Consider the following 142,311-nt stretch of genomic DNA (forward strand, 5'->3'; position numbering starts at 1 on the left):
TTGCTAGGTGGTTGGGTTAAGTGCTCACTATTCCAATTGAGGCATTAAACAGCATAATAGAAAACATTCATTATGGATAATCAGATCCACCTGTCCTCTCTCTGATTAAAAGGCTGCATCACTTAGGATGACTCACGCTTACTTTACTTGCTCTCAAATTACTTATATGTCAAAATCAGGGATTAGGGCTCACCACCACCTTAATCAACCATATACCTATATAAAGCACATACCACATTCCAAAAGGTTCCCAATTAATCTCTTCATCTCCAAGCTCCATTTAAACCTTGATCCACTGTCTGTCACTATATATTAGTTTTGCCTGCTCCAGAATTTCATAAAAGTAACATCATACATCCTATATGCTTTTGTGTCAGGCTTTTTAAGCCAGCGTGATGTTTTTGAGATCCATACATGTTCTTGTCATTTTCATTGCTGAATAATATTCCATTGTATGTATCTTTTATAATTTTTTTAATGAGGTTTCAGGAGGATGTGAAAGCAGGTAGAGCTTTTGCGTTCAAATCAGCCATCTTGAATAGTCTTCTGTTCTTATATAATGATTATAATTTTTTTCCTTTACCATTCCTTTATCTAGGGAAATATTTTCTTAAGGCCTTCTTCAGCCTCTTCTACTTTTCTGTTCCCTCAGTGAAAATCACTTGATTTGCTGAGTTTGTTCTGTCCCTTCCATGCTTACCCTGGGCTGTAACTATCTCCTCCAGAGGAGACTTCTAGCCCAGTCAGCCCTGGGCTCCTGGGTGCTTGGCTTTAACCCATACCTTGCTTTGGCCTCACCAGTGGATTAGCTTCCTTCATGGCCTGACCACTGGTGGCCCCTATTTAGCACTGTGTCCTACCATTTCCTTTCTATTTTATAAAGAGATTATTCCCTCTTTCTTACATGGGAATTATTTTCATGTTTTCCAGCAGAGCTTATGTTTCTAATTATTGAAATATTATACATTAATTATTGGAATATTATTATTCCAAAACCACAAGTATAAAATTTTCAAATTATACTGAACACTAAAAATTTTAAGGTAGTTCTCAGATTTGCTGAGCCACATGAAGAGATTGAAATAATTGATACCATCAGTCTACACTCACAACACTGAAAGCAGAATGGTGTCAGACCCAAGCAAAAGCATTTTTATCTCTCCAAGTGACTATAGCTTGCAACCAAGGTTGAAATCCACTGTGCTAAAATATCAGCTTTTGGTTTATGCTTGCCAGAAGTTCCTAGGAATGGCTGCCACCTCATTTTGCTGACTTTCCACTTGGTGTTGTTTTAAGGTACTAGTGATTCCGTAAGCTTAGACCAGGGAGTGACAAACTATGGACCGTGTGCCAAACCTGGCCTATGGTCCGTTTTTTTATGAGCCCATAAGAGATGAGTGGTTTTTACATAAATGAATTGTTGAAAACTCAAAATAATAACATTTCTTGACAAGTGCAAATTATTTGAAATTCCAACGTCATCATCCATACATCAAGTTTTACTGCAACTTAATCATACTGTTTCTATTGTGGCTTTCACTCTACAATAGCAGAGTTGAACAGTTACAATAGAGATCAAATGACCCATACAACCTCAAATATTTAGGATCTGGCCCTTTCCAGAAAAAGTTTGTTCAGCTCTGGCTTACAGCCAGTGTCCTTAAAACAAGTGCATAGTAACTCTTGTAAATACCTGACAGTCCCTTTGGCAAAGCCCAGGAAGATTTATTACAGTCACTTGTGACTTCATTGTAGGGTCTTTCCTCAGTAGCTCATTCGTTCCTGGTTTTGTGTGTCAGGTGTGGGGATTGAGTCAAGGACCATCATTTGCCCTAAGATGGCTCAAGTCTCCAGATCTTGAGTTTATATACATTTTATTTTCTTATAATTGTATTCTATTTATCTTTACATTGATCAAATAAAAATGTGAAGAATGTTCAGATATTTCAAGATCCAAGCAATATGTTGATCAATAAGCCACCTTCAAAGTTGCTGTAGCTCAAACCAATGTCACTACATTTCCATCCTTGCTGCCTATTAAAGTAAACAGCATTGAACTTGACCTGTGAGGTAAGTGCTTCTACCTGGCCTGTGACTCCAGGATTCCCACATCCCCCCAGTGAAATAAGGGGGCCATGTCAACGGCAGTATCTCCCATCTCATCTGAGGCCCACCACACATGTCAGCCACTTCAGAACGCTTCAAAATTAAGATATTCGCTTTGTCAATAAGTTCCCCAATGCTGTGGGGAAAGGAGTGTCCTTTCAATCACTAAGAGCAGCTACTTTGTCCACCCAAAATTGAGTTCAAAGGCTTTTCAATTCAAGTGTCCACAGGTGATAACTTTGGCAATTGTTTTACCACTGCCTGCATTGGAATGCCAATATTCCATCTGCCTAGGTCAGATAACTTATCCCGGATCCCCATTTCCTTTGGGGCCCTTGACCTGCAACCAATTTTGTTGTCAAGTACTCTGTTAATCAAGCTTCCCATTTTCTTATGATAGAGCTTATTCTAGCTATTTCATAAAAATAAGGCATACCCAACAAAATATATAACATAGCATAAAACAACTCTTTGTGTGAGGACCAGATAAGCAAGTTTTGATGCTGCACAGCCATAGGAGGCCCACACATACTTTGGGACTGTTATATCTGAAACAACACTGTTGCCTGCCCACAACTTGGCATGTATGACAGACACTGAATTCTAGAAATGCTGCTAAATCTGTCCCATAAAACCAGAAACTTCTCCCATCACACATAGCTGACCCAGCATGTGGCTCCCACATTATTCATTTCCACTTCAAGTCTCACTATGATGCATGTACTTTATACATGGAGATGTGTTTGGGATTCTAGATGCAAGGGGCTTCAGTACACACACACACACACAGTCACATAAGTCTCTATTCTTGTTTTAAGCTTTCCAATCTCTATAGCACAGGAAATCATATGAGTGTTTACCATTGTTGGACTATTTGTCACGTTACTCAATGCAGAGTATAGTTACAAGATCAGTGTTTGTTTGTTTTTTTTTTGCTATTGCTAATGGTATATTCATAATTAAAACATCATTTTGTATTTGTTGCAATTATTTTGTATATATGTCTTACATCCAATAAACTTGTTAATCGCTATTATTACAATTATTGTAGATCCTCTTGAGCTTTACATGAAGACAAGTATACTCTTTTCTTTTTACTTATATACATTTTTTAATTTTTGTTTATATGTATTTATTTCAGTTAAATTCCATGCCTAGGAAACTTAGTAAGAGCTTGAACAATAGTGATCGTTTATGAGTAATCTTTAGCAGTTCTGATTTAAAATGCAATGTTTTTAACGTCTCTCTATTACATATGTCATTCATTGTAGTATTTTTTTTATATACCTGGTATCAGTTTAAAGAAGTGTTTTGGTATTCCTGGTTAGCTGAGAGTTATTGGTGTTCTTGTTTAAACTTCACTGGTTGTTGAATTTTACGGTATGCTTTTTTCCTCCAGAATCTTTGTGATAATCACCCTTTTCTTACTCCTTTATCTTATTAATGTGTAATATTCCATTATGAATCTCCTAATGTTAAACCAGCATTGCAAGTTTGGGATAAACACAACTTTGTCATGTTGTATTATCCACTGCTGCATTTACCTTGCTATTATCTTATTTCTACTTTTTTGCATTTCTATAACTAAGATTGACCAGTAATTTTGCCTTCTCATGCATTATTTCTTAAATACACATTTAACATTAGTATTTATTTCTTCATAAAAGACTGTTTTCCTAGAATTTATCCACTCAATATAAATTTTCAAATTATCAGCTTATCTTTTTCATAACATTGTCTTATCTTTCCATTTTTACTGTAAGTATAAGCAGGATGTCTTTTCTACTCAAAAGTACCTCATCGGTGCCTTCTAATTCTTGACCCATCTTGCCAGAGGTTTATTTTTTTGTATCTTGAAAGCACTAACATGTTGCAATTTATTCACTTCTTTCATATGTGTTATCAAGTTCATTAAATGTCTCCTGTATTTTGTTATTTTTCCTTGACAATATGTAAAGGCATTAGATTATTTTTATTAAGTATATGACAAGTGAACAGTCTTTTTATCTACCATTGGGTTTTCTTTTATAACTTTTGTCCCAGAATAGTATGGATATCCAAATATGCAATACACTTATTTAGACATGTGGAAAAGACATGTGGCTTACTGTCCTGGGAATTTTAATCAAGTCCACATGTCTATTCATTTCCACTGTTGGAATAGCAGATGATTTGGGGAAATAGAATTGCAGCACTCAAAGGAATTTCTATTATAAATATGTATGAACTTCATTTAAGAAGATAACATGTATGTAACTAAAAGTAGGAGCAGAAAAAGCATGGAGTTTGAAAATCATATGTATTATATATGGTGCTGTGAGCCAGGTGTTTCCATTTCTCCTCCATTGCAGGCACCCGGTAGAACTTCACTTCTTGCTTGACCTCCTTTGTATGGTGGGGATGTGCATGTGACTAGTTCTGGCTAAGGGGTGGGACTAACACGTGTTATTTGGGGGCAAGAACATATAGTGGTTGGTTTGAGATACCCCCCCCCCACTCAACGTCCCTCTTCCCCTCAGGCAGTGTCACTGCTAAGTTTCCAGATGGTGACTCCTCTGTCAGTTTGGGTCTTCAAGTTAATCCAATAAGAATTGCTCAGACCCCCAACATCTACCATCCTGTGATGAATGTGCACATGTTATGGACATGTAGCATGAGTGAAGAATAAGCCACTGGCATTTGGGGTTTGTCTGTTACCACGGCATAACTCAGCCTTTTAAGTCTCATATATCTCATCTGCAAGTTAAAATAAAACATATTTTCTAAGAATTAAATAAATTATATGATGAGGTTATCACTGTGCTTGATATATAATAGGAACTAAAAGATGGCAGCTATAATCAATCCATGATAAAAGGCTGATTTTGAAAAAGTGGAGAATTAGTATAAAATGAGAGATTCTCCACCTGCTCATCTTTACAGGTAAGTTGTATCTTGCTCTAAGAGTGCGGCACTGTATTTGTTGCTACATATACAACTTCCTAATGACTTGCACTTAAGCACTTATTTCTTGCCATCATGATAAAAGAAACACTTATAAATTGGGGGAATGTAAAGAATGAACTAGTGGAAAGTCGAAGCATGAGAGCAACTGGCTAATTAAAAAGATAAAAAGAGTTAAAGAGCAATAAGTAGTTTCTTAATGAGAAGAATAGATTACATATATTGGTAAACAGACATTACACTATTCTTAGTAAACAAGGTATTAATGTGCTAGAATAGAATTAATTTGAACAGGCTCTCCTAAACCGTTTTCCAAAACACACTCGTACCTCTGTTGCCCTTTCTGCCTTGTGAGAACACAGCAAGAAAACAGCTACTTATGAATAAGGAAGTAGGCTCTCACCAGACAATGAACCTGCTGGGGCCGTGATTTTGAACTTTCCAGACTCCAGAACTGTGAGGAGTAAATCTCTATAGTTTATAAGTCACTCAGTCATTGGTGGCAATAGCCGCCTGAAGGAACTAAGACACCACCCCTCTTTTTGAGATTCAAGTTGCATATTAGCATATTCTCTTAAAAAATACTACAATACAGAAATCCTTTTACCTTCATTTCTGTATGTCCTATATTTCTCTAATGGAAGAACAAATTGTTGTTGTTGCTGTCTCTCGGACATAGTGTCTTATAGAACGAACTCGGAAGTGCTGAAATGAGAGAAAAATAAAGTGGATATATCATAATAAAAACAGTACAAGTGATAACACTCTTTCACCATTTATCAATAATATATAAATCATCCATAGATGTAAACACAATCCTTTATTTGCTGTAGTGTATTCACTCTTGACCATCTACATGATATTTTGAAATTTATCACTTATAATTTTACTTAAAATGTTTTTCTTAAATAAATTCACTATTATTTTCCACCTGAAGAAAAACAGGGAGTTTCTGCTCTGGCCCATTTGGCTCAATAGTTAGATTGTTGGCCCACAGACCAAAGAGTCTCGGATTTGTTTCTGGTCAAGGGCATGTACCTAGCTTGTGGTTTGGTCCCTGGCCCTGGTCCAGGTCATGGGGGAGGCAACCAGTTGATCTCTCTCTCACATTGATGCTTCCCTCTCTCTCTTTCTCTCCCCCCCCTCCTTCCCACTCTATATGAAGATAAATAGAAAAAAATATATCCTCAGGTGAGGAGAGAGAGAGAGAGAGAGAGAGAGAGAGAGAGAGAGAGAGAGAGAAGAAAAACTGGGAGTTTCCATGGACTCTAAGAAGGAATAGTTAGAAAATCAAAAGCTAATAGTGTTTAGTTGGACCAGTTTAAACCATTTAGAGATCTCAGGCACAAAGAGATTAGAGCATCCCACCCCACATGCATTTTATTGTTTAATTGCTTGATTGATTTTTATTCTCTCCCGAGAATATGTTTTTTGTTTTTTTTTAAATTTATTTTATAGAGAGAGGAAGGGATGGGGAGAGGGAGAGAGAGGGAGGGAGAGCCAGACACATTGATGTGAGAGAGAAATATTGACTGGGTGCTTGGTTGCCTCCCGCATGCGCTCTGACGGGAGTAAGAACCTACAACCTCGGTAAATGTCCTGACCAGGAACCAAACACACAATATTTTGGTATAAGGGAAGATAATCCAAGCAACTGAGCCATCCGGTCAGATCCCACATGCATTTTAAAGAAACTACTGAGCAAGCAGCAAAGTAAATATTAAAAATAAATTCTGGCCCTGGCCTATTAGGCTTGGTGGTTAGAGCGTTGGCCTGCCATCAGGAAAGACCTGGGTTCAGTTCTGCTAAGGGCATGTACCTTGGTTGCAGTTTGTCGCCAGCTCCAGTTGGGGTCGTGTGGGTGGCAACCACTCGATATGTCTCTCACATTGATGTTTCTTTCTCTCTCTTCCTCTTTCTCTCCCTCTCATTCTATCTGAAGATGATGCAAAAGTGTCCTCGGGCATGGCCAATGTGGCTCAGTGGTTGATCGTGGACACATGCACACAGAGGTCGGCAATTCCATTCCCGGTCATGGAACATGCCCAGGTTGTGGGCCTGATCCCCAGTGGGGGGCATGTGGGAGGCAGCCTATCGATGTTCCCTCTCATCGATGTTTCTATCTCTTTCCCTCTCCCTTCCTCTCTGTCTAAAATCAATAAAGGAAAAAAATGTTTTTAGAAAAGTGTACTCGGGTGAGGATAAAAAATAAATAGAATAAGTAAGTTCTGTATCTTCACATGATGCTACTTTTGCACTTTTACTGAAAAATAGATTTCTTTAAAAAATTCTTTCTCTTTTCTTCTCCTCTCTCTAAGAAGCAAACAAGGGGCTGAAATTAAAATCGTATTTGGAATGTCCATACAAATTGGCATCTTAGAGGTCTCTGGTGTCCTTAACAACACATGGTCAGAGGGGGACAGAGTAAGTCATCACACAGCACAGAGAGTGAATATGGCAGGGTGATAGGTGCTTTTTTTAATTGGAAGTTTTCTTTGAACCAGAGATCATTTCATTTAATCTTCATGATAACATTATAAGACAGGTACCATTATTATTCCGTTTCCAAGAAGAGAAACTAAATACAAATAGGTAAGTGATTTGCCCGAAGTTGCACATCTGGTAAGTGGCAGCATCAAGGAGACTGCAACTCAGGTCTGGCTCTTAACCACCATGAATGTGTTTCTTCTGTAGAAACATCACCTTCCACTTGCAAACCCCTCATTCCTCAGTTTTATATGCACTCCCCAGCAGGGTATTCCCAAAGTGTCTCTGTTCTTTCATGGCGGCGCTACTTTTTGTTGGCCACATGCTTCCAGTCCCCTCAGGAATTTGACAAGCTGAGAAATGGGGCCAAGGCAGTAGCTCATGATAATGACACCTGGCACAGTTAGAACATCCTGCCCATTTTATATTGTATTATTTTATCTTTTAATTTTAATTTTATGTTTTCCACCACCATTTATCTCCTCCAGGCCCTCTTCCACCGCCACCGCCTGCGCCCCCGCAATCACCACAGAGTTGTCCACGAATATTCATTTTGTTTTTTTCCTTTTTGCTCAATGCGTGAACCCCCACCCCCAGCAGGGCCGCCCTCCTGAAGAGCAGGGCTGGGGTGAGGGGGCGGGAAGGGGGAGAGACGGGTTCTTACCGAAATCCCTGAGCCCTGCACGGAGACGCGCCCACAAACCCGTGCCGCGCCCTCTCCGCCACCACTTCTCCGAGAAAAGTTCTAGTACCGATCTCGACCCTCCTACCAGGGACGTCCCTCCTGCCGAGTATGGGCCACCACTCACCGTGGAGGAACACCAGTGGGTGGCAACTGAGCCAGAGCTTCCGTGAAATGGCCCCTCAGCCAGGGCGCGAACCACCGTTCCGAAAGGGTCTGAACCTGCTGCTCTGACTGCGCAGAACGCCTAGAGCAGCTCCAGTTGGGGGAGCTACCACACACTTAAATGGCGGCCATGACCTAGGGTCACAGACTGCAGGATCCATGTAAACGACGGCCCTCCCACACCACCGTAGCGGGTAACATGACCGCAGGGTCCATGGAACCCACCGCTGTGGAGCCTCACCTGACTTCCAAGTCCGTGCGTGACTGGACCACAAGACGGAATGACTCAGCAGGGTTCGAGAGCCCTCGGTCCTCGGTCCTCGTGCGACTGAGGGCTGAGTCTCGCGTGATCATATGTGATCACAGCTGGGACGTGAACATAGCGTGGTACGTGAGCGTAGCGTGGTACGTGATCGTAGCTGGAACATGGTCGTAGCTAGTATGTGATCGTAGCTGGTAGGTGGTCGTAGGCTGATCGGTGGTCATAGGCTAGTATGTGGACATAGGACATACAGGACCCACAGTGACTGGGTAGCGGCAGCGTTCACACCAGTGCCAGGGCTTTGTCCGTCCTGGGCTGGTAGGAGCCATGGAGCTGCTGACTTAATACTCTGCAGAGTCCCGAAGCCCACAGTCTCCACGTGATGGAGATGTCTGGGCCTGACATGTGACCACAGGGGCATACACGTCCATGGCATCCACACTACCCCAAGAGGCCATTCATTTATCTGATGTGAGGGCCAAGGTTTCCACCTGCCACTAACTAGTAAGGGCCACATGAAAGGAAGAATCCACATGGTGGGCTGGGTTTTTAGGAATCCTCCATGTTCTAGTGACGGGAAGAGCTAGATCTTCCTCATGACCATAGTGGCAACCGGTTCAGACAGAGACCACGTGAGCTCAGGTGCTGACATGACCAACAATTCTGATTCTGCCACATAACTATGGTGTCCACATGATGGCATCATCCACATGACCACAGCCTTAGGAACTCAGAGTGCTCACAAGCTGGGTCAGCTTTATGATAGTAGGGCACAGTGACAGTAGGGATCTCCAGATCTGCTTGTTTCAGGAGACCATCCTCTTCATGAGACCTGGAGATCTGACATTGCCCACATTCCTGGCCTCCCCAGTGATAGTGGTGCCTCTGGGTAACCTTCCTCAACACACAAACTGGGCTTCACGTGTTCCCACCTCTTCTCTAATGTGCTAATTTTATGGGGGTTCTTTGTAATACACATGCAAAATTTAATACATAAATTAATACATAACAGTGAACTAGGCCCTCTGTAAAACCGTAACCATTGCCACATTGTATAGACTATTTAAAAAACCTCAACAGTGGGTACAGGCAATTGTTGTTGACTTAATTTCATGAGAGTCAAAAGGAAATTAAAGCAAACTCAGTAACTGAGTTTAAGTTGTTGATTTAAAGTAATAGATGTGTATAATGATCAGTATGAGACAAACACTTTAAAATGTTAACATATTTAACAGTGGCAATTCTATGGGATAGGTACTCCTATTATTCCATTGTGTACAGATGAGTAAATTGAAGCACAGATGTGTTAATTCACCTGTCAAAATGTCACAGAAATTATATGTAAGTAGCAAGCCAGGATTTGCCCCCAGGCACTCTGGCTCCGGGCTTTGTGTTCTTATCACCCATCAGATTATCCAAAGAAAATTAATATAAATTCTGCCTTCCTTATTAAGACTAACTAGAAAGCCATCCTCAGTTACTGAAAAGTTGAGATCATGGAGGACCTCTTTGTATTTCCATTTAAATAACTTCAAGTACTACCAGTAATTAGAACAAATCAAAGTTGAAGTTAATTAAGGCCCTCAGATTCATTTTATTGTATAAATATAAACTTATTAGTATGTGATAAATTTTTGTATATAAACTTGATAGAAAGTGATACATGGCAATAATTGACATTTCCCTCTTTTATTTATTATTTTTAATTAGTTAATTAATTTTTTATTACAGATGTTCCTCCTTTTTCTCCCATTGACACCCTCTTCCTCGCTCCCACCCACCCTCACTACACTGTTGTCTATGTCCATTGGTTATGCATATATGCATATAAGTTATTTGGTTTATCTCTTCCTGCCCCCCACCCAAATTTCCTTCTTTTAAATAAATACTGAAAAGAGAAATATTGTAGAGTTTAAATATCATACTTTGCTCTTGCCTGAATCACAAAATTAAAAGTGAGTGGAATCCAAATGAGATATTACTGTACACTTTGCACCTTCCTAGAAAGGACAGAGAAGGGGCAAAGAGAATATAAAATGTAGTTTTTCTTGATTGCAGTTTTATTAACACTTCTGTTTTTTTTTTTTTTTATTTGTATGGAAAACTGGTGCTTTGTCTGCATATCTCAAATAAATTGGATGTGGTCTTTCTGGTTTGCTGTATTAGGCAAAATCAATGCTCTGCGAGCAATGGGATTATTTTGCTAGTTCCCTGGACTGTGGCATGTCTACAGAAATAAACTGAAGAAAATTCAACAGACAAATTTTGAACAATGGTTAAATTTAAATATGCTAGTAAGGACATCAGACTGTGTGTTTGTAGTTCTAAGCCTATTAAATGAAGTTGTGATTTTTGGAATGACCATATTTGAGCGAATTGATGTTCCTTAGATAGTTTTGGAAAATTATTTGTGGGACACATGTAAATGCAGGGTATGAAAATGGGGCCACTTATTTATAATAGAGCCTATTATTAACCTGTTAACCGAACGGGACGTATAAATGCGTCAAACATTGCATACAGTAAAAAGGGAATTCCCAGGAAATTCCCTGGTTAACAGGTTAAACTTCAAGTTGCATATAGGAAACATCTACATATAGTCACAGCATAGAATCTGAAACCAAGACCTGTTGCCTGTCCCAACCTAGTTCCTGTAATTACCCACAGACAGACAGATCCATGGTCTAAGATTCATAGAATTAAACCTAGCCCACCTATGCTCAACTGAGACTTACCTATCTTGATGGTGATTGAAGTTTACTTCCCTCCCCAAAAGACAAACCCTGGAGTTTTAATCATAACTTTTCTTCAGAAAAGTCCAATTACTCCTGTCAAACTTGTTAGTCATATCATTTATTCTTTCTCTGAGATGATTACCAGGAGTTTCTTAATATCTAACAAATATTTAGTTACATCAATGGCTGCCTGTTAGTACCCACTAATATACACTGGGGAAGCAGGAAGGGGGTGCTAGGTCTGTGGATATACATCTCTATGTACACAGCTTATATGTGCTAGGCAGTTTAGAGACTGCATTTATCAGGTTCTGTGTACATTTAGGTGAGGCAGCTTGATAAGCCATTCTCTTGAATGTTATTTGGCAAGATTTACTGAGAAAAACGTTTACTTCTTTTGTATTTCTGTTTTGTGGAGGACATTTTGGAGGTCAATGCTAGTGGCTTTCCAAGGAGTGGTTTTACCTAACACAGGGGAAAGGAAATGAGTAATTAATAGCAGACAGTTGTGATACTTTTAAATTAAACAGAAAAACCCAAATGCTTTTATTCAAACACAGATATGTGCAACTGAACTATATATCCAATATGAATTTACTTTCGGAAAACAAAATAGATATACCTGGCAACATTATGCATGGGAATTCATCTGAAGGGGCTGTATCGTCGTAGAAATTACAATCAAAACATGTTTTTCTTGGTTCCTTTGGGAAATTCATTTATTAACTAGACATTACTTTACAGTCAATGACAAGCAACCAAAAGAAGAGAACCAATTGAAGAAATTGTTTCCTGAAAAGGTACTCAGTGTGCTCCCTACTCCAACACAATGTAAAATTCCACAGCTTTAGCCAATGAGCTCATTCTTGGGGACTGCCACAGCATAAAAATATAAAGTTGCATCCACAATGAAAACGTCTTTGAGGCCAAAGTACAGATAAGAGTGAGAAGCTAGGGATCACTTACAGGGTTTTGTTTTTTGTTTTTGTTTTTATCACAAGCTGTGCTATTTGTTGATGGCAGCCATTCTTGTGGGTGTGATGTGATATCTCATAGTTATTTTAACATGCATCTCTCTGATGATAAGTGACATTGAGTATTTTTTCATATGTCTCTTGGCCACTTGTGTGTCCTGCCTGTTTGGAGAAGCATCTATTCAGGTCCTCTGCCCATTTTTAATTGGATTATTTGTCTTCCTTTTGTTGAGTTGTGTGTGTACTCTATATATTTGGGATATTAATCCCTTATCTGATGTATCATTAGCAAATATGTTGTCCCAGAGAGTGGGTTCCCTTTTAATTTTGATGCTGATTTCTTTTGCTGTGCAGAAGGGTACTGCTCACAGCTAAAACAGCCCTCAGCTGCTGTCCGTGGGTTCCCAGTCCACCTTCTGCATCTCCACAGTTCCTACCAGGCTCGATTTGGTGTCCTCTTTCCATCCCTGGTTATACAGGTTCTCTCCAGCTGCTTTTCTGTTGATTTTTCCCAATGATTTGTCTTTATTTTAGTTGTAATTACAGTTTGATTCTGGGAGATGGTCTATGTAGCTTCCATTCTCTCCACCACCATTTTTCAACTTCCCTGGATGGATCTTTTTAACACCATGTAGTGACCTTCTTTGTATCTTACTATGGCCTTCATTTTGAAGTCTATCTTATCAGATATGAGTATTGCTACACCAGCATTTTTTTTTTTTCATTTTCATTTGCATGGGAAATTTTGTTCTATCTTTTAACTTTCATCCTGTGTGAATCTTTTGCTCTGAGGTGGGTCTCTTATAGACAGCACATATATGGGTTATGTTTTCTTATGTAATCAACTACCCTATGTCTTGTGATTGGAGCATTTAAACCATTTACATTTAAGGTCATTATTGATAGGTACTCTTTTGTTGCTATTTTTATTCATTAAGCCTATGTTCCTCTCTCTCTCTCCCTATGTCTTATTCTTCTTACAAAAGTCCCCTTTAGCATTTCTTGTAGTGCTCTTTTGGTAGTAGTAAATTTCTTTACCTCCCCCCCCCCACCTTTTTTGGTCTGTGAAGCTCTTTACCTGAGGACATTTTTTGCATTTATCTTCAGATAGAGCGGGAAGGAGAGAGGGAGGAAGAGAGAGAGAGAAACATTGATGTGAGAGAGACACATCAACTGGTTGCCACCCACATGACCCCAACCGGGGCCAGGGACAAACTGCAACTGAGGTTCGTGCCCTTAGCAGGAACCGAACCTGGGACTCTCTGGTCCGCAGGTCGACGCTCTAACCGCTGAACAAAATCGGCCAGGGCAACCAAGTTATTTTATATATCAGCTATGTCATTCTTTATTTCCACTTTGTTTTTATTCATAGTTTCTCTCTCTCTCTCTCTCTCTTTTTTTTTTTTTATGCTGGTGTAGTTCTCATTAAGTTACTTGTAGTTCTCACTAAGTTATTTGTGTACCCTTAAAACTATTGCTTTGAATTCTTTATCTGACAGTATGCTTGCCTTCATTTCACATAGTTCCTTTTCTGGGGATTCCTTTTTTTTTTCTTTCATTTGTGGTTGTTTATTTGTGTCATCATTTTAGCCATCTGATAGTTTGGGGCCAGGTAAGCTGTGTAGGCAGGTCATTGGGTATTAGATAAGACTGCTGTGGCTCTCAGTCATGGTGTGGTGTCCTTCTTGTGGGAACCAGTGGAGTAATCTGCTTGATCTTTTGAGCTGGGTGCTCTAGGAATGACCCTTGTATGTATTATGTGGTCTCTCCTGTTGATTTTAGGTCTTGATTGATGGTGTCTGTTTGTGAGTGGGCTTAGTCCACAGGGTTGTTAATTATGAGTCTCCACCTTGACCCTGTCAACATTGTGCCAACCATTATATAGGTTTTGAGAGAACCATACAAAACTAAAAAGAACCCCCCAGAATATCAGCATCAACAATAATAAAATCAACCACCTCAACAAAAAGATTAAAAATCACACAAACAAACAGAAACACACTCACAAATAGTACTAGGAGGTGTGAGATAAAAATAATTGGAATAAATTGGGAGAAAAAATGAAAGTAAAAGAAGGCAAGGCACAGCCAAATTAAATTTAAAAAATGTCCTGAAAAAAATTTTTCAGTATCTGCAATGATAAAACCCTAGCTTCAGCCAAAAGATTTAAAAACAAAGAAATTGAACTCACACGCAAAGAAGAATATTAGAAGGCATGAGATACAAGAAGAAAAGAATATATATACATATATATGTATATGTATATGTATATGTATATATATAAATATAAATGAATGTAAAGAATTCTTGACATTACCAGACCAAACAAAAAAACACCTTAAAAAATATAAGCATCACCGATAATAAAACAGCCTCAATAAAAGCTAAAAAGACAAACAGAAAACAACACACACACACACAAAGAAAACTAGAAGGCACAAGAGCAAAAGGGTCATGAGAGGAAAAACAAACAAACAAACAACCAAAAAGAATATGAAAGCAAAGAAGGCAGAGACCAGAAATATGACAAGTCTAAAAATTAAAAGGTCGAAAATAAAGACTGAAATAATAATAATTTTAGAAAGTAATCATGGTAAATTGAATAAAATATAGAATAGGAAAGTAAAAAAATGGGATAAGAAAAGAACAAAAAAATTGAATTAAAAATAAAAATTAAAAAAACACACACACCAAAACAAACATAACCACAACAATAACAAAAACCCTTGGGTCTCCTATTTATGGAGCTCACTGGATTTTTCTTCTTTGTTGTTGGATCTGGCCCTTTGGGTGTGGGTCCATGGCCTCTTGGGCAGTTCTCTGGTGTAGGTCAATGTGAATTGCTATCCCTGCCTGGCCCTGGGCCACCTGGCTCATGCCCTGCAGGGCAGGATTAATTGGTTTCTTATATTAAAGTTACCATTGACAAATTATTATCAGTAATTAGAACTGGTGAAAAGGCAGAAGAAACAATGATTAAAAAATTCTTCTACTGAAAACATCGAAAGGTATACTGACTGTTATAAAATGACTCATTGGTCAGGTTTCTCAGTTGGCTGAGTCAATCATTAGATTAGTAAAAAAATGAAACAATGTGCATGATTATTTTTATTTGTTTGTTTTGGCAAGAACACAACATGAAATCTGATCTATGTTCCCAACAGAAAAATTGCACAACAGTGTTATTATCTATAGGCATAATGTTGTTCTTAAGATCTCTATAGTTCATTCATCTTGCATAATTGTAATTAATACATGTTGATTAACACCTCCTCATTTCTCCTTCTCCCTAGCTCTTAGTATCCACCATTCTTTTTTTCTATGAGTTTATTTTAGATACATCATGCAAGTATAATCATGACATATTTGTCCTTCTGTGACTGGCTTATTTCACTTTTCAAAATATCCTCAAAGGTTTATCTATGACTGGATTTCCTTTATTTTTAAGGATGAATAATGTTCTATTGTATGTATATATCACATTTTTAATCCATTCATTTGTCGGTGTGCATTTATGTTATTTCCACATCTTAGCTATTAAAAATAGCACTGCACTAAACATTGGACTGCTAATATATCTTCAAGATCCTGATTTCAATTCTTTTGGGTAACTACAAAGAAGTGAGATTGCTGTATCACATAGTTGTTGTATTTTTTGTTGTTAATCTTCACCTGAAGATATTCTATTTTTTAATTTTTTTCATTAATTTATTTTTGTTACAGATGTTTCTCCTTTTTATCCCCATTGACACCCTCCTCCCCAACCCCCCCACCCCATATCCAGCTTTGTTGTCCATGTCAATTCGTTATGCATACATGCATATAAGTTCTGTGGTTTATCTCTTCCCTCCCCCCACTACCCCCTCTTCTGAGGGTTGTCAGTCTGTACTCTACTTCCACGTCTCTGGGTCTACCCAATTCCTCAGACTGTTATGTTCATTATATTCCACAAATAAGTGCAATCATGTGATATTTGCCTTTCTATGCTTGCCTGAGGATAATACTCTCCAGGTCCCTCCAGGTCATCTCAAAGGATAAGAGATCTTCCTTTCTTACAGCTGCATAGTACTCCATTGTGTATATGTACCACAGCTTTTTTATCCATTCTTCTTCTGATGGACACTTGGGCTGTTTCCAGATCTTAGCTATTATAAATAGTGCTGCAATAAAAATGGGGGTATATATATTCTTTCTGATTGATGTTTCAGGCTTCTTAGGGTATATTTCTAGAAGTGAAATCACTGGATCAAATGGCAATTCAATTTTTAATTTTTTGAGGTAACACCATACTGCTTTCCATAGTGGCTGCACCAGTCTGCATTCCCACCAGCAGTGTACTAGAGTCGCCTTTTCTCCACACCCTTTCCAACACTTGTTTGATGATTTGTTGATGGCAACCATTCTGATGATTAGTGATGTTGAGCATTTCATCATGTCTCTTGGCCATTTGTATGTCCTGTTTGGAGAGGTGTCTATGTAGCTCCTCTGCCCATTTTTTAATTGGGTTCTTTGTCTTCCTTTTGTTGAGTTGTATGAACACTCTCTATATATTTTGGAAATTAACACCTTATCTGATATATCATTGGCAATTATGCTCTCTCATCCAGTGGGTTGCCTTTTCATTTTGATGATTATATCTTTTGCTGTGCAGAAGCTTTTTGTTTGATGTAGTCCCATGTGTTCATTTTCTCCTTTGTTTCTGTTGCCTTAGGTGATGTATCAGTGAAAATTTGAGGATATTATTTTCCACTTATTTTTAGAGAGAGTGGAAAAGAGGGAGGGAGGTGGAGAGAGAGAGAGAGAGAGAGAGAGAGAGAGAGAGAGAGAGAGAGAGAGAAAGATGTGAGAGAGACACATCAATTGGTTTGACTCCTACACACACCCCTACCAGGGCTGGGGGTCAAACTTGCAACTCAGTTACCTGCCCTTGGCTGGGAATCAAACCCTTCGGCCAATGCTCTATCCACTGAGCAATGCTGTCCAGGACAAGTTGTTGTATTTTTAATTTGTGGGGGTAACCTGTATACTGTTTTGCATTGTGGCTGCATCATTTTGTATTCCCAGCAAGAGTGCACAAGGGTTCCAATTTCTTCACTTCCTCACCAACTCTTACCTATTGTTATTTTGATGATAGCCATTTTGATACATGTGATGTGATACTTCACTATGATTTTAATTTGCATTTTCCTGATGATCAGTGAGGTTGAGCATCTTTTCTTATACCTGTGCATTTGCAAATCTTCTTTGAAGACATGTCTATTCAAGAATTTAGTATAAAGGAGGACATCAAGAGAGAAAAAGAGGAAACAAAGAACTATTAGACAAATAAAACAGTGTTGGTGCTCTCTCTTTTGGGAGCATGCCCATGCTTTCCCACTCCCCTCTTCTTCTACCCAACCCCAGGTGCATTTTCTTACCCTTCTCTATTTCCTGAGCTCCAAGGGCCCTTCTTTTGCCTCTATTATAATTACACTTTCTCTTAGTCAGAACTCAAGTACCAAGGTTGCTGAACTAAGTTCTGGTCTGAGTCCACCAATCTCACACTGGTTCCATTTTTGCTGCCTCCAATATTGTGGACCATGGCTCAGATTGAATTTTACTATGACTGAGATTGTTTTATTGTGGTGTAGCGTGGCAGGATTCCAGAGAAGCCCACCCAGGATAAACTTGCAGATCTGGACCGATGCTAGTTATCAGCAGAGGTCCACTGTGCCACACCAGCCCCTCACTTTCCATCAGGTGGACTTGAGTGAGTTTATCTTGGAATTCTGGGCCTTCCTGTTTTAGGGAAAGAGACTGACTTTCTCTTTTTGAAATCATCAAGGTAAAGCTAAAGGTTATAGGTTGAAAGAACCTAGGCCAAAGATAAGGGCTGAGATAATTAAGGACAGAAGAAAATTAATGGATGACTAGTTTTTAACCTTGACTTTTCAATTGGAATTGCTTTCTGAGAATATGAACAAACCTTTTGTTGGCTAAATGAGAGCTTGAACTTGTTCAGCTCTGAAGATAAGGGGTACTTCCTCCCTGTAGCTCAAATCTCAGGTGTTCTTAGGCTACTAAGAATCTTTGTTGAGGTATCAGGTGGCATCCCCCATGATGTGCAGGAGACCCATAAGAAGTTTCAAATCAATTATAATTAAATAATAGACTCAGCCAGGACATGCACCTAAAGGTTGGTTACCAAATACTTTTAGTCCTCATGGCTTTATTAAACATCTGGGGAGAAAAACCAAGGCACATAAGAGGTTTGAGATGACTTGGGAGTTCACAATGCCTTGGAGCTCAACCCACAAACAGCATACTTTCAACCCACTACACAGTATCCCTAGAAATTAGTTTAGATTCTACAGATCCCAAAATAAAACTAAAATCAACATGGAAAATCCTGTCTCCAAGGCCATAAACTCCCAGACCTCAGCCCCCATTAATACTTCTGCAGATATGCAATTAATAATAAGTCTTTACTTGCAAGTACTTACAGAAATGGGAAAAGTTTACTAGAAATAAAAAAATTAGGAAAATCCAGCTCTAAAAATTAAATTGAATGAATAGGAAGCTTATCTTTACCAGAAATAGAAGTTCCTAGGAGAAGCACAGGTAAAATACAGAATAGAAAACCAGAAATTCTGGTTTAAGGCAGAGGGGAACAGGGATTATATATATTCCTTTCTCTAGAACCCTGACGGGTTTGCAAAGGAATTTAACTGTTAAAGAATATGGTACTGGCTATTCTGACCTATTCCAATTAATATGCCTACTGGTTTCTGGGCGTAAAACAACAGAATCACTGAGTAGGGTTTGCAGGAAAATCCCTGCAGAGGAGTCTGTATCTGTTGCAGAAAATCAGGTCACCTTAAGAAGGATTACAGGAAACTGAAATATGAGTTAGACTGTTTTTTTATTTAATTATAAATTAAAGTAAAAAAAGAAAGCAGTTTTGAAACTGGCAGTAGTAAACCCTTCCTTATAAATAATATACTTTAAACAATTTACTTTAAATGTAAATGGATCAAACTCAAAGACATATAGTGGTGAATGAATAAAACACAGGATCTGACTATATGCTGTCTACAAGAGACATTAGATTTAATGACATACATTGGTGAAAGTAAAGGGATGGGAAAAGATATTCCATGCAAATGGTAATTAAAAGAGAGCAGAGATGACTATGTTTACATCAACTAAAATAGACTTCAAGTCAAAAACTGTCAGAAAAGACAAAGAAGGTCATTATATAATGATCAAAAAGATAAATCAAGATATAACAATTATAAATATATATATGTGTGTGTCTTATAAGGACACAATTATATATATCTCACATCAGAGCACCAATATATAAAATAGACATTGGCAGAACTGAAGGGAAAAATAGACAGCAATATAGTAATAATAGGAGATTTCAATACTCCACTCTCACTAATGGTTAGATCAATCAGATAGAGAATCAATAGAAAATAGCAAATTTGAATAATATCAGAAAGCAAATGAACCTAACAGACATATACAGAATGTTCAATTCAACAGCAGAATATGCATTCCTTTCAAGTGTTCAGGGAACATTCTACAGAGCTGACCACATGCTAAGTCACAAAGCAAGTCTTAAAAAATGTAAGAAGATGGAAAACATACCAAGTATCTTTTGACCACAATAGAATGAAACTAAGAATCAATAGTAGTAATGGCCAAAGCATACATAATAAAAAATTTTTAATAAAAAATAAATCAATAGCAGAAATAAAACTTGAAAATTCATAAATAGGTGAAAATTGAACAATACACTTTTGCACAACCAATGACTCAAAGAAGAAATAATAATAGAAATATAAAATATCCAGAAACAAATGAAAAGAAAAACACTACATATTAAAATTTATGGGATGTGGCAAAAGTAGTAGTAAGAGGACAATATATAGGGAAAAACACATATTTTAAAAGGAATATCTCAAATAAACTAAAATTATACCTCAAAGAAGTATAAAAAGAAGAACAAACTAAAGAGTAAGCATGATTAAGTTAGTTTGACCGTGTAGATGCAGCCTAAGGCAAAATGTGAGCAAAAACAAAATACACCACACATTTGTCTATATGACATAAAGCCCCGTTTTTTTTAGAAGTTTACATTTTTATCTTGATTTTTTGTTTGGTTTTCAAATTCACATTATTTGTAGACTGGATTATTACCTTAAATTTTCTTTCACATGCATATTTCTGTATGTAAAGACATATATTCCTCTTAATGTATTTATGAATATGTACATTAATGGAAGATTGACTTATTTTTAGTACATTTAGAAGACTGACCCATTTCTAAAAACCCAGAGCCTGTAAAGCTATTCTATTTTGAAATTTAATGATACTCTTTAAAGAAAATTGTTGGTGACCATATATGGTGACAATTTTCTGTTTTCATCTGTCATATCTTTATGAAATTTATGTTGTATGTTCACAGAATGGTAAAACTTAATAAAACAGTAAATATGAAAAATTAATTCCATGACACAATAATATCTAAGTACAATAGTGAAAAGAATGCTTTAACAAAATTTTGAGAAAGAAAATTTAAGCATGCCACACTGGATGCCTTGAGGTCCTTCCAAAACTTATAAGACAAGGGTGAGAGCTCTAGCACATTGTAGCTAGCTACTCATTCTCTAATTTGATGTAGGTAGTTCTGGAATATAAATATCTGTTTTTGTTATGTGGAGAGACATAGTATTTGGAACAAAGCAGAACTTGAGTATTGTGAGTATCATGCTCATATTGATAATTGTGCTTTGAGTTGGTGCCTGAAGGTGACATACCTGTTTACCTACACAATATACATTCAGTTGGGCTCAAGTTTTTATCAGTTCATCTCCTCCCTCATACAGTCATGTGTTTGGGAGGAATTTTACCACTAGCTCTAAGGATGAGATCAGAGTTACTCTAACATAACCCAATAATCCTGTGTCCCTTGCCACAGTCATTGGTTCAAGATTGGTCCTGAATCTATATACCTTTGAGTCACTAGATCCACTAAACTTGAAGACTCTTTCATCTCTAGACACTCAGTTATGTAAGCAAATATATTTCCTTATTGTACAAACAAAAGTGACATTTACTTTCTGTTGCTTGTAATTTTGTTACTTATTGCTTCATATGTTTTTGAAGCTATATCACCCGGTGAATGTAAGTTCAGACGTTTTATCGTTTTAATGAATTGTCTTTTATCATTAGATATTGGCCTTCTTTCTGTGAAATATTGTTTGATGTCTATTTTGTCTGATTATAATACAAATAAACCATTTTTCTCTTACATTTACTAGTCACTGACATTTTTCACCATCACTTAATTTTCATCTGTTCTGTGACATGCTACTGTACCTGCTTTATGACCTGCAAAGTACTAAAACATGTTTATAAGGCTTCTAATAGACTGTATGGGCTACCATAACAATCAGTAATACCACAGACTAGGTGTATTAATAACAGAAATTTGTTTCTCACTGTTCTGGAGGCAGGATGCCCAAGATTAAGGTGTCAGTAGGTTTGGATTCTTCGGAAGCCTCTCTCCTTGGCTTGAAGATGGCCACCCTCTTACTGCCTCTTCACATGGTCATACCTCTGTGCATGCATACCCCTGGTTTCTTTCTGTGTGTCCCTAAAGTACTCTTATATGGACACTAGTCAGATTGAGTTAAGGCATACCAAAATTAAGACTCACTTTGGATTAAGCCAATTTAAGTTAATGTAAGTAAATTAATATGATTAAGCCTCTCTGAAACTTAATCACCTCATCAAAGGCCCCTTTTGAGGCACTGGGCATTAGGGCTTCTACATGTAAACTTTGGGGAATTCAATTCAGTCAATAACAATGCTTGATGTTACGATGATGTTATCATATAAGACTAGAGAACAGAAGCAAAAACAATGACACAAGGCAGGAAAGAGGATCTGTTGCTAGGCTTCCATTAGCATACAGCTTCTCCAGTTCATAAGATTCTCTAAGGGTCAATAAGTCCCAGGCATTGGGCTTAATATTTTGCATTGTCACTACTCAGCCTGGATCTGATGGGTGGGGATCAGTATGCCATACTAGTTAAAATTCATAGGTTAAAGTATAATATCTTCTTATTATCAACTAAGATACTTGATATTTATTAACCTCAGCTTTCTAATTGTATATAGAGAAAAATAATTAGTCATGCTCCTCCAATAGTTGAGAATGAAACAAAATTTAGATATACTTCTCCACATAATGAGGGCTGTTTGATGGGTGAAATGTCGGAGCTAATTCCCCAGCCTTTTATTTTCACAATGGGCAGGATCCTGGTGAATAGCTTTCTATTTTAGGTCATGCCACCTATAGCGTTGACTATGAGACCAGCAGAAGGGAAAGAGTTGAGCTTGTGAACTAGGGGTAGAGCCTTTGAGGATACAATCATCTCACCAAATACCTGCTTTACTCTTTAGCAAGTAGAGACCCTTGTAGTTTTCTAAGCTCCAGGAAGACAAAAGCACTATCTTAATTTTTTTCATGGTCCTATCTTCCCTTATTAGCATCATGCTTGACATATACTAGATGCTTGAATGAATGAATGAGTTAATTAATGAATAATACTTACATTCCAGACATATACCTTTCTTCTTTCTAACAGTTAGAAGCATCTGGCAGATTAGCACCCTAGCCTTGGAGCTGGGGTTCTTAAGTGATTCAATAGGAATTTATGGAAGGGAAGTCCAGGCTTGCCTCTAACTTGATGAGCAAAGGGGCATTCTGGAGATCTTGGCCCTTTTGTCTTCAGAACAACTTTATACACACTCCCTGAGCATCTTATATTGCTGGACTGAGAGGTAGCTGAAGGCCATGTGAAACCTCTGGAGGCGATCTAGCTTCAGTTGGGAGAAGCAGTAAAAAAGGCAAGCCCTGGGGATGGGGGTCATCATGAGGTTAACCTGGCTGCTCATTTCCACTATTCAGGGAAAGAACTAGAAGTGGAATCTTCTCCATTGATGTGGGCTCACTTCTTGGAACAATTGCAGCTCCAGCTTTCCAAGGGTCTCCTCAAGGCTGTTGAATGACATATGGTTAATGACTTGTATCCTACATGAGAATCACAGAAACCCTGGTGCTTCTCAAATCTCTGAAATATGCAAGAAGGAAACTTAAGAAAGTGTAAGAAATCAAATAAGCCACCTAAAAATGGTCCATGTGCATTGTCACAGGTTCTAAGTTACACTGAGGCCCTTGCTTTAGAACTGGCCATTGGATGGTGTGCCTCTCTCTCTTCAATGTTTCAGTAATGACTGTGGGTGCAGATGAAGGTATCGATTCAGTCCTCTCCATTGGAGCTCTTAACTCACTGATTTTCAGTGAAGTGCAGCAAAGAAACTATAAGATTAGTAGCAGTGGAACCTCAGTCCCACTTTGCAGCTAACAGCCTGGTTCACACTCATTAACCATCCCTACAGTGGCAATCCTCCATCCACTATATCCTATTAAATAAATCCTCCCCAGCATCTCTCTCAGGCCTGTTACCTCCAACAGCATAAATAACACTCTAAGTACATCAACTGAATATTTGGCTTTGAACTACATCAGGTCCTTTCTTGTTTAAGGGATTCAAAACAATGGCTTCAAAGTCTCTCAGTGATTCCATGTTGTACCACTGGTAGATTTAGGCACATGCTTTGGTTCTCCATTCCCTCTGGTTCCAGATCACTTTCCCTCAATGGAGGAGCAGAGATTTCTTCTAGGGCATACACAATCGAATGTTTCTCACTTAAAAGGCTCTGCGTTAAATATTCCAAGAGGCTGAGATAATCTTGTCTCTTTTTTATTGTTGTGAGATAAGAGACAAACCCCGAGTGGATCTTTACAGTGTTGAGCTTTCTTCCCTGGTCAGGCCAGAACAACCCTTCACAGTGAAGGACTCAGGAGAAAACCTTAAAGTTCTCTTCTACCCCTTTTTCTATCTTGAAGTTGTTGAGTAGAAATCAAGTTATTTCTCTGCCCATGTCAGCCCTTAGAATACCAGGCCCTGTACTAGGTAATGTACATGTGGATCATTACATTGGTTAATTTTGTGTCAATTTTATGGGGTCACAGGCTGCACAGATATTTTTGTTAAGTGTTATTTCTGGATGAGTCTGTGGGGAGGTTTCTGGATGAGATTAATGTTTGACCTGATAAACTGAATAAAGCGGATTTCCTGTTCCACGTTGAGTGCCTAAACAGAACAAAAATGCAGAGAAAGAAAGATTTGTTCTCTCTCTACCAGACTGCTTAAGCTGAGGCATTAGTCTTCTGCTGTCCTGGAACTAGAACTTAACCATCAGATTTCCTGGTTCTCAAGTCTTCAGATTTGGACTAGAACTTATGCTATTGGTTCTCCTGGTTCTCAGGCTTTTGGACTCAAAATAGAATTGCACAACTCTAATTCCTGGGTCTCTAGCTTGCAGGTGGAAGATGATGTGACTTCTCAGCCTCCATATAATAAACCTCCATATAATAAACCTCCATATAATAAACCATATAAGCCAATTCCTTATAATAAACCTCTTTATTTAAATGCATCTGTTGCCCTGGCCAGTTTGGCTCAGCAGTTGGAACGTTGGCCTGTGGACCAGAGAGGCCTAGGTTTGGTTCCTGCTAGAGGCACATACCAAAAAAAAAAAAAAAAGCATTTGTCTGTCTATCTATCTATCTATCTATCTATCTATCTATCTATCTATCTATGTATGTATGTAACTGTCTATCATCTATCTATCTAATCTCTTATTGGTTTTGTTTCTCTGAAGATCCATGAATGATACAATTATTTTTTAACTCATCTTTATTGTTGAATGTATTACAGATGTCCCTCTTTTGTTCCCCATTAACCCCCTCCTCCCCAATCCTGTCCCACTCCTGCCTTCCATACACTTTGCGGTGTCCGTTGGTTATGCATATATGCATAGATGTTTTTTGGTTTATCTCATCCTGCCCTTCCTCCCCCCTTCCCTTTGAGGTTCATCAGTCTAACAACCAGTTTGTATTTCTTAATTTCTTCATCTTTTTCACCCATCCCCCCAGACCCCACCCATCTGGCAAGCAACAAAAAGTTCTCTGTATCTATGAGTCTGTTTCTGTTGTGCTTGCTCATTTTGTTTGTAGATTCAATTGTTGATAGATAATGTACGAATTGCCATTTTGTTGTTCATATTTTTGTTCTTCTCCATCAAGAAGACCCTTCAACATTTCATATAATACTAATTTGGTGGTGATGAACTCCTTTAGCTTTTTCTTGTATGGGAAGCTCTTTATATAGCCATCGATTCTAAATGACAGCTTTGCAGGATAGAGTAATCTTGGTTGTAGGTTCTTGCTTTTCATCACTATGAATATTTCTTGCCACTCCCTTCTGGCCTGCAAAGTTTCTTTTGAGAAACAAGCTGACAGTCTAGTGGGAACTCCCTTGTAGGTAATGGACTGCTTTTCTCTTGCTGCTTTTAAGATTCTCTCTTTGTCTTTAGCCTTTTGGCATTTTGATGATGATGTATCATGGTGTGGACCTCTTTGGGTGCATCTTGTTTGGGACTCTCTGTGCTTCCTGGACTTGTATATCTGTTTCCTTCACCAAATTAAGGAAATTTTCTGTCATTATTGTTTCAAATAGGTTTTCAATTTCTTGTTCTCTCTCTTTTCCTTCTCCCTATGATGCAATGTGGGCATGCTTGGAGTTGTCCCAGAGGCTCCTTACACTATCCTTATTTTTTTGGATTATTTTTTTTCTTTTTGTGTTCTGATTGGGCAGTTTTTGCTTCCTTATATTCCAAATCAGTGGCTTGCTTCTTGGCTTTACCTACTCTACTATTGATTCCCTGAAAATTATTCTTTATTTCAGTTAGTGCCTCCTTCATTTCTGACTGGTCCTTTTTTATGTTGTTGATGTTCTCACTAAGTTCCTTGGAGGTTTCCTTAAGGTCCTTGAAGGTCTCAGTAAGTTCCTTGAATGTCTCACCAAGTTCCTCGAGCAACCTTATAACCTGTGTTTTGAACTCTGCATCTGATGGATTGCTTATCTCCATTTTGTTTAATTCTTTTTTTTGGAGTTTTGTTCTTTTCTTTCATTTGGGACATGTTTCTTTGTCTCCTCATTTTGGCTGCTTCCCTGTGACTGTTTTACTATGTATTAGGTAGAGATGCTATGTCTCCTAGGCTTTGTAGGGTGGCCTACTGTTATAGGTATCGTATAGGATCCAGTGGCACAGCCTCCCTGATCTCCCCAGCTAGGCCCTCGAGATGCACCCCTAGTGTAGACTGTACACCCGTCTGTTATAATTGAATCTTGATTGCTGTTGGCACATCAATGAGAGGAATTTACTTAGGCTGATCAGCTGCAAGGCCTGGCTGTGCCTGCTGACCACTGCCCTCTGACTACCTTGAAAGATCAGCTATGTAGGGGCAAACCACATAGAGCAAGACTTACATCATCAGGACTCTGGTACCCATTGAGTCTGCTCATTGAGTGTGTAACTTGTGGAGGTGGTTGGGTGGTGGTGTTTTGACATGGTCTGAAGCTGTCCACTGGGTGTGCTGGCTCTGGGGCAAGGTCAGCCACTGCCTTTGTTTTATCCAGGGCCACCCAGCATAAGCTACAAAGTGATTGTCAAATGGCTGCTTCTTGTGCTGGGCTTGGAGGTGCCCAGGAAAAGCCAAGTTGTGAACCAAGGCTGGTTGCTTCTAGTGCCAGGCCTGGAGCCACTTAACCAGAGGCATGAGGCTTGCTGAGACCAGATGCTGCTTGTTTGAGAGATTTTAGGAAACTCTAAAGCAGAATCCAAGACAGGCCAACCCTATAGTAAAACCTTTGGAAACAGCTTGGGTGGGCCTGAAAGTTGGGTGGGACAGGGCTTCAGGGAATCACTGGGGCAGGGCAAACTGTGTGAGCCAGGTTGCTAGAGTCCCAGATATGGCAGCTATCCTCTGCCCCAGGGAAGGGCTCACCAAAGGAACATCAGCCGCTGCCAACACATCTGTCCAGGAGAAAGCTGCCTCTCCAGCCCTCATCCCAAGGCCAAACAGCTCAGTTCTTCCCTATATTTCTCTGGTGCCCTTCAAGCTGCCTCCCTTCCAAGCTTAGAGGGAGCAAGTCCCAGTAAGTCCCTGCATGAGCCCTTTAAGAGGAGCTGCCTGGGACTCTAGCAGCCACAGCCTCCGTTTGCCTCAGTTCCCACTGGTTTTTCCAGCCAGAAGTTATGAGGACTTCTCTCTGTGGCACTGGAACCCTGACCTGTGCACCTGGTGTGGGACAGGGACCCCTCACTCCTCAGGGAGGACCTTCCCGGCTGAGGTGTTCCTCCTGATTTTTATCCGTCACATGTGGTTGTGGGACCAGCCTGTCCGTGCCTCCGCCCTTCCTACCAGTCTCGATGTGGCTGCTTCTCTAATTTTGTAGTTGTAGGACTTCCATTCACCTCGATTTCAGAAAGTTCTGAATGATGGTTGTGTTGTAGTTTCGTTGTAATTTTGATGTGGTTGTAGGAGGAAGTGAGTACCATGTTTACCTACACCACCATCTTGACTAGAAGTAATGATACAATTATTAAATAATGGTTTTATTTCTGTCTTTGCCTGGATTCAGAGAGTAAAAATTACTTCACACATAATTTATTAGCTTTTCATCAAGGTAAACATTATAAATGTGAAGGTCATTTTAATGAAAACCCCTGAACACCCAAACTTGTATGCCAGTTCCATCGGTAATAACAGTCCATGTATTAAGGACTTCTTTGCCTCCTTTCACAGAGTAGTGCTTTTAAAATAGTAATGCTCCCTCTTATCCTTTGAGATGACATGGAGGGACCTGGAAAGTATTATCCTAAGTGAAACAAGCCAAACAGAGAAAGACAAGTATCATATGATCTCACTTATTTGTGGAATATAATAAACATAACAGTGAAGAACAGGGTAGTCCCAGAGATGTGGAAGTAGGGTACAGACTGACAATCCCCAGAAGAGGAGGTGGGGGGGAGAGATAAACCACAGAGCTTATATGCATGTATGCATGACCAATGGACATGGACAACAAAGCTGGGGACAGGGCGGGGAGGGAGGGGGAGGAGGGTGTCAATGGGGGAAAAAGGAGAAACATCTGTAACAAAAATAAATAAATAAATAAGAAAAAAAATAATACAGTAATGCTCCCTTTTCATATGTTCAGAATATCCTTCCTTTCTACTCATTCAAATGTATTCATATCCACTAATTTTTTCCCAGCTCTAGGTCCCATTACAATATAGAGATGAGAAAACACTTATCAATAAAGTAAAAAAGATTTAAAAAATCCTCTCTTATAAGGCTACTAATATTGGACACTAAATATTAGAAAGAGAAAATATGAACATGCAAAATTATAGTACATGTATATATTATAAATATATAAAATATTACTAAACTGAACTAACAAATGCCTTGTAAAGAAATATGACCACAAAGGATTTATTCTAGAAATGAAAGGATACTAGAATATTAAAAAATCTATCAAAGAACTTGTGATTATTCTTGGAAAATAGAATATAAATGCTTTCTTTGATCCCAAAAGAAAGCCTCCAAAATGATGAAAAGGTGTAAAAAAGGAGAAAATAAGAAGTTTGAAAAAAAGGGCATCAGACAAAAAATGTGAGTGAAATTCTGAAAACTGGAAAATAAATGAATCAGTAGTGAATCTTCAGCAAACTCCAGTAACTGAACACAAAGCCTTCAGGAAATAAATTGCAGAACCCTAGAAGACTCGGTTACTAGAAGAGCTAATTATCTTTCAAGGCAGTGACCAGAGGGTGCCTTTGATTACTGGAGGATTCATGAAAAGCATCCCCCAAAAGAGCATTTAATCACCCCTATTGTTTGCACCTTCTGAAGCAGGTAGAATTCCCACCTGGGGCACATCAACCTGGGTTTTCTTCACATTCTCCTTCTGTTTTACTGGTCCCCTTAGCAACCATTGTACCTCTTTCTACAAGAGTTTATTCCTCCTTTTTGTAGGTGTCAGGGTAGGGGGAAGTTGATAAATGTTGTTTATAAAAATCAGGCTTCCCATAATAGAGCAGACCCATCTAGATCTTCTCCAGGAGTGGTGGGCAGCTGATCAGTCATGAGAGAGGGGCAAGAACAGGACAGGAGAAGAAAGCACCAGGCACATGTCAAAATCCATCCAGTGTTTGTAAAACCTGTCTGAAGAAGACTGGAGCATCTGCTGCAGATGTGCTTGTGGTAAGTTTGAATCTTCTCTCTCTGCTTCTTCAGAACTGACCTGTTTCTCTGAAGTTATTTAACCACTTAACTTCTGCTGAAACAATTTGCAACAATGGCAGCTACCTTATTGAAGCAGGATGATATTGGGACATGGAGAACCACTGGTGCTTGCCCCATCTTTGAGAGCAAGTGCTGAAATTCATCCCCACACTTCAACCAATGATAAAGCTAATTCTAAAAAGATTCTAGGTGTCTTTTACTGACGTCTTTAGGGGAACAAAAGAAGAGAATCCCTGGCATAATACATAGCAAAACTTCATTAAACACCTTTCATTAGACAGATTTGAGTTTCTTGCAAGTAGCCTCATGAGATGAATGAGCATCAGCTCCCACCCTTCCTGAAAAATCTTCTCTCCAAATCGCTCTTCTAAGTGGAGCCATGTACCTCTTTCAGCTTCTTATGACTGAATCCTCACATATATCACATACATCACCCTGTTCAGCACACAGAGGGTCCTTCTCTAGATCCCTCCTCTTCAAAGTATGGGTGAGTTGTATATAATAAATGTTTTTCTTTTTCACTTCCACATTGATTTTCTCATTTTCCTCTCTTAACTCCCAATATGGCTCTTCCTCACCGCAGGGATTTCAGCACATGGCCCACAGTGTATTTTTTCAGCAGGTTATGTAGGCTGGAACTTTGGTTCCTGCCTGGAGCCAACAATTTCAGCAAGTGCCTCTTTTATCAGTGAAGTATCAAGGGTGTTCATTGCTGCCTAGTTGTGGCCAGATCAGAGCTGCTTCTCTAAAGCCTGTTCTTTCACAGCAGCTTTTAGCAAGGTTTAGAGTGGGGCTGTGTTCATTGCGTCTTTCATACAAAAGATATGGGTGTGTGGGCAGCCATGATTCTTAAGCTCATTCAAGGGTCTGGTTCCTTATTTGTGAAATGTGGAACAGAAAAAAAAATTTTATAGCGATATTAGGGGAATGATTATCCTAGGTCCATTCTTTTATCCAATCAGTGATTATTTTAACAGAATTTTTTCTCTGTTTGATTGACATGCATTTTACTGTATGTATTTAAATCGTGCAACTTGTTACAATGCATGCAAGCACCCATTATATTATAAACACAATAAGAATGATGTGCGTATCAATGAACTACCCCCAAAATTCCTCATTCTCCTTTCTAATTCCTCCCACTCCCTGTACACCCCCACCACCTTCCCCAGACAACCTCTGATTTGCTTTCTGTTGCTATAAATCAGTTTGCATGTTCTAGAGTTTTATATAAATGGAAGAAGATGGTAAATGCTTTTCTCTTCCAGGTTCTTTGATTCTGCATAATATTTTGAGGTTCATCCATGTTGTTAAGTGTACCAATAGGCTGTTACTTTTATTACTGAGTAGCACTCTACAATAATTTGTTTTCCCATTCACCAAGTGGTAGATTTTAGTTGTTTCTTGTTTGGAGCTATTATGAATAAAGCTGCTACCAAACTCATGTACAAGTCTTTGGGTGAACATATGCTTTCATTTCTCTTCAATAATTATCTAGGACTGGAAGGGATAGATTATATAGTAGGTATAAGGTTAACTTTTCAAAAACTCCCACACTGTTCTCCAAAGTGGTTGTATAATTGTATATTCCCACCCAACCAATTATTATTGAAGTTCTACTGTGTTCCAGGCACTCTTCTAGATGCTGGGGATATAGCATTGAACAAAGCAGACAAATAAGCAAGTCCTCATTCAGAAGAGTTAGTGTGGGTTCCAAGATGGTCTCTGGGAAGCAATCTTTGGAATTGAATATAGTATGCTGGATGTATATTACAGAGTTCCATACGGATGAACATCTGTAAAATGCAGGAGGGACAAGTAAGCCTTGGCTAAGGGAAAAGCCAGTCTTTGATGCAGGGCTAACGATAGCTTTTGCCCAACCTGTGTTGAGTTGTGGAACTATAATGTGCCACCAGATTTGCCAAGCACTTGGCCTAAGTGACTGGGCCTTTATACACTACCTCCATCAATGAAAAGCACCAGAGGGAAGGCAGGACTGTGGACAAGACAGCTCTCTACAGCAGAGGTTACCCCTGAAACCACTGACAGATGAAGGCTATCTGCTGATGTCAATGCCAGCCGGGTAGGCAACTAGTCCTTCCTTGAAGGGGACATCTAGGCAGCACGACTCTGTGTTCATCATAGTCTATCCTTTGCTCTAATTGGATCCACTTCTCCACATATGCCCAGGGAGCACATTCTCTAAAATCCCAGTGGTCTGTATTACTGTAGGAAACTTAGATGCAATTACCAGCCCATAGTGCTACTGCTGGTCTTGCAGCCACAACTAATGCACATCTCCTTCCTCCACTATCCATTTAAGATTCCCTTCATTTTTAACTCCTAAGTTTGATGGTCATAATAGGCTATAAGAAACATTATCTAGATTCACATCCCTGGTCACCCCAATCTCCCTGAATTGGGTCTCTCCCTTGTCCTTTTGCTGTCAAATCTGGGCAGGGCTGTACCAAAAAGCACCCAAAGGATCAATCTGGAGCCAAACATTTTTCTCCCTGTCCTCAATGTGTAATATCATCCCTGCCCTCTCCTGATGGTCAGAGTCCATTACCTCCGCCAGGATGCTGTCTCTTCTTTCTGAAGGATGGTTGAGGACAAAAGTGGCTGTTGTATCTTATAATTCAATATCCTGGAGTTCTAGGAACCATGCACCCCAATTTTTCCAACCAGGGGAAATGGAATGATGGCACATGTGGTCACTCCTGCTTACACTCCTTGTTTCTCAGACCCATGTATTATTCCCTTTGGGAACCAGAAGCATGCAAAAGTCTTTTACTCATGGTGTACACTGGGTCCTAGAGGATGACTTCCAATGCTACTAAAATATTGCCTCTGGACAGAAAGTCACCTGGGCCTTCAGCAGTCCATTCCAATCCTCTATTAGGCAGTGGGTTCTAGGTGATATAACATGCCATATGGCCACTGGATTAAATGATTATGGGTTTATTTCTAAGCCTTATTGCTGCACAGCAGGTCTCCTCATCTGATACGATGTTTTCTGGGAACCTCCGGACAGTGAGTCAAACATTCTGTATGCTCTCAGATGAAGGTCATGGCCGAGGCCCTCTAGGGAAACAATTACCTGGAATATGTGTATATTCCTCTCAAAAGCATGACTTACTAGGGTGAAAAGGCCCAATATATTAATTAATTTCTGTTTTTGAAAGGTTGGCAATTCAACAGCAGTGAAGTTATATCCACCTAGATAAGTCAAGGCTCATTCTCCTAGGCCCAGACATAGCCTCCATCTCTCCCACATGGCCACTTTGTACTTTGTTTATCCCATAAATATGGATAAACACAGTCATAAAAATATATCTGCCCAAGGACTTTGTGTAAACCTCCAACAACCAGTTGCTAAGGTTTTCCCCAAGCCATAGATGAACTCATGCTCCCAAGAAAATTCTCTTTTTCCCTGGATTGAAACCAATGTTACATGTTTCCTGATGGGGCTTGCCACCATGAAGTGATTGGTTTAAAATATCTTACAGGAAGGATGTATCTCTCTTCTTGGGTCAAAAAAATATTTAGAGGAACTGAGAGGCTCTCGAGTACATGCTTGGTAGCTCCGCGTTGATCCAGTTTCCTGTCCTCTAATGAGTCAGTAGCCAGCAAACTTATAAATGACACCATGGGCATATGTTAGTGGAGTATTGGCTTTCTACATATCCTAGACATCTCTCCAAGGAAATATATGTGCACTTTATTCATCTTCCAAAGATAATCTGAAATAGTTTAAGCCCAAGTGGTGAATAGTTACAGGCATTTCAGATTTATGAGATAGTTTGGGACCAGAAAGTTTTGTGGTTCCATGGTCTGACTTCTCACTTGACCATCTGTGTTGATGGCAGGCATCCTGTCCCAAATATATTTGCATTAGAACTAGGCATTTCCCAATGAATATCCTCACAAAGCTGAAATCTCCAAGAACTGTTCCATTGTTTGAGCCCATTGGAATTTATCCTTCACATTCTTATATCTTTCTGTAACTCTCATGTATGCATTTCTTTTTCTCAACAACATGATGAGCTTCATGAAGACATCTGACAGGAATCTGGAAAGTTTTCATAACAGTGTTATGCTGAGAACATAAATGTTGACTGTAGTGATTATATGTGTAAATGCATCCATCAAAGTTTATCAAATTATTGACCTAAATTATACACATTATATGGAACATAAATTATAGCTTAGTAAAGCTGATTATACAAAGACTTTGTATCCCTTCCAGAATCTGGAGCTGTGATCTGCTCCTATGTGTATTTTTCAATTAAAACATTGTCAAGTTGTACAGTTGGATTTTTTCTTTGTCTGTTTGTTTTGTTTAGTTTTTGCTGTATCCAAGAATATTCTCAGCAGCTCCAGAGTTATGTATCCAACCACATGGCCCGATCAAGATTTTTCATAGGTTCCACAAACTGACAGAACTGTCAGTTTCCTGGCATCGATCCAAGCTAGTTCTCCATTCACTTCCCCATCTACTCAAGCCACCCTAAACCAGTAGCAAAGATCCACATTTCAAGAGACACATTTTATTCCTTCCTATTGCTCACCACAAATATGGACTTTGTCAGCGAGTTCAGTACTTCCAGGGTTTATCTCATTTCAAGCTGCTCTCACCCCTTCCATTGGTAAGAGCCTGCTCCACGCCACTGTAACCTCTCACACTCATGTCTGTAGTAGACTCCTAACTCGTCTCCTTGCTCCTACTGTTGCTCTATTTCAATATCTTCTCCAAAGAAGTCACCTAGAGTGAACATTTATAGAGTAGATTACAATAATATCCCTTTCTAAAATGTTTTTTCTTTATTGATACTAGAGAGAGAGGAAGGGAGAGAGATTGATGAGAAATAACATCGATCGGCTGCCTCCCACATGCACCTGCACTGGAGATCAGGCCCACAACGTGGGCATGTACCCTGATCGGGAATTGAACCAGCGACCTCTTGGGGCATAAGTTAATGCTCAACCACTGAGCCACAATGGCCGGGCACCCTTTCTTTCTTAAAGGCCAGTGGCTCCACCTTAATCAGAACAAAACCTAGAGTTGACATTTTTTGATCTGACCCTTCCTACCACTCTAACCTCATTACCTAACAAGGTGCTTCCAATGCACATTGGCATCCAACCTGCTTCCTAAACATGCCGAGCTTGTTCATACCTTGGCTTTGGATCCTTCTTGAGGTTTTCTCTGCCTAGAGTGCCCAGTTCCTGGATCTCACCACTGCTGGCTTCTTCTTGCTAGTTGACTATCAGATTAAAATCACTTCTTCAGAAACCCTTTGCTGCCCTCCCCACCCTAGGCATTTTGAATCACATTTCCCCCAAATATTTTCTTACTAACACCTAACTCTTGAGTGTATAAACTCTTCTTGAATGTAAGCTCAGTAAGAACCAGGATCATGTCTGTCAGGTTCTCTGCTTTATCTCCAGTGTCTATCACTGCCTCTCATATCATTGGTATCCAATAAGAATGTGTTGAGTGAATGCACGAGTGAATGAATGACATAGTTTAAACATATGTATGCTAAGTTGTGACAAGCCAGGCATAGTCCAGAGCAGGGTATTTGGGAGGATGGTGGTGCCAACTGGGGTGTCACTAAAGCAGCAGTATTGTTTGAATGCATGAAAATTGTGGGTGGAAAATTGGGTAGAGAGGTCACTATAGTTGAGGGCATGCTTCTAGCTACCTTGGGTGTACAAATGTAGTATATATACTATACTGATTCTCCTTCTTTCTTTACATTTTTATTTATTTCAGAGAGAGAAAGGGAGGGGAGAGAGAAACATCGATGAGACAGAAACATCGAGTCATTGGCTACCACCTGCATGCTTATGCTCCCTGCTGGGAATCGAGCCTAGAACCTGAGCATCTGCCCTGCCCATGAATAGAACCAGTGAACTCCTGGTTCAGGGGATGATACTCAACAAACTGAGCTACACTGGCTAGGCTCTCCTTCCTTCTTTTTTAAATTTGTTTTCTTTAGTGATTTTAGAGAGAGAGGAAGGGAAAGGGAGAGAGAGATAAAAACATCGATGAGAGAGAACATTGACTCACTACCTCCTGCATGCCCCTCACTGGGTATTGGGCCCACAACCTGGGCATGTGTCCTGATTGGGAATTGAACCTGCGACCTCTTGGTGCATGTGTCGATGTTCAACCACTGAGCCACGTCATCCAGGCTCTCCTCCCGTCTTAATAAGAGAATCCCAAATCTACTTGGGACAGTGACGTTCCCAGTAACACTCCTCATTTGTAGCCTCCTTCGCAGCTAGGTATGGGCATATGAGCAACTTCTGCCCAATTAGGTGATTACAGAAGTGTTGCGCGGCAGTTCCAGGAAGACAGGTAAAAGGGAGCTGCATTTCTCACACCAGAGTGTTTCTCACACCATTGCTTGTAGACTGAATTGTGTCCCACACAAATTCATATATTGAAGCTCTAACCCGCAGGACTTTAGAATGTGACTGTTTGCAGAAAGGGCCTTTAAAGAGGTGATTAAGTTAAAAGGAGGCCATTGAGGTGGGCCCTAATCACCCCTGATTAGTGTCCTTATAAGAGGAGTCTAGAACACACAGACAGATACCAGGAGTGCTTATACACAGAGGGATGACCATGTGAAGAAGGTGTAAGAGGGTGGCCATCTGCAAGCCAAGGAAAGGCCTGAGAAGGAAAAAAACTGCTGGACACCTGGATCTGAGACTTCCAGCCTCAAACAATGAGAATTAAATGTCTGTTGTCTAAGCCACTCTGTGCTATCTTGTTATGGCAGACCCAGAAAACTAATACAGTATCTGAGATGGGTTTCAATTTTGGCAACTAATTGGAATGAACTGAGGAATGTTAAGTATACTGATGATTGGACCCACCCCTAAAGATCTGGTTGAATTGGTTGAGTCTGGGCATTAGAAGGGACACTAATGGATGTTCTGTGTTGAAACCCACATGTATAGAATAGTTTCCTGGATCCTATAGAGCTGGATGGCAATGATTAATCTGTCGTCCCTTGGAATACAGTCCCTCTGTATCTTGCCGCTTCCACTGTTATCCCCCACAGCACACATCTCCCTCCCTGGCTCTACCAAGGTCCTCACAGATGGAACCAGAGATTCTCCCACCTGTTAGTCCTGTGCCATGTCTGGGATCCATCCTAATTCGAGATGCATTAAGTTGCTTCAGCCCCACTTCTGCCCTCCCAGCTAAGAAAAATCTCAATAGTCTCACATTCTCTTACTCTTGCTTGTTAGCCTGAGTGAACACAGCTCCCTAGAGCTACATCTGGCCACTTAATCTAATTAGAGCATGAGCAAAAACATGAACTGACAATTAACTTTTGGTGACTAGGCACATGAAAAGATATTCAACATATTTAGCCATCATGGAAATTTAAATTAAAAACACAAAGAAACATTAAAGACACCTATCAAAATAGCTAAAAAATATGGACACCACCAAATGCAGGCAAAGCTAGATATAGTAACTCATATGTTTCTAATGTGAATGCAAAATGGTACAGGTGCTGTCCAAAACAATTTGGAAGCTTCTTTCAAAACTAAACATGCAACTACCATATTATACACCAATCACACAAAGGCAGTTTGCCCAGAGAAATGAAAATTTGTGTTCACACAAAAACCTGTATATGAATGTTCCTAACAGTTTTATTCATAATACTTAAGAAGTGAAAACAGCCCAGATGGCCTTCAACAGGTGAATAAACAAGCCAGGGTCCATACATACCATGGCATCCTACTCAGCAATAAAAAAGGAACAGACTGTGGATTTACTTAACTTGGGACGGCTCCAGGGGAGTTATGCTGAGTGAAAGAAATCCATTCCACAGGTTGCAAACTAGAAGATTCCACTTACATGACATTTTAAAAATTATGAGTGTTTAAAAGAGGTTAGGGGTGTGGAGCCCAGGAGAAGTTGTGCTCTGGTATAAAAACTAGCATGAGGCAATGTTGTGATGAGGAAAGAGTTTTGTATCCCACTTCTGGTGACAGTTACAGAATCTACTTTGCAGTATGAGTGCACAGAAACGAGTGCATGTAAATCTGGTGAAATCTCAGTAAGCTCTGTGGACTGTACCAAGAGCCATTTCCTGGTTTGATATCATACTCTAGTAATGCAAGGTGATATTATTGGGAGGAGGTGAGTGGAGGGTACAAAAGACCTGCATGCACAATTTTTGAAACTTCTGGTAAATCAATAAATATTTCAAAATTTACAAGTTTAAAAAAACAACACCGGATTTGTGGGCAAAATTAGGGTCAGGTACACAACACTCAAAAACATTGTCAGTGACAATTTTGAAATAAGTCAAGAAGCTAATAAAAAGGTTAGCATGGTTTTAGACCAGTGAAATGATTACGGAACCCATAAATACTACAATAAATATGGCACTCTACTTGATAAAGATGCTAAGTTTGTTTATAGAAGTGAGTGTCACAGCTTGTGAGTTACTCTGACATGGTGGCTAGAAGGCTATCAGGGTACAGACAGCAAAGCTTGTGTTTTAAGGTAGTCCAGAAATGGAGTCCCTTCTCTATAATTTTCAAGCACTGTGAAGGCCTGATATAAATGCTAGAGGCTGCCATGAATGAAGGGGAACACTGGACCTTCTGGTCCTGGCCCCATTGGCTCATGGTTGGGACAGGGAAAGAGCAATCCAAGACACAAAACATACAATGTGCAATGTAACTCTTTAATATGAAAACAAGCCAGGATTATGAGTGGGAACAGCACAGAACAAATCGCAGGCTTCAAGGTAAACTTTGGCTTTCTAGTCAGTCGTGCTACATCCTTAATTAGGAATGTGGCCTCAGGTTAGAAGAGCCATATAACAAAAGAGATTAAGAAGATAAAAATGAGAACACCTAAGGGCTCCTTTCCCAGGCTTCGTTTACAAGATTCTCTGTCAGTGCATGAAGGCCTCTTCTGGGATCATGCCCTTCATCTAGAGAAAGTCAAGAGATCATTGAGAAGACAGCAGAGCAAGGAGCCCTGAGAGTCAACCCCAGGCCACCTTGCTGAACACTTGGGGACCCGTTTCCCAGAGTTCACTTTTTACTAAGTAAAGAATTTTAAGTTTTGGTATCATCTCTTCATTTTATTAAAAGCACATGTGGCAGGGGAGGTCCATTTTGTCTGGACCAAAGTGGAGACACTTTGACCACACAATATCAGTGCTAAATCAAGTCTATAGAAAAAAGCCTCCAAGTTTACCAAGATTCTGGTATACACCAGAATTACCAAGTGGCACTGCAGGTAATACTGAAAAAGCACTGAAAAGTCAAATATCTATCAATAATAGCGTACAACCTACTGGAAATAAATTGCTTAATATACAGATTTAGCAGGAACAAGGTAGCTTAACCTATACTGGGAGAAAACTAGGCCGGTGGCTGTAATTAATAAAGAAGAGAAGTTTCAAAACGATGTGTACAGTATGAAAAGTGGGTTTTATATTCAATGTATTAGCATAAAATTAAGGTATCTTCACAGGTGAACTTCTGTAAGAAAAAAAATAGATATAAAATAATTACCTACAAGTTCCCCCTATTCAATTCTCCCAGCTCCCTCCTTTCCCCGTGGATACCCAACACTCACTTCCAAGACCACTAGAGGCTCATCCCAGATAGAATGGAGGAAACCTGTACCACTTCCTCCTGCTCCTGAGACAGGGTGGGCCCAGTGCTGCTGGAGGGTGTGGGCACTTGGGTGGTCAATCCACTCTGAGTCTTGGTGGGGGTGACATCCCTCACAAACAGCTCCTCGTTCACAACACACAGACTGGAGAAAAATGGGTCTTCAGACAAACTGATGGATAGATAGTGCTGCACCCTCAACAATGATCCTGCTCCCAAGGGCACTCAGCAACCAGATTCCTCCTATACACCACCTGGGCCTGCCCCCTCCATTCCTTGCCTGGTATCTCTTCTCCTCTCACAGACCCCACCTTTGAAGAAAATGTCTACAAGCTTCACTAGACTTCTACATCAACCCCATTGCATTTACTCTATTAAACAGCCCAAGGGAGAGGACAGTCTAATCCCATTTTCAGAGGAAAACAAAGTGTTTCAGAGAGTTCATGTGATTTCACTCAGGTATCAATCTAGTGAGTGTTGGGGTCACGAAGAGGACATAAAGGAAACCTGGAACACTATCAGTAGTCTAACTCCAGACCCATGCTCTAAACCCCTATGCAGTCCTGTCCTTGGATCTACCTGTTGGTTTCCCACAACACTGAGAAAACCTCGAGGACATGCACTGGCACATTCTCACAGGCCTGAGCACAGGCTGGGCTGCATGTTCCCTCCCAGAGCACAGCACTCACCTGGAATTGCCGGCAGGGGTGGCGATGAAGGTCCGGGTGAAGGCACGAACAGAACCCTGAGAACTTTCTTCCATGTCAACAACAACAAACAATAACCCCTTGGAGCCATGCTTGACACAGTCATGCAGTGTTCCCCAATCAGGGTGGGAGTTGGTACTCATGCCAAGGGGAGTTCTTTTCACTGGTGGTGAGGTTGTTGGGAATGGGAAAGACAAAACATAGCAATCTGCTCCCACTGATTTGGGCCCTACTATGTGCCAGGCCCTGGGACAACTACTTCATTTCATTTGATTCATTTTTTTGCAGCAATTGAAGAAATGGGTATTAGTCTCACTTTGCAAATGAGAAAAAATGGGAGGTGAAATAATGGGCCCAAGTTTGCACAGTCAGGATCTGGGATTATAGCCATCAAATCCCACATCTGTGTCCCCCAAAGTCCCAGCTGTGTGGGACTGACAGGCATGGATGCTGGTCTGACCAGGAGGGTTTGGGGGCAGACTGGAGGCAGGAGAACACAGAGTGAATCATAAGGAAAGGGAAGGGATCAGGGAAACTGAGAGAGTTCTGAGAGGGAGCCCAGCCAGGGGGAGGAGAGGTGGGGCATGTGGGAAGGGAACTCTACACACACTCACCTTCCCTGAACACCCCACTGACACAGAAGAAGAGCAGACTTTCCTGAAAGGGAACAGCAGAGGTGCTCAGTCACCAACCACACCTACACACCTGCCGCTTAAAGGTCTACGTGGAGGACAAGAGGATGCTCACCGACTGGAAGAACATGTCCACCAGGAAGGAGCTGAGGTCATGCTGAGTTTTTGGCAACACACAGAGGGAGCTCACAATGTCATGTTTTGTATGTTTCAGCAGCTGAAAACACAGGTCTGTGGGGGAAGGACAGCAAAGTTCAGGGTTGCCTCTCCCTGGGCCCTATGACTGACCCTTTCATGCCCCCTTCTCTGGTCCAATCTTCCCCATCCCATACGCACTTGGGTCCTTGAGGTTCTTCATATTCCTGTTATCCTTGAAGTACTCAAACAAGCTGCTTCTAGGAGAAAAGGAAATTAAAAAAAAGATGTGGTCTGGCCAGTGTGGGTGTTTCCATGACCTGGCCAGTTTCTGTTGGGGAGACACAAGCCCCAGAATCAGAGTCTGAGCTGTGATACTCACGTGGCTGGGTCATCCCAGCTGAAGGGAATGGTCAGGGAGAAGCAGGCTTCATCGTGATAAGCACCAAGGAGATGCTGTCTGTCTCCAGAGTCATAGATCAAGTAATATCTGTGAGGGGACAATGAAGACAGTTTAACTCTATGGCATGGACCTCAAAGGGGACTTTAAAACTCTCAGGAGCAGACATGTGGTTGGATGGCCCAGACTATCCCTGCCCTCCTCCCCATTCCTCATGGTCTCCGGAGTACTCACTGCTGTAGGAATTGCAGGACTTGAGTCTTCAGAACATCAGATCCTTTACAACTTTCCTGGAATCAAAGACATTTGAGACCATGTGGCTGATGAAGCCTCCCCTACATTAGCCCAAATGCTGATCTTTCTTCCTCACCTTCAATGGCTTGTTTATGTAGGGTCTGTCAATGTTAACAGTAGTTGGTGGGGGTAAATCCTGGCCATCCTGGAGAAGGGAAGAAAAGTTAGCCATGCAGACCAGGGAGGTGGTTCTGGATGACTAGGGGAAAGGATGGGCCCAGGAGACAGTGAAGGTCAGAGCTGAGGAGTGAAAGGCCCCAGGAAATTCCATGGGGAAGATTCCACTGGGTGCATCATGAGGGTTAGGGTCCTGCAAGTCTCTACTGTGTTATACACAGTGTGTGTATGTGTGTGTGTTCACATGCATGTGCACGCGCGCATGTGTTTCTTTCTCTCTCTCTCTCCTTTCCTCCCACACTCTCTTCCCTGTCTCTCTTTCTACCTGTCTCTCTCTGTGTACATTTTTCCAGAGATTATTCATATTCAAATCTTTTACAGAAGTCCATGTTCCCCAAAATGGATAAGGGTCTAATGCACACATGTAATCTAGGCAAGACACAAAGGGCTGAGGGCAAGTGTGGAAGTTGTCAAGTTAATAAGAGGTGATAATGAATGCAGGCACTTACCAAGCGTAACAACTTGGGGAAACATTTCCTGATGGCTCTGTCCGAATTCAAAAACAGAAAGAAGTGGTTGACAGTATGGGTTGCAATGCTCACATTTACTTAAAACACTGATGGCCTGAACAGAGATAGTGTTCTGCCCAGCCAGGAGCCCCTTTGGACTCCTCAGCCTCTGATTTTAAGGCTTCTGGGTCCACTTCCCTGCTGAGCACTGACCATCTGCCATATGGGATCTCTGAAATGCAGTGTGCTCATCGCTCTTCACACCTCCACATTCATATTACCTTCTTATTACCTCCATATTACCTTCCTCCTTCACTCTCTTTTCCCTCACTCTCTCCCTCTCTCACCTTTTCCCTCCCTCCCTCTCCTCCCTCCTGGTTAGTTCCTGCCTACAGGACTCCTTCTCCAGTGCCACAAGACACAGCATTTGGATCCCAGACTCCAGGGCTTCTTCCTCTTCCCTGCCTCCCTTCCTCCTTCCAGGCCCCTTCTGATGGATCTCGGGAGAAGAGGGAATGGGGTAGGGGCCCAGGGCTCTGACATCTCACTGGGGGTCCAGTGTCCTGCCAGGAAAAGAACATGTCCCAGGGATGGAGCAGGATGCTGGGGCACGGAGGTGAGGAAGAGGGGTATTAGGAGTCACAGAGGGTAAGGGAGGAGGATGAAAACAGAGAGAGTGAAGATAAAAGTTGAGATTGTGGAGACCTAGAAGAGTAGACACAAGGGAGAAACAGAAAGAAAAGGGAAGGGAAAGAAGTTCTTCCCTGGCTGTGAGGGTGAGGATCAGATAAGGGGAGAGAAGAAAGGGGATATGGTAGCCGTTTCCATCATCTGCCCCTGGCTGTCCTGGGACCCGAGGTAGGAATCAAAAACATGGACCTGTTGGCCTCAGGGCCATGGGATTCTGGTTGAGCCTTTGTCACCTGTGGGAGCTCAATCTGAACTGGGCCTGGGGAACACAACAGCCACAGGATCAGGTGAACTTCCCTAGAAGGACTAAGCATCATGCCCCAACTGAGCTTGGCGTTGGGGGTCTGTGGCCCCCTCTTAGGATCATCACCTTCTCTCCTCAAAGCCCCTGTGCACCACTGCCTGCCTTAGTTGGTTCCTTGCCAGAGGAATCCTACCTGTTTTAGGCTACCCAGGGCTCCTCTGAAGGACCTGGCAGGTGATGTGATGTGTGGAGAGAGGGTCAGTGTCCCTGAGAGGACTGTCCTTCTGTCTCCTCAAACCTCTCTGCCCTCATCTTTCCACTGTTGCCTCGAGAGGCCCTTTGATCACTGGCAGTGGCTCACTTCTGGCCCTGACTGAGGGAACCCTGGATTCTCCCAAGGATGGCCCATCCCTGGTATTGCACTAAAGAAACGGAAGTCATGATGACGGCCACTTGGGGCCCCGGACATTGGCGTGGGTTGGGAAAGTCTTCATGCCAACTCGAGATTTGAGGGGAAACCCTTTAGAAACAAGGGAAAGAAGGTTCCTCCTTCTTAGGGATACTCTATCATTTCAGCAGCAGGAAGGACTGTCTCAGTATGAGTTGTGGTGGAGGACGTTTCTCAGCCCAGATCAGCAGTATCTGCCTCGAGGCTCAACACTCCTAGTCCTAGTGATGGGGCGGGGGAACCCTGCATTCTTTAGCACATTCTTGGGTGGACATGGCACAGAAAACCAGATTCAGAGTCAGGAACAAGACCCCAGATCATGACAACAGATGAGCAGGTCAGAGGAAGGATAGAGACCTCTAAGCACAGGTGAGGGACAGAGAAGAGAAGGTGGGGCCTGTGATCCTCCCAGAGAACCAGGGCTGCCACCTGCTGTAGTGGGGAACTGTCAGGGGTAGTTCAGGCTCCCAGGAGTCAAAGGTCCCCAGGAAGAGTGATGGGTTCACACTGACCTGATGTATGTGGATTGGTCTGGGAAGGTGCGGCACAAAGGGTTATCTTTCAGCCACAGCTCTTCAAGCTTCAGGCCTTTGATCTTGCCCAACTCCCAGGTGGATTTCAGCTGAGAAATATGGGGGAAAATTGAAAAATAGTCCAGGGTGCAGAGAGACATCCAAGGCCCTGCACCCACAGTCCCCCCCCCACACACAAGTATATGTGCTTGCCTGCCATGATCACTTTATAATCACCACCATTCACTCTCAACTCAAGTTTGAGCTGTCCCTCTTCTCACCTCATTTTTGGAGAGGTTCAGGATCTTGACTGTGGGAGCCATCTGTATAATATCAGACAGGCCATCCAGCTGGTACAGTCTGTTGTTGTACAAGTTCAAGGACAACAGCTTTAGGGAAGAAAAGTTAGAGTAACGATTACGATCTAGGATCTAGGACCTCAGAGACAAATCTGCCTTCCATCCCATCTGTTCTACCCCTACCATAACATCAGCACTGGGTCTAAGGTCTCACCTCAGGGAAATTCTTTTCGATGATCTGCAGGGTGGCAGCCATGCAGCTTCTCCGATTCAGGATTATATCAATATCAAGGTGTGCAAAGCCTTTGGGGAGGTGAGAGTAGGGAATCACAAGGCTGCCAGGGGTCCCAGAGCAGTACCAATCCCTCCCTCATTACCAAACCTAATCTCCCTCCCAGGGAGAACCCTCTGCCTTCTCCTGCCCTGGAATTACTGCTGTCGGTTGTACCTGGGTCAAAGCGAAGCTTATGAAGGTCAAGAGCTTTGTGGAACACATCATATCGTTTGTTCATGGTCAGCTGCAGAGGGAGATGAAGAGAGAGCTCTGAGGCTGTGGTGTTGACTGGGAGGTTGGGGCTGGAGGAGGAACAGGTAGGTCTGAGAGTGGGCACATATATGCCTTGAGTCTGCATTACCTTTAGCTGCTCCATTTCTTCTGGCTTCAGTTTATCCTGCACAGAGTAGGGTACAGCAGAAGTACTGACAAAAATAGCAATCTGTAGGAAGAAGACCTGAGATAAGAACCAGCACCTCTAGTCATACAGGAGGTGATCAAGCCTGTCTGTCCTCCTGCTTCAGGACTGAGTAGAGATAATGACCTTGACACACACCTTTTGGTTCTCCTCATCACAAATCTTGTAGCTGACATCCTTCAAGGCAGAGGCAGCACTAGCATCCTGGACAAAGAACCGCGCCCTGTTTTGTGCATAGTGAAACTACAGGGATTCAAGCAACAGCAATAGTGTCAGAGGTCAATGGCCCCAACTAAGCCACGTCTCTCCCCCTTCCCTGTGCCCCCTCATCAGGATTCTCCATCCTCTCTTACCTCCACTGGAATGAAGGGGACACTGCAATGGCTCTGAATGGAATCCATTAGCCATGTCCTGTCGTATTTTCTTGCACATGGAACCTAAGGGTCAAAAGAAGGGCACAGAGACAGGACAGAAAACATGAAAAAAAGCTACAGAACAGATGCAACATAGTGTTCTGTCCCTACCTTCTACTGAGCTTTAAAAGGCTTCTAAACAAGGGACCACTGGCATGATTTCTTGTTTGTGCCAAATAAGGAGTTCTTAAATACATTTTCTCTCCATTCAAAGTGCTCTTTCCGGTAATCAATTTAAGGTGTTAGACATTTTCTTCCTTTTACAAAGTTCCAGGAAATCCTGTCTGGGACACTGCTTGCACCTCTGAGGAGTTTTCCAGAGACTTGATCCCCCATCTCCCACACTCAGCTTGAACCAAACAGACATCTAGTGTTGTCTTGCTCCATTTACTTGGCAGTAGTTCCACCTTTCCCTTTAGACAGCTTCCTCTGCTTTCCATAGAGTCAGTCTGTTTCCTTATATTGCTTCTCTGAATTTGCCCTTAGATGAGTAAGTGTTAACAAGGACAGACTGTAAACAGTACCCAGTAAAGTGTCTGTGTCTCTACATGAGACCAACACAGTCTTCCTGACCTTTCTCTCCTCCACACTGCATACATTTTTTTCAGGATACTCACTGTGATCTTGAACCAACTCTCCAGGGTTCGATCTTGGGTGTTTTCCCCCATTTCTCTCTTGACATGTTTTCTATTGGTCCACACAGTGACACACAGATGGCCTTTGTTATGCCACTGCACTCTCCTCTTGTTGTGTCCCAAGGTATAGGGAGTGCTGCAGGAGGAAGCAGAGAGAAAAAGGGTGGACATAAATGCTAAGGAAGTCTTCTATACACCCTTGTGTCTCTGACACCAGGACTGCATTTAGGATTGCTTGACCATGATTTCACTTCTAGCATTCTTCAGCTTTCCAGTGAGAGAAAAAAAAGAAAACCATGGAGAGTGAAAGAGTTGCACAATCCCATAGGCTGCTACATGCAAACCAGGCTGCCTGGTCACTTACTGTCTTGCTTGGTACTTCTGGACTCCCCTCATCTCCCCATTTCCATTATCCTTATGGGGGTGTGAAGTTTGAAGTTCATATCCACCACGTTGATATCGACGGGTACTCTTGCCAAAATGACCTCGGAAAGTACTCCAACCTTTCTGTCTTCCTTGAGGTGAGCTACCTTCATCATTGTCTTCTGAAACAAGGAACAAAAATACAAGTTTGGAGACGTATCTGTGTTCACTTACTGCATAGCACATCTTAGGCTAACACCACGCTAGGGCAACAAAGTGCCAATCTGCCCTAAGAGACCAATCCCACAAACCCCAGAAAAAACACCTCTGCCTGTCCAGATAGAACAGCCTTATCTGACAGATGGTGCTACCAAGGCAGAAGTGGTTCAGGATGAGGAAAGGGGAGCAACAGGGGGAGGAGGAGGGGAGAGGAGAGGAGAGGAGAAGAGAAGGAATAAACTGTGGAACCTTTTACAAAAAGGAGTAGGATTTACAAAGAACAGAGGTGTATGAGTCCATTAGTTAGACTGGACGCCAGCCATACATCAGGAAGGCATGTAAATCTTGCCTCTTTTAGAGCTCTCTAACAACTCCACCAACACATCCGAAGCAACCTCTCTCCATGCCTCCCAAACCCAATCAAGCCAGCACACCGATTTCACTGAGTACTCAGCCAGTTGTGCTTCCTTTGACAGTGTGGTGCAAGCTTTCATGCCAGATGGAACGGAGGCAACAGCTTCCTAAACTGTCATCCTCCCTCCCACCTTGACCCCAACTATAGTCCATCTGAAGTATCCAGAGTGAGCTTTCTCTTGCCCAGTTTGAAATTTCTTTGAGTTTAGGAGACAGCTCTTTCTAACCTCAGCTCTTTTGTAACAAGGGTCTGGACGACAAACTGGAATGATGTTTCAAAAATCAATTTCCAAATCACTGGGTATTTTTCTTTTCACTTTCAATTATCAATTTCCAATTTGATGCCTCTATGGTTAGAGAACATACTCTGTGTTATTTCAATTATTTTTAAACTTGTGGAAGTTTATTTGATGGCACAGGGTTCACCTGTCTTGGTGAATGTTACAATGACACTTGAAAAATACTGTATTCTGCTGCTGTTGGGTGGAGTGTTCTATTTGTCATGTAGAACCTGTTAGTTTATTGTGTTCATCTGATCTCCTCAATGCTGATTTTCTCTCTAGCAATTCTATCACCTGCTGAGAGGAAGTCTTGAAGGCCCCAACTGTTATTGTGGACTTGGCTATGTCTCCTTTCAGCTCCATCAGTTTTTGCTTCATGTACCTTTTGGCTCTGTTGTTTGGTGCATACACACCTAGGTCCCTCATGTTTCCCTGGTGGATTGGTCCTTTTATCAGTATGTATGCCTCTCTTTCACAAGTCTCTTGCAAATTGTCTACTTTATTGCAGATTGTAGCCACAGGTATGCTCATAAAGAGCCTTGGCTATACTGCACTCTACATTCACTCCTAGGAGTTGTGTTGCTGTCCACCTCTCCCCTGACAGATACTCCTGGCAATGTATGTATTTTACCATGTGGAAGGATTTGGCAGTTTTTCATGGCATCTACAGAAATTAGGTAGTCTCCATTCTCTCTCTCATGCATGGATTCATCCAGGGTATTCTATGTTTACCACATTCCAATGAAACGATGTACCAGCAGACATCACTGGTGGTTTGGGGGGAAAAGGAAGATAACGGGAATTAGACTGTTAAAAACAGATTCTTTGGGGGTCTCATATTTAATGTTCTCTGGGTTTGTGTGTTGTACATTTTGTACATTAATTACTCTATGTTGACTCAGGGCCTCTTATGAGTAAAAATCCGTTCACTGCTGATCATTCCACAATGTACTGAAGGCAGCCAGGCCTCAGACTCACTCCTCTGGGGAGTCTTTGCTGTCAGTGTGTGATCCACTGTCAGGACAATCCTGTAACTCACAGCCTTTGAGAACTATCCTGTATGGCAGTGGAAATGAAATTGAACATGGCTGGAGCATCTGACCCAGAAATATCACTCGCTCAGTCCCCAAAACTTGGAGGACCTCTAGAGTGCTTTCTCTCACACACCACATCCCAGGGATCAGGAAATACTCTAGGCCCCTCTCCCAAGTCTATCCAGATCTAGCCATTTCTCACCACCTCCGTTACTACCACTCTGGCCAAGACAGATGGGGAGGAGGCAAGGATGAAAGCAGAGGGACCAGTTGGAAGGCAGCATAATCCAGGACATCCATGTTGGTGCCTTGGACAGAGCATAGGTTCCATCACTTTACTCTGCTGAAAACCATATAACAATGCTTTGAAGCCCATCAACATGGTAAATACTCATTACTTCATAATGCTGATAAATAAGCATAACAACAACAATAAAAAGGAACCTTTTTGGTGACTTTTGATGAATTCCAGGAACTCAACTGATTCTCTTGAAAATCCATCCGTGAAAGGAAAAAAATTCAAATATTACAAAGAGGAGTAATGGCAGGATGTCAGCATATGGTGTATGGGAAGAGCCCGAGCCATTTTCAAAAACTGACATTACTTTACAAATAGCATCACTGAAGGGAAAGTGTAAAGGTGAGCTAGCTAACAGCTTCAGCAATGCCCAGATCAACCAACTAAGTATTCCGGTGCCTAAAGAGGGCCAGAGCCGTTCCTCATCAAGGTAATTGAGACACAGGTGAGCGCAAGCATGGCCATGTTTGGGAATCTCTGAGGACAGTGAGCTTGTGATATAAGACACAGAGGGACAGTCCCACCCCCCCCCCCACACACACACAGACAAACACACACACATCCACATACTGAACATTTGCATCTTAGCACCACCATCCCTGTCTCACAATCTTGCTATCAGAATCAAAAGTGATGAGGTATTATAAACCAGCTAGTGCGTCTCATCCAGGCAGTCTGGTTACCTCCTCAAGCTCCAGAAGGTATTAGCTGATCTTCCCACAAAGAAATAGTTGTGAGTATCCTTTAAGACATCATGTGTGTATGTATGGTACTTCCTGTGTCATTTTGGAATTCTGCCTACATCATTGCTATGCCACTGAGTTCATGGCACGGCATCCCTGCCATAGTAGGGAAGGAATGCTGTGAGAAGGAAACCCACACTTGCCCAGCAGCAACCAACATTTGCTCAGTGTTGGGCAGACTCACTAGATTTCTTTGGTCTCCTTAGACAAGCGCCAAGGTAGCATATTCATGGTCCCTTTTCATAAATATTAGGCTCACAGGCGTTAATTAGAATTTTTAGGATTTCTAAGTGGCAGAAAGTAAGTGGCAGAACAGGAATTGTGTCCTTGCCTACTGGTCTACTTTCATGTCCTAAGTGATTCTCCAGCTACTGCACAGGCTCTCCTTCTATGGTAAACTTTTACTTCTCAATGACAGATTAATGAGAAAGCCAGAGATGATGTTTTGTGACCAGGAGTGTAGTCACTCCTGCTTGGGTGTATCCTGGTGTCTTGGACCAAGTAGAGATATCTGTCTCGGAATAGACTGGGAAATATGTATGGAATATAGATTTCAGAATATAGATTTCAGGAGTCAGTTGGGCTGTCAATGTGTGGCATATAATAGAGGCCTAATTAATATTTGTTAAATGAATGTATGTAATATAAATTCGGGATCACCAACCAAACCACTTTACAGCATACATGCATCTCACACATTTCTACCTACCTCTATTTATTCCAGACAATTTTGGGCTGCAGAATTGTTTCATAAGATGCTTTGTAAACCCACTATGAATTGCAAAATTAACACTGTTCTTTAGTGTACAGTTAGAAAGAGAGCAAAGTCCCTCCAGTGGACTAACAGAAAACTACAGCTTTTCTAATCTTAGGAAGGGAGACTTTTACAAACAGTGCTCACAGAAATGCTCATAGGCTTTCCTAGAATGCACAGACATAGCTGGCAGTCTGTTTCAGGCAGGAAAAAAGTTGTGCAGCACATATCCATGGGTGCTCAGCTTTGTGACAGACAGTATGTCCAGCTGGTGTCTTAGAGAAAGGGAAGAGTGTGGGTGTGCATGGGTGTGTGTTCATATTTTTTGTTATATGTTTTTAAAATAAGGTTGGTAAACGCATTCCAAATCATGTTGGTAAACGCATGGTCACTCAAAACTGGATTGTACTGTATATTTTGTCTTCATGTATTATGTATTACATATGTCCTAATTTTCAATCCTTTTCTTAATATGCCCTTAAAATTATTTTTTTACATCTTGGTGTTTTAATATTTGAATACATTTTTTTAAAAAAATTAAAACAATAGAATTCTCTGTAAACAGTATTCCAAGTGGTCAAAGCCAAAATATCCAGTGGAGCATGGTTTGGGGTTTGGGGCAATTCCAGGATTTACATCCCTGTTCTAAAGCTTCCCAGAAGCAGCACATGAATACTTTATTTTCTTACTATGTTTTTTTTTTTCTTTTTTTGAGGTAACACTGTTTAATAACTTTATGTAGGTTTCAGGTGTACAACATTATAATTCAACATCTGTATTCACTAGAGTGTGCTCTCCACTGAAAGTCTTGTGTCCATTCATCATCATATATTTAACCCCCTTTACCCATTTCAACCTCCCTCCACCCCCCTTCCCCTCTGGTAACCACCAACTGGTTGACTGCATCTATGAGTTGTTTTTATTTTGCATTGTTTGTTCATTTGTTTCTTTGTTTTATATTCCACATGAATAAAATCATATCGTTTCTTGTCCTTTTCCATCTGACTGATTTCACTAGCTTAATACCCTCAGTGTCCATCCATGTTGTGACAAATGGCAATATTTCATCTTTTTATGGCTGAAGAGTATTCCATTGCCTAGAGATACTACAACTTCATCCATTCATCCACTGATGGACACTTAGGTTGTTTTCGTATCTATGCTACTGTAAATAATCCTGCAGTGAACATTGGGGTGCATATATCTTTTTGTGTGTTTTCATATCATTCACATATGAATGAAAACACTACCCTTATTTTTTGAGGAATTTCCGTATCATTTCCTATAGTGGCTACAATAATGTATGACCCCACCAACAATGTATGAGAGTCCCTTTTAGTACTATTATTTTACAACATAAGACATCATGTCCTATGGGTATTTAATGATATTTCCACCAATATACTTCTCTATTAACAATGCACAAGAGCCTAATTTCCTACAATATATTTAGCCATGCAAAGGTCATCTTGCAGTTTGACCCAGACATTTCACTTTTTGAATTTATCCAAATGATTCTCTGCCAAAATATATATCTGTAGTTACATGACTTGGCTTTACAAGCTCTTTAACAAACGTTTAAGTTTAGGTGTGTAAATACAAACATGAAGAACTGAGGGAAAAGTAACATGTGGGAATGTCAACTGTGTTTACAAATACTAATTTGGCATGCAAAATATCTATACTTTCATGACAATGCTTTACTTGTATAAAAGCCTGGGTTGGAGTTTTGATAGCTGCTTGCAGTGAAGTGCTCACTATTCCTATTGAGGTATTACACAGCATAACAGCAACTATTCATTATTGATAATCAGATCCAACTGTCCTCTCTCTGATTAAAAGGATGTATCACTTAGGATGACTCACGCTACTTTACTTGCTCTCAAATTACTTATATGTTAAAATCGGGGATTAGGACTCAGCAACACCTCGATCAACCATATACCTATATAAAGCATATACTACACTCCAAAAGGTTCCTAATTAATCTCTTCATCTCCTAGCTCCATTTAAACCTTGATCCGTTTTCTGTCACTATATATTAGTTTTGCCTGCTCCAGAATTTCATAAAAGTAACATCATACATCCTATATGCCTTTGTCAGGCTTTTTAAGTCAGTGTGATGTTTTTGAGATTCATACATGTTCTTTCCCTTTTTATTGCTGAGTAATATTCCATTGTATGAATCTGTTTGCCTTTGGTAATGTTTTAATGAGGTTCAGGAGGAAGTGAAAGTAGGTAGATCCTTTGTGTTCAAATCAGCCATCTTTCTTGAATAGTTTTCTGTTCTTATATAATGGATATAATTTTTTTTTTCCTTTACCACTCCTTTATCTCTCTAGGGAAATATTATCTTTTTTTTTTTTTTATCCTCACCCAAGGATATTTTTTCCATTTACTTTCAGACCGAATGGGAAGGAAAGATAGAGAAACATCAATGTACATTGATTGGCCGTCTCCTGCAGGACCCAGACCAGGACTGGGAACCAAACCACAACCAAGGTATGTGCCCTTGACCGGAATCAGACCCGCGACTCTTCAGTCCTAGGGCCAATGTTCCAACCACTGAGCCAAACTGACCAGGGTGGGAAATACTATCTTAAGGCATACTTCAATCTCTTCTACTTTTCTGTTCTCTCAGTGAAAATCACTTCATTTGTTGAGTTTGTTCTGTCCCTTTCTTGCTTACCCTGGGCTGTGATTATCTCCTGTAGAGGAGACCACACAGCCCACTCAGTCTTTGGGCTCCTGGGTGCTTGGCTTTAACCTATACCTTGCTCTGGCCTCACTAGTGGATTAGCTTCCTCTGTGGCCTGACCACGGTGGCCCCTGTTTAGCATTGTGTCTTCCCATTTCCTTTCTGTTTCATGAAGAGATTATTCCCTCTTTCTTACATGGGTATTATTCCTTCATGTTTCCCAGTGCAGCTTATATTTATAATTATTGAAATATTATACATTCATTATTAAAATATTATTATTCTAAAGCCACAAGTATAACATTTTGAAACTAAGTACTGTACCATGTTTGTAGTCTGAAGACTGAACTTTTTAAGGTAGTTCTCAAACTTACTGAAACAATTCAGCCATATGGGGAGACAGAAATAATTACTAGCATCTATCTACACTTACAACACTTAAAGCAGAATAGGGATCAGACCCAGGCAAAAGCATTTTTAAACCCTCCACGTGACTGTAGTTTGCAACCAAGGTTGAAAACCACTGTGTTAAAATATCAGCTTTTGGTTTATGCTTGCCAGAAGTTCCTAGGAATAGCTTCCACCTTATTTTGCTGACTTTCCACTCAGTGTTGTTTTGGGGCACTAGGGATTCCATAAGCTTAGATCAGGGACTGGCAAACTATGACTCATAGGCCAAATCTGGCCGGTGGCCCACTTTTGAGGAGCCCATAAGAGAAGAGTGGTATTTACATATTTGAATTGTTGAAAACTCAAAATAATAACATTTCTTGACAAGTGAAAACTATCTGAAATTCTGATATCAGCGTCCATACATCAAGTTTTACTGCAACTTAGTCATACTGTTTCTATTGCGGCTTTCACTCTACAATAGCAGATTTGAACAGTTACAACAGAGATCAAATGATCCACACAGCCTCACATATTTAGGATCTGGCCCTTTCCAGAAAAAGTTTGTTCAGCTCTGGCTTAGAGCCAGTGTCCTTAAAGCAGGTGCATAGTAACTCTTGTAAATGCCTGATAGTTCCTTTGGCAAAGCCCAGGAAGATTTATTACAGTCACTTGTGACTTCATTGTAGGGTCTTTCCTCAGTAGCCCAGTTGTTCCTGGTTTTGTGTGTCAGGTGTGGGGATTGAGTCAAGGACCGTCATTTGCCCTAAGATGGCTCAAGTTCCCAGATCTTGACTTTATATATATTTTATTTTCTCATATTTTATTTATCTTTACACTGATCAAATACAACTTTGGAGAATGTTCAGATATTTCAAGATCCAAGGGATATGTTGATCCATAAGCCATCTTCAAAGTTGCGGTAGCTCAAACCAATCTCACTACCCTTCCATCCTTGCTGCCTATTAAAGTAAACAACACTCACCCAGCCGGTGTGGCTCACTGGTTGAGCATTGAGCCATGCACCAAAAGGTCGCCAGTTTGATTCCTGGTCTTGGCACATGCCCAGATTGTGGGCCTGATCCCCAGTGGGGTTTATGCAGGAGACGGCTAATCAATGTTCTCTCTCACCGATGTTTCTGTCTCTCCCTCTCCCTTCCTCTCTCTCTGTAATATCAACAAAGAGAAATAAATTAATACATAAAGTAAATATCATTCATCTTGACCTGTGAGGGTAAGTGCTTCTACCTAGCCTGTGACTCCAGGATTCCCACATCCCCAGTGAAATCAGGGCAGTATCTCCCATCTCACCTGAGGCCTACTACACATGTCAGCCACTTCAAAACACTTCAAAATGAAGATACTCGCCTCCTCAATACATTCCCCAATGCTGTGGGAAAAGGAGTGTCCTTTCAGTCACTAAGAGCAGATACTTGGTCCATCCAAAATTGAGTTCAAAGGCTTTTCAATTCAAGTGTCCACAGGTGATAACTTTGGCAATTGTTTTACCACTGCCTGCATTGGAATGCCAATATTCCATCTGTCTAGGTTAGATAATCTATTCTGGATCCCCATTTCCTTTGGGGCCTTGGCTTGCAACCAATTTTGTTGTGAAGTATTCTGTTAATTAAGCTTCCCATTTGCTTATGATAGAGCTTATTCTAGCTATTTCTTAAAAATAAGACATACTTAATAACATATATAACAGCATACAGACAGGGGAGGCCCACACATGCTATGGGATTGTTGTAACTGGAACACCATGGCTGCTTGCCCAGTACTTGACATACATGACAGACACTGAATTCTACAAATGCTGCTATAGCTGTACCATAAAACCAGACTTCTCCCATCATACATAGTGGATCCTGCATGTGGCTCCCACATTATTCATTTCCACCTCCAAGTGTGTGCTTTATACAAGGAGATCTGTTTGGGACCCTAGATGCAAGGGGCTTCAGCACACACAGACACACACAGACACACACACACACACACACACGCGTGCTCACATAAATCTCTATTCTTGTTTTAAGCTTTCCAATTTCTATAGCGCAGGAAATGATGAGTATTTACAAGTGTTAGACTACTTTCCAAGTTACCCAATGCAGAGTATAGTTCACATCAAAGAGTTTTCTTTGTGCTACTGCTGATGATATATTCATAATAAAAAATGTTATTTCTATTTGTTGCAATTATTTTGTACATATTAAACTTGTTAATTATTATTAATAAACTTGTTAATTATTATAAACTTGTTAATTATTATTATTACAGTTTTTATAGATTCTCAGGTTTTATATGAAGAGAATTATACTTTTGCTTCTTTTCACTTATATACATTTATTTATGTATCTATATATTTATTTCAGTTTAATGCAATGCCTAAAAAACTCAATAAGAGTTTGAACAAAAGTGATTGTTTACTAGTCACCTTTCCTGCTCCTGATTTAATATGCAATGCTTTCAATGTCTCACTATTATATATGGTGTTCATTGTAATATTTTTTAATATATCTGGTATTAGTTTAAAGCATTTTGGTATTTCTGATTAGATGAGTTATCGGTGTTCTTTTTTTTTTTAATCCTCACCTGAGGACATTTTTGCATGTATCTTCAGATAGAATGGGAGGGAGAGAGGGAATAGAGAGAGAGAGAAACATAGATGTGAGAGAGACACATTGACTGGCTGCCACCCACACAACCCCAACCGGGGCTGGAGACAAACTGCAACCAAGATACGTGCCCTTAGTGGGATCCAAACCTGGGACTCTCCGGTCCGATGCTCTAACTGCTGGGCCAAGCTGGCCAGGGCTGGTGTTCTTGTTTAAACCTCATTGGTCATTGAATTTTACAGTTTGCTTTTTTTTCCCTCCAGAATCTTTGTGATAATCACCCTTTTCTTACTCCTTTATCTTATTAACATGTAATATTCCATTATGAATCTCCTAATGTTAAACCAACCTTGCAAGTTTGAGATAAACACACCTTTGTCATGCTGTACTATCTGATTTAACTATTGCTGCATTTACCTTGCTATTATCTTATTTCTACTCTTTTGCATTTCTATAAATAAGATTGACCAGTAATTTTGCATTCTCATCATTATTTCTTAAATATACACTTAATATTAGTATTTATTTCTTCAGTATAAAAAGGTTATGTTTTCTTAGAATTTATCCATTGAATATTAAATTTTCAAATTATCAGCACATCTTTTTCATAATATTGTCTTGCTTTTCTATTTTTATTGTAAGTGTAAGCAGAATGTCATTTCCAATCAAAAGCGGCTTATTTGTGCCTTCTAATTTTCTTGACCCATCTTGCCAGAGGTATATTTTCTTGTATTTTGAAACCACTAACATTTAGCAGTTTATTCAACTTTTTCATGTATGTTACCAATTTCTTTAAATTTTGTCCGTATTTTTCCTTGATAGTGTAGAAAGGCATTCTGTTATTTTTATTAAGTACCTGACAAGTGAACAGTCTTTTCATCTACCATCGGATTTTCTTTTATAACTTTTGCCCCTGAATAACATGGATATGCAAATATGCAATACACTTATTTACTTGGAAAAGATATAGTTTACATGTCCTGGGAATTTAAAGAAAGTCTATCATGTCTATTCATTTCCACTATTGAAATATCATATGATTAAGGGAGGTGGAATTGCAGCACTGAAGTAAAGACATTTCTATTATAAATATATATGAACTTAATTTAATAAGATAGTATGAATGTAGAAAAGATAGGAGTAAAAAAAGCATGGAGTTTGAAAAACAAACAAACATATATATATGGAACGTGGTCTGTCACTTACTGCCAGTGTGACTTTAGGGAGTACCTAACATCTCTGAGCCTTAATTCCATAATATGGTATTCAGTCGTGCTGTGAGGCAAGAGTTTCCATTTCTCCCCCATTGTAGGCACCTGGCAGAACTTCACTTCTTGCTTGACCCCCTTTGTATGGTGGGGACGTGTATGTGACTAGTTCTGGCTAAGGGGTGGGACTAATGTGTTATTTGGGGGTGAAATAACACCCCCAAATATGGTGGTTGGTTTGAGAACCCCCCCACTCAAGGGCCCTCTTCCCCTCATGCACAGTCACTGACAGTATTCTAGATGGTGGCTCCTCTGTAGGTTTGGGTCTCCAAATTATTCTAATAAGAATTGCTCAGACCCCCAACATCTACCATCCTGTCATGGATGTGCACATGCCATGAACACGTAGTACAAGAGAAGAATAAGCACTGACATTTGGGGACTATTACCATGGCATAACCCAGCCTTTTCAGTCTCATATATCTCATCTGCAAGTTAAAATAATACATATTTTCTAAGACTTAAATAACTTATATGATGAGTTATCACTGTGCTTGACATATAATATGAACTGAAAGAGTAGTACAGTCATTAAATAATGACAAAAGCCTGATTTTGAAAAAGTGTGGAAAATTTGTATAAAATGAAAGATTATGCATTTGCTCATCTTTACAGGTAAGTTGTATCTTGCACTGTATTTGTTGCTATATATGACTTCCCAATGACTTGCACTTATGCACTTATTTTTTGCCATCAGGATACCAATAACATACATATAAATTGGGGGTATGTAAAGAACGAACAAGTGGAAAGCTGAAACATGAGAGAGACTGACTAATGAAATAGGATAAAAAGAGTTAAAGAGCAATAAGTAGTTTCTTAATGAAAAGCATAGATTACATGTATTAGTAAACAGGCATTACATTGTTCTTAGGAAACAAGGTATTAATGTGCTAGAAGATTATTAGTTTGAACAGGGTCTTCTAAAATGTTTCCCAAAACACACTAGTACCTCAAATGATCTGTGGAAAAATGTTCCGTTCTCGTATAAGTTGAAGAAACTACCTTCTTTAGGCTGAATGTCTATATTTCTACGTAATCTCCAAGGTGATGGTATTTGGAGGTTTCAGGGAGGTTCCCTCATGGATGGGATTAGTGACATTTTAAAGAAGACCCCAAAGATCTGTTGCCCTTTCTGCCTTGTAAGAACACAGCATGAAAATGGCCACTTATGAACCAGAAAGTGGGCTCTTGCCAGACAATGAACCTCTCTGGGCTGTGATTTTGGACTTCTGGGACTCCAGAACTGTGAGGAATAAATCTGTTATTTTTAAGGCAATCATTCATTGGTGGTCTGCAACAGCAGCCTGAAGGAACTAAGACACTACACCTCTCTTTGAGATTCAAGTTGCATTATTAACATATTATCTTAAAAATACTACAGTACAGAAATCCTTTTACCTTCATTTCTGTATGTCCCATATTTCTCTAACGGAAGAACAAATTTCTGTTGTTGCTGTCTCTCGGACATAGTGTCTTATAGAACAAACTTGGAAGTGCTGAAATGAGAGAAAAATAAAGTGGATATATTACAATAAAACAGCACAAGTGATAACATGAACCATTTATCAAATAATATACATATCATCCATTGATGTAAACACAATCCTTTATTCAGAAGTGTACTCACTCTGTACCACCTACAATGTAGGGCCTACATCGTATTTTGAAATTTATCCCTTATAATTTTACTCAAAATATTTTTCTTAAATAAATTCACTATTGTTTTCCACATAAATAATAACAGGGAGTTTCCAAGGAATTTAAGAAACAATGATTAGAAAATAGAAAGCTAATAGTGTTTGGTTGGACTAGTTTAAACCATTTAGGGATCTTGAGCAGAAAAAGATCATCCTAACCCACATGCATTTTATTGATTGCTTGATTGATTTTTATCCTCGCCTGAGAATAAGTTTTCTTTTTTTAAAATTTATTTTAGAGAAAGAGGAAGTGATGGGGAGAGGGAGAGAGAACGAAACACATCGATGTGAAAATCATTGATTGGTTGCTTGGTTGCATCCTGCATGCTCTCTGATTGGACTTAGAAACTGCAACCTCTGTAAATGCCCTAACCAGGAATCAAACCCACAACCTTTTGGTGTAAGGCATGAAACTCCAAGAAACTGAGCCACCCAGTCAGATCCCAAACGCATTTTAAAGAAACTCCTGAGCAGCAAAGTAAATATCAGAAATAAATTTTGAATCTTCACATCATGCTACTTTTACTGAAAAATAAATAAAATTTATTTTATGAAGTATTTCTCTTTTCTTCTCCTCTCTCTAAGAAGCAAACAAGGGACAGAAATTAAAATCGTATTTGGAATGTCTATACAAATTGGCATCTAAGAGGTCTCTGGTGTCCTTAACAACACATGGTCAGAGGAGGACAGAGTAAGCCATCACACTGCACAGAGAGTGAATATGGCAGGGCGATAGGTGCTTTTTTTAATTGGAAGTTTTCTTTGAACCAGAGATCATTTCATTTAATCTTCATGATAACATTATAAGACAGGTACCATTATTATTCCGTTTTCAAGATGAGAAACTGAGTACAAATAGGTACGTGATTTGCCCGAAGTTGCACATCTGGTATGTGGCAGCGTCAAGGAGACTGCAACTCAGGTCTGGCTCTTAACCACCATGAATGTGTTTCTTCTGTAGAAACATCACCTTCCACTTGCAAAACCCTCGTTCCTCAGTTTTATATGCACTCCCCAGCAGGGTATTCCCAAAGTGTCTCTGTTCTTTCATGGCGGCGCTACTTTTTGTTGGCCACATGCTTCCAGTCCCCTCAGGAATTCGGCAAACTGAGAAATGGGGCCAAGGCGGTAGCTCATGATAATGACCCCTGGCACAGTTAGAACATCTTGTCCATTTTATATTGTATTATTTTATCTTTTAATTTTAATTTTATGTTTTCCACCACCATTTATCTCCTCTAGGCCCTCTTCCACCTTCACTGCCGCCGCCTGCGACCCCCGCAATCACCACAGAATTGTCCACGACTATTCGTTCTCTCGTTCTGTCTCTCTCTCTCTCTTTTTTTTTATCCTCACCTGAGGATTTTTTTTTTTTTTTTGCATTTATCTTCAGATAGAGCGGGAAGGAGAAAGGGAGGAAGAGAGAGAGAAACATCGACATGAGAGAGAAACATCAAGTGGCTGCCACGCACATGGCTCCAGCAGGCAAGGGACAAACTGCAACCGAGGTACATGCCCTTAGCGGGAACGACCGGGGACTCTCAGGTCCGGGGGCCGAGGCTCTAACCGCTGAGCCAAGCCGGCCAAAGCGCGCTTTTTTCCTTTTCGCTCAATGCGTGCACCCCCACCCCCAGCAGGGCCGCCCTCCTGAAGAGCAGGGCTCGGGTGTGGGGGCGGGAAGGGGGAGAGACGGGTTCTTACCGAATTCCCTGAGCCCTGCACGGAGACGCGCCCACAAGCCCGTGCCGCGCCCTCTCCGCTACCACTTCTCTGAGAAAAGTTCTAGTACCGATCTCGACCCTCCTACCGGGGACGTCCCTCCTGCCGAGTATGGGCCACCACTCACCGTGGAGGAACACCAGTGGGTGGCAACTGAGCCAGAGCTTCCGTGAAATGGCCCCTCAGCCAGGGCGCGAACCACCGTTCCGAAAGGGTCTGAACCTGCTGCTCTGACTGCGCAGAACGCCTAGAGCAGCTCCAGTTGGGGGAGCTACCACACACTTAAATGGCGGCCATGACCTAGGGTCACAGACTGCAGGATCCATGTAAACGACGGCCCTCCCACACCACCGTAGCGGGTAACATGACTGCAGGGTCCATGGAACCCGCCGCTGTGGGGCCTTACCTGACTTCCAAGTCCGTGCGTGACTGGACCACAAGACGGAATGACTCAGCAGGGTTCGAGAGCCCTCGGTCCTCGGTCCTCGTGCGATTAAGGGCTGAGTCTCGCGTGATCATATGTGATCACAGCTGGGACGTGAACATAGCGTGGTACGTGAGCGTAGCATGGTACGTGATCGTAGCTGGAACATGGTCGTAGCTAGTATGTGATCGTAGCTGGTAGGTGGTCGTAGGCTGATCGGTGGTCATAGGCTAGTATGTGGACATAGGACATACAGGACCCACAGTGACTGGGTAGCGGCAGCGTTCACACCAGTGCCAGGGCTTTGTCCGTCCTGGGCTGGTAGGAGCCATGGAGCTGCTGACTTAATACTCTGCAGAGTCCCGAAGCCCACAGTCTTCACATGATGGAGATGTCTGGGCCTGACATGTGACCACAGGGGCATACACGTCCATAGTATCCACACTACCCCAAGAGGCCATTCATTTATCTGATGTGAGGGCCAAGGTTTCCACCTGCCACTAACTAGTAAGGGCCACATGAAAGGAAGAATCCACATGGTGGTCTGGGTTTTTAGGAACCCTCCATGCTCTAGTGATGTGAAGAGCTAGATCTTTCTCATGACTATAGTGGCAACCGGTTCAGACAGAGACCACGTGAGCTCAGGTGCTGACATGACTAGCAGTTCCGGGTCTGCCACATAACTATGGTGTCCACATGATGGCATCATCCACATGACCACAGCCTTAGGAACTCAGAGTGCTCACAAGCTAGGTCAGCTTTATGATAGTAGGGCACAATGACAGTAGGGATCTCCAGATCTGCTTGTTTCAGGAGACCATCCTCTTCATGAGACCTGGAGATCTGACATTGCCCACATTCCTGTGTACCCCAGTAATTGTGATGACCCTGGTTGACCTTTCTCAACATACAAGTTTGGGCTTCACCTACCTTTACTTCTTATTTAATGTGCTAATTTTATGGGTGTTTTCTAACACACGAAATTTAATACATAGATTAATACATGACAGTGAGGTATGTCCTCCCTAAAACCATAACCATCTCCATATTTTAGGGATTACTTCAAAGGAATAAGCTATAGGCAATGAAAGATAAACATATGTATTAATCATCTTAAAGACTTTTAAAATTTTACTTACCTTAATGTCAGTTAATATCTTTACATATGGGAAATGTTTCTAATGTTGAGATTAGGTTAATATCAATGGTGGTAGTAAAACAGTGCTTTGTTTTTAAAATTATTTTATGCAAAGAAAATAGCATTAAACCTAAAATTTCATTAAGAGGGGAAAATACTCAACTTTGGGTACAGATATAATTGACTTAATTTTATATGAGTCTAAAGAAAATACATTTTTGGGTATACTTTATGATTTATGCAGTTTCAAAGCTCTAAATGTTTTGTTTCTTTCAGCTAATTTTTAAATACTAAAGGTAGAGTTTCCATTTATTGTGTGTCTGTTTTTTTCTGGTGTGTTGGCATCCTACAGGTCTTGTCTTCCAAGATATTACTTTATTTTGCATAAGATTAGCTTTCTCTGGATTCTTCCCCCATCCACTATCTTTCTCTGGATTCTTTCCCCTTCCCCTTACCTGAAATGTATTTGTTCAATTTGATTTCTGAAACTATAAATTCTTTTTGTTGTTCTAGAAGAAACTATATGCGTGATAGTTCTGAAATCCTCAAAGGGTTAGTTCACCACAACATTCTGATCTGTTGCTGATTTTGTGCAGTTTTTCGTTCTCATCTGTAATTCAGAACCTGTGATGACTTTGCCCAATGTCTGTTACTTTCAAACCTACTTTTCCAGTTTGGTCAAAAAATACTGTTTCAGATTAGTGGTGGCAGTGATGATGAAAAGAATTGGACACTAAGAGAAATGTTTTGGTGAGGTGATCAAGGGCAATTGCTTATGGACTAATGTAGGAGTGAAGAGGTGCTCAAAATGGTGTTTGGCTTGAGCAATTGCATTAACATTTTACAGAAATGGGAAAAACTGAGAGAAGAATGATTGGTAATGGTAGAATCAGGCACTCTATTTGGCTATATTAAGGTTGAAGTATGTAAAAGATAGCCAAGTGGATATATCAGACATAGTCTTTGAACTGAGAGGAAAAGGTCTGTTTAGATGTTATTTTAGGAAGTCTTTCCCAAATGCCCACTTCCCATCCCTTTAAACTTATTACTCTTGCTATTCACGGCATCCATCTTTACTTCTATTGTAGTCTTTATCAAATTAATATTGCAATTTGTTTATTGGTCCATTTTCTCTGTTAGTGACTGTGAGTTATTTGTGGAACAGAATCTATGTTCTCATGTTTTTCTCATGTTCTTTCCTGACTCAATGCTGACAGCCATCTCTTCTGATTTGTTCAATGCATGCATATAAGGTAGTCAATTCAATTTTTCCCTATACCTCCAATTATTAAAAATCATTTTCCAAATTCAGCCAAAATTTGCCTTCGTCTATCTTCTATTCCTATGAAGCTAGATGCTGTTATTTTACTTTTATGAATATTGATTTCAATAGTTTGCCTTAGATCATGTATGATCTTAGGTCTGGATGAATATACTACTCTTTGAAACCAGGCATGCAATAAGAATCCAAACACTATATATGTAGTATTTTAAACTATGTCTCCTAAAATATGTTTTTGTATTGTCTTCCATAGCCAAATGCAGGATTAAATACTTATACTGTTAAATTTCATCTTATTAGAGATTCAGCACTTAACTCAAGAAACAGAGATCATTTGGGTCATGCACATATATTTAAATATCTTGACTTACACTTTTACCTCCAAGTGCTCAGATGCTGAAGTTGGGAGCAAAGTAAATGTGCCAAATTCAGGCACTAGGTCCCGGTTTCAACCAGAAAACAACACTTTCTGGTTAACAGAAAATTTATTTTATGGTGGCATAACATAAAGTTCATTTTTGGTCAAAATATTTTTGTCCTAAAATTTTTAAAAACACTTTCTAGAGCAAGTCACTGGTGATTTTCTCAATAATGTAGTCAACACCAAACCCTTATCCCTCACCCAACTTGCCACACCACCCAATCAAAATGGCTTTAATGTTCAAAATTTGTATGACTTACCCAGTATTAAAATTGTGTGGCTAATTTTAATAAACCATTGATCTATTTAAGTTATTTTGAAAATATCACAGTAATTTTGTATTTTAGTGAATATTCTTATAAATTTTGAATTCCCACCCCGCAGCTTTAAACACAAAATGGACTTGTGTAAAATAATTTATCAATTTTAAAAATGCTTACAATTCAATTTATCTTGTCTCACATATTTTTGTGAAAAAAAATGTTGCCTTTTTGGCATGTTTGGAAAAGAGAATTTGCCATTTTTTGTGGCTCATTGACAGTCTATTTGCTTGACTCTGGTTCTTCTTTCCCCTTTTCTCCAGTACACAAAAGGTGTTAAAAACAGTGAAAGTGATATTATATTACCAATAATCATATACCTAGAGCCTTGTGGAATAAAATTAACTTGTGGACCATCTAATCCCCTTTGGACTCTTCATTCTACCAGGTATAAACCCAACCAGTCATATGCTTCAGCTCATATTTACCATTTTATTCAAATCTCAAGAAAAGCCAATTATTAAATGTCTTGGCTAAGTGCAGATACACTACCATCTAAATTTATTTATTTATTGATAGGATTAACACATCAAATGAATACTATAGCCTATTTTTTCCTGTTCCTGATGATTCCATGTTGAATTCTGATGATATTCCCACAAGGTCACACAGAAACTTGATGGTAAACTGATACCAGAATCCTGAGATTCGGATTCCCAGGCTATTACTCCCTCTATATTATGGTGATGTCCAAATACTTACAGGAGGTGCGTTTCATAAAAAAGGGAGAACTAGAGTAAAAAAATAATCAAAATGAAACACTTTAAAGGTAATGCACCTTCACAGCCCTCTCCCACTTATAAATTATTCCTTCTTCAATTTCAAGTATGTAATCATATTTCTCTAACTTAAGACTGAGCTCATCTGCATATCAGTTTCTACTAAGCAAGCCATAGAAGAAATAAAATTATTACAACTTATAATGTGATCTCCCCAGAGGTTGAAAACTGTTTAATTATTTCCTCTCACCCCCAAAATAAAATCATCTTTGGCTGGAAATGATCATTTACATAAAACATTATGTAGAAATTAAAACACTTTAATATAATATAAACATTTCCAGAATATAGACTGATTTTGTATCAGTACTTTTAAAACTATATATCATCTAAGATTATTATAGACTGTTTCATTTTCCACTTTCAGAACTATAAAATACAAAAATACACTGCAAATTAGATTTAACAAACAAAAAATCAGTCTAAATCTCTTCATACATTTTTCTTGGAGAAAAATCAAGAAACATAAACAAACACACAAGAACAATAATATACCACCAACACTAACACAAACCCAAACAAATAATGGATTTTGTAATGCCTGGTAATTCTTTCACTTAAAATAAATTTATCTCCCATGGGTAAATAATTCATCATCACAGCAATTTGATGAATAGAAATAGAGACAACCGCATTAAGGGAAATTATATTATATGTAAGAAATATGTAATTTCTCTCTTTTTTAAAGAAAATGAGGAAAAGTAACTTGACAAAAAGGCATATTGAATACTTTTACTTCACTTGGCTTTAGTTAGAGGTTAAAGTCACTTAGGAAAATTCAAATAACATGAATTTCATGAAACCAAACTCTTCAATTTGTTTCTTAAATTCAACCTTAAGGTAACAAAACTAAAATGTTCAAAATCCAAGAGTAGACTTGTCCCAAAGAATAACTCTTTTGTCTTTTCTTCAGCAAGTTTCTTTTTCTCTTATGTTCTTGTCCTCTTTGTATGTTCTTTCTTAGAAACTATATTTAGGCTTGCTTATTTCTTCTTTTACTTTATTCTATTTTTACACACACACAAAAAAACTAAGCTTTCCTGAACCGACACTGACTATACCCACCTCTCCTTTTCTTCACTTAATGCTCTTTTGTCTATATCAATTTTCTTAACTAACTTCTTCATCTTTGGATAAACAATATTAAAAGTTCAAATTCTTAGAACAGACTCATCCCAAAGCATTGACTGTTCTTTCTTTTCTTCAACAGGTTTGCTTTTGTCTTATGTTCTTGTTTTGTTCTTATGTTCTTTTTTCAGAGGCTAGGTTTAGGCTTGTTTGTTTCTTCATTTAATTCAATTTCAATTTTTACACACACAAAAAAAAGCTTTCCTGAACAGATACTGACTGTATCCATCTCTCTTTTTCTCCACTGAATATTTCTTTTCCTAAATCCATATTCTTATAATATGTCTTCAATGTATCTTTGGATAAATAAAACTAATAGTTCAAAATCCAAGAATAGACTCATCCCAAAGCATTTCCTCCTCTGTCTTTTCTTCTACAGATTTCTTTTTCTCTTTCCTGTGCTTACGTTCTTCTTTTGTAGAGGGTATACCATGGCTTTTTTTCTTTTTTCGGTGCTTAAGCTTTCCTGAACTGACACTGACTTTATCTCCTTCTCTTTTCTTTTGTTGGATGCTCTTGTCCTTGTCTAGATCCATATCCCCATCACTTTTTTTCTTTTTATGCCTGGACTGCTCTTTCTCTGGCTTTTGTTCACCTTCCTCCAGGTGCCTTCTTCTCTTCTGATGTCTCCGTTTATGACCCGCTTGAGGATCACTGGTATTGTTTTCTGAGGAGAGGTGCTTGTAAACTTCAGATTCTACACTGTATAAGCCAGAGTTATTTCCTTGCTGACTAAGGCTTAGGGGTACTGGTTTTTCTGGAAAATAGTCTCTGGTGAGTTGACAATAGGCCATAGAGTCTAGTTTCTGTTTGCTGTCATGAGCTGGTAAGAATTGAGGTAACTGATTTTCCACTGCTTGTGAAATATTGTATGATTCTGGGTAGGTCTGGAAAGTCTCAAATGGGAGTCTTTGCTCAGACATTCTATGTCTGGGTCTCGAATCAACCATTTCTCTGTACTTAAGGGTTTCCGTAGAGCTATCACTTATCTTTCTGAAACAAGTTTTTGGATGTAGTCCTCTGGCTTTCTGCACTTTTATGTAATCTTCAAGTTCATCTTGGAAAGAATCATATGTCCTCTTTGAATAAGCTGGTAACCAATGGTGTAACTGGCTTTCCACTGGTGAAATACTGTATGGTCGTTGGTAGGTATGGGAAGTGTGAACTGAAAATCTTTGCTCATACATTCTTTGTTTGGGTCCAGAATCAACTTCTTTGTACTCTTGAGTTTCCATAGAGTTTTCTCTTATCTTTCTGAAACAAGTCTTCGGATGTAATCCTCTGGCTTTCTGCACTTTGATATAATCTTCCAGTTCATCTTGGAAAGAGTCATATGTCTTCTTTGAATAAGCTGGTAAGTAATGAGGTAACTGGTTTTCCACTGTTTGCGAAATTTTGTATGATTCTGGATATGTCTGGAAAGTCTCCCGTGGGTGTCTTTGTTCATATAGTCTATGTCTGGATCGTGAATCAGCCACTTTTCTGTACCCATGGGTTTCCAAAGAACTCTCTTCCACCTTTCTGAAACAAGTCTTGGGCTCTGGTTCTCTAACTTTCTGCTCTTTGATGTAATCTGCACTTTCATCTTGGAAAGAGTCTTGTGTTTTCTTTGAATTCTTCACTAGATTGACAATAATGGATTCTCTGCAATGAAGATAGTAGAAAGTTCTTGTTACTAGATTATTGTATTCAGAATATTTTCTGTGCTTTCAAAGAGATTAGTCTGAAAACAAACAAAGAAACAAAAAGCCCAAACAAACTTTAAAAACCTGCCTAAATATGAAAGCTATAAATCATGACATTTTATGCCAAAAAAGCAGCAAGAATGGTCATATATGTCCCAGGTACTTCTTAATATTTTACAAATAAAAACATTTTCAGACCTGGAAAGATGGTTATAAAGAAGCAGACTTATCTGATACTGTTGTAGTACTTAAAATGTAAGACAAGCTGGGATGTGTGGGAAAGGACCAATAATATTTAACGCCCTGAAGATGGTCTCATCTGAATATCACATTGTTTAAAAAGTTTTGGTTAGTTAATTTCTTGTATAAATATTTTAAATGTGATAGTTATTTATTCTAGAACCCTGAGATTTTTTTAGAAGTCTAAATGAAGGTTAATTTGGTGACTCAATTTAGCTCGTAAGTATTCAGACTCAATAGTGTATTTTCTACTACAATAAAATAATGTAATATTATGCTTTGATTAAAATAGATCCAGAGACATGGAGGTCAGAACAGATTGACAAACCTCAGAGGGAACAGGGGTTGGGGAGTGGGAAGAGATAAACCAAAGAACTCATATGCATACATGCATAACCAATGGACACAGACAACAATGTGGTAAAGGCAGGGATGGGGGTAGTGGGAAGGAGGGTGTCAATGGGAGAAAAAAGAGGGACATCTGTAATACTTTCAAAAATAAAGATAAAAAAATATAAGCAACAAACTAATGTACAATAGTTAAGTGCCTCTCTGTCCTGCTGACTTATCCAGTCTCTGAATGTCCACTCAATCTTCTCTTCCTTAAATAATAGAATAGAATGGAATAAACATTTATTGAGCTCCTACTATGTTCCAGGCCAGGCACCTTACACATATTTTTATATTTCATTATATATAACAGCTGTCCAAAGTTACATACTTGATAGAAAGATAGATCTGGTATTCCAGTCCGGGTCTCTCTAACAGCAAGACCTTTGTTATTAACCACTATACTTCACTGGAAAGATGATAACCAGATCACTGAATCTCTGGAACCAACCTATCAGAGATTATTTGAATTTGTATTATTAGCCAGATAATGAGCCTTTAACATCTCTCCAAAGAAAATCAGTGATGTCTGGAAAGGAGGAGTGCCAGTTAGCCAGCTCTGCCAATATACTATCATGGTTAGAGAACTTCCCAGAGGATGTTACAAGCATGAAATATGTTACAAATACCACCAACTACATACAGGATTAACTCATAGGGAAATAAATGATTAGAAAATTTGTAAAATACTTGTAAGGGTACTTGACAGAATCCCTGGTCTTTGGTGTCACAGGAGCATTTTGGCAAAAAAAAATACTTACTTAATTTGATGTTCACTTCCTTGCATATGGGACCGGAATATTTCTAATGATGTAAAGGTGATATTACAAATATGACAGATGTAGGTTCTTGTATTAGATGCTGAAAAAACAGAGAGGTCAAGTTAAGAAGGTCAATATGGATACGCTTAGCATCACATAGCTAGACAGTAGTTTACTAGACATCATCTACTTGAAGTTTCCCAATTTAAAGATAAGGCCCAGAGAGGTCAAGTGACTGGCCAAAGTCACAGAGCCAGTTAATAATAGAGATAGCCTCTCAGAACTCATGTCTCTTCATTTAAAGCCCAGAATTATTTATACAATACCACGTTGCTTCTCTAGCCTTCACCTCTTTCCTAAAATTCTGCTATTTGCCTGCTTATTGTTTCTATGTGCGAGTGCAGTAGAGACCTTAAATTTAGCATGCCTAATGAACCTTTGCCTCTTAACCCCTCAACCAACCTCTTTTTGTTTGCCCCCAATTCTCTTTAAACCCAACCAAAACCTGAAACATTCCAAAAGTTTAAATATAAGCAAAAGCAAATTTATACTCTCTTACCTGAAATCTCTGTAGTATATTAGTTTACCAAAAGTACTTTCCACAGATAGATTTTAAAAAGGAGAGCGGTTTAGTGAGACCTACTCTCAGGACAAAAGCTGAAATCGAAATTCTAAAACAAAACTACTAGTTACTTCAAAAGAGTCAAGAGCTACAGAATAGTTATACTAGCTACCTCTCTATTCTGCTTCTTAAGTAGAATTATAAATAGGATACATTAATTTTTATTTTATTAATCTTATGATCCTTCCATTTTCTCTTAGGTCAGAAGAAACATATTAATAAATTTCATAAGCCAAATATAATAGCAATCCCAACTTAAAAAGGCAATAAATTGGTGGCTGCAGAGATTTTAGGGTCAAGCAAGTTTATCTTTGAAATCAAACAGCAACTTAATCATTTAAATGATGTTAAAATAATCATTACTAAGTATATTGACCTTTCTCAAGCAAAGTTTATTCATAGAAATAGGAAACCACCAGCAAGGGGAAAGAAAGATACTGACTTTGAAGACATGAGGATTCCGCTCACTCTTGACACATAACTCTATGATGGACCCAAGTTACGCCACAGTTTGAATGAGTGATTCCGTAAAAATATCTTCTCTCCTTGTGCTATCATTTTGTGCTTACAACGTTACTTTATGATTATAATTTGGTTTCCCCCACATTATCTGATACCAAAAAGAGGATACACTAGATGATATCTTTTTTTTTTTTAATCCTGAGAACTGAAAATATATAAAGTGTGGGACAAAAGTAGGTTTACAGTTGTGAGTCTGCAAAACATGAGTTTATTATTGTATTATTATTTATTAAGTATTGTATTATTCTCCATATGAACAATTAGGATATTAGTTAAAAATGGAGATCTCCAGGCCCTTCCTCTGGAGAACATGATTTGCTATTTCTGGGGCAGGGAATTTGTATTTTAATAATACCCAGGTAGCAGTAATCAGAGAATGTAAGAAATGCACTAAGGGAATACTTTCCGTTCCTTAGTTATTTATCAGCATCTTCCAACTCTGTCTGAAGTTGGTGAGTCCCTGATTTGAGGCTGATGAACTCTGAAGATTCTGGACTCCTTGAAAGCTAAAGATTAAATTCAGAACTCTTCATGCTCACAACAATGCTTTTCAGGAAATTATTACTATCCTTATTAAACAGGTGTAGAAATTAAGGGTCAGATTTGCTTGGCCAGTACCATACATTTTGAGGGCATTCACGTTATGCAAGATAAGCAGGAGTCCCAATTTCTTCTAAATTAGTGTTTCTCAATGATACTTTTACATTAGAACCACATGGAGAACTTTAAAACTTTTCATGTTACAGTCTACATCAGACCCATTAAAATAGAATCTCTAGGAGTGGAACAAGGCTTTTTTGAAAGCATTCCAGATTATTTTTCTGTGCAGTCATTGTTGAACACCACTACCCTAGACTATCAAGCCAATGATCTTCATTATAATTATAAACTCGGATTATATTTCAGAGGTTTTACATATTTGTTTAGTGCTTATAAAGCATATGGTATATAATGTTTTCTTCAGTTCCTACTTTGTTTCTTCAAAAATTACATCAGCTGGTGGGAATGCAGACTGGTGCAGCCACTACAGAAAACAGTATGGTGTTTCCTCAAAAAATTAAAAATTAAATTGCCATTTGACCCAGTGATCCCACTTCTAGGAATATATCCTAAGAAACCCGAAACACCAATCAGAAAGAATATATGTACCCCTATGTTCATAGCAGCACTATTTACAATAGCTAAGATCTGGAAACAGCCCAAGTGTCCATCAATAGATGAGTGGATAAAAAAGCTGTGGTACATATAGACAACGGAATACTGTGTAGCTGTAAGAAAGAAAGATCTCTTATCCTTTGAGACAACATGGAGGGAACTCGAGAGTATTATGCTAAGTGAAATAAGCCAATCAGAGAAAGAGAAATACCACATAATCTCATTTTTTTGTAGAATATAATGAACGAGGTTAGCTGATGAACAAAACAGACCCAGAGACATAGAAAGGAGTATGGTTCAGACTGACAAACCTCAGGGTAGGGGGGTGAGGGGGATGAAGGAGATAAACCAAAGAACTTATATGTATGTGTGCATAACCAATGAACATAGACAACAATGCAGTGGTGTGGGGGGTCAGGATAAACAGAAGGGTATCTGGGAGGAAAAGCAGATACATCTGTAACAAAAATAAATTAATAAAAATTGAAAAAAATTACATCAGATTATATTATAGATAATAACAAGAGTTTAGAGGAGTTTCAGGTCACATATGAAAGATCCAGAGGCAGTTCTGAAACTGTGGTCTCAATACTATTATGCCACAGTGATAATCCTTATCTTTTTCTAAGATATCTCAGAAAATAATATATAAAAATGGTGTAAACACTTTCTGTGAAGACATAAAGCCTATTTATTGGCCCTGAGATAAAAATTCCTGGTCTAATCCTCCTGGAACCTGACTCCATGTATTTCTTATGCTCTCCACCCCACTATCTGAATCTTTTCCTTAGCCCTGTCCAGCTTTGCAGCCCTCAGCCCTGCTAGGATTCCTTGTTTGTGACTTCACCCAGAAATTCAAGTTTCTTTACATTTTGTACCTTTCAGAATCTTCCATACCCACTTGTGGGGTGCACATTTCTCCTAATCACAGCCTAATCTCATAACTCTTTTGATTAAGGTCTTTGTATTCAAAGCATAGATTAGGGAAGTGCACATCTTTATAGGCTAACGTTGTGATTCTCAATGTTGTCTCTAGATTGTAACCACTTGGGGAGTTAAAAAAGAGAAAACAAAATATTAATGTGTAGGTTCCAGGGATTATAATTTAATTGATTTGAGGGATGGTCTGAGCACTGGAATTTCTAAAAGCTCCCTGTATTATTCTAATATGTAGTCAAGGATGAGAAACATAGGTCTAATGTTTTAAATGAGGAAAAATCCATTGAGAGCTACATGTAAACAAAAATTCAACTTAATATGGGATTTAGCTTATGAATAAATTTTTTTAAATGTCTAATTTACTCGTTTATTTTATTTTTTAAAATCTTATGACAGAAAAACAAAATATTTTAAAAACCTAACATTTGTTGCCTGACCAGTGTGGCTCAGTGGACTGAACGTCATACCAAGGACTGAGGTGTCCCGGTTTGATTCCTGGTCAGGGCACATGCCCGGGTTGTGGGCTTGATCCTCAGTAGGGGGCATACAGGAGGCAGCCAATTGATGTTTCTCTCTCACATCGATGTTTCTATCTCTCTTTCCCTTCTTCTTTCTAAAAAAAAAAAAAAATAAAAAATAAAAATGTTAAAATTAAAATAAAAAGTAACATTTGTTGAGGATCTATTCTGTGATGGATATTGTATATATTGCTTTATTTCATCCTTTCTCAATCTGTGAAGTATCCTCATTTTCATTTTATACCTGAAGAATCTGAGTTACCAACATGTTTAAAGTGACTTTAAACATGTCTCTGAATCTATGCTTATTTCTCTACAGTTGACACTGCCTCTCAAAAAACTATTAGAAAATATTAATTGAGAAAAACTATGTAGTCATTACCATATAAAGCACTGAGAAGGATATTGCAGAATAAAATGTAAGTCTTTGTCTCAAGGAGGCTAATTCAATTCATGGACTTTGTTGATGCAATTGTCAATAAATTATAAACCCTGTGAAAAATCAGAGAAGGAGGATAATACCAAGATCTAGAGCAGTGAGGGAAATTGTGATAAATGTTGGAGGACAAGAAGGATTTGAAATATAAGAAAAGCAGATAAGGGAATTCCAGGGGATAAAAACAGTATCAAGTATGGCAGAGACAGAAATGAGCATGATATGTTCAATTTAAATAATCTATTCAACCAACACTGAGCACCATTGTAACACTAATCATCATGCTAGATGCTAAGGGTACAAGATGAATAAAATGAGCAGGTTGCTCACAAACCGAAGTGAGAAATCACTAACAGAGGATTTCAATCTCATTTGATAAAGGGTAAGAGAGGTATGCTTAATGTGTACAGGAACTCAAAGAAGCAGAGGCAATGAGAGCAATATGGTGGTCTGAAGAGGGCTACTGGAAGAAATGATGCTTTAGTTAAACTTGGAAGGATGAAAAATAGTTAACTTGATGAAAAGAATTGAGAAGAGTATTGCAGGCAGAGGAAACAGCATTAAAAAAGCAGATGTAATACATATATGTATACAATAGAATACTACTCAGCCATAAGAAAAGATGAAATGCCACCATATGCAACAACATGGATGGATCTTGAGAATAACATGCTAAGTGAAATAAATCAGTCAGAAAAAAATCAAGAACCATATGATTTCACTCATATGTGGGATATAAAACTGGAAACAACAAATGAACGAACAAGACAAACAAAAACTCATAGACACGGGCAACAGTATGGTGTTTACCAGAAGGAAGGGAGCTGAGGGGTAGGAAAGGGTAAAGAAGGTTAAATACATGGTGACAGAAGGGGACTGGAATTTGGGTGATGGGCACTCAATGCAATATACAGATGATGTATCATAGAATCGTACACTTGAAACCTATGTCACCTCAATAAATTCATTTTTAAAAAGAGAAAAAAAGCATTGAAATATCTGAAGAAACTTCTTAAAATCTGGAATTGTTATCACCTAAGGCAACAGAAACAAAGGAGAAAATAAACACATGGGACTGCATCAAACTAAAAAGCTTCTGCACAGCAAAAGATACAATCATCAAAATGGAAAGGCAACCCACTCTATGGGAGAGCATAATTACCAATGATATATCAGATAAGGGGTTAATTTCCAATATATATAGAGTGCTCATACAACTCAACAACAGGAAGACAAAGAACCCAATTAAAAAATGGGCAGAGGAACTAAATAGACACCTCTCCAAACAGGACATACAAATGGCTAAGAGACATATGCTCACCATCACTAATCATCAGAGAGATGCAAATTAAAACAACAATGAGATATCACCTCACACCTGTCAGAATGGCCGCCATCAACAAATCATCAAACAACAAGTGTTGGCGAGGGTGTGGAGAAAAGGGGACTCTAGTACACTGCTGGTGGGAATGCAGACTGGTGCAGCCACTATGGAAAACAATATGGTGTTACCTCAAAAAATTAAAAATTGAACTGCCATTTGAGCCAGTGATCCCACTTCTAGGAATATACCCCAAGAAGCCTGAAACACCAATCAGAAAGAATATATGTACCCCCATGTTCACAGCAGCACTATTTACAATAGCTAAGATCTGGAAACAGCCCAAATGTCCATCAGTAAACGAATGGATAAAAAAGTGTGGTACATATACACAATGGAGTACTATGCAGCTGTAAGAAAGAAATATCTCTTATCCTTTGAGACAACATGGAGGGACCTGGAAAGTATTATCCTAAGCAAAAAAAGCCAAACAGAGAAAGACAAGTATCATATGATCTCACTTATTTGTGGAATATAATGAACATAACAGTCTGAGGAACAGGGTAGTCCCAGAGATGTAGAAGTGGGGTACAGACTGACAATCCCCAGAAGAGGGGTGGTGGGGGAGAGATAAACCACAGAACTTATATGCATGTATGCATGAACAATGGACATGGACAAGAAAGCTGGGGACAGGGCGGGGAGGAAGGGGGAAGGGGAAATCAGTGGGGGGGGAGGAGAAACATCTGTAACAAAAATAAATAAATGAATTAAATAAAAAAATTGGAATTGTTGTAGAAATAAATATAAGGGGATGAAATGGGAGAGGCAAAAGAATGTCACATCAAAGAGAGACTTATAGGCTATGCTAAGGAGCCTAGTTTTTTATTTTGTGCACTGGGAACTTAAAGTGGTTTAAGCAGAAATCTCTCCTCTAGCTACAATAGGAAGGATGAATTTAAGAGAATCAAGCCTGGAAGTAAGGAGACCACAGTTATGTAAATATAGACCAAACAAGAGCTTGGAATGGGCTAGAAAGTTCACAGTTCACAGTAGAGGTCGAGAGGAACAGGGAGATCGGTGAACTATTTAGCATTAAAACTGGCAAAACTTCGTGACTAATTGAATGTGGGATATAAGGGAAAAGGAGGAATACTGCAGTGTCTAAAACAACTCTCAGCATCTTATCTTGGCACCTGAGTAGGTGGTGATCCTGTTAACTGAAATTAGAACTTCAGAAGGAAGTGTTATTTTAGAAAGTGGGAGAATAAGCAATGGTGAGGTCAAGTTTGGGTACAAAGAGTCTGAGATATATGTTATATTTCCATATAAAAGTGTCCAACAGGCAGTTAGATATAGGAGTTTGAAAAGTAGAAGATAGGTCAGAGTGATTTTGGAGAAGTCAGAGCATAGGGGTAGTTAAAATAATCAGAGTGGATGAGATCTGAGGACAATGGATGGGTGGGCATTGGAATAGCAACATAATGATAAAACCCTGGAAAGTGCCACTCTTTAAACTAAGATGGCAGAGAAGGAGGGGGCCATGTAAAGGTCATGAAGTAAAGGTCAAAGTTATAACAATGAACAGGAGAGAGTGATGTCAAAGGAACTAAGGAAGTAGAAATTTTATTTATTTATTTTTAAATTTAAATTTATTTTTAGAGAGAGAGAGGAAGGGAGAGAGAGATAGAAACATCAATGAGAGAGAACACAGACTGGTCACCTCCTGCATGCCCCCCACTGGGGATTTGGCCCATAATCTGGGCATGTACCCTGACCGGGAATCGAATTGGCAACCTCTTGGTACATGGGTTGATGCTCAACCACTGAGCCACACTGGCCGGGCTTGCTTATTTATTTTTAATCTTCACCTTAGGACATGCTTTGAAAGAGGAAGGGAGAAAGAGAGAGGGAGGGAGAGAGAGAGAGAGAAAGAGAGAGAGAGAGAGAGAGAGAGAGAGAGAGAGAGAGTTTGATTGGTTGCCTTCCTTTCATGCCCTGACCAGGGATTGAATCTGCGACCCAGGTATGTGCCCTGACTGGGAATCAAACTGCAAACTGGCAAACCTTTTGGTACACAGGAGGACACTTAACCAACTAAGCCTGAGCCACTCCAGCTAGGCAGGAAGTAAAGATTAAAAGAGGAGTGATTAGTGAATGTAGTCAAGCTAACCATTGGATTTAGAAGTTTAAAAGTCACCATGACCCTGTGAGGAGTAAGTTCAGTGGAGTGGTGGAATAGTGCTGTGGAGGGCTAGGGAGGAATGTGCATCAGTGGCAGTGAGTTGAGGAGTAATAATGAAGGCAGTAAGAATGAATATATACATATATATGTATATATATGATTTGGTTAAGGCAAGAGATTTGGTGATTCACATTTGATGGTCAATTTTTTCTTGGTGAAATAAGGAATAAGCTTGCCTTACAGGTGTGAGGAGGGTGAGACTGTAGAACAGTGGAAGGGTGTCTTGCAGAGTGGTGTAAATTTAAAAATCATTGCTGAAAGGAAAAGTAAAAGAATTAAGTAGGACTAAAAGTCCATACAGGTTGGATACCAAGACTCTGTAGAGCTGCTCAGTTTGCCTTATATAATTTTCCATAGCATCACTCAGTATCCTGAATATAAAAGTAGAAAATGTGGACTGTGCAACTGATCCAAGGTTGAAATCCTGCTGCTAGAGAATGACAGAATAACAATGAATTATAAGTAACACCGTTCAGAAGATTTTTGCAGCATTGAAGTGAGATTATGGTAGTGAGAATGTACTGGAAGGTTACATGAAGAAAAAATAGTTCTAAGAAGACTTGGTAAGACTAGCTGATGGACAGGATATAGGGAATTAAGTAATCAAAGCCCTCAAAGTTTGATGTGTAGGTGACAAATAGTAGTATTACTGGCAAAGAGAGAAAACGGAAAATTCAAGTTGCTTTTAGAGGAGATTATTAATTCAATTTTAGATACTTTGAGTTACAGGTGAAGGTGAGACATCTAAGTGCAATATTGGGGCTAGAAATTAGTAACATAAACAAAACAAATATAATACATTAAAAAATGCATGCATATTTTAGTTCCATATCGTTATGGTAGCCATTCCTGTGCTAAAAAGGTCTGGGCTGGATAAGGGACACGAAGAAACAGTAAGAAGGATGAAGAAAGAGATTAGATAGAGTAGAAACATATATACAATAGCAGATGGAAAAGAAGGCAGAGACAGAAATAATGGAGAAAATGAGTGGAGAGTGAAATAGTTAAGGTGGCACATATTAAACTATTTTTGTCTTATCACTTCCTCATTTATAATATGGGCTTCTGCTGTTACTGTTCTTTGTAATTCTCATTACCTAAATTAAATTCTCCAGTACTTTGTAATCCTCAAATGGTAAATATTCTCAAAAATGAAATAGTCAATGAAAGGTTGAAAATCTTTTCTTTGAGCTCTACCTTCAGAGGCTTGTGTAAATTTACTTCAATGTCTGGATTACATTATGCTGATGATCATCAACCCCTCTCCAGTCAGATAAAAATATCACCCAAAACTTTTTCTCTTATTCTAATAACACTGAAACTTCAGAGAACTAAAATGACTCTCCTTTCAGAGTTGCACACATTCCTCATAACTGACTCAGTTCCAACTTTACCTAATGCCACTAAACTAGAAGCCATTTATTTCAGATACCCTCAGCCCAACAATACAAAAAAGAAAAAGACCTCTACCACGTGGAAATTTGTGATTTCTCCAAACATCTACTACTTTCAGAAGGCCTATGACTTCTATTTCTACACTTGCCTAAATCAACATTCTTTAAAATCCTAGATAAAAACACAGATCTCTGTAACTTTCGGGGATATGTTGAATTACACTAGGAAACTTAAGTAGTACAAACACAGGGTTAGCATTCAATATAAGAATTAATAGTTCACTGGTTCACATATTAAACTAATCTCTATTGAAGTAGGCATACTCTGTTAGTTTCTATCTCTAGCACTGGAAATAGAGATGAATTAAGTGAAGTCTCTTCCCTCAAAGACCTTATGTTCTAATAAGAGATAAAGATACATGGAGAGATAATTAGATATGCAGGTTAAGGAAGCACAGAAGATAAGCCTTGACAAAAGTGAAACGGCTTCCAAGGAAGTAGTATGTTAAAGAATGAGTAGAAATCATCTAAAAGAAGGACATGAAGATGTTCCGGGCAACACGAACAATGTCACAGAGACAAGAAATAGGACAATGATTTCAGAAACCTTAGAGTTTTTAGGTTCTGACCCATGTAGATCATGGCAGGAAGTAGCAGAGGATAAGCCTGGAAAAAGGAGACGAGGACAAGATGGTAAAGAACTAGATTTTATCCTTAGAAAATAGAGAAACGAGAGTTTTCAAGCAGGGGAATGACATGGAAAGATGTGTACTTTAGATGAAACATTCTAGTGGTTTGGGGCAGATTTGGAGAGACAAAACTGATGGCAAGGAAAGTAGTTAGGAGGTTGTGGCAATATTCTACAACAATGCTTCTCAAAATTTATTGTGTTCAAATCATCTAGAGAGCTTGTTAAAATGCAGATTTTGGTTCAGTAGGTCTGCAGTGAGGCCTGGAATTCTTTTTTTTTTTTTTTTCCTAACAAGCTCTAAAGTTATTCCAATGATGCTGTCCACAAACCATACTTTGAGTAGCAAAGCTCTAGGAAAGATGTAGAGGGCCTGAACTAGTATGGGAAGAAGAGGCTGAAGATAAGAAAAAAGTAATTATTTTGGAGGTAAACCAGTCATGGCTTGGTACTTCATTAGATATAGAAAGTGAAGAAGGTGGTATGGGGGTGATTCTCAGTTAACTACAGGTTTCTAGTTTGAATGACTGGTGGATTTGAAATAGCTATGAGGTATCCAGGGGAAGTAACAGCTGCCATTTGGATATATGGGTTTAAAGCTTGATAGAAAGTTCATAAGCATACAGATGAGAAACAAAGAGGGTAGATTAAATCATGTTTGTAGAGTAAGGTTAAGAATGGACCCATGGGAATATCTACATTTAGGTAATGGCTTAAAAAAAAAAAGAGCCCCCAAAGAAAACAGAAAAGAAGTAGAATCACGGGAGAAGAACCAGAGCATAAGGGGTTACATATGACAAAGACTAGAGCTTCAAGAAGGAAGTAATGAACATTTTCACATGAAGCAGAAAAGATCTAGTAAAGAAAGAATTAAAAATAATAGCAAGTGGAAGAAAAGAAGTAGGCAAAAGAAAGAATATGAAAAGGATCAGAATCGTTATTGTGCCTGAATTTTTGTCACTCTTTCTTAGTACCTTTTTTTTCATCCTCTCTCCTTCCCACTCCTACCAATATAAATCATATATTTCCTCTAAGAAGATTTTTAACTATGATATTTTACTCCTCTGGTTACCATAAATATGTACACAAAAAATCCATGTCTGTAGCCACTTGCAATGAAATATTAGTAACCCAACTACTTTATACACTTGCTCCAGGAAAATGGAGTATCTATCCTCATTTGTATTTCCAAGAATGATTAATCCAGCATCCAATAGACACTTAAACCATACTTAGTGAATAAATGGTAAAACCACATGATACTAACTTAAAATACTTCTTTATGTACCTATGATATAACAAGGAACCATGAAAATACCTATATTCGATTCTGTAATTAATAAGGGTCATCTAAAACTCTCTGCGTCTCATTTTCTAGAAAATCAACAATCAGAACTAGATAGACTCTAAGCCTTTACTTACCTAAAATTCTATTACCCCATGAGTACTATTAACCTCCTATTCAATAAGAGTAAAACTGTATATACATAAGCCGATAGTATGTGTTTAAAATTATAAACTTCCTATGAAAGAGTTTTTTGATATTTTTACTGTTTACCATTTGCATCTGATTTTGCTAGAAGAGGTTTCTCTCTTATCTTGTCTACAAACTTCTTTCTAGCTTCATTTCTTTTGTGTTTTTTCCCAACATAATGTTGTTGGGCCATTAATGGACTATTAAAGGAAGCAGGGCAGAGCTTGCAATACTTGTTTGGATTATTCAAATCCAAAACAGTGCTGGAAGAGGAAGGCATAGTCTTGTCTTTAATCCCACCTGGAGGAGGCTTGACTGCAAGGGGCTTCAGAAAAGTTGACTCTGCAGAAGCAGTAACAGGCACACCTGCCGAAATAGTCATAATGAGAAATGATCAACATGCATTCAGCTATTAGAACTGCATTGTTTATAAATTATTATGGGAATTTAGAATTCTTTTAAAACCCACTGTCCTTTGATTTTTTCCACACTCAGGTTAAAAAGAATCGCCTTCTGTGAGAAAGAAAGTTTGAATACAACTTTGTCACGAAGTTTCTCCACCAAAGATACAGGACAGAATGTTCGGCATGAGACATTGACTAATTAATATTAATTGGAAAAATAAATGAAAGCATGAAAGATATCTTAGGATGGTTCTTGAAATTAGTGAGGGTAAAACAGATGGTACCAAATACTAAGTTGGTGTCCTTGAGTAGCAGAGTAAGTCATGTATTCAGTCTAGATTCGTTGTGTCTGTTTCAAAATAAAATTTATGCAGTTGTTTAAGGCTATAAAATTATATGCTTTCACAATTATAGTTATTGCAGAACTCTTTCATTTAGTCTCCTCTCTGAGCCCAAATTGATGTGTTTGGGGGACTGAAGATAAGGTTTTATAAGATGCTTTCTTTTGTAGGGCACACTGACTCTGGCCCTCTTTAGACAGGCAGGAAAACAAAAAATATAAAAATTAGAGAGACAAGAATAAACTTTAAACTAAATTTGGTTCAATTTATTAAGACAATATGTTTTAATGCTGGATGAAGCCTACAATATCAGTTGGAAACTAATGTTGGTAAATTTCCACGCCAAGCGTGTCATATTCCTAAAGTGTTGAAGCTAGTGAAAATGTGGTAAATTATCTTATTTTATGTTCTAGCACACAAATTTTTCAAAGTACAAGTTAGGTTTTCCAGGGTGTACTCTGCCACCTCAGGCCAGAAGTGAGATGTTTGGGTCAGATCTCTCGTGTGCTCATGGCCCAACATCACTGGAAGGAGGAAAGAGGCAAAGTTTTACAGTTCACTGTATCTTTGGGATCTAGCATAAAATCAATACTCAATAACTACTAATTGATGATGCTAGTGATATTTTTTCTTTATATTCATAGGAAGAAAGAAATGAGCTGTCAGGGTAAAAGGAGATTATATAACTTATTTTATTTATTTATTTATTTATTTATTTATTTATTTTTGCCTACAGTTATAGTTAGAACATGCTGCATCATAACTATATTATGGGGTCTGAACCCACATATGAGCTAATGTTCTGGAAAGTACTAAAGGAAAAAAAGAGAATGAGACAGATGCCAATGAAAAGAAGTAAGGAGCTAGAATTTCATAATTTGATTAGAAAGTATATAATCAGGCTAGTTATTATTTCTTTGTAGTGGCATAGATAATCACTTGCTTTTGAATTTAATAAACTGAAAAGGAGAGTTTATAACATTTTTTAAAATACAGCTAACAATTATAATCTCCATAGTAAATGACAAGAACACAGAAATAGATTAACTGGGCAGAAGAAGAAGAATCAATATATTGCCCTGGAGTGGAAAATCTCTCTGAAAAAAAAAATGGAGGGCAGGGTTGGGGAAAAAAAAAAAGATAAAGAGACCCTGTATTGAAGCTAATGAAGTAAATGTAATCTTACCCATCTCTGGCTGAAATCCTGATGGAGATACCTGATCATGCTCCTCCATTAATTGCTTCAATTTTTTAGCATGGACTTTCCCCACATAGTGAGACTGAGCAACAACTGGAGAGCTAAAAATCATGTTGCAGAGATCACAAAATTTGTTTCTGTCTACTACTTCATTCTTATGCACCTGAAATAAACATAATCTTATTAGAAAGACTCAATAACTCAAAATTTAGAATTACATCAACACAGACCACTTGCCTGGAAACTTCTAACATCCATCTTCATTTTGTTACTAGGAATTTCATTTTGTTCTCCATACATATGAAAATAGAACCTAACATTTTGAGCATGTTTTTCACTCTGTAAAAATATATGACTTTGTTTATTCAATAATTGAAGGCACTCCAAATTTACACCTCTTTGGATTTGAGGACAGCATTTGTGAGCTGTAATTTATTTGGTGCGTACCAAGTTTATGAAAGAGCTTCACATGTTTTCAAATATCTAAGTCCCAGTGAAAATGAAAATAATACTATAACTTAGAGGCCAATAACATTTAGGATCTTATTTTTGACAGAGACCCCTGGTTGCTACCTAATATCAAATTTCTTCTTCTTTCTTAGTTATACATCTTGGGCAATATAATCAGTTGAAAAACTGCATGTTCCAGCCTCCATTTCAGCAAGATATAACCATGTGACTAGATTCTGGCCAATACGCTGTAACCTGAAGTGTTGGGTAAAATTTCTGGGAAGCCTCCTTAACTGGCTGGGGAATGAGCCCTTTTTCTGACCTTCTTTCCTCCTCCTATGTAAAGGTCAGAGTTCCAACAGTCATCTGGGACTATAGGGGATCTTGAGGACAGAAAGTAATTCATCAGAATAGAAAGACAGAAAATGCCTGGGTCCCTAATGATGTCATGGAGCTGTCATATCCACCCTGCATTGCCTACCTCTCAAATTATTTTATGGAAGGAAATGAACCCTTCTAGATTAAGCATATTAGAAAAATCTCTGGAAAAAAAAAGGTGTAACAAAATATATAAGAGCCCCCAAAATGCTGGTGTAGGTAAAAGGGGGGCTAATATTCCTGAGCACATACTGTCAGGCAATTCACTTTCTCTCTACAGAATTTTAAATTGTAAAATATAACCACAATATAGAAAAGCACAGAAAATAACATAGCTGAAGCCCATACCCACCATCCAGTTTTAACAGATGCTAATATTTTGCTATATTTCTTTCAGATTTCCTTTTTAAAAGAGGTCAACTATACATATGCAGTCTTATCTCCTTATGCTCATAATCCTTTCCTCCATGCTCTATCCTCATATATAACCACTATCTTTTTATTTCTTTGCGTTTTCTTATTGATTTTGTAGAGAGAGAGAGGAAGGGAGAGAGAGAGAGAGAAACATTGATGTGAGAGACAAACATTGATCGGCTGCCTCCTGCACACTCCCCACTGGGAATCGAGCCTGCAACTCTGGACATATGCTCTGACTGGAAGTTGAACCAGGACCTCTCAGTCCATGGGTTGACACTCAATCCACTGAGCCACACCGGTTTGCTGTAACCACTATCTTAACCACTTCATGCTTCTATTTTTGTACTACACATGCATGCACCCATAAACAGTTTTATATACTATTGTCATTTAAAAAACTTTATGAATATGGAATCATTCTATTCATATCCTTTTTCAACTTTTTTTTTTTTTTTAATCCTCACCCGAGGACATTTTTCCATTTTTTGCACAGATAGAGTGGGAGGGAGAGAACGGAAGAGAGAGAGAGAGGGAAACATCGACGTGAAAGGGACACATCGAGTGGCTGCCACCCGCACGACCAACCAGGGCCGGGGACAAACTGCAACCAAGGTACATGCCCTTAGCGGGAACCGAACCCGGGTCTCTCCGGACCGCAGGCGGATGCTCTAACCGCTGAGCCAAACCAGCCAGGGCTCAACTTGTTTTTTATAACAATATTATATTTCTAATACTTGCCCGTATTGATCCATATAGCTGTGGTTTATTTATGTTACATATTGCATGATAATATTCCACTCTATATGCTACTGAAGGTAGTTATGTTTATTTTGCTATTACAAGCATTTCTGCACTAAATATATGTACACACATCTTCTAATATACATGTCAAAGAGTTTATTTAAAGTAGATACCTAGAAGTGGAATTCTTGGCTTACAAGGTATAAAGATTTTTCAACTTTAAATAAGTATTATAAAATTTCTCTCCAAAGATGTTGAAGCAGTTTTCAACTCCAAATGCAGTGTATATGAGTGTAGTTCTGCCTTCCTATATTATTCTGAAATGTTAAGTGCTATTAGATGTTAATTTCTGCTAGCACTATGGTTTTGATAAGATAGCTCATTATCACTTTAACTTGCATGTCCTGTATGATTACTAGTGAAACTGAATATCTCTTCTATATCCTGTTCATATTACTTTCCTAGTTCTCTATTGGGTTGTTTTTTGTTCTAATTGATATATAGTCTCATATATTTTAGACACTAATCCTTTGTTAGTTATATGGTTTATAAATACCACTCAATCTTGGTTTATCTTTTAACTTTTATGATGACATTTTTGTCTTATAAACTTTCCCCTACCAGATACCATGACTTATTTTAAATCTATAGTAATGGCATGAAATTACTGAAGAGACAGGCAAACAGAGCAATGAAATCAAACAAAATTAATAATGCACACACACATATATATTATATATATGAAAAATTAGTATATGATGGAGGTGTCACTACAAGTCAGTGGGGCAAGGATGGACTGTACAATAAATAGGTTGGAACACCTGCTATCTGTATTTTTTTAAATGTTGTTACCATCCTCCATATGTGAAAATAAATACCAGATAGATTAAACACTGTAACGTAAGAAGTAAAAATTTAAGAGTATTAGAAGAAAACAAAGGGGGTATGTATATGGCAAAAGTACAGAGAATGGTTTCTTAAACATGTAGAAGCATAATCTCATTAAAATTCAACTCTTGCAGAACTGTTCTATTTTATATGTACAATAAATAATATACTGAGATAGTCTAACAGTTAATCAATATTACATATATTAAAGAGGAAAAAACATCACCTTTCTCAAATACATGGGAAGTCATGCATAGCTTTGATTCAACAATTTAACAAGCTTAAGCACCAAACTTACAGTTGTCACTGGAATTTACATTTTAAAATATGCTACATTATGTAATATAGTGCTTTATAGCCATTAAAAATATGAAAGAAGAAATAAGTGTAATGATAGGACAAAACGTCCAAAATATGCTCTTAGATGAAAAAAAAAAACAAGTACAAAACAATATATACAATTCTCTTTTATAAAAATGTGTCACGTGTGTATTCAGAAAGCATACTGGAATCATATAAGCAAAAGAGAAGTCAAATGATACAAGTGATAGAATTATGATTGATTTTTAGTTCTCATATTAAGTATACTTTCTCCACTGAATAGCACTCCATAAGCCCATAAAAAGCCACTTTTCAAATTTAAATCCAAATGGTTCCAACCACTATTATCACAGAGCCCTGGATTGTGTGTCTCTCTTTACTAACTCTGAATCTTTGAGCTATGGAGTCTGAGGATGATCTAGGCACACTCATAGATTTTATTTCATTTAATTCTCACAAGTATACTAAGAGAGATTTTACCACCTCCATTTTACAGGTTCAAGAAACATGCTCAGAGAGGTAAAGTGACTTGCTCAGGGTTACACAACAATGATAGAGTTAAGACTTGATCCTAATTCCTCTCAATTCACATGCAACACAATTTCCCTATCTGTAATTATACTAATTTAATCCTAATAAAGATAAGGACTTAAACATAGTTGCCAATAAGAATTGTAATGGGCAAAATGGGATAAGGTGTTTTAAAAAGTAGAGCTGGCATTCTATTTCTCTTAAGTAAATGTATCTAATATTTTAGTAACCCAGATACCAGATACGAAAAAATTCCAAGGGCTCATTATATGACATAGAAATGAGAGGTAACAGCAAACGAAAGAAGACTGGATATGAAATCATAAGAAACCATTTCTAAGCTTAGCCATGCCAATGCTAGCTATGGAAAATCACTATCCCTCTGGGTCTCAGTTTTCTAATCAATAAACCAAAAGAGTAAGAACATTAAATTTTCCATCTTCTAGCTCTAGAATTATATGGTTCTGTGCCTGAAAACACATGGCTAAGCCAAGTGCAAGACTGGTTCATTTTGTTTTTATAGCCTTCATTGACTGTAAAGGAAGACTATGGAGTTCTATAATATCCCTTCATTCATATTAACAGTTTTCCTTACATGTACTACGAAGATATGAAGGATATGGTAGTGGCTTGATGAATACAAAGAGATACTGAATGGTGTGAAGAAAGTAAAACAATCTTTTTAGTAAAAAATAGACCGAGTTTAAACTCCAGTTCCCCAAACTTAAGCTAATAAGTTACTGTCTCTCTCTGAGTCAGTCTCCTTATTCATCAAAGGGAAATAATACCACCTGCTTCACAGAATCAAAAAAGATAACAGGAAGTTTACCTGCTACATTTAAAAACCTACTTTAGACTCTTTTTCCATTCTTTTTTTTTTTTTTTTATCCTCACCCGAGGATATTTTTCCATTTTTTGTACAGATAGAGTGGGAGGGAGAGAGAGGAAGGGAGAGAGAGAGAGAGAAACATCGACGTGAAGGGACACATCGAGTGGCTGCCACCCGCACGACCAACCAGGGCCGGGGACAAACTGCAACCGAGGTACATGCCCTTAGCGGGAACCGAACCCGGGTCTCTCTGTACCGCAGGCCGACGCTCTAACCGCTGAGCCAAACCGGCCAGGGCTCTTTTTCCATTCTTTTTAACCTACCTCATAATGTGAAATCCTTTGTGATTCAAACTGTAGCACCACTCCGCATACATTACAAAAGTTATCTGTAAAAAGTTCAGCCTTTTCCTGTTCATTCCAGGTTGTACCTATGAATAAAATAAAGGGAGATGAAACTATATATCCCATTAATGAATATTTGCAGGTATCATTTTCATTCTTCAACTATGTATTATTTCACATATCACCTCAAATTGGAGTGCTTGTGGGACTACTATGGTAATAGTTTTGCTTATTGAGTATGCAATTTAATATGGGCATCTTAAGTCTGCCTCTAATGTCTGACATGACAGGAGTTATTTCTTTAGTATGATAAGTCTAGGCAGTACCATTCCAAAGCAAGAGTTATAGGGGCACCAGTGACTTCATGAGCATCATTAGATGACTTGGGGCACCAATAATGACAGGCAGGATGAAAACATCCAGCCTTGGAATTTTGTGTTTTATAGCAGACTATCCTAAGAAAGGTACTGTTTTAAGACTGCCACTTATCTGGACCTGTTACCCCAATATTATCTAAAAAAACACATGGCGTCCTGGCAAGGTGGTTCAGTTGGTTGGAGCACTGTCCTGTACACCAAAATGTTGTGGGTTCGATTCCTGGTCAGGGCACATACCTAAGATGTGCGTTCAATCCCCAGTTGAGGTGGGTATGGAAGGCAACCAATCAATGTTTCTCTCTCACGTTGATGTTACTCTTTCTTTCTCTCCACCCCCTCCCTCCATCTCTCTCTTCCCCTTTTTCTCTTTCTAAAACCAATAAAAACACATCCTTTGGAGAGGATTTAAAAAAATCCCATGGAATAACCAACAAACTCTGCCCATGATGGGCAAATGTCCTCCATTGTCATACAAACACTAGCACACTCATCTGGCCAAATCAGTCTCACACGACCCCCAAAACTATAAAAGAATGTTGATATACTAACATCTAGAATGTATGCTGTAGTGTTTCTCACTGTCATTAACACATACTAAAACTTTCTTGATTTATACTTGAGGTCCATACTTCTATCTAAAGTTCTTAACAGCTGCAATGTATTCTGCCAGAGTTTATTAGCTTATCTATAGGGTATAAATCACAAAACATCAAAATTTGCTTGCAATTTAGCTATTTAAATTCTAAAGATTATATACTTTTATGGAAAAATTACAATGATATATTAAATGGATAAAAGGTACAGAACAATAAATACAATACATCCAATTCCCAACACTAACAAAAATTAAATATACACTACATACAAAAATATGGAAAATATAAATTAAATTTAAAAGTGATTAACTTTTTTTTTTTTTTAATCCTCATCCGAGGACATTTTTCCATTTTTTGTACAGACAGAGTGGGAGGGAGAGAGAGGAAGAGAGAGAGAGGGAAACATCGATGTGAAAGGGACACATCGAGTGGCTGCCACCCGCATGACCAACCAGGGCCGGGGACAAACTGCAACTGAGGTACGTGCCCTTAGCGGGAACCAAACCCGGGTCTCTCTGGACCGCAGGCGGACGCTCTAACCGCTGAGCCAAACTGGCCAGGGCAAAAAGTGATTAACTTTTAAAAGTGGAGCTAGAAAAGAAACAAAGGGAGAAAATTTAACATTTTGCTCTTTGTACAATTGTCTTTTAACTTTATTTATTTAATTTATTGGGTAACATTGGTTAACAGAATTATACAGGTTTCAGGTATACAGTTCTACAATACATAATCTGTATACTGTATTGTGTGTTTACTACCCCAGGTCAAGTCTCTTTTCATTACCATTTACCCCCCTTTATCTCCTTCTACCTCCCCCCAACCTTCTCTCTGACAATCACCACACTATTGTCTGTGTCCATGAGTCTTTCATTTTTTCCTTTGCTTAATCCCTTCACCCTTGTCACCAAGCCCCCAAGACCCTCCCCTCTGGCAGCTGTTAGTTTATTCGTTGTATCCTTGAGTCTGTCTCTACTTTGTTAATTTTGTTCATTAGATTCCACATATATTAAATCAGATGGTACTTGTCTTTCTCTGACTGGCTTATTTCACTTAGCATCATACTCTCCAAGTCCATCGATGCTGTTCCCAAAGGTACAATTTCCTTTTTTTTTAATGGCTGAGTACTATTCCATTATGTAAATGCACTAGAGCTTTTTTATCTACTCATCTACTGATAAACACTTGGGTTTCTTCCAAATCCTGGCTATTGTAATTAATGCTGCAATAAACATAGTGGTGCATATATTCTTTTGAATTAGTGTTTCAGGTTCTTTATATATATATTGTCTTAATTTTTGCAAAAAGCGTGTAGGACTTTCTATTGTAAAATCTTCAAAAATATTTATTTTTATTTTATTTTTTGTTTTTTTATTTACTTTTTTAATAATTAATTTATTTTTGTTACAGATGCTTCTCCTTTTTCCCCCATTGATTTCCCCCTCCCCCTCCCTCCCTGCCCTGTCCCCAGCTTTGCTGTCCATGTCCACTGTTCATGCATACATGCATAGAAGTTCTGTGGTATATCTCTCCCCCACCACCCCTTCTTCTGGGGATTGTCAGTCTGTACCCCACTTCCACGTCTCTGGGACTACCCCATTCCTCAGACTGTTATGTTCATTATATTCCACAAATAAATGAGATCATATGATACTTGTCTTTCTCTGTTTGGCTTGTTTCGCTTAGGATAATGCTTTCCAGGTCCCTCCATGTCATCTCAAAGGATAAGAGATCTTCCTTTCTTATAGCTGCATAGTACTCTGTTGTGTATATGTACCACACTTTTTTATCCATTTGTCTACTGATGGACATTTGGGCTGTTTCCAGATCTTAGCTATTGCAAATAGTGCTGCTATGAACATGGGGGTACATATATTCTTTCTGATTGGTGTTTCAGGCTTCTTAGGGTATATTCCTAGAAGTGGGATCACTGGCTCAAATGGTAGTTCAATTTTTAACTTTTTGAGGTAACACCATATTGTTTTCCATAGAGGCTGCATCAGTCTGCATTCCCACCAGCAGTGTACTAGAGTCCCCTTTTCTCCACACCCTCGCCAACACTTGTTGTTTGATGATTTGTTGATGGCGGCCATTCTGACAGGTGTGAGGTGATATCTCATTGTTGTTTTAATTTGCATCTCTCTGATGATTAGTGATGGTGAGCATTTCGTCATATGTCTCTTAGCCATTTGTATGACCTGTTTGGAGAGGTGTCTATTTAGTTCCTCTGCCCATTTTTTAATTGGGTTCTTTGTTTTCCTTTTGTTGAGTTGTAGGAGCACTCTATTCATATTGGAAATTAACCCCTTATCTGATATATCATTGGCAATTATGCTCTCACATAGAGTGGGTTGCCTTTCCATTTTGATGATTGTATCTTTTCCTGTGCAGAAGCTTTTTAGTTTGATGTAGTCCCATGTGTTCATTTTTTCCCTTGTTTCTATTGCCTTAGGCATTTTATCAGTGAAAATTCTGTTGCATGTGATGTCTGAGATTTTGTTTTCTACATTTTCTTCTAAGATTTTCATGGATTCATTGGTCACATTTAAGTCTTTTATCCATTTTGAGTTTATTTTTGTGTATGGTGTAAGTTGATGGTCTAGTTTCATTTTTTTTTTTTTTTACATGTAGCTGCCCAATTTTCCCAACACCACTTATTAAAAAGGCTGTCTTTACTCCAGTGTATGCTCTTGCCACCTTTGTCAAATATTAATTGAGCATATTGCCTTGGGTCCATTTCTGGGTTCTCTATTCTGTTCCATTGATCTATCTGCCTGTTCTTGTGCCAGTACCAGGCTGTTTTGATTGGAGGGATCACATTGCCAGATTTCAGGCTACACTACAAAGACCTAAGTTATTTTTAAAACATACCAATATAGGCTCCATCACAGACCAATTAGCCAGAATCTCTGGGAGTGGTTCCCAGTCACAGTTTCTTGTTTGTTTTTTTATTTATTGTTGACATTATTACAGATGTTTTCCATTTCCCCACCTTTACCCACCTCCAACCAGCCTCCACCCCCCCTCCCTCTGGCCATTACCACACTGTTGTCTGTGTCCATGGCCTATGCATATAGGTACTTTGGCTAATTTCTTCACCTTCTTTCATCCAGTTCCTCCTCCCCCTCTCCTCTGACCTCTGTCAATCTGTTCCATGTATCCATGCCTCTGGTTCTATTTTGTTTGTCAGTTTATTTTGTTTACTAGATTCCATGTATAAGTGAGATTACATGTTATTTGTCTTTCTCTAAATCTCTTATTTCGCTTAGCATAATGATCTCCAGCCAGTTCCATCCATGCTGTTGCAAAAGGTAAGTGTTCTTTTTTTTTTTACAGCTGTGCAGTATTCCATTGTAAAAATGTACCTTAGTGTTTTTATCCACTCATCTACTGATAGACACTTGGGCTGTTTCCAGATCTTAGCAATTCTAATAGTGCTTCTATGAACATAGGGGTGCATATAGCCTTTCTGGTTGGTGTTTCGGGATTCTTAGGATATATTACCAGAAGTGGGATTGCTGGGTCAAAAGGCAGTTCCATTTTTAATTTTTTGATGAAACTCCATATTGTTTTCCTTAGTGGCTGCACCAGTCTGCATTACTACCAACAGTTCACGAGGGTTCCCTTTTCTCCACGCCCTTGCCAGTGAGCATTTGTTATTTGTTGATTTATTGATGGTAGCCATTCTGACAGGTGTGAGGTTTTAATTTGCATCTCTCTGATGATTAGTGACACTGAGCATTTTTTATGTCTATTGGCCATCTGTATGTTCTCTTTGGAGATGTGTCTATTAAGGTCCTTTGCCCATTTTTAAATTGGATTGTTTGCCTTCCTGGTGTTGAGTTGTATTTTTTTATTTATTTTTTAATTTTTTTTTTTTTGTTACAGATGTTTCTCCTTTTTTACCCCATTGACACCCTCCTCCCCTCCCCCCTCCCCCGCCCCATCCCCGGCTTTGTTGTCCATGTCCATTGGTTATGCATACATGCATATAAGTTCTGTGGTTTATCTCTTCCCACCACCACCCCCAACCCCTCTCCTGAGGGATGTCAGTCTGTTCCCTACTTCCATGTTTCTGGGTCTACCGTATTCCTCACACTGTTATGTTCATTATATTCTGTATATAAGTGAGATCATGTGGTATTTGTCCTTCTCTGCTTGGCTCATTTCACAACATGGAGGGACCTGGAAAGTATTTATTTTTTTAAAGTTTTCCAGGTGATTCTGTTGCATAGCGAAGGTTGAGAAGCACTGGTATCTTTATAGTAGTCAAATTTGTATGCATTTTTGTTGAAATGCAATTTGATTTCCAAGAGTAGGGGGGATCTCAAACTTTAGTGTGCAACAGAATCACCTGGAGAGCATGTTAAAAGAGATTGTTGGACTCCACCCTCAGAATTTCTAATTATTTAGTTCTGTGATGGGATCCCAAGGACATATATTTTTAAAAAGTTGTCTTGTGGTGCTGATGCTGCTGATCTGGGAAAACCACACCTTGAGAACCACTGTCTTAGAGCTTCCACTGGTCCTAGTTCTACTCATTGAATCATAGTAAGTATAATCCCTCTTCTAATATGGCAATCCTGAAATATTTTAAGAGAACTATTATCTCTTTTTTCCTTCCCTCACTCTTTAGCCTTTTTATGAATTTATCCCAGTTCCATCATGTAGCATGATTTTGAGTCATCTTACTAATTTGCCTAAACCCCTCCCATTCATAAAGTGTAACATAAACACAATCACTCTAATGGGGTTACGAGGACAAAAAATAAGTAAAATTAGATCATCACCTCATTTTTTAAAATTGTGGTAAAAACACACAATTGAAATTAGCCATTGTAAAGTGTATAGTTGAGTATTTAAGTATATTCACGTACTTATTTTTAATATTTCTCTTCAATTAATATACCTAAGAAAATGCAACAAGACCACCTTTTTACAGCATACACTCAAAATGGATTAAAGACTTAAATGTAAGACTTGAAAGCATAAAAATTCTAGAAGAAAACACAGGCAGTAAAATATCTGACATTTCTCTTAGCAATATTTTTTCTGATATATCTCCACAGGCAAGGGAAACAAAAGAAAATATATAAAATGGGATTACATCAAAAAAAATTTTACACAACAAAGGAAACCATAAACAAAACGAAAATACAACCTACTGAATGGAAGAAAATATTTACCAATTGTATACCTTATAAAAGGTTAATATCCAAAATTTATAAAGAATTTATACTACTCAATAGTAAAAAAAACAAAAAAACACAAACAAACAAACAAACAAACAAAAAAACAATTAAAAAATAGACAATTGGTTGGAGTGTTATCCCATACACCAAAAGGTTTCAGGTTCAATTCCAAGAAAGGGCACACATCTAGGTTTTGGGTTTGTAACCTGGTTGGGGCACGTGCGGGAAGCAGTTGATCAATGTTTCTCTCTTATATCGATGCTTCTCTTTCTCATTCTCCCTTCCTCTCTTTTGAAAATTAATACAAGCATATCCTTGGATGAAGATTAAAAATAATTGGCAGCCCTGGCCGGTTTCTCAGTGGTTAGAACATCGGCCTGCAAACCAGAGTCCCAGGTTCGGTTCCCACTAAGGACGGTTTGTCCCCAGCCCCAGTAGAGGCTGTGTGGGTGGCAACCAGTTGGTGTATCTCTCTCACATCAATGCTTCTCTCTCTCTCTCTCCCTCCCTCCCTCCTTCCCACTCTATCTGAAGATAAATGCAAAAATGTCCTCTGGTGAGAATTAAAAAAAAAAATTGGCATAGGACCTGAAGAGACACTTCACTAAAGAATACATATAGATCCAATAGACATATGAAAAGGTGCTCAACATCACTAATTGTTAGAGAAATACAAATTAAAACCACAATGAGATATCACCTCACACCTGTCAGAATGGATATCATCATCAATAAAGCCACAAACGAAAGTGCTGGCAAGTATGTGGAGAAAAGGGAAGGCTCACCCTCGTGCATGGATGATGGGAATGCAGATTGGTGCAGCCACTATGAAAAGCAGTGTGGAGTTTCCTCAAACATTTAAAAATGAAACTACCTTATGACCCAGCAATTCCACTTTTGGGTATTTATCTGAAGAAACCAAAAACTCTAATTTGAAAGAATATAAGTGTCCCTGTGTTCACTGCAGCATTATTTACAATAGCCAAGATATGAAAGCCACCCAAGTGCCCATCAATAGACAAGTGCATAAAGAAGTGGTACATAGCCCTGGCCAGTTTGGCTCAGTGATTAGAGCGTCAGCCTGCGGTCCGGAGAGACCCGGGTTCGGTTCCCGCTAAGGGCGCGTACTTCGGTTGCAGTTTGTCCCCGGCCCTGGTTGGTCGTGCAGGTGGCAGCCACTCGATGTGTCCCTTCACGTCGATGTCTCTCTCTCTCTCTCCCTTCCTCTCTCTCCCTCCCATTCTATCTGTACAAAAAATGGAAAAATGTCCTCGGGTGAGGAAAAAAAAAAAGAAGTGGTACATATATACAATGGAATATTACTTGGCCATAAAAAGAATTAAATGTTACCACTTGTGACAGCATGAATGGACCTAGCGGGCATTATGTTAAGTGAAATAAGTCAGTCAGTGAAAAACAAATATCATATGATTTCACTTATATGTGGAATCTAAAGAACAAAATAAACTAACAAGCAAAACTGAAACACTCTCATATACAGAGTGGACAGGTGGTTGCCAGAAAGGAAGGGGTTTGGAGTATGGGGTGAAAGAGGTGAAGGGATTAAGAAGTATAAATTGGTAGTTACAAAACAGTCACAGGGATGTAAAATACAGCATAGGGAATATAGTCAATAATGTTTTGATGACTTTGTGGGTGTCAAGTGTGTTTAAGAAATAGCAGGGGGAACACTTTGTGAAGTGTGTGATTGGCCACTGTGATGTAAACTTGAAACCAATACAATGTTGAAAGTGAACTGTCATTGAAAAAATAATAATAAAATAAAAATTAAAAATTAAATAAAAAAATTTAAAAAGGCAATATAGCCTAAGATAGGTTCATCGTTTTTTGGTGGTCACATCATACTGTTGACTCATGCTATGCTAACTTGTTACTAAAATATAAGCTTCTTTTTCACCTAAGCGCTAGTTAAATTCTATCCTTCCAGGACATGATTATATAGGTAGAAACTTTTCAGACTCAATATAAACTTAAATTTGTTCCATTTAACATTTAGCTTGTTAGAGTCTACCAATCATTCCAGCCTCTCGAGATCTTTTAAATCCTAAATCTGTCAACAGGAGGTTTGTGGAAGGTGGCTTTTTACTGAGATCACTTATATATGATGGGGTATTATTTTCCACACTATCAAATTCTCCTCAAGCTGCATTTATCCTAAATTTAACATGATTGTGATTATTTACACTTTCTAATGATGATACCTGAGGCTTGATTAGGTCAAGCAATTTCCCCAAAGTCACACTGCTAGTACATGTCAGAGCAAGGATTCAAATATGTCTACCCAAGATTTCTCTGAGATCTGATTCTTAAAAAGGCAAAGGTTTTGTATGAAAAACTTCCTCCCTAGGTTTGGCACATATAACACACATATGTCAGCTTTTCAAGAGATGCTAAATAAGACCCCGTTCTACCCCCATCACCACTATTTGAGACATGATGTTCGGACTCCCCAAAATAAATAGCGTATAGCCAATTCTTAAAGTGGGAGAGGAAACTGGTAATAGTACAGATATTTTTCAGTCTGTCTCAGGGGGAAGGTCTGTCTCAGGAAGCAGATATTAAATTAGGGGCTACATAGGCAAATTACATTGGCTGTTAGGAAGATGGCTGAGGCTGGAACTAATGAGTACTGAACACTTACTATATGACAGGAACTAAAGTAAGTGTTCTCAAAAAGAACTAAGGGTTGGGAGTTCATCCTGGTAGGCATGGGATGTATCCTTATTTCTTTCCTTCTTTTCTTTATACTCTCTCCATGTCTTTTCTTTCCCTTAACTGGTTAGAATATAAAGAAATGTATGTATTTTTATTGTTTGATTGTTAAATATGGGCTTGTATTGATTCTTAATTTCAAAAGCACTAAAGAGTTGTAAAAAGCACTATAATGAGATTACATTACAGTCTTTACTCTGCTATTAATTACCTGTATGACTAAGAACATATCACAACCTTTCAGATTTCCATTTCTTAAGTTTCTTTTGTACTTGACTATATATAAGCTGATTGTCATCAATGGGAAAATGTATTTTAGATAGGAATACATACAAAGAAGCAAAATTTTGGTGAGGTCCTTACAGAAGGATGCAAATATCTTAACTGCTTCCAAATAAGAAGTGTATTAGGAAACACAAAAGATAATTTGAAGTTTTAAGCAGTTTATACAGACTTTAAGGGCCTAATATTTAAAAGATCCCAATATTTTTCTCCTATTTATCTATTGTCTGCTTTTCATTGTCTGTGTCCTAACCATAAAACTAGTTCTCTCCAAAATATGTCTTAGCAAAACAGACACAGCATTTCTATTTCTAAGTATAATATTTTAGTCATTATAGTGTCAAAAAGAAAAAAAAAAGAGTATTATTTTGATTATAATTTAGGTATAAATGCTTTAGTTTTCTTCCTAGACAATGACTACCAAATTCATGGCAGATGGTTTTGCATCTTTTAATCTAAATTAGTTAGAAGTTAGGAGAACTAGGGTTAAAATATCTAAATAGATTAAACATTAGAATGGTCATGGGGATATAAACGATGAATAGGGCCCTGGTCAGTGTAGTTCAATGGTTAGAGTGTTGACCTGTGCACTGAAGGGTCTCAGGTTCAATTCCTGGTCCAGGCATGTACCTGGGTTGCAGGTTTGATTCTGGCCCCCACCTGTTGGGGGCAACCAATCTGTGTGTCTCTCTCACATAGATGTTTCTCTCTCCTACTCTCTCTCCCTCTTGCTCCCTTCCACTCTCTCCAAAAAAAAAAATCAATGGAAAAAATACCCTCGGGTGAGGATTAATAACAACAACAAAAAAGTACAACATAAGAGCTATAGTTAATAATATTTTAACAACTATGTATGGTGCCAGGTGGGTACTAAACTTGTTAGGGGATCACGTCATAAATTATATGAATGTCTAACTACTATGCTGTACACCTGAAACTAATATAAAATAATATTGAATGTCAACTGTCATTGAAAATAAATTTTAAAAAAGAAATAGAAAAAAAGAGTATCCAATGACAAATTACTGAATGCTGTGAAGTATGACTTCACCTCTCATCTGCAGCATATGAACCTTGAACATGGGATGGTAATTACTTTCTGGTTAATCTCAGGAATGTTGTTTTCCTATTCCTAGCATACTACTTCTCAATTGTTCTTCATTCCCTGACATATTTGAATTTTGTATGCTATCATGAAGTTAGAAAAAAGTATATGGACAGGGAGCAAGATTTTATACTCAGAATCGAAGCCCAGTTTGGTGCAGTTTAGTAGTGAGATCTTAATGATACAACAATGAGCTCTCAAATATGGACTGGGAAAAAAATGTCTTTGAAACATTCAAGAGTTTCTGATGCTGATACCACTACTTTGTATTTTAACATAAAACAAAAACAGTGGGGAATAAGAAAGTACTGTCAAAAATTAGGCTCAAAATGGGAAGAGACCCTAAGTCTGATAATGCAATAAAGGCTTAAACTAATAGGATCCGGAAAAGATAAAATAAAACCAATATTTAATGCATGATCCTATAATCCGTGGTCACAATAAATTGTATTTTATAAGGTTGTCAAATGATAACAAATTAAATATAATATATTTAAACAATCTTTAAATGTTTTTATTGATTTTTAGAGAGAGAGGAAGGGAGAAGGACAGGGAGAGAGAAACACTGATGTGAGAGAAACATCGATCGGCTACCTCCTGCACGCTCCCTACCAGGGATCAAGCTGCAACCCAGGCATGTACCCGGACCAGGAGTCCAACAGGCAACCAACCCTTTAGTGCACGAAGACGCCCAACCAAATGACCCACACTGGCCAGGGCTTAAGTATAACTTTTAAATGTCTGTTGGTTTCCAGAAATAACACATATCAGAAAGTTCTTTAGCATGGAGGAGAATGGATAGTGGTGGTGGTTGTTGCATAAAGTGAATGTACTTAATGCTGAATTGAAATTATTGAACTACGCACTTAAAATGCATAAAATGGCAATTTTGTTATGTACATTCTACCATAGTTAAAAATATATTAGGAAAAAAATCACGAAAGCACTTTCTTTTCCCCAAACCATAACATAAAGGGCAGTTGCCCCACATCAATCTGTCACACAGAGGAAACTGCATGAACAAACCTTTGTTTTGCTACCATGACATAGCCACCCTCTCTTGAATAACATTTATGAAGGTTATTGCAAAGAAAGAGTGGTTTGTGACGATTTATAAATGGGATCTGATAAGAAAGTTCATGTATTTAATGATCCTACAATTTGATTATATTCATGTGTGGCTTAGACCTTTGGTAAGAGAATGAAATAACCAATTTTCTACTAATGAAATTGTTTAATCTCTTTATATCCTTCCTACAAGGAATGTTTACATGACTTGAGAAAATAAAACTTTCATAATAATTTGACATGGGGGAAATTATAGCACAAGCAGAAAAAAAATAGGCTTTTGAGTTGGTCAAACAGATTTAAATCCTATCTCTATCCATAATTATATAACCCTGAGCAAATTATTTAACCACTTTGAGCCAGTTTTTTTCCATCTAAAGAGTATAGAAATACAATGTCTGTTCCAGGATATGATGAATATTTAATAAACTTTTAAAAATTAGATGATTAACACCTGTAAGCACTTGGTAAAGTATGCTTGTTACGAATCCAGAAGATTTGAAAATTTTAGTTAATATAATATATAATCATTTTATTTCAGATCAGAATACTTTTAGAGATCTAATCCAGGGTGTCTCAGTCTTGGTACTACTGTTACTCTGGGCCCAACAATTTGTTTTGGTCAGGGGCTGTTCTATGCATTGTAGGATATTTAGTACAATCCTCAGTCTCTACTGACTAGAAGTTGATAGCATTCCCCAGGTATAAAAACCAAAAATATCTCTAGACATTGCCACATGTGAGGCAAAATGTTCTCCAGTTTATAAATAATTAAGCCTAATATCTTTATTTCAAAATGAGAAAGCTAAGGCCCAGAGAGCTTATAGGAAATAAAGGACTGAGTAAGCTAAAATTCAAAAGATATTATTCCGCATTCAGGTGGATTTGAACCATAAAAAACATTTCAGTTGTCTGGGGAAGACATTACTAATTGCAGAGGGAAGTTTTTAAGTCAGTGACATACAAATGTGAGTACTAATAATTTACATTCAATAAACTTGGGCATTACTGAAATCCCCTCTGTTGATATAAAAATATGCAATTCAGCTTGTACCAGAATATCTGCCTTTGATGATATAAAAAGCAAAGAGTATTCACTTGCTAGAAACTCACTTTTTAGGGAATCTGGTAGGATTGTGCCCATTCCAAATAGTTGCATTATTATGCTATACTAAAAATACCTTTGCCCTGGCTGGTTTGGCTCAGCAGTTAGAGTGTGGACCTGCGGACCAGAGAGTCCTGGGTTCGATTCCCGCTAAGGGCATGTACCTCGGTTGCGGTTTGTCCCTGGCCCCAGTTTGGGTCATGTGGGTGGAAGCCAGTCGATGTGTCTCTCTCACATTGATGCTTCTCTCTCTCTCTCTTCCCCCCTCTCTCCCTCCTGTTCTATCTGAAGATAGATGTAAAAAATGTCCTCGGGTGAGGATAAAAAAAAATACCTTTAACTTCTTTATCCAAAAATTCAATTGAATAAGAAATCAAAATTCCCATAATTAAAACTTTCTTCTAATCAACACTGCTAGATAACACCAGAAAATTTAGGATAAAACAGATTTTGAGACAAAAGAACATTTACGGATTAAGTCAGAAAAGAATAATGAATCTGTGTCTACATTTTGGTTTACTCTCACTAATACAATTAAAAACTTTATAAGATCTCTGAGGAAGGAATAAGATTATCACATCTCATCAGTTCTAGGTAAGAGAACTTTCTCTGTTCACTTCAATTAAATGTTCTTCAGTTACCCTGCTAAGAAATGTAAGCTAATTCAAATTAGGTGACTTTATACAAAATTTGCTATATTTAATAAAGTGACAATTACTTGCATTTGTTAAATGACAGGTTTAGTTGTACAAGAACCCAAATTTCTTCCTTAAGACAACTTATCAGATGCTTGAGACAAGAATAACTATTAACTTTTTTTAAAAAAAATTTTAATCCTCACCCAAGGATATGTTTTTATTGATCTTCAGAGAGAGAGGAAGAGAAAAAGAGAGAAAGAAACATTGATGTGAGAGAGAAATATCCATCAGCTGCCTCCCATATGCTCCCTGAACGGGGATCAAACCCAAAACCTAGGTATGTGCCTTGACTAGGAATTGAACCTGAAAGCTTTTGGTGCTCAGGATGACACTTCAACCAACTGAACCACCCAGCCAGGGCATCTATTAACTGTTTTAATGCTTTGCTAAAGTGGGAATTTCATAGTCCAAACTGATCTTGAAGCAAAAAAATATACAGTCCTCCCTCGCCACTTTGTGCTTCGACTTTTGCGGCTTCACTCTATCGCGGTTTTTTCAAATATATTCATTAAAAAGTTGATTGAGACAGTGAAAATGATACAGCGTGCTCTCGGTTTTCTGAGTCAATTATACATCCCTGTATTACAATTAAAATTAAAATTAAAATTACTGTACATATGGACTGTAGGTCTATGTATTCGAGCATCTCAGGAATCCTTCAACGCCACGTGTAACCACCAGAGTCTGGAATGGATTAACTGTGATAAACGAGGGACGACTGTATATATCTAACATTGTAAAGAACTCTACAGATCCTATTTAAATATAGTAACAAGAATGGAGCAAACCTCACAAGGGTTGACTGTAATACTATAAACGTAAATCTCATTCTTACTCACAGATTTAAAATCAGGCATTAAGCGCTGGCTGCTTTGGCTCAGCAGTTAGAGGACAGAAGGGTCTCAGGTTTGGTTCCTGATCAAAGGCATGTACCTAGGTTGCAGATTCAATACCAGCCCCAGTTGGGCTCCTGTAGCAGGCAACACGATCTATATGTCTCTCTCACATTGATGTTTCTCTCTCTCTCTCCCTTCCTCCCTCCCTCCCTTCCATTCTACCTAAAATTCAATGGAAAAATAAAAAATAATAATAAAATCAGGCATTAAGAAACCTGAGAAATAATCACATGAATTTTGCAAAGAGCATCATATGTGCTATACAGTCTCCTTGATTACACTTTTAGAGATAACCTACCTGAAACATTTTTGATGTAAAAGGATTTTAAAAAATAGCTGACTTGACCTTTGCAATCTTTATATACCATCATAAATCTAAGGAAACAATGAGCAGAGCTCAACACTAAATTACAGGAGACTGGGAAACCGCCTGTGCTAACCTTGCCAAAATATTTTAACTCTCTTTTCCCCCTAAAGGCCACACACACTCCATTTAAGGAGTTTTCAGAGATATTAATTGTGCCAGAAATAAAGACCTGTACCTGTCAGCATTATGAACACTCTTAGCTATAATACTATCTAGCATCCTTATTTTCTCAGGCTGTAAGATTAGTACCTGACTTACGTGTTTGGCAACTTTGGCTGTTTTGGAAAGATTATCACAATAAAAAATTTGTAAAGATTTTCCCATGCCAGTTACAAAATACAATGAAATTAACAAAATTAATTGGGAGTACTAGTTATATGTTTAATGTTTACTAAGTCCTTGAACTTTATAATCATAAGCTCTCTGTGGCTAGCTAGCTCAGAAGACATGATTGTGAAGCTAAAAACTGAGTTTAAATCCTATTTAAATCCATTAATTTACTCGATCCTGTAACAGCTACTTTGCATGAGAAAGCCACCATGCCATTCATTCCAACAGGTTAGTAAATGTGAATGGATCTGCAAGACTGGCTTCAGGTAGTAAATAATCCTAACAGATAGGTGATGAATACAGTAGGGGACATACTTCTTCAATATTTTTACATATTGATACCTAATAAAGACAGAGGGTCAGAAACTATCAAATGGTCATTAACCTTTCTCCAGATATCCCTACCCTGCCAAATGCAGAAAATTAAAAATTATATCTAACAATTTTCTAATGATTCTCTTAGAGATGTTCTTCCAACGTTAGATTAACAATATAATGTGTTTCATTGTGCTTACAGTACATAAGCCACCATGGGAAGAATACAGGTTTATAATAAAAATGGAACGGTCCTATACTTTAGGAATCTGACTAGTTATATTTAAAATTACATTTCCCCAATGATGTTATGTATTCATTTTATAATTTTACTTGCAGTACTTTGAGCTCTTTCACATACCTGTGTCTACTTCGTCTGTATATGCTCAGCACTCAGCACGGTGCGTGGCGCATGCGCACGCACACACACACACACACACACACACACACACACACATACAGGCGTTCAATAAATGATTCCTGAATAAATAAGGGAAAGGCTATTAACTAAGTTTCTTATGGTGAACGTGAAACTTTACTGAATAATATGGAGACAAGAAAATGCCTTGTTAGGTAATTGCTATGCAAATGAATTATTAACTAAATAAAAATTCAAAATTCCCTCCAGTCTAACACAGAATCTATTTAATAATTTATTTTTCTTAAAGAGGTAAACAAGAGGGTTTTTGTTTTGATTTTTACCATGATTATACCAGGGACTTCAATACTGGGTGACAATTCATTTTTGAGCCATTGAATGTTTTATTTTATTTTTTAAGTTCAATGAATGAAACATGAAGTGCCCTACTAAATCTCAATACTCCCTTTACCTTGAATTCTGGGTATGAGTCTTTTCATATGTCTGTTCACTGGGCATTTCTTTTGCTTGTTGTTTTTGTTTTTAGGTTGATTGCCTAATTTTTCATTTGTAACCTTTGAAAGCTTCTAATCTTCCCTGCTTTGCAACTTCACTGACATTTGCTCATTACCAACTCAAGACAGAGAAGATCCTCAGGAATGTTAGCTATCCTTGAAAATGGGTCAGCAAATGCTTGATTGCAATACACTTTTAATGGTCCTATTTGTAGCAGACTTGTAATAACTGGAATCTTGACAATTCTTTGCTACCTTTAAGAGAATCTCCTAACTAGGACTTAAAAAGAAAATATACTGGCACACCACCAAGCAACAATTTTCTCCCTTCTCTTTTATCCACTATCATAAATGACAACCATTTATGGCCTTTATAAACATCTAGACAAAAATATTTTGAGACCTAATAGTGTTTTAGGCAGTTTACTATATGAAAAGGTAAGAGTTTTATTTGGACTGAACAGTTAATGAGGATATTTACCTAAAATGAAATGATAGTTTTTAGGCAGCAATTATATTTGGTTTTTCATATCCTAGTAAATTGTCTCAACACTAACGACACAGAATTTATTACTCACTGAATATCAGGTGAAAACTATTTGCTCAAGGTTTCTTATGGCTTATGAATCACTATTCTAGTGCACAGCCATGGAAATACCATTGAAAGAGTATTAATGCAGAACTGCAAAATCATGGTTCATATGTTCAGATCTGAAATCAACCTCGGAATTTGGCTAGTCCCAAACCTCTGCTTCAGTAATATCAAAACCCAAATACAGGAAACTTGGGATCTGTTCAGGGTTATAAAATTTAGTAGATTAACAACAGAACCTAGGTTCACTGCACCAGACTCATACACTAGGGCTCTCCTCATTTTACCAGCTAGCAATACTATAGACATGGTTTTGCTGCTACTTTATAAACTTTTATCTTTTAAAGCTGTTAATACCTGCATATATTAAAAATACTGCAACCAAGGCAGGCAATAAGCCATTTTCTCCATGAAATACTAGTTCTAAATCTTACTGTGAAAAGGCCACGAGAGCCAAAACGAATTGTGATCTTGACCACCTATAACACTGTTCTCTCTTTGCTGGTTATAGACAGAAAGTTTGGTAGTAAAACAAAAAATCCAGGAGATTTCATATTTTCACCCCAGAACAATTGTACAAATTCTGGCTAACTGAAGACATTAAACAGAGGATTTCAAAGGTTGCCTTCAGTAAATGAGTTAATAAATAAAAACATCATCATACCACAGTGTATTTCTAATGTCCATATTTAGTAAGTGGCATTTATGTAATGTGCTATGACAAATATTGTAAGGTTTTTTGTTTTGTTTTGTTTAGTTTTTACTGCTTTGCTTTTCCTCCAAAGTGAAAAGTGTGAAAGGATATGGAATAGCACACAGGGATATGTCATTTAAGAATGTGAAGAGAAAAATAATTTTTATGTGGTAATTTTAATGGGGTATTCTCCTAAGAAAAAGGAGCTTAAATTATTCTACTCTATTTTGGAGTCCAAGGCCTTTCACTTTGGAGGCAAGTTAGCAAAATAAGGTAACACAGCGAATACTGATAATTAATACAAAGTTTACGATGCACAATGCTTTAGAGATATCCAGTGGAATCGGTTTCAACCGCCTAAGAAGCATTTCCAAAAGATGCTTTAAAACACAATGGCAAACTTTACATTTTGCTATTAGTAGGCTGTTTACAAGTATATAGTACTTTGTGTGAACTAAATATCACGTATACTAAAATAGTCAATAAATATATTTTTCTCTTAGGAATAATATGTGTTGTAGGTACAACAGCGCTTATTAAAACAAAACCACCTTAAAGATGGGCCCATAAACCTTGCTGTACAAGGTTACATCCTCAAATAGCCAAAGAAAACTCTCCAAAGTGATTACTGAAATCCGTACATCTGCCACACTCTCTCCCTCTCCTTTCCTCAGTACAACTCCCTCCTCCACCAGACCCTAGAATTCTAAAATCCAACATATCCTACTTGAAGGCTCAAGTATACACTCTAACATCCCCAAATTCGTAACCTCAACTCTTCTTAAATATCCTACTGCAAGTACCTACACTGCAGGATGCTGCATTTCACCAAAGGGGTGTATCCTCCCTCTGATTTCTTTGGCCTTTTCTCTTTTGATCTCTTGCCCCTTTCTCCATCTCCTCCCTTTCCCTGATCCTCCAGTTCACAGTACTTCTACCTTGCCTCCTCTATCTTTTACCAAATCACACCTCAGCTTCCTAGAGCATACTAAGGTGCCCTGGCTGGGAGAGAAATTATGTTCTTTTTTTCCCTTCAAACTCCTGCCTTGTGAATACCTGCGGTTCCTTTTCCTGAGAGCCCCCATCTTTTTTCGGGGGGGGGAGATTAGGGAAGCCCCTCTCTGCTTCACTCCAGGGGCTACTACTGCGGGTGGGGCGTGGCGAGCTTGGCCTTTACTGCGCCACAGCAGGTGGGGGGTGGGGCGGTGGCGAACCGCGCCCATTCAGGTCTCGGACCGGCTGAAGAGAGGCAGCGAAGGAGATGGGGCCGCCCCCACACCCCAGGACGGGAACTCACCTTCTCTGAGGCAAGGGCGGGTGTCTACTTTAAAACTACTGTCCCCCCTCCCCGCCGCCGCCATAGTGGAGCCGCCAAAGCCGCCGCCGTCGCCACAGCCACCGGCAGGCGAGCTGGCAGGGGTGGAGGTGGCGGAGGAGGCAGGCTCAATCACTGCCGCCGCCGCCGCCGCCGCCGCGCAGGCGGTGTAGGAGGAGGAGGAGGAGGCGGCAGAAACGGTAGCTTCCTGAGGGGAAGACTCTGCTGCCAGCGGTGTGACTGTGCTCGGCGCCGCCGCCATCGCAGCGAGGCGCGGACAATTGCACTTGCGCCTGGCTCCCGTTAAATCCTTTAGCCACGCCTCTCGCTTAGCCACGCCCCCTTTGCCCCTCTTTCTCCCCCTTCAACTCCAGCCTCATTCTGGCTCCTTCTCTCTGCCAATAAGGTTTTAGACCCGCGAGCCGTCTCTACCCTCCCCCTACTGCTTGGCGTCACACTTCTCTCTTCTGAGAGGAAGCAAAGATGGCCAAGGGCAAAGGGCAAAAAGCGCGGGATGTAAAAGCACGTGGGCCTCGGGGAGTGAGGCTCTTCCCTTGGAGGAATTCATCTAAAACCAATTCAGGCTTAAAAAATAATGTATGGAAAAACCAATTGATTCCACCTCCAAAATCACTCTTAAAATACATCTCCTGTCTTTCTTATAGCCGTCCTTAAAGAGTACAGAAATAAGCAGCATCCATGGTCATAACATATTTTCATCATGTCCCCATAAACCACTGCTTGTCTGTCAAACTACTCATCTAAATTAAAAACCTGTGAACCTGGTACCCAACCAAAGAACTAGAATATTGCTGATAATTTAAATAAATATCCTCACTATCTTTTCCCCAACCTCCCTCCCAGAGAAACCAACATCTCGATTTATATCTACGGTTTCCATGCTCTTTTTACATACATTCTTATCCCATAGATGTATGCCTAAACAATATTGTTTAGTTTTGACTGTTTTCAAATTTCATGAAAATTTGTATCTTTCCTGTGTAGCATTTTGGGACTTGTTTCTTTCACTAAACATTTTGTTCCTAAGATTTAACCATGGGGCTATAATTTATTCATTGTTAGTGATGTACAATATCCCATCCATTTCTCTGTTGATGGGTATGTGCCCTGGTGCATCTGTGCAAAAGTCTCTTTCAGGTATGCCCTCCTTTCCAGACTCACTTTCATTGCCCTATTTCAAGTCCTCATCATCTCTTTTCAGAACTATGGCATCTGTCCCACTGGTCTCCTTTCCTCTGAATCCAATCCCTACAATCTATTTTCATATTGCTGTCATTTGTCTAGCTCCCCATTGCTTGTTTGATACTCAAAGGTCATGGCTTCACACTATCACGTCCCTAATCTCACCCTCTTCTGCTGCCTCGACCTCACCACTCTTAGTTTATGACTCCGCAATATTAAATCTTCTTTTAGATTCTTGTGAAGACTATGGTTTTCTCCATGATGCAATGTAATTGTATTTGTTTCTCTCACTTCCTGAAATGCCCTTTCCTCACATCAGGCACCTGCCTGTGGAACCCCTATACCCACCTTGAAACTCAGATAATATATCACTTCCTCCAGGTAACCTGCTCTATCTCTGCTTAGACTTGATTCTACCCTATATCTGTGCTACACCTATATCTTGTGTATATTTGTATTATGTGCATCTCTTCTCAATAGCCTAGGACCATTCTGAGACAAAAGAGTTTGTTTTATTTTTGATGCCTCATGCTCCAGAACAGTAAATTCCTAAGGCAAAGTTCTCAAACCAGTGGACCTTAGGCCTAGGTCCCTAAGTCCCTAGATCTTGCCCACGGATATGTTTTGTTTAACTGCATAATTGCTGATTTACTTCCTTGTCAATGTTTAAAAGGGACATTTTGTGCAAAAAAAAAAAAGAAGTATTTTAAAAGCATTTGAACATTGGCGATAGTAGCTGTGCACTGGAGCTGAATAACAAATTCAGAGACTTGAAATGCTGGGCTCTTAACATATCTTTAGGTTGTTTTGTGGTTCAATAATTTACCCAATATTATCCGAGTAATTGGGTGATTTCTCTAATCTGTTAGCATGTCCTTCTATAATTAATGAAACATTTACTCATCAAAGAAATTATTGGATAGGTCATGCACAAGAAATATTTCACTGAAATATCCAGGAGGACAAGGTAAGCATTAAAATGGATTGAAATTTCATTCCCTCCAATATGGGGGAGTGTCCCTCAAAAGCATTGTTTCTCAAAATATGAATCACAGCCCACTTGTAAAGGAATATTTAATCAGAATATCTGAGGAGTGTGGGAATTTATGTTATAGAGTATATTTTTATTGACATGAAAAACTTTCATATATACGTATATATTTTTATGAAAAGGAGGTTATACAGAACTTTCACAGAAAACATATCTGTGTATGCCTAAAGTATTCATGTTACACTATACACCTTCATATACATATTCTCATTCGTGTTCTCTGCTCCCCACCCCCATTACGCAATCACAGAACTTTTTTTTGTCAGCCTAGAGAGGGTCTGAGGAGAACATCCTACCAAGTGATTTAGCATCCACATCTTTGCCAGAATCACTCTAAATGTACCCTTTGCAACATAAACATCTAGAAAGTTCTCATTATTTGAGAACTACAGGAAATCGTTTTCCATAGCCTAAGGTTACCTTCTATGATTGGTTAAGGGAAGAACACGTTTAAGTATTGGTCACTTAATAAATCCAATGCAATTTGGGAGTCAGGGAACAATTTCAGCACCCTATTTATTCTTGTTTCATGTGCACCCCTGACCTCTGATTTTTCATTTTTATGTTATCCATCCTCTTCGCATTACCATGCGGCTCTTGCTTTGAGGAACATCAGCTGCTATCTTAGTCCTATCTAGGGTTGTTTTTTTCAGCTAGAGACTGTTTGCTGCAGTCAAGTGACAGTGAAGTTAAATAAAAGTAATTTCACAAATAGTGTGTAGTATAATATTTTTTAAAATTTAGAACTAATCTTACCTTTCAGCTAATAATTATTTTCTGGATGCAAACAATATCAGAATAAATGTCACTGTAGCGATTTTTTAAAATTATTGCTAAAGGGCCCTGGGCCAGTTTGGCTCAGCAGTTAGAGCGTCAGCCCAGGGATCAGAGTCCTGGGTTCGGTTCCCACTAAGGGCACGTACCTCGGTTGCAGTTTGTCCCCAGCCCCATTTGGGGTCGTGTGGGTGGCAATCACTCTATGTGTCTCTCTCACGTCGATGTTTCTCTCTCTCCCTCTATTCCTCCCTCTCTCCCTCCAACTCTATCTGAAGATAAATGCAAAAATGTCCTCGGGTGAGGATTAAAAAAAAATATTGCTAAAGGGTGTAATTCACATGGGCATTTAAAGAATACTTAGCACAATCATGAAATGCAAGATTTTATGCTATAAAAAGGGTCTATTAGCTTGATGATATTGTGTGTGTGTGTGTGTGTACTGAATAGCCCAGACTCAGGTCTTTGAACTCCCTATTCAACAGAACCACTCACCACAAGTTTTTTCTTTAGGAAAATTTTTCTTTTCAAATAGCTCTCTTCTATGTCAGTTCTGGTCCTCAGAAGACATCAGAACAGAGGCTCTGGCCAAAAAAATTGTCCACCAAGACAAATCTCTGCCAGACATTTTGAATCCAGACTTCAGAATAAAGACAACTATCGATCTGAGGGAAGGTTTGTTTCATCAGAATGTTGACTTGCTGCAGGAAAACAGAAAAAGAGGAACACTGTGAAGAGAATTGGAAGCTTCCCAGGATATGAAGGAAAGCAGGGTGAAGAAAATGAAGCAGTGGACACATTGGTCAACTGTCCTGCCTACTACAGTGTTTTTGTTCCCAATGCAGAACTTCTGAACATAACCAAAGATATGTCAGAAGAGGAGAATGAAGAAGAGGAGCACTTAGGTGTCAACAGAAAGAAGGCCGAGCTGATGGCAAGCCTTACCCACAATCTTGAGACACTCCAGGAAGAGGAGTGTGTGCTAATGGACATCAAGCTTAATGGTGTCTTGGGAGAAGAGGTGGAGGCTTTGGTCAATGAGCTCTGCAAGCTCAATGAGTTTTACAAGTACAAGGTATTCAATGGGGACTTGGCCATGGTGGTAAACCTGCTGCTCTCCCTGTCAGGGCACCTAGCCCACATGCAGAATATCCTTAGTGGCCTTGGTGAGGATGCCAGTAATGAAGAAAGGAGCTCTCTCAACAAGAAGGAGAAGGTCCTGGCGAGGCAGCACAGGGATACCCAGGAGCTCAAGGATAACCTGGGTCAAGGGAATATGTAGTGTTGGACATTCTGGCCAATTACCATTCAGAGGAACAACTCCAGGTTCCTAACATTTTGTGAAAGTGAAGTCAACACTCCTCATGGAGCAGTGAAAGCTGGACAAGATCAAACGTGGCCAGGAACAAGTCAAGTGTCTGTTGGAGAGTTTTCCCTCGGATTTCATTCCCAAGGCAGGGGCCCTCTTTCTGTCTCCAAACTTTCCCAGTGTAATGACTCTTCTTAGGGTATGTACTTTCAATGGTATTTTCCCAACATTAACCTCTCCACTTTAACCTCTTCTAAAATGCCCAAAGATCACCCTTTCTTTCAACACTATTTAATCTGAAAAATTTATCAGTAAAAAGCACTGTTTAAATTATATAACTGCTGAGGGGTGGTTCTGGATAAAAGGAAGAGTCTATCCAGCAAAAATCCTGTTTTGTTTTTTTTTTCCTTCTCATCCTTCATGATTAATCTTCTGAGAACTTGAATGCTGCTCAGAATTTACCTGTTTCTATTATTACTTTATAGTAGAATGAAAATTAATGAAACTGTGATAATTAATTGGAGTGTGTTTGATTGTTTAGTTTTCAACAGGCTGAGGTGACAGAAATCAGAGTGTGTTACCCTCAGGAATGTATCCTCAGTGGTCTTCCTTACTTGTGGGCAGTGTATCCTGAGGACAGGTACAAGTATTTATCAATGAAGTGTCTATGACATAAAATCCTTAAAGAGAAACACACACAGAAGAAAATGATAAAACCTTGAACATTGTTGTTATTTATATTTTTTAAATGAAAAAGGTCATTATGCGTGTGTGTGTTAATGACTTATTTTATTCTAATTTTTGGTGGACCTAGAGAATTATGTTTGAACTTTGCATTTTGTGAAACCTTAATGAAATGAAGAATTCCAAAGGAAAATAAAATAAAATAGCTCCATTCAAGAAGTGTTTGTGTGAAGGCCTAGTATTTTTACAGGACTGTGTTTTGCAAAACTACTCAAAAGTACCACAGGACATTTAATTCATTAGAATAATAAGAGTTGACATTTATTGGGTGCTGAATATGATGATAAAGGGTATGACCTATCTCAGGTGCTATAAATTCTGACTCTGGAACACACATGTGTGAACTCTCACATCAGTACTCAATTCAGCAGACCAACTCCCCTGGGTATTTTGTCTTGTCAGCCTCTAGAGACAGGAAAGTTATCAAATTCAGAGAAAAAAGGAACTTGTGTGCTGATAGCAAGTTTATATAGTAATGATTCTCATAGTCCTTCCCCAACGGGACCTATGGCCATTTACTTAGCTAATTGTACACTAAGAAAAAATTGCCCACATATTTTTAGGCTTTTGGACATGGGGTTCTTGTTGACACTGATGCTGAATACCTGAAACATATTCATGGCTCTCTCTTGGAGAGGAAACATGAATTAGCCCAGATTGACTCACTGTGGTTTTACTGGGTCTGTCTGTCCAGGTCTGGATCACTATTGTTCTAACAAGTTCATAAAATAATTTACTTGTCATCTCCCTTATCCACAAATATATAATTAAAATACATACATATGGCATGTGGCAGAACCTCCACATTGGTTCCTTAGCCTATGAGGAAAAATATCACTCTGGGGAAATCCAGGTGGAAGCCTTTGAAGCTGCTACCAATGCAACCAAGACAGTAAATTAAAAAACAAACAAACAAACAAAAAACTAAAAAAAAAAACCCATACATACAAAATCCTGTGGGGAGTGGCATACATTTGTGCTAGCCTTAAAAGACTTAAATGATGCAGCGGTAGTGATGTCCATCATTTTCCCATTTAGTTCATTAGTCTGAACCATAGATGAGTCCAGAGGCATTATGGAGGAGAATAAACTGCCACAAACTCAAATAAGTATTAGCTCAGACTGCAGCTCTGTTTTCAATGTGGTATCCTTACTAGAACAGATTAATATAGCTTCAAGTACATAGTATGTGGCCACCAATCAAGCAAATAAATTCTTTCCCATCCTTACTATGAAGAACGTTCAGGTGCAGTTGACATTCACGTGATTTGGACGACAATTATTGTATAGCTTTGTCTTAGGGGTATTTTAGCACTCCAATTCTGTTATCACATAGTTTGAAAATGTATGAAAAACAAATAATCCCATGCCTATGTGGTCAATTAATGTTTGACAAAGAAGGCAAAAACATAAAATGGAGTAAAGAGTCTACTCAATAAATGGTGCTAAGAATATTGGACAGATATATGCAAAAAAATTAAACTAGACCACCTCCTTAGACCATATACAAGAATAAACTCAAAATGGATTAAAGACTTGAATGCAAGACTAAAAACCATAAACCTCGTAGAAGAAAACATAGGCATTAAAATCTCTGAAATTTGCCCTGGCCAGTATGGCTCAGCGGTTAGAACATCAGCCTGCAGTCCGGAGAGACCCAGGTTCAGTTCCCGCTAAGGACATGTACCTCGGTTGCAGTTTGTCCCCGGCCCTGGTTGGTCGTGCGGGTGGCAGCCACTCGATGTGTCCCTTTCACGTCGATGTTTCTCTCTCTCTTCCTCTCCCTCCCTCCCACTCTATCTGAACAAAAAATGGAAAAATGTCCTCGGGTGAGGATTAAAAAAAAAAAAAAAATCTCTGAAATTTATCTTAGAAACATGTTTTTTTCTGATATGTCTTCTCAGACAAGGGAAACGTAAGAAAAATTTAAAAATGGGATTACATCAAACAAAAAGTTTTTCTACAGCAAAGGAAACCATAAACAAAATAAAAATACGACCTAAATGGGAGAAGATATTCACCACTGATAGATCTTGTAAGGGGTTGATGTCTAAACTTTATAAAGAATTCATACTACTCAATATCAAAACAAACAAACAAACAAAACCCCAAGCAATTCAATTAAAAAAAATGGGCAGAGGACCTGAAAAGACACTTCTCTAAAGAGGACATACAGGTGGCCTATAGACATATGAAAAGATGCTCAACATCACTAATTGTCAGAAGAATGTAAATTAAAACCACAATGAGATGTTACCTCACACATGCCAGAATGGCTATCATCAATAAATCCACAAACAAGTGCTAGAAAGTATGTAGAAAAAAGGCAACGCTCACCCTCATGGATGATGGGAATGGAGATTGGTGCAGCCACTATGGAAAACAGTATGGCCCTGGCCAGTTTGGCTCAGCGGTTAGAGCATCGGCCTGCGGTCCAGAGAGAAAACAGTATGGAGGGTCCTCAAAAAACTAAAAATGGAACTGCCTTTATTACCCAGCAATTCCACTTCTGGGGAGTTATCTGAAGAGACCCAAAACACTAATTTGAAAGAATATATGCACTCCTATGTTCATTGCAGCACTATTTACAATAGCCAAAAAGTGGAAGCCACCCAAGTGCCCATCAATAGATGAGTGCATAAAGTAGAGGTACATATATACAGTGGAATATTACTCGGCTATTAAAAATAATTAAATCTTTCCATTTGTGATAGCATGGATGGACCTAGAAGGTATTATGCTAAGTGAAATGAGTCACTCAGAGAAAGACAAATACCGTGTGCTTTTACTTATATGCGGAATCTAAAGAACAGAATAAACAAACAAACAAAATTGAAACAGACTAATAGTCTCAGGGAAAAGACTGGTGGATGCCAGAGGAGAGGGGAGTTGGAGTACTGGGTGAAAAAGATGGAGGGATTAAGAAGTACAAATTGGTCATTACAAAATAGTCACAGGGATGTAAAGTACAGCATAGAGAATATAGTCTATAGTATTGTGATAGCTATATTTAGCATCCAGTGGATACTGGAAACATCAAGGGGAAAAACTTTGTAAAGTATGATTGCCTAACTACTATGCTGTACAATTGAAACCAATACAAAATAATAGTGAAAATAAATTGTAATTTTACAATGAAAAAGATACAAAGAGAAAAAATGACATCTTATCTGAAATATAATTTCAAAAGCAATACTTCAATCATGAAACTGGTACATAAGGAAGGAATGTATTTTAGTTAAATAATAGTTTATTTCAATAGAATAAAGTACATAATAATCAGTTTAGGATGAAATGGCTCATATAGAGCTAAAAAAATCAACAACCTCTAGGCACTATCAGAAAATTTGCTCTAAACACCCGTGGTTCATTATGAGCTTATTTTCTTAATGGAAAAGAACTAGTAAAGTGCTATTTACATTCTTCTGTTTAAATAAATACCAATGTATTTTTAAAGAAAGAAAAGGTGTGAAACATGTGGTCCCCTATACAGATGACATAATGTGGTTTGCGTCATATGAGGAAGAACTGGCAGGTATATTCAAGTATTCATTCATTCAAAAAAAAAAAAAAAAGCCCACACATATGTTACTTTACTGAATTCTATCAGTTCTAGTAGTTTTTGTGTGTGTGTGCGTAATCTTTAGGGTTCTCTATATACCATATCTTGTCATCTGCAAGTAATGACAGTTTTACTTCTTCCTTTCCAATTTGGATCCTTCTGTTCCTTCTTCTTGTCTGGTTGCTATGGCTAGGACTTCCAGAACTATGCTGAATAAGAGTGGTGAAAATGGACATCTCTGTTTTGTAAAAATGAAACTGCTATATGACCGAGTGATTCCACTTCTGGAAATATATCTGAAGAAACTGGAAACTATGATTCAAAAGAATATATGCACCCCCATGTTCATTGCAGTTTTGTTTTTCACTTTAATTCATTTGTAGATATTTTACCAACCTTGCATCCCCAAAGTAAATCCCACTTGATCATGGTGTATGATCTTTTAAAAAAAATTGTTGACATTATTACAGATTTCCCCCAATTTCCTTCCTTTGCCTCCCTCCACCCAGCCCCTGCCCCAACCCGGGTCTTCCCCACACTATCGTCTGTGTCCATGGGCTATGCCTACATGCATATATGATTTTTGGGTATTAGTCTCTTCCCATCCCCTTCATGCCCCTCTCCTCTGAGATCTGTCAATCTGTTCCATGCATCCATGTTTCTGGACCTATTTTTTTCATCAGTTTATTTTGCTCATTAGCTTCCACATATAAGTGAGATTATGTGATATTTGTAATTCTCTAATTGGCTTATTTTGCTTAGCATAATAATCTCCAGGTCTCTCAGGCTGTTGGAAAGGGTAAGAGCTTTTAAAAGTATTACCGGAACTGCTTTATTAATATTTTGTTGAAGATTTAGCACCTATGTTCATCAAGAATGTTGGTCTATAATATTCTCTCTCTGTAGTGTCTTTATCTGGTTTCAGAATTAGGATAATGTTGGTCTGGTAAAATGAGCTTGGTAGTGTTCCCTCTTCTTGAATTTTTTGGAATAGTTTGAAAAGGATAGGTGTTAGTTCTTTTTTAAATGTTTGGTAAAATTCATCTATGAAGCCATCTGGTCTAGGACTTTTGTTTGTTGGGAGTTTTTTATTTTAAATTTGTATTTTAATTTCATTATTTGTAATCTTTCTTTTCAGGTTTTCTGAATCTTGTTGATTCAGTTTTGAAAAATTGTATTTTTCTAAGAATTTATCTATTTCATTGGTGAGGATGTGAAGAAAAGGGAACCCTTGTGCATTGTTGGTGGGAATGCAGACTGGTGCAGCCACTGTGGAAAGCAATATGGAGTTACCTCAAAAAATTAAAAATGGAACTGCTGTATGACCGAGTGATTCCACTTTTGGGAATATATCCGAAAAAAACTAGAAACAATGATTCAAAAGAATATATGCACCCCCATGTTCATTGCAGTGTTATTTACAGTAGCCAAGATTTTGAAGCAACCCAAGTGCCCATTAGTAGATGAGTGGCTAAAAAGACTGCGGTACATTTACACAGTGGAGTATACTTGGCCATAAAAAAAAAAAAAAAAAAGAAGAAGAAAATCTTGCCCTTTGCGATAACATCGATGGACCTGGAGATGATTGTGTTAAGTAAAATAAGCCAGTCAGAGAAAGACAAGTACCATATGATTTTACTTATATGTGGAATCTAATGAACAAAATAAGCTAACAAACAAAATAGAAACAAACTCATAGATACAGAGAACAGACTGAAAGCTATCAGAGGGGAAGGGAGTTGGAAGACTGCGTGAAAATTTGAAGGGATTAAGCAAAGAAAAAACTCATACACACAGACAATAGTATGGTGAATACCAGAAGAAAAGGTGAGTGGGAGAAGGTAGAAAAGGGTAAAGGGGAGATAAATAACTTGGCTTGCTGAACACACAATACAACATACAGATGCTGTATTATATAATTGTACACCTGAAACCTATATAATTTTATTAACCAATGTCACCCCAATAAATTTAAAATAACACATATGATCTATTGGTTGGGAAATAAACCCTCATAGATTCATATGAGTGAAGGTTTTAGGGGTCTAGTGGTCTTGGGCATACTGGGACAGCCTTACAAAGACACAGAACACATTATAGCATTTTCAGCTATCCAATTTATCAAAACTGTTGCATCGGAGTCTCAGGTATCAACTCATATTTATGGCCATGGGAGATCCCTTATGAGTAGCTCACAGAGAAAGAAACTGACAAAACCTGGTTTAGAGATGGGTTGGCCCAGTATTTAGGTACAAGCTGAAAATGGAATGTAGCTGCACTTAGCCCCAATCAGAGGTAGCCCTAAAATACATCTATTTTAAGGGCAAAGCTTCTCAATGTGCATAGCTGTGAGGAAAGCATATGGCCATTCATCTAGCTTCAAAGAGAATTGGCCCAAGGTAAGAATGTATGTGAACTCAAAATCAGTAGAAAATGGCTTATGCAGTTGCTGAAGGTCCTGGAAGGAGAAAAATGGAAACATCCAGTACTGGAATGTCTGAGTAGGAGGCATGTGAATAGATTTATTTGACAAGTCATTTATGAGTTTTTCTAGCAAAGGCCTTAGATATTGTGTAGTAAAGAAAAGCTCTCCCTGCTCTGCCCCGTCCAAATTCTTGACCCACAGAATTGGTGAGCAAAATAAACATTTTGATGCTAAATTCTATGATGGTTTGTTACAAAACAATAGATAACTGGAAACAATAGATATAAAACAGACTTTTGTATGTGAGGAAGAATGCAGGGTGAGACCAGTTTCTGAGAGTGTCCAATGTGACAAACCTTTGGTTTTCTCATTTTCTCTCAGAGATCACTTAAGGAAGGTTTCATTGCTCGCATTTTTAAGATGGGCAATCTTAGTCACAGGAGGTAAATTATATTTCCTGGGATAAACACACACACACACACACACACACACACACACGTCTGAAGACTATATATCCAAATATTGCTATTGGGTTTATTGTGTGATATGGCAGGATGAGAGGCAGCAACATAGAAATGTCCTCTGATACAGATATAGTTTTCCATTGCTTGGTGGGTTTTTCTTTTTGCCCTAACTATATTAATTTGGTCATTAAGAAAAGAACTTATGTGGATTTTGTAAATGTAAGATAAATGAGGTTTTAAGTTGAATCAGGAAAATGATTTTATGCAAATTTATTTCCTTTATATTCAAAGATGTTAAGTAGTATTAACAGAAAAAAATGAAGTTATAATGTTCTTTTACAAAAAGAACTGCATTTTTTGTTCATCATCGTCTATTTGTAGTGTTTATATATAGTATATATATTTAAATAATAAAATATATAATACCATATGTTCTCTTAGTATGTCTCCAGCTCCTGAACACTTCTGATATTTTATCTCTTTCCTCCTCCCTTCCCACCCTGCCCCCCTTATCTTTATTTTTAGCCAGGGAATGGACTGAAGGATACTTTTTGTCATGTGATTTAGTGTTTGCCTGTTCTGTCTGATTATCCTGTACCACATAAAATCCCCCCAGACCGCTTCAATTCCCTGCTATTTGTATGTGATCTCCATTCTCTTACATTATTATTATGAATACAAATAATACAATTTCACATTTACTAAATGGCTACATTATCACATGGTGCTGATAGGGTCAGTGGATGTAAAAGACCTGCAGTCAGAGCAAAGAGACCACAGTGTGGAGGGACTTAGGATCCTTAGGACAGTGGTCTAGAAGCAGACCCAAACAGCATATTCCAAGATGTCCATCACCTGCAACCAGAACTAAAGAGTTTCACTTCAGCCACTAGGGAACTTCCCAAACCACCTATTTCCAAATAAAGGGTCTATATGGGACTGTTCACATAATAGTACCAGAGAGAGGGTACTGGATTGGACAAAATGCACTACATTTCCCTGGCCTCCAACCACTAATCTTTGATCTCTTTATGGTTGGCTGAGAGGAATACGAGTAATGGATACATTCAGCTAACATATATTGAGAATTTGTTAAATGCCAGGAACAGTTGTATATGTCCTTTCTTTTACTCTTCACTACACTTTTATATGGTGTGTACTTTCATTTCTGTTTCACAGATGAAAAAATAAGTGCTCAGGGAAAATATGTAATTTTGGTTAATTATCATGCAATTGGTAAGAAGTCTGAAGCCAGGTTTTAATTAAATATTTATATGTATATATTGGATCTCTTGCTATTTTGTTCCTTAATGTTTTATCATCAACTTTCTTCTGGCCAAGGTGCTTCTCACTTATAAGCCTAGGTATTCAATATCCACATAGATCATTATCTTCAAATTAATGACATCTCCCCATTCTACTATCCCTTTCTGTCTTGGCATAAATCATGCTGGATTGGTGCCTGAATGAAGGGCAAATAATAAAATGAGGCTCATGGAATATTGAGAACCTGTCCCCACCCAAAAGTTTATTCTATATGCTACAAGAAAGCTTTCTGTCAAAATCTTCTCTCAGACTGACAATCCCCTAAGGAGTGGGGAGGTGGGGGAGGGATGAACCACAGAACTTGTATGCATGAACAGTGGACATGGACAACAATCTGGGGAAGGGGCAGGGAGGGAGGGGGAGGGAGGAATCAGTGGGGGAAAAGGAGGAACATCTGTAACAAAAATTAATTAATAAAAAATAAATAAACTCTTAAAAAAAATCTTCTCTTCTTCCCCAATATGATGGTTAAAATTTGGTTAACTGAAGGTTCATCTTTGCAGGGAATATATGTCCCCATACTTGATGCCATACTTGCAACTGTGTGGATCTCCCAGTGAAGAAAAAAAAGATCTTAAATTTGTTCTCACAGCCAGAATTATTAAATAGAATGTCAGCTCTGGGTCTACCTCACTACAATGATATCAAATGCAGAGCCACTATGAGATCCTAGAGGACAATGCCTGTGACTTCCATCATAATAAACAGGCACCTTCTGCACTCTTGGGACTATAAGCCTAAGGCATGAAAATGTGGAACATTCTGGTTCTGCCTTATTTGGCTCATGGTTTGGATCTGGGATTCTACCACTTCAGTTCATTGCCAAACTACTTAGGCTGCTTTATATCTTATTTGTTTGAAATATTTAGTTTCCCCATAAAAATTACTCCATAACTCCTGGAGGACAAATGGCAAACATTCAGTCACTTTTGTAATAATTTTTCAAATGTAAAACTTTGCCTCTCTGTCTGGAAGCTAACTCAGGATTCATGTCAGAATTTCCCAGGGCCCACCACAACAGAGTCCTTTAAGGTGTCAGCTATAAGCCAGGAACAGACAATGACAGACAACAACCGTCACCTCAGGAATGATGACCTCAGCCCAGCAGCCCAACATTTTCTAGATGATGACCTCTGCCCAATAGATTAACATATCTCAAATGATGACAGCACAAGTTGGCAGAGAAAACCTTGACACTGATACCCCAAGAAGTCTTTCCCCTACAATCACATCCAAAACTCACCAAATAAAGATTTTGACCTCCTCTTTGTTCCCCAACCCAACCCCTGGTCCTTCCACCCCACCCGTACACCCACCTGGATCCCTTATAATTCCCCCAACTGCCTCTCTTCACTCTCTCCTCCTACCTTATGTCTCAATTTATATATATGCAGGCTTCTGTTTCCTACCTAGCTGATGTCAATGCCACCACAGTTATTGTTAACTGCTTAATAGAAGCATCCACCATCTGATGCTGTGTACGTCTTTGTGATATCATAACCTCTATTGCACCATGTAAGGATACCTTGCCAAAAACCAAAGCATACAGGCAGGCCACATTATCTATTCTGCTGCGTCAAGGAACACTTGGTAGATTATTTAGGTTTCTTCATGACCCACGCTTTTCATGCACTATCCTTTTGGTGCAAGCTAGCACCCTATAAGTTTTAGTCTTACTGGTGCCATGCCCACTATATTTTTATTTTGCAGTACCTAAAATCTGAACTGGGATCTTCCCCTCCTCTATCCCTACACAAAGATATAAATTTTTACCCCCTACTAAGTGTAACAATTGGGACCTGGCCAAGATAACTGTCCCTGTAACTGCCCCTACATCATTGCCCATTGTGACCCCCACAACTGCAATAGCTATAATTTCCTCTTGGTGCTCTTCACTATTCCCCAGGCAACATACTCACTTCCTACTTTCTTTGATCTGCTGGACAATATCTATGTAACAACATGTCACCTAAAAGCTAAACTTCTAGCATTGCTGAGCCTGGTACTTGGTAGTCCAGTTTGGACAACCACTTATGCAACTAATCCTTGCCCCCTTGGAGGTATTTTATATCCATATTGACTACCCCTCATCCTCACCCCCTCTGGTCCCTTCATTTTTTCCCAACATTCTCTTGACCTTATTAGCATTCCCTTTATGGACACCACACCCTCCCTGCCTCTCACCATCAATCTATATTATACACAGCAGTGTCCCCCTATTAAAACTATTTGGCCCTCACATGTCTGCAATGATCTATATTTTCCCACCAGAAACTCCACCCTCCAAGTCCCCTTGGCTACTGGTTCTCCTATGGTACCACTCTTATTCAGCAGATTCACATAGTCTACTTCTCCATTCCTCCCCTTTCTGTCCTATGACCTAACCTTTGTTTTGCACACATTTTAGCACACAGGTAACCCTATATCCAACTAGAAAATCCACTTCTCTCATCTAGCCTTCCCAGAAAATGAAACTCCAACCTATCCTTTTACCTATTAGGTTGGGCCTCATCATAATCTTTGGTAGGCACAAATTTGGGTATTTTTAATTTATTAGCACAAATTCAATTTATATAAGTCATGGAGGAAATGTTACAGCTCCTGAAAGAACATATATATATCAAGCATCTCAAGCCTTAGAAGCCCTTAATGTGGTACAGATTTCTCTAGCTGCTATAGTAGCTGATAAAAAAAAAAAAATTAGCATTGGACTAACTACTGTCATCTCAAGGTGAAGTTTGTGCCTTAAAGGGGACCTTCTGCTGCCAGTGGGCCAATAATATAAGAAAGATATCCAGAATATTTTGACAGAACAAACAAAAATAATAAATAATGTTAGGATAGTACTCTAAGAGATTTCCTGGGCCCCGGTTATTTCTATTCCTGGCTGTCTCCTTCTGCCTACAGTGATTGGTTCTGTACTATCTTTCAGAGAGTTATACTTGTTGGTCTCATGACTTTGAGCTGGATTTGCAATCTCTCTCAGACATAAGTTTATTTACAGGAAATCTGGCAGGTTGCTATACTAACTCACGTCAGAGAAAAATTTTTAAGGGCACAGAAAAAATCTTGTATCGCCAACTGATGTTTGATTTAGTGCCAGGGACCCCTAAGTCACATTTCCTATTTGTGTCCATTATTTTCTTTAACATCCTAATTAGACTCACTCTGCCCTCACACACACTCCACAAACTCATGCACCCTCTTGATGCCTCTTTTAAACTTTGCACTGGCATCTGCCTCTTTTAAATCCCATGGCAGTGGTTATTTCCTTTAATAACATTTATGTGCAGTTGCTTCTCTCTCTGTTTCTCTTATTTTTTCTCTCCACTCTCCTTCCCTCCCCCCTCTCTCCCTTTCTTTCTCCCTCTCCCCAGATTATTTTTCCAGAGAGCCATCCTCCCAACACTTTGCCTCAAGATTTTCCCAACACTGTAAGTAATACATCTTTCTTTAATTGTGCCAAAGAATAACTGTCATTATTTTCAACACCTATACCTAATATTGGCAATCACAGGACTTCTAAATGTCACAGTGAAGTTGCTATAACAATTATTTATTTACACTATACAACAGTTGAAATAATCTGGATGGGCTATCTTTCCTCCAACTGATCTGAGTCTGACTAAGTAAGCAGGTGCCTATGCCAAGCTAAATCCTATCACAGGCTTCTGCCCCCACTCACTGTCTACAGGCTTCTTTCTATACCATTCAATGTGGCAAATCCAAAAAGGTAGACCACCACAATTCCATGTATACACCCATTAAAGGAATATGGGAAGAGGATGAAAGAGAACAATATGTCTTTTTTGGAGACAAAAACAAATAAGGAGGAATCATTTGGTCCCTTTGGAGAGAAAAGCCAGAAACAGGGCAATAATTTTGCTGTGTTAGAGCAAATTCATCCATTAATTCAACACATACTTACTAAATACCTACTATGTTCCAGGAGTTGTACTAGATGTTGGAGATATAAAGTTGAATAAAAGGGCATAGTTTCTGTTCTCATGGAGTTTATAGTCTAATGGAGTAAGCAGACAAGTAATCAGGCTTACAATGCACATAAAGAGTGTTATGAAGGTATTCCAGGATGAAAAGAGAAATCTTGGGTAATTACCTGAATACAGGAGATTTAGTGAGGCTTCAAAAAAATGTGAATTTAAGCTGGGCATTTAAGGGTCAAAAAAGAATGGGACACTTTGAGAGTATTCTGGATGTCATATTTCAGAATTCAAAGGAGACTAGCATGTGTCATGCCAGGGAGACATGGGAAAATGAGGTCCATTCAAAGGTCAGTGAATGATTAGTTGAAGTGTTGGGTGCACATAGAGAAGAAGCCAAAGAAAGGAATGTCAGGAGTCAACTCATGAAGGGCCTTGGGTGGTATGCTAAAAGATCTGGGTTTTATTCTTTGGTCAATGGGAGCCTTTGAAGAGTTTGAAGCGTGATAGAATTTGTATTTGAGATATATCACTTTAGTAGAACTGTTGAGGACAATTTAAATAGGAGAGGAGAGAGATCAGTTAAGAAAATTTAGCAGCAATCCACAGTTTTATTAATGTAACAATAGCTAGAATTAAGGCAATGACAGTAGGAATAAAGAAGAAGGAACAAATCCAAGTGATAATTAAGAGGTAAGACTTGGCAGCTGAGTGGATGAAGGAGAATGATAAAAAGTGATACAAAATGACTCCTAGATTTCTGATTTAGATCATGTGGTCGGTATTGCTATTTGCTTAAGATAGAAAATACAAAAAGAAAAAAGAGAAACAGATTTGAGGAAAATTGAGGAAAGGAAAAATGGAAAGACTTTTATTTTGTAAGCACTATTTAATGTGCCTGAAGAGTGTCTTACAAGTAACTGAGTGTGCAAGTTTACAGCTTAGACACAAGATCAGGAGATTCAAATTTGTGAATCATCAGCCTGTTGGTGGCCATTAAAGCTTAAGATCTGGCTGAGATAGTGTAATAAGCGTGTACAAAGTGAAATGAGAATGAACTAAAAGTAAATCTCACCACAGGAAAGGCTAATAGGTCAGGGACAGTTAGAGGCGGGTGGGGGGAAGCCAGCAAAAGATGTTGAGAAGCACTGGCCACACTGGACAAGAATCACAATAAAGTGATGTCATAGAATCAAGGGGAGGAAATATCAATTGATGAAGAGTTAAAATACTTTAAAGACTGAAAAGTATCTGCTGGAGTTAGCCTTGGTAAGAGCTATTTTACTGGAGGGATTTGGGAGGGACTTTAGTCTACAGTAGGTTGAAGAAGGAATGGGAAATTAACAAATACAGATAATTATAAGAGACAATTTAAAATATACTTGATTGTGAAAACAGTGGATCAAAGAATCTCTCCATCTTGTTTATTAACCACAATGAAAAAGCCAGTGGATAAAGAAGAATGGGGACATTTCAAAGGGCAAGGTCCTGAAGTCATAGGAGAAACTGGGGTTTTCAAAACACAGGTGAAGGATTTAGTTTTGAAAAGGGGAGGTCTCCATTCCACTGAACTTCTAAGGAATATCGTATGGGTAATTGTATATACAGATATTGTTGTGAGGGTGGGAGGAGGAACTTTAGGGAATCTCACTCTTATGTTCTGGTCTCTTATTTATCTTACAAATAATAGATGAGGTCATTTGATAAAATCAGAAGACTCAAGGACAATAGTGAATGTCTAAAATAACTACTGGGTTAAAAGAGAGAGAACTGAGATAGCAGAAAAAGATGGTGGCAGGCAGGACTGGAGTGAGGGTGAGAGTGTGAGAGTGTGAGCAAGTGTGAGAGAGAGTGTGAGTGGCTGTGAGTGTGGACAAGCAACCATGAGCAGTGCAGAAATGTGGGGGAGAGGGTTCCTGTGCTGTGGACAAGGAGCAGCTGGCTACCACAGTAAGTGGATTCTCACAGCACATCTCCCTGCACGGCTGGAAGGCCCCACCATCTTGGAAGACCCGTGGTTTTCTCTGGGAGGAGGTAGTGGGGAGTGGCTATGACCAAGTGACCTGAGTCCACCAGTGCACCTTGCACCATTGGACCAGTTGACCCTGCTATGTCAATGCAGACTGCTCACAGTAGTGTCACTGTTAAGGGACCTGCTCCGGGAAGAAGCAACAGCAGGGAGGTAAGCACCGTCCCCCACAGCAGCAGCTTGATTGGAGCTGAGCACCAACCCCAGCAGCAGTATTGCCAGATTGAAAGCCCAGCACCTTCCCCCATGGCAGCAGTGACTGGTGGGAGTGGAAACTCACCTCCAACAACAGTTGAGGCATGGGAACTTAGACACACTCCCCCAACAGCAGAGGTTCTGGAGCAAACATCCACCCCTAGGCAGCAGCAGTACTGAACGGCAGCTGAGACCATCTCCAGCAGCATCAGCAGAGGCTGATCAGGAGTGGTGCTCCAGCCCAAGCAGCAGCAGGGCTTGGGTAGCCTAAACCCACACCTGACAATTGAAGCAGTGGATTAGGAATGGAGCCAATCCCCCAGCAGCAGCAAAGTCGCTGGAGCTGAGCATCCTCAGCCCCCAACAACAGCAGAGGATTGGGAGCTGAAAGCAACCCCTAGCAACAGCAACAGCAGCGCAAACCAGGAGCTGACACTCACCCATAGCAGCATCAGCAGAGACTGATCAGGGGCTGAGCCCCACCAGGCAGCAGTGCACCACAGCAGTGCCTACCACGACAGACCAATACCAGCCACCAGTTGTTAATCCTCCAGGACTCACAGCAGGCAAGAGGCACTAAGAACCAAAACAGTCTGGGAGGCACAGCAGCCTTATTTGATACACATTGACCTGCCTACACATCCCAACATTCCTCACTGGGCCTAGAATTATCAGAATGCTAAAATGGTGAAACAAAGAAACAACACCCAAATTAAAAAACGAACAAACAAACAAAAACAAGGAATCGCCAACAAAGGAATTACATGAAATGGAAGCAAGCAACATGTAAGATAGAGATTTCAAAGCAATTATTTTGAGGGTCCTCGAACAATTTACTGAGAACTACAAGCAACTTCATAACTTAATAAGAACTATAGAGAGCTCAGAGGGAACTACATAAGCATAAAGTAAGAGGTAGAAGCTACGCATAAAAATCTAGTGAAAATATCTAGTTACCCATGAGACCTGCGGGGTGCTGAAGCAACAGAAAGGCCTGTGCGACCCAGCAGCCCATAACATAGGCATAGAGCCGGGTCCCCAAAGGGACTGTGCTATCCAGTTACCGGTGGGACCTGCTGGGTGTGGGGGCACTAGAGAGGCCTGTGCGACGCAGCTGTGCACAAGATAGGCGTAGAGGATGTGAAAATGGAGGCGGGGTGAATAGAAGCTACACGAACTATCTCCAAGCACCAAATGGAAATTATAAATGAATAAAGACAAATCCTCAGAAATAAGCAACAAAAAAGCAGCAGGACAGGACCATATAATTAGGAACACAGGTAGGATCTGCGGAGGATCAACAGGGTGGAGGGCTGGAAGCCCACAGACAGCAGCAGTATTAGCTGTGGGCAGCACCATTGGGGAATAAAGACAAGGCCCGCTGCACAGCACAGAGAGCATGGACAGAGCACTAAAATAACCACAGCCACTTACCTGGGGGCCACGGCAGAAGGAGGGCAGACTGGACTGGAACTCTGTGGGAAAAACCGGGATTTAGAAGGCACTCAGAGTTTTTGCTGAGTTGCAGCCACAAAGTACAGTGGCCAGTGTGCTCCTTCCCTATGCTGTGGGGAAAAGCACCAGCCCCCCTCGGAGAGTCAACCTTTCCCAGGTGAGGCAAAAAAATGCAAATTGAGGCTCATTAATAACCAGCATCTATCCCACCCTCTGGAAATCCTCTTATGCAGAACATCAGGGCCACATTCCAAGGCACTGAGTAACTGAGACTGCTAGCCACCAGGGAAAACTAGAGGATAACTGAACCTTTCTTGGTCTTGCAAATCTATCCAAGAAAGTAAGACTTGACAGTGGTGTTTAACGTGGGCCCACCCAGGCTCATCCAACTCAGTAAAGGGAGGCACAAACAGCAGAACACCAACACCCACAGGGAAAATTTGGCAGGTTCCAAAACCCACTGAGATAGCCAAAATGGTGAAACAAAGACACAAATCAAAATGAAAGAACAAGAGAAGTCTATCGAAGATGAGATCAATGAAATGCAGCTAAGTAAATTATCAGAGGCCATGACCTTGAGGAAGCTGAACAGCATGAGTAAGGACATCAGCACCATGAGTAAAGATACAGAAACATTGAAAACCAACCAAGTGGAAATGAACAATGACACAGCAGAAATTAAGAACACATTGGAAGGACTAACCAGCAGAGTAGAGGAAGCTGAGGACAGGATCAGTGAATTAGAAGACAGGGTAGAAAAAATCAACCAATCAGAAAACCAAAAGGAAAAAATTATTAAAAAACAGAAAAGTAGTTTAAGAGAACTGTGGGACAAGTGCAAATCTAATAACATTTGCATCATAGGAGTCCCCTGAGAGGAAGAAAAAGGGCATGTATTAGAGAATATATTTGAAGAGATAGTGACAGAAAACATTCCTATCTTGGTAAAGAAAGAAGGCACTCAAGATCAAGAAGCACAGAGAGCCTCAATTAAGTAGAACGAAACAGGCCCACACCAAGACACATGGTATTTAAAATGCCAAAAATTAAGGACAAAGAGAGAATCCTAAAGGCAGCAAGAGATAAGCAACAGGTTACCTACAAAGGAAACCCCATAAGGCTCTCAGCTGACTTCTCAAGAGAAACACTATAGGCCAGAAGACAGTGGCATGAAGTAAACAAGGTGATGAAACACAAGTATCTGAATCCAAGACTACTCTATCCAGCATGGCTATCATTCAAAACATAAGGTCAAATAAAGAGCTTTCCAGACAAAAGAAGGCTAAGGGAATATATTAACACCAAACCAGCACTGCAAGATATGCTAAAACGACTGCTGTAATTAATAGAAGAAATAGGAAAAAAAATAGAACCACACTAAACAGAAATGGCAATAAAAAAGTACATATTAATTATCACCTTAAGTGTGCATGGTTTGAATGCTAGCATGAAAAAACACAGAGTAACACCATATTGTTTTCCATTGCGGCTGCATCAGTCTGCATTCCCACCAGCAGTGTACTTCAGTCCCCTTTTTTCCACACCCTCACCAACACTTGTTGTTTGATGATTTGTTCATGGCGGTCATTCTGACAGGTGTGAGGTGATACCTAATTGATGTTTTAATTGCATCTCTCTGATGATTAGTGATGTTGAGCATTTCTTCATATGTCTCTTGGCCATTTGTATATCCTGTTTGGAGAGGTGTCTATTAAGCTACTCTGCCCATTTTTTAATTGAGTTCTTTGTCTTTTTTTTGTTGAGTTGTATGAGTACTCTATATATTTTGGAAATTAACCCCTTATCTGATGTATCATTGGCAATGATGTTGTCCCATACAGTGGGTTGCCTTTCGATTTTGATGATTGTATCTTTTGCTATGCAGAAGCTTAAAAATTGAACTTTCATTTGACCCACTGATTCCGCTTCTAGGAATATACCCTAATATGCCTGAAACACCAATCAGGAAGAATATATGTACCCCATGTTCATAGCAGCACTATTTACAATAGCTAAGATCTGGAAACAGCCCAAGTGTCAATCAGAAGACGAATAGATAAAAAAGTTGTGGTACATATACACAATGGAGTACTATGCAGCTGTAAGAAAGAAAGATCTCTTATCCTTTGAGACAACATGGAGGGACCTGGAAAGTATTATCCTAAGTGAAATAGGCCAAGTTGAAAAAGACAAATACCACATTATCTCACTTATATACAGAATATAATGAACATAAGAGTCTAAGGAATAGGGTAGACCCAGAAACATGGAAGTAGGGCACAGACTGACAACCCTCAGAAGAGGGGGTGGTGGGGGTGGGAAGAGATAAACCACAGAACTTATATCCATGTATGCATAACCAATGGACATGGACAACAAAGCCGGGGACGGGGCGGAGGGGATGGGGGAATTCCAATGGGGTAAAAAAAAAATAATAATATTTTTATATTATTTTAAAAATAAAAAAAATAAATAAAATAATAAAAAGAAGAAGAAAGAAAATATAAACAAATGGAACTACAAAAAAATAAAATAAAATAAACACAGAGTAGATGACTGGATAAGAAAGCATGACTCACATATATGTTGTTTCCAAGAGACCCACCTCACAACAAAAGACTCACATAGGTTGAAAGTGAAGGAATGGAAAAAAAGTATTTCAAGCAAACTGAAAGGAAAAAAAGCTGGGATAGCAACACTCATATCTGATAAAATAGATTTCAAAATGAAGACTACAACTAAAGACAAAGAACGCCACTACATAATATTGAAAGGATCTATCCAACAGGAAGACATAACTTTGGTAAACATATATGCACCCAATATAGGAGCACCAACATATATTACAAATCTTCTGGAGGACTTCAAAGGGGAAATCAAGAGCAATATAATCATAGCAAGGGCCTTCAATACCCCGCTGACATCACTAGATAGATCTTCCAGACAAAAAATTAAGAAGGAAACACAGACTCTAAATGAAGCGCTAGACAAAATGGATTTAACAGATATTTACAGAGAATTACACCCCAAAACTACAGAATTCACATTCCTCTCAAGTACACATGGGATATTTTTAAAGATAGACGACATGTTAGGGCACAAACTAAATCTCTACAAGTTCAAGAAGATGAAAATCATATCAACCATCTTCTCAGATCACAGTGGCATGCAACTAGAAATGAATTGGAACAAGAACATGCAAAGACATTTGAAAACATGGAGGCTGAATAGCATGTTATTGAACAATGAATGGGTTACCATGGAGATCAAGAAAGAAATTAAAAAATTCCTAGAAACCAATGAAAATAAACACACAACAACACAAAATATATGGGATGTAGAGAAAGCAGTTCTGAGAGGGAAGTTCATAGCACTACAGGCCTACGACAAGAAACAAGAAAAATTTCTAATAAACTATCTACCTCACAACTTAAAGAATTAGAAAGCAAACAAAAAGAAAATCCCAGAGCACGTAGAAGGAAGGAAGTAGAAAAGATTAGAGCAGAAATAACTGACATGGACACCAAAAAAACAATTCAAAGGATCAATGAAATGAAGAGCTCGTTCTTTGAAAAGATAAACAAGATAGATGGTCTCCCATATAGTGGGTTGCCTTTCCATTTTGATGATTGTTTCTTTTGCTGTGCAGAAGCTTTTTAGTTTGATGTAGTCCCATGTGTTCATTTTTTCCTTTGTTTCTGTTGCCTCAGGTGATGTATCAGTGAAAAGTCTGTTCCGTATGATGTCCGAAATTTTGTTTCCTACATTTTCTTCTAGAATTTTTATGGATTCGCGAGTCACATTTAAGTCTTTTATCCATTTTGAGTTCATTTTTGTGTATGATGTAAGTTGATGGTCTAGTTTCATTTTTTTTTTTGCATGTACCTGTCCAATTTTCCCAACACCATTTATTAAAGAGGCTGTCTTTACTCCACTGTAGGCTCTTGCCACCTTTGTCAAATATTAATTGAGCGTATTGCCTTGGGTCCATTTCTGGGTTTTCAGTTCTGTTCCACTGGTCTATATGCCTGTTCTTGTGCCAGTACCAGGCTGTTTTGGTTACAGTCGCTTTGTAGTATAACCTGATAACTGGTATTGTGATCCCACCTACTTTGTCCTTCTTTTTCAAGATTGCTGTGGTATCCGGGGTCTTTTTTGGTTCCATATGAACTTTTGAAGTATTTGTTCTAGTTCTATGAAATATGTCGTTGGTATTTTGATGGGGATTGCATTGAATCTATAGATTGCTTTGGGTAGTATGGACATTTTAATGATGTTAATTCTACCAATCCATGAACAGGGTATGTGCTTCTACTTTATTATATGGTCCTCTATTTCTTTTTCAATGACCTGTAGTTTTCTGCAAATAGGTCCTTTACTTCTTTGGTTAAGTTTATTCCTAGGTATCTTAATTTTTTTGGTGTGATGGTAAATGGATTGTTTTTCAGTTTCTCTTTCTGTGAGTTCATCATTGGTGTAGAAGAATGCGGTCGATTTCTTGACGTTAATTTTGTATCCTGCTACTTTGCCAAATTCATTTATTAAGTCTAGTAGATTTTTGATGGAGTCTTTAGGGTTTTCTATGTATAATATGTCATCTGCAAATAATGACAGTTTCACTTCCTCCTTTCCAATTTGGATCCCTTTGATTTTTTTCTTCATGTCTGATTGCTGTGGCTGAGACTTCCAGTACAATGTTAACAATGTATCAGATAAGGGGTTAATTTCCAATATATATAGAGTGCTCATACAACTCAACAAAAGGAAGACAATGAACCCAATTAAAAAATGGGCAGAGGAGCTGAATAGACACCTCTCCAAACAGGACATACAAATGGCCAAAAGACATATGAAGAAATGCTCAACATCACTAATCATAAGAGAGATGCAAATTAAAACAACAATGAGGTATCACCTCACACCTGTCAGAATGGCCGCCATCAACAAATCATCAAACAACAAGTGTTGGCGAGTGTGTGGAGAAAAGGGGACTCTAATACACTGGTGGTGGGAATGCAGACTGGTGCAGCCGCTGTGGAAAACAATATGGTGTTACCTCAAAAAATTAAAAATTGAACTTCCATTTGACCCTGTGATCCCACTGCTAGGAATATACCCTAAGAAGCCTGAAACACCAATCAGAAAGAATACATGTACCCCCATGTTCATAGCAGTACTGTTTACAATAGCTAAGATCTGGAAACAGCCCAAGTGTCCATCAGTAGACGAATGGATCAAAAAGCTGTGGTACATATACACAATGGAGTACTACGCAGCGGTAAGAAAGAAAGATCTCTTATCCTTTGAGACTACATGGAGGGACCTGGAAAGTATCATCCTAAGTGAAACAAGCCAAACAGAAAAAGACAAATACCACATGATCTCACTGATTTGTGCAATATAATGAACATAACAGTTTGAGGAATACAGTAAACCCAGAGACGCGGAAGCGGGGTACAGACTGACAATCCCCTAAGGAGTGGGGAGGTGGGGGAGGGATGAACCACAGAACTTATACCCATGTATGCATGACCAATGGACATGGACAACTAAGCCGGAGACGGGGCGGGGGTGGGGTGGGGAGGGGGTGCCAATGGGGTAAAAAAGGTAAAATATCTGTAACAAAAAAATAAATAAATAATTTATATATATAAAAAAAAACCAAGATAGATGGACCCTTATCTAGACTCACCAAGAAACAAAGAGAGAGAACACAAACACACAAAATCAGAAATGAAAGAAGATAAATAATAACTGACACCGCAGAAATACAAAGGGTTGTGAACAAATATTATGAACAATTATATGGCAACAAATTCGACAATCTAAGTGAAAAGGACATATTTCTAGGAACACATAGTCTCCCAAAACTGAACCGGGAAGAGATAGAAAACTTGAATAGACCAACAACAAAAAGAGAACCTGAAGATGTAATCCAGACTCTTTCAGGAAACAAAGGCCCGGGCCCGGACGACGTCACGGGAAATTTTACCGAATATTCAAAGAAGAACTAATACCTATTCTCCTCAAACTATTTCAAACAATTCAAGAAGAAGGAAGACTTCCTAACTCATTTTATGATGCCAGCATAATTCTAATTCCAAAACCAGAAAAAGACACTACAAAGAAAGAAAACTACAGGCCAATATCCCCGATGAACACTGATGCCAAAATCTGCAACAAAATACTGGTAAATCGAATCCAGCAGTACATCAAAGTAATTATTCATCATGACCAAGTGGGATTCATCCCAGGGATGCAAGGCTGGTACAATATTCACAAATCTATAAATGTGATACACCACATAAACAAAATGAAAAATACAAATCATATGATCATATCAATAGACACTGTAAAAACATTCAACAAAATCCAGCACACCTTTCTGATAAAAAGGATCAGCAATCTGGGAATAGAGGGATCATATCTTGATATAATAAAGGCCATGTGTGAGAAACCTACAGCCAACATCATACTCAATGGGCAAGAACTGAAAGCATTTTCCTTAAGAACCAGAACAAGACAGGGATGCCAAGTTTCCCCTCTCTTATTGAACATAGTACTGGAAGACTTAGCCACAGTAATCAGACAGGAAGAAAAAAAAAAAGGATACAAATTGAAAAGGAGGAAGTGAAACTGTCATTATTTGCAGATGACATGATACTATTCGTAGAAAACCCCAAAGACTCCATCAAAAGTTTCCTAGACTTAATAAATGAATTTGGCAAAGTAGCAGGATACAAAATTAACATCAAGAAATCGATGGCATTATTATACACCAATGATAAACTCACAGAAATAGAAACTAAAAAAAACAATTCCATTTACCAACACAGCAAAAATCTTAGGATACCTAGGAATAAACTTAACCAAAGAAATAAAGGACCTATTCACAGAAAACTGCAGGCCATTGACAAAAGAAATAGAGGAAGATATAAAAAAGTGGAAGCACATACATTGTTCATGGATTGGAAGAATTAACATCATTAAAATGTCCATACTACCCAAAGCAACCTATAGATTCAATGCAATCCCCATCAAAATACCAATGACACACTTCACAGAACTAGAGCAAATATTTCAAAAGTTCATATGGAACCAAAAAAGTCTCCGAATAGCCACCAAAATCTTCAAAAAGAAGAACAAAGTTGGAGGGATCACATTACTAGATTTCAGGTTGCACTACAAAGCCACTGTAATGAAAACAGCCTGGTGTTGGCACAAGAACAGGCATATAGACCAGTGGAAAAGACAGAGAACCCAGAAATGGACCCAAGACAATATGCTCAATTAATATTTGAACAAGATGGTAAGAGAATACAATGGAGTAAAGTCAGCCTCTATAATAAATGGTGGTGGGAAAATTGGACAGCTACATGCAAAAAAATGAATCTAGACCTTCAACTTCACCATACACAACAATAATGTCAAAATAGATAAAAGACTTAAATGTGACTCTTGAATCCATAAAATTCCTAGAAGAAACTATAGACAACAAAATTTCAGACATCAAATGCAGTACAATTTCCTCTGATACATCCCCTAAGGCAACAGAAACAAAGGAGAAAATGAACACATGGGACTACATCAAACTCTAAAGCTTCTGCTCAGCAAAAGAAACAACCACCAAAATGGAAAGGCCACCCACTTTACGGGAGTGCATAATTGCTGGTGATGTATCAGATAATGGGTTAATTTCCAATATATATAGAGTGCTCATACAGCTTAACAAATGGAAGACAATGAACTCAAGTAAGAAAATGGATAAAGGAACGAAATAGACACCTCTCCAAACAGGACATACATATGGCCAAGAGACATGAAGAAATGCTCAACATCACTAATCATCACAGAAATGCAAATTAAAACAACAATGAAGTATCACCTCACACCTGTCAGAATGGCCACCATCAGCATACCATCGAACAACAAGTGTTGATAAGATGGTGGAGAAAAGGGGACTCTAGTACACTGATTGTGGGAATGCAGATTGGTGCAGCCACTATGAAAATCAATATGGTCTTTCCTCAAAAAATTAGAAATTGAACTTCCATTTGACCCAGGGATCCCACTTCTACGCATATATTCTAAGAAGCTTGAAACACCAATCAGAAAGAATATATGTACCACCATGTTCATAGCAGCGCTATTTACAATAGCTAAGATTTGGAAACAGCCCAAATGTCCATCAGTAGACAAATGGATAAAGAAGCTGTGGCATATATACACAATGGAATACTTTGAAGCTGTAAGAAATATCTCATCCTTTGAGATGACATGGAGGGACCTGGAGAATATTAACCTAAGCAAAATAAGCCAAGCAGAGAAAAACAAATATCACACAATTTTACTTATTTGTGGAATGCAATGAACATAACTGTTTGAGGAACAGGGTACTCCCATAGACATTGAAGTTTGGTAGAGACTGACAATCCCCAAAATGGGGTGGGTGGGGAGAGATAAACAGCAGAACTTATATGCATGTATGCATAAACAATGGACATGGACAACAAAGCTGGGGACAGGGCAGTGAATGAGGAGGTGGGTGGTATCAGTGGGTGAAAAAGGAGAAACATCTGTAACAAAAATAAATAAATTAATTTTAAAAATTTAATCAACAGCATAGAGATCAAAATAACCTCAGTAAATTGGAATACTTCCAGAACAAAGAAATTGTTGGGAGCCGGCTACGTGTCTGACAGAGTCTACAGAACCTGGAGGTCTTGAGTTAGAGACTTGACCTCCCCCACAATCTCAAGAATTTATGTTTGCATTGTGTTTGTATATCTCAGGGCTAAGTGTGACCTAATGTACCTTAAAATACCTGGCTGTGCCTGGGTATTCTTGTGTGTGTCTGGGTGTTCCTGGGTGTTCCTGTTACTTGCAAGGCAAACTAATTCTATAAAGCATTGTTGTAGCCCTGGGCATTATATTAAGAAGATCCTATTTTCTTATATCATTAAACTTTTGCAGTAAGGTATATAAGGCATGTAATACAGCGTATAAAGGCTGATCTCTGAAGACTCTGTCACAGGGGTGTTTGGAATCAAATGCTGGCCAGCTAATAAATGGCTCGCATTTGGGAAAAAAAAAAAATCAACTGGAAATACAGAATGACATAGTTGATATGAAAAATACCTTAGAAGATCTCAATAGTAGACTAGAAGAAGCTGAAGACCGAGTCAGCGATTTAGAAGACAAGGTAGAAAAAAATACCCAACTAGAGCAGCAAATGGGAAAAAAAGAAAAACTATATATATATATATATATATATATATATATATATAAACTATATATATATAAACTATATATATATATATATATATATAAACTATATATATATAAACTATATATATATATATATATATATATATATATATATATTAAAAAGTAGGAGGACAGTTTAAGGGAGCTTTTGGACAATGCATAACATAAAAACATTTACATCATAGGGGACCCAATGGAGAAGAATTGGAGAAAGAAATAGAGAAATTATTGAAGAAATAATGACAGAAAAATATTCTAATTTGATGAAGGAAAAAGTCACACAAGTCCAGGAATCACAGGGAGTCTTAAGCAAGATGAACCCCAAAAGACCCACCACTAGACACATCATAATTAAAATGCCTAACATTAAAGACAAAGAATCTTAAAGGAAGCAAGAGAGAGACAGAAAGTTACCTACAAAGGAGCTCCCATTAGACTGTCAGCACATTTCTCAATTGAAACACTGCAGGCCAGAAAGGAATGGCATGAAGTATACAAAGTAATGAAAGACAAGGGTCTGAATCCTAGACTACTCTATTCAGCAAGGTTATCATTTAAAATTGAAGGTTGAAATAAAGAGCTTCAAAGATGAAAAAAGAAAAAAAAAACTAAAGGAATTTATCACCAAGAAACCAGCACTGCAAGAAATGCTAAAGGGACTGTTGTAAGAAAAGGAAGAAACAAAGAGAGAAAGAGGAACACAGGCATAAAATAAAAATGGCAACTAATAAGTATCTATCAATAATAACCTTAAATGTAAATGGTTTAAATGCACCAATCAAAAGACATAGAGTAGGTGATTGAATAAGAAAAAACGACCCATACATATGCTGTCTATAAGAGACCCACCTCAAAACAAAAGATTCACACAGGATGAAAGTGAAGGGATGGAAAAAATTTTTTTCAGGCAAATGGAAGTGAAAAAAAAAAAAAGCTGGTGTAGCAATACTCATATCTGACAAGATAGATTTCAATACCAGGGCCATAATAAAAGACAAAGAAGGGCACTACATTATATTAAAAGGATCAATTCAACAAGAGGCTATAACCCTTGTAAACATATATGCACCAAATACAGGATCACCAAAATATATTTAAAAACTTCTGGAAAACTTCAAGGGAGATATCAATAACAATATAATCATAATGAGTGACTTTAACACCCCACTGACACCACTGAATAGATCTTCTAGACAAAAAATTAAGAAGAAAAGAGAGTCATTAAAGGACAAACTAGATCAGTTGGACTTAATTTTTATTTACAGAACATTTCACCCTAAAGCTGCAGAATATACATTCTTCTTAAGTACACATGGAATATTATCCAAGATAGACCACATGTTAGGACACAAAGGAAGCCTCTACGAGTTCAAGAAGTTTGAAATCATAGCAAGCATTTTCTCAGATCACAATGGCATGAAAGTAGAAATCAATTAAAATAAAAATACTCTAAAACATTCAAACACATGGAGGCTAAATAGCATGTTATTAAACAATGAATGGGTTATAATGAGATTAATAAATAAATTTAAAAACTCTGGAAACTAATGAAAAGGAACACACAACAATACAAATCCATGGGACCCAGTCCTGAGAGGAAAGTTCATAGCAATACAGGACTACCTCAAGATAGAAGAAAATTTTCTAATAAACTATCTAACCCAACAATTTAAAGATTTAGAAAGCAAACAAAAAGAAAAACCTAGAGTTAGTAGAAGGAAGGAAATATTAAAGATTAGAGCAGAAATAAATGACATAGACACTAAAAAAAATAAAATAAAATACAAAAGGTCAATTAAACCAAGAATTGGTTCTTTGAAAAGATAAACAAGATTAATCAACCTTTAGCCAGATTCACCAAGAAATGAAGAGAGAGAATCCAAATTAATAAAATCAGGAATGAAAGAAGTGAAGTAACAAAAGACACAACAGAAATACAAAGAATTGTAAGAAAATACTAAAATAATTATATGCCAACAAATACAACCACCTAGGAGAGATGAACAAATTCTTAGAATCATATACTATTCCAAAACTCAACTGTGAAGAGTAAGAAAACATAAACAGATTAATAACAATTAAGGAAATAAAAGAAGTAATCAATAAAATCCCAGCAAAGAAAAGCCCTGGTCTGGACAGCTACACAGGGGAGTTGTACCAAACATTCAAAGAACAATTATCACCTATTCTCCTCAAACTACTGCAAAAAAATTTTGAGAGACAGGAAGACTTCCAAGCTCTTTTTATGAAGCCAGCATAATCCCAAACCAGATAAAGACAGTACAAAAAAGAGAATTACAGGCCAATATCCTTGATAAACGTAGATACCAAAATCCTCAACAAAATAATAGCAAATCGAATCCAGCAATATATTAAAAAACAAAAACAAACAAACAAAAAAAAACTAAACACCACCATCAAGTGTGATTTATCCCAGGGATGCAGGGCTGGTACAATATTCGAAAATCAATAAATGTGATACAGCACATAAACAAAATGAAAGATAAAAATCTTGTGATCGTATCAATAGATACTGAAAGAACGTTTGACAAAATCCAGCATCCATTTTGGTAAAAACTCTCAGCAAAGTGGGAATAGAAGAAACATATTTCAACATAATAAAGGCCATGTAGGACAAACCTACAGCCCACATTACACTCAATGGGCAAAACCTAAAGGCATTTTCCTTAAGAATAGGAACAAGACAGGGATGTCCACTTTCACCACTCTTAACATAGAAATCTTAGCCACAGCAATCAAATGAGAAAAAAAAAAAAAGTAAAGGGATTCATATTAGAAAGGAAGAAGTGAAACTGTCATTATTTGCAGATGACATGATATTGCACATAGAAAACCCTAAAGACTCCATAAAAAAACTACTACATTTTATAAATGAATTTGGAAAAGTAGCAAGATACAAGACCAATATCCAGAAACCATTGGCATTTTTATAAACTAATAATGGAGACACAGATAAAGAAACTTAAAAAAGCAATCCCACTCACCATTGCAACAAAAATATTAAGATACCTAGAAAAAACAACCAAAAAAGTAAAGAAACTCTTCACAGAAAACTACAGGTCATTGAAAAAAGAAATAGAGGAAGATATAAAAAAGTAGAAGCATATACCTTGTTCATGGATTGGAAGAAATAACATCATTAAAATGTCTATAATACCCAAAGCAATTTATAGATTCAAGGCAAATCCCATTAAAATACCAACAACAATTTTAACAAAACTAGAACAAATACTCCAAAAGAATATATGGAACCAAAATAAATCCAGAATAGCCACAGAAATTTTGAAAAAAAAGAACAAAGTAAGAGGGATCAAAGTACCAGATATCAGGTTATACTACAAAGCCATAGTAACCAAAAGAGTATGGTAGTCACAAAAAAACAGGCATATAGATCAATGGAAGAGTACAGAGAACACACAAATTGAACCAAGACGATATACCCAATTAATATCTGACAAAGGTAGCTAGAGCATACAATGGAGTAAAGACACCTCTTTATTTTATTTTATTTTTTTAAGTGTGTGTTCTCTTTATTTTTTTTAATTATTATTTTTTTTTTATTTTTGTTACAGATGTTTCTCTATTTTCCCCCACTGATACTCCCCACCCCCTCCCTCGCCGCCCTGCCCCAGCTTTGTTCTCCATGTCCATTGTTCATACATACATGCATATAAGTTCTGTGGTTTATCTCTCCCTACCAACCCACTATTCTGGGAATTGTCAGTCTGTACCACACTTCCAGGTCTCTAAGACTACCCCATTCCTCAGACTGTTATGTTCATTATATTCCACAAATAAATGAGATCATGTGATATTTGTCTTTCTCTGCTTGGCTTCGTTTGCTTATGATAATACTCTTTACGTCCCTCCATGTTGTCTCAAAGGATAAGAGATCTTTCTTTCTTACAGCTGTGTAGTACGCCATTGTGTATATGTACCACTACATTATTATCCATTCGTCTACTGATGGACATTAGGGCTGTTTCCAGATCTTAGCTATTATAAATAGTGCTACTACAAACATGGGGGTACCTATATTCTTTCTGATTGGTGTTTCAGGCTTCTTAGGGTATATTCCTAGAAGTGGGATCACTGGGTCAAATGAAAGTTCAATTTTTAATTTTCTCAGGTAACACCATATTGTTTTCCACAGTGGCTGCACCAGTCTGCATTCCCACCAGCAGTGCACTAGAGTCCCCTTTCCTCCACAACCTCACCAACACTTGTAGTTTGGTGATTTGTTGATGGCAGCCATTCTGACAGGTGTGAGGTGATACCTCATTGTTGTTTTAATTTGCATCTCTCTGATGATTAGCGATGATGAGCATTTCTTCATATGTTTCTTAGCCATTTGTATGTCCTGTTTGGAGAGGTGTCTATTAGTTCCTCTGCCCATTCTTTAATTAGATTCTTTGTCTTCCTTTTGTAGAGTTGCGTGAGCACTCTATATGTATTGGAAATTAACCCCTTATCTGATATATCATTGGCAATTATGCTCTCCCATACAGTGGGTAGCCTTTCCGTTTTGATGATTGTATCTTTCGCTGTGCAGAAGCTTTTGAGTTTGATGTAGTCCCATGTGTTCATTTTCTCCTTTGTTTCTATTGCCTTAGGTGATGTGTCAGTAAAAATTCTGCTGCGTATGATGTCTGAAATGTTGTTGCTTACAGTCTCTTCTAGGATTTTTATGAATTCACGAGTTACATTTAAGTCTTTTATCCATTTTGAGTTTATTCTTGTGTAGGGTGTAAGTTGATGGTCTAGTTTCATTTTTCGGCAAGTAGCTGTCCAATTTTCCCAGCACCATTTATTAAAGAGGCTGTCCTTACTCCACTGTATGCTCTTGCCACCTTTGTCAAATATTAATTGAGCGTATTGCCTTGGGTCCATCTCTGGGTTCTCTGTTCTGTTCCACTGGTCTATATGCCTGTTCTTGTGACAGTACCAGGCTGTTTTGATTACAGTGGCTTTGTAGTATAACCTGAAATCTGGTATTGTGATCCCTCCAACTTTGTTCTTCCTTTTCAAGATTGCTGTGGCTATTCGAGGCCTTTTTTGGTTCCATATGATCTTTTGAAATAATTGTTCTAATTCTGTGAAGTATGCTGTTGGTATATTGATGGGGATTGCGTTGAATCTATAGATTTCTTTGGGTAATATGGACATTTTAATGATGTTCATTCTCCCAATCCATGAACAGGGTATGTGCTTCCACTTTTTTATATCTTCCTCTTTTTCTTTGTTCAATGGCCTGTAGCTTTCTGTGAATAGGTCCTTTATTTCTTTGGTTAAGTTTATTCCTAGGTATCTTAATTTTTTTGCCGCAATGATAAATGGGATTGTTTTCTTAGTTTCTCTTTCTGTGAGTTCATCATTGGTGTATAAGAATGCCATCGACTTCTTCATGTTAATTTTGTGTCCTGCTACTTTGCCAAATTTATTTATTAAGTCTAGTAAACTTTTGATGGAGTCTTTGGAGTTTTCTAAGTATAGTATCATGTCATCTGCAAATAATGACAATTCCACTTCCTCCTTTCCAATTTGGATCCCTTTTATTTTTTCTTCCTGTCTGATTGCTGTGGCTAAGACTTCCAGTACTATGTTAAATAGGAGTGGCAAAAGTGGGCATCCTTGCCTTGTTCCTGTTCTTAAGGGAAATGCTTTTAGTTTTTGCCCATTGAGTATGATGTTGGCTGTAGGTCTTTCATATATGGCCTTTATTATGTCTAGATATGATCCTTCTATTCCCACACTGCTGAGCTTTTTTATCAGAAATGGATGCTGGATTTTGTCAAAGGCTTTTCAGCATCTATTGATATGATCATGTGGTTTTTATACTTCATTTTATTTATGTGGTGTATCACATTTATTGATTTGTGAATATTTTACCAGCCTTGCATCCCTGGAATTTATCCCACTTGGTCATGGTGGATAATTTTTTTGGTGTATTGCTGGATCCGATTTGCTAGTATTTTGTTCAGGATTTTGGCATCTATGTTCATCAGGAATATTGGCCTGTAGTTTTCTTTCTTGTAGTGTCTTTTTCTGGTTTTGGAATTAGAATTATGCTGGCTTCATAAAACGAGTTTGGAAGTCTTCCTTCTTTTTGAATTTTTTGAAATAGTTTGAGGAGAATGGGTATTAGTTCTTCTTTGAATGTTTGGTAAAACTCCCCCATGAAGCCATCCGGGCCTGGGCTTTTTTTTTTTTTTTTGCTGGGAGAGTCTTGATTAAATCTTCAGTTTCTTCTGTTGTTGTTATTGGTCTGTTCAAGATTTTTATCTCTTCCTGGTGCAATTTTGGGAGACTATGTGTTTCTAGAAATTTGTCCATTTCACTTAGATTGTCGAATTTGTTTCCATATAATTGTTCATAGTAGTTGTTAACGATCTTTTGTATTTCTGTTGTGTCAGTTGTTACCTCTCCTCTTTCATTTCTGATTTTGTGTATTTGGGTTTTCTCTCTTTGTTTCTTGTTGAGTCTAGATAAGGGTCCACCAATCTTATTTATCTTTTTGAAAAACCAACTCTTTGTTTTATTGATCCTTTTAATTGTTTTTTTGGTCTCTATGTCATTTATTTCTGCTCTGATCTTTACTATTTCCTTCCTTCTACTTGCTCTGGGGTTTTCTTTTTGTTTGCTCTCTAGTTCTTTAAGTTGTGAGGTTAGATAGTCTATTAGAGATTTTTCTTCTTTTTTGATGTAGGCCTGTAGTGCTATGAACTTCCCTCTCAGAACTGCTTCCACTGCATCCCATAA

The 142,311-nt window shown here is 38.6% G+C and overlaps 2 protein-coding genes across 3 annotated transcripts; both read right to left on the reverse strand.

Annotated features, from left to right (window-relative positions):
* Positions 1-33,559: 33,559 nt before the first annotated feature.
* Positions 33,560-46,640, reverse strand: LOC118636154 (nuclear RNA export factor 2-like). Its single transcript, XM_036271184.1, is given in 19 exon segments — positions 33,560-33,707; positions 39,267-39,449; positions 39,994-40,060; positions 40,620-40,668; positions 40,759-40,874; positions 40,980-41,038; positions 41,161-41,268; positions 41,413-41,468; positions 41,549-41,617; positions 42,099-42,135; positions 43,993-44,102; positions 44,274-44,381; positions 44,506-44,594; positions 44,740-44,809; positions 44,927-45,007; positions 45,122-45,226; positions 45,337-45,420; positions 46,014-46,167; positions 46,396-46,640. Coding segments are annotated over 19 exon segments (1,938 nt in total).
* A 19,665-nt stretch (positions 46,641-66,305) lies between these two features.
* ZMAT1 (zinc finger matrin-type 1) lies at positions 66,306-105,832 on the reverse strand. 2 transcript variants are annotated; one of them, XM_036271320.1, is made up of 7 exons: positions 105,769-105,832; positions 87,231-87,337; positions 82,590-82,691; positions 82,341-82,515; positions 80,494-80,775; positions 69,096-69,195; positions 66,306-67,663 (listed from the first exon to the last, which is right to left on the reverse strand). In XM_036271320.1, exons 1-7 carry the CDS (start codon positions 105,830-105,832, stop codon positions 66,340-66,342), a joined length of 2,154 nt encoding a protein of 717 aa, XP_036127213.1. In that variant the 3' UTR covers positions 66,306-66,339. The 2 variants fall into 2 exon arrangements, with proteins under 2 accessions (XP_036127213.1, XP_036127214.1); XM_036271321.1 differs by lacking the exons at positions 87,231-87,337; positions 105,769-105,832 and having other exon boundaries at positions 80,710-80,775; positions 82,590-82,652.
* Between the last annotated feature and the right edge of the window lie 36,479 nt (positions 105,833-142,311).

Source organism: Molossus molossus, unplaced genomic scaffold (genome assembly GCF_014108415.1).
Source record: "Molossus molossus isolate mMolMol1 unplaced genomic scaffold, mMolMol1.p scaffold_m16_p_2, whole genome shotgun sequence".
NCBI lineage: Eukaryota > Metazoa > Chordata > Mammalia > Chiroptera > Molossidae > Molossus > Molossus molossus.

Bases quoted from the DNA above. Each gene is read 5' to 3' on its own strand.
- ZMAT1 (XM_036271320.1), bottom strand. From the start codon at position 105,832: ATGGCGGCGGCGGGGAGGGGGGACAGTAGTTTTAAAGTAGACACCCGC. The intron at 82,692-87,230 runs GTAGGTTAAAAA...ATATTTTTACAG, and splicing joins AAAGGATTTCACATTATGAG to AGTGAAAAACATGCTCAAAA. The intron at 69,196-80,493 runs GTAAACAGTAAA...CTGTTTTTTCAG, and splicing joins AGCAAAATCAGATGCAAATG to CATCTAATACAAGAACCTAC.